The 144179-nt window shown below is 41.8% G+C and overlaps 2 protein-coding genes and 1 long non-coding RNA gene across 3 annotated transcripts in view; all 3 read right to left on the bottom strand.

The window, feature by feature from the left end:
* The window catches only part of LOC128511118 (carcinoembryonic antigen-related cell adhesion molecule 5-like), a 76833-nt gene extending 12632 nt beyond the window's left edge, over positions 1–64201 (bottom strand). Inside the window, exons 1-6 of the mRNA XM_053483824.1 lie at positions 64153–64201; positions 51736–52026; positions 47627–47917; positions 31303–31593; positions 30328–30663; positions 29440–29715 (exon numbers count right to left, since the gene is read on the bottom strand). Of these exons, the coding sequence (XP_053339799.1) occupies positions 29440–29715; positions 30328–30663; positions 31303–31593; positions 47627–47917; positions 51736–52026; positions 64153–64201 (1534 nt within the window). The remainder of the gene's footprint in view (positions 1–29439; positions 29716–30327; positions 30664–31302; positions 31594–47626; positions 47918–51735; positions 52027–64152) is intronic.
* LOC128530305 (uncharacterized) lies at positions 17894–25698 on the bottom strand. The gene is made up of 3 exons (XR_008361124.1): positions 25643–25698; positions 20089–20124; positions 17894–18029 (listed from the first exon to the last, which is right to left on the bottom strand). It is a non-coding gene; the product is annotated as an uncharacterized LOC128530305 (long non-coding RNA).
* A 13351-nt stretch (positions 64202–77552) lies between the features above and the next one.
* LOC128511042 (immunoglobulin superfamily member 1-like) lies at positions 77553–129883 on the bottom strand. The gene is made up of 10 exons (XM_053483698.1): positions 129757–129883; positions 121031–121279; positions 113091–113381; positions 112332–112658; positions 107930–108205; positions 106804–107052; positions 84781–85071; positions 79533–79817; positions 78089–78205; positions 77553–77798 (listed from the first exon to the last, which is right to left on the bottom strand). The coding sequence occupies exons 1-10, from the start codon at positions 129881–129883 to the stop codon at positions 77752–77754; spliced, it is 2259 nt and encodes a 752-aa protein (XP_053339673.1). The 3' UTR covers positions 77553–77751.
* Between the last annotated feature and the right edge of the window lie 14296 nt (positions 129884–144179).

Raw genomic sequence — 144179 nt, 5'->3', positions numbered from 1 at the left:
CGCAGGGTCAGCCATTTTTACGGCGCCCCTGGAGCAGACAGGGTTAAAGGCCTTGCTCAAGGGCCCAACAGCGGCAACCTGGCGGAGCTGGGGCTCGAACCGCAGATCTTCCGATCCGTAACTCAGAACACACTGAGCCACCACTGCCCCTAGGCCTGTTAGGGCGGGATGGTGTCCATCCCACTCGGGAAGGTGCTGCTCTCATTTCCTGTAGTATAGCCCATAGTCTCAGAAAAGGCCTAGTTAATCGGTGACAATCCAGAGCCCAGGCCAGGGAGCAGACAGACAGGCTAAACACACCGTCTGCTTGCTGCATAGAGTCGTCACTCAGGGTTCACTGTATTAAGACTGTGTTTCCCGAGCTAAACACAAATGTAGAAAGACTCCAGAAAGTCTGTTTTACTAATTTAATTAACATATATACTCTATAGTAACATAACAAGTGTAGCCTCAAATATTAAGTCAGCTCAGTTGATCACGCTAATTGTCATTTACAGACCTCCAGGGACGTACTCTGAATTTCTTAGTGAATTTACAGATTTCGTCTTAAACCTAGTCGTTTCTGTAGACAAAGCGTTAATTGCTGGAGATTTTAATATTCATTTTGAGAATCCAGAAGACCCTCTGAGTAGAGCATTTATGTCCATACTGGACTCAGTAGGAGTAAATCAGTGTGTAGTAGGACCCACTCATAAAGCAGGTCACACTTTATATTTAATAATATTCTTCGGATTAAGTATAAGAAATTTATTTACAATTACACTTTCTGAAGTTATATCAGATCACTATCTTGTCTCAATTTAAGTGTGTCATAGTAGTAACGTACGCACAGCGACGCGTTACCGTATTAAACGTACATTCACATAAACTACCACACAGAGATTTATCAGTAATCTCCCAGAGTTTACAACTTTGATTAGATCACCTTGTTTGAATAGATCAACTAAGTAGAAAAGAAAAGAAAAATTATTAAAGATAAGAAACTTGCTCCATGGTATAATTATCACACGCTCTTTAAATCAGACCGCTCGGAAATTAGAACGTAAATGGCATCAAACTAAATTGTTAGTATTTCAAATAGCATGGAAGGAGAGCATCCTAAACTATAGAAAAGCTCTTAGTGTAGCTAGATCAACGTATCTCTCCACTCTTATAGAAGATAACAAAAATAATCCTAGATCTTCATTTAATACTGTAGCCAAATTAACCAGAAATAAGACCACTGAAAAAATCTCCACAACAACATCGTGTAAACATTGGTTATGTTTTAAAATCTTTTAAATTAGCAGTTATTAAACCGATAATTAAGAAACCTGACCCCCTTTATCTCTAAGATTCTAGAAAAGATAGTAGCGGAGCAGCTATGCTCATATCTACATAGAAATAACTTACATGAACTGTGTTAGTCAGGATTTAGGCCGCATCACAGCACGGAGACAGCACTCGTTAAAGTAGTAAATGACCTCCTATTGGCCTCTGATCAAGGTTGTGTAACCATGCTTGTATTACTTGACCTCAGTGCAGTTTTTCACACCATTGATCATAGTATTCTGCTTCACAGATTAGAAAATGTAGTAGGAATTAAGGGTACAGCTGTCTCCTGGCTCGGATCCTATTTGACTGATCGTTATCAATATGTAGACTTAAAAGGTGATTATTCTGCACGTTCTCTAGTGAAGTTTGGTGTTCCACAGGGTTCAGTTTTAGGCCCACTGCTTTTTTCCCTTTATATGCTTCCTCTGGGCAACATAATCTGTAAGCATGGTATTAGTTTTCACTGTTATGCTGACGACACAGTTATATGTCTCAGCAAAACCTTATGAGATAAACCAGCTTCTTCCATGTTCGCAGGACATAAGAAATTGGATGCTAAATAACTTCCTTCTGCTTAATCCAGATAAGAGAAAAATTCTAGTCATCGGACCGCATACAGCTAGAAGTAAGATCTTAGATCACTCTGTAACTTTAGATGTTTCATCAAGTGCAACAGTAAAAGACCTCGGTGTGATTATAGATTCCAGCCTTTCATTTGAGCCTTTCATTGCGCATGTAGATAATATTACCAGGATAGCATTCTTTCACCTCAGAAATATTGCCAAGATAAGAAATACAGTGGTGTGAAAAACTATTTGCCCCCTTCCTGATTTCTTATTCTTTTGCATGTTTGTCACACTTAAATGTTTCTGATCATCAAACACATTTAACTATTAGTCAAAGATAACACAAGTAAACACAAAATGCAGTTTTTAAATGATGGTTTTTATTATTTAGGGAGAAAAAAAATCCAAACTTACATGGCCCTGTGTGAAAAAGTAATTGCCCCCTGAACCTAATAACTGGTTGGGCCACCCTTAGCAGCAATAACTGCAATCAAGCGTTTGCGATAACTTGCAACGAGTCTTTTACAGCGCTCTGGAGGAATTTTGGCCCACTCATCTTTGCAGAATTGTTGTAATTCAGCATTATTTGAGAGTTTTCTAGCATGAACCGCCTTTTTAAGGTCATGCCACAACATCTCAATAGGATTCAGGTCAGGACTTTGACTAGGCCACTCCAAAGTCTTCATTTTGTTTTTCTTCAGCCATTCAGAGGTGGATTTGCTGGTGTGTTTTGGGTCATTGTCCTGCTGCAGCACCCAAGATCGCTTCAGCTTGAGTTGACGAACAGATGGCCGGACATTCTCCTTCAGGATTTTTTTGGTAGACAGTAGAATTCATGGTTCCATCTATCACAGCAAGCCTTCCAGGTCCTGAAGCAGCAAAACAACCCCAGACCATCACACTACCACCACCATATTTTACTGTTGGTATGATGTTCTTTTTCTGAAATGCTGTGTTACTTTTACGCCAGATGTAACGGGACACGCACCTTCCGAAAAAGTTCAACTTTTGTCTCGTCGGTCCACAAGGTATTTTCCCAAAAATCTTGGCAATCATTGAGATGTTTTTTAGCAAAATTGAGACGAGCCTTAATGTTCTTTTTGCTTAAAAGTGGTTTGCGCCTTGGAAATCTGCCATGCAGGTCGTTTTTGCCCAGTCTCTTTCTTTTGGTGGAGTCGTGAACACTGACCTTAATTGAGGCAAGTGAGGCCTGCAGTTCTTTAGATGTTGTCCTGGGGTCTTTTGTGGCCTCTCGGATGAGTTGTCTCTGCGCTCTTGGGGTAATTTTGGTCGGCCGGCCACTCCTGGGAAGGTTCACCACTGTTCCATGTTTTTGCCATTTGTGGATAATGGCTCTCACTGTGGTTCGCTGGAGTCCCAAGGCTTTGGAAATGGCTTTATAACCTTTACCAGCCTGATAGATCTCAATTACTTTTGTTCTCATTTTTTTCTGAATTTCTTTGGATCTTGGCATAATGTCTAGCTGTGTCAGGTAGCTCCTATTTAAGTGATTTCTTGATTGAAACAGGTGTGGCAGTAATCAGGCCTGGGGTGACTACAGAAATTGAACTCTTAACTGTGATAAACCACAGTTAAGTTATTTTTTAACAAGGGGGGCAATTACTTTTTCACACAGGGCCATGTAGATTTGGATTTTTTTTTCTCCCTTAATAACGTAACCTTCATTTAAAAACTGCATTTTGTGTTTAATTATGTTATCTTTGACTAATAGTTAATGGTTTTTGATGAGCAGAAACATTTAAGTGTGACAAACATGCAAAAGAATAAGAAATCAGGAAGGGGGCAAATAGTTTTTCACACCACTGTATATTGTCGCTAAACGATGCAGAAAAACTAGTTCATGCTTTTATCACCTCTAGGTTGGACTATTGTAATGTGTTACTGTCTGGTTGTTCAACTAGGTGCATAAACAAGCTTTAGTTAGTTCAGAATGCATCAGCAAGAGTCCTCACTAGAACCAGAAGATAGAGTACGAGCACATCACCCCTATCTTATCTTCACTGCATTGGCTCCCTGTGAAATTTCGCATTGATTTTTAAAATACTACTCTTGTCATATAAAGCATTAAATGGTCTCGCACCACAGTATCTGAGTGAACTGCTAGTGTCTTACAATCTGCCACGCCTACTTCGATCAAATGATGCAGGCTACTTGTCAGTACCGCATATTATGAAAACTACACCTGGGGGCACAGCTTTTTCTTACAAAGCCCCCAAGTTATGGAATAATCTTCCAAATAGTGTTCGGGACTCAGACACAGTCTTAGTGTTTAAGTCCAGGCTAAAAACCTATTTATTTAATCAAGCATTTTTATAAATAGATTTGCCTTAGGTAAAGGAGCAGATCTGGGGGACTCATGGACGTAGAGTATTATGGTGAACTGGTATGTTAAGATGCTGTCCTCCCCACTCTCATTGATCACTCAGGTTTGTTAAGGGTGAAGTGATTGTTTGCTTTACATCTCAGGGAGCCCTCATGTTTGTGTTTCCTTCTGGCTCTCCCTTTGAGTTATGCTGTCATAGTTAGTCCTGCGGAGTCTCTGCTTGCACGGTACACCAAATAGACATTTACCTTATACATAATGTGACTGTGACCAGACCTAACTGTTATCTCTCCTCTTCTGCTCTCTCTCCCGCTCTTTCTCTTTTATCTCTCCCCCTCTTTCTTTCTCTGTCGAGCTACACATGTCGTTCCTGAGCAGCCAGTGATCCAAACTCTCTCTGCCCTCCAGACCTGTCTAGCCGATCCTGGTGCTCCGCTTCTGGTTAGAGATCTCGTCACATGGATGCTCCGTGGGTCTCTTTGGGATGCGTCTGGTGTCTGGGGATGGTTCTCTCTACCTGAAAGACGGTTCTGGCCTCGACTGCTGTTTCTCAGAGGACTTGACATTTCGATAGTTCAGGACTGGAACTTCCTACAAGTCTACCTGAGTTTTCAATAACTAACTGTCATGCTGAACTGCCTGCCACCTAACACACAGTATGAATGCAGATCAATTCCAGCTCTCTGTTTTCACCCAAGTAAGAATGGGTTCCCTCTCAAGGTTTCTTTCTACTACCATCTCAGGGAGTTTTTCCTTGCCACTGTCGCCCTCAGCTTGCTCACCAGGGACTATCTGACCATTTTGTTTATACAGTACACATTCACATTCCATACAAACTTAAATAGATCTTTTGATTGTGCTTTGCAACAATGACAATTTTTAAAAGCGCTATACAAATAAAATTGAATTGAATTGAATTGTTCCTCTACAGGTGTAGTTACATGTGTGTGTCACTTCAACATCACTGATTCTGTACAGCTGTTCACTACTGACAGGACTGTGTGCAGCATCTTTATACCAGCTGTATTGCCAGTTAGACACACTTTTATCCTGTATGTCACATCTCGGAGTGACGGCGTCTCCACTGAACACCTGGTTATCAGAATTTATAGATGATGTGTGTTTTGGTTTTATTATTTATAGAATAATTAAAATTTATCTATACTTTCATAATGAACTATGAACTATCATGCACATATAAAGATAATTTAAGATCAGTGGGAAATAATACAATTCCCTTTTTTTACATTTACAGTCTAATTTACAAATTAGACTATAGATTTCAATGATGGCATAAAATATATATATTTTTTAATTCATTGCCATCATAAGGAGCTGGAATTTACCTGAACAGCCAGATTTGGGGGAAACAGATGCCATGAAATTCACTTAAATCCTGCCATCACATTCTCTCCATTCTCCTGCTGCATCCTTGCTCTCTCTCATTATTACAAGTTTAGTTTCTTCTCTTCTGTTCATTGAGTTCAGGTGTGTCTTGTTTTCTGGTAATTAATACTATTAATAAAGGACCTGTCTTTAAGTTGTCTTTGTGTTGTATTTAAAATTTGCTGCTTATTTCAGTTCATGCTCATGGAGCTCACTGTTATTATTTCTAGTGCTGTTTGTGTTTCTTTTCTTGTTTTACATAAACATTTTAAACACCTTTTTCAAATCTCTCACTCTTACAAAGTTCTGACAATAGATACTCCTTCCATCAATTACAGTACATAAAATAAAAGTCTCCTTACAGAAAACTGCACCCCATCAATACCTACATTTATTTCTTTGTGTGTATTTATTTTTGTCAAACATATTTTAAACTCTTTATCAGGTTTTGTATCCAGGATACTCGTCTCTCTAAAAGAGCGGTCATGATAGCTGGTTTTATTTATTTGTTTGTTTATTCCTGAATAAGTTGTAACACCTGTGTCCACTAGTCTGTATCTCACATATGAGAGTAAATATCTCTGATAAACACTTAACTGATTTACTTACTTTACTGAGTTAAACCTTAAGTTAAACTTTGTTAGACCTCTCTGGTTTAAAATCCTATTTGAAACGTATTTCAACATGATTTAAAACATTATAGAATAACATGGAATTGTTATAGTTATGCATAATTCTCACTAATTCTAACTGTAATCATCTTGGAAATAGAAAATAAAATCACGTTTTTACCTTTTGCAGTAATCGTGACTTCATCGCTGTACTCTGTGTCGTAGTGTGTCTCTGCCCAGGTGTTATACCTGCGTGCTACACACTTATACACTGTGTCTCCTGTATTATTCACTGTCACAGGGAGTGTGTTGGTGTTTACTGGGTCAGAACTCAAATCCTGTAACAGCTGATTATTTTTGTACCAGAGAAACTCCCATCCAGTGCCCTGATTCACCTCACAGGTCAGAGTGACGGTGTCTCCAGTGTAGATGGAGCTCTGAGGATTCACTCTCACAGTCGGTTTGGGTTTTGCTGTTGGGATAAAATGATGAATGAGTCAGAGCTGATTATACTTTTACAACATAAGCAGCAGATTTAACATTTGATACAAAATCCAGATGCAAAATTATTACAGTTGTCTGCTTTCCAGTGTTGTGCATGAACCTGCTCATCTTTTTATGAACTGAACGGTTCAGTTTTTAACTAAAGATTGTGAAGGTGAACATTATTAACATGCAGGGTGATGAATGTGTAATGACCAAGACTTCATTCGCTTTTTAATACTGTTAATACAGACATCCTGAACATTGATAACAAGCAGCTGATGCCCACAAATCATATACAATATATTCTGCCACCACTTGGATGATTGCCGAAGTGCTCGACCCTGACTAACTTGGCAGATACAGTAGCTAACAGGTTCCTCTGATACCCCTTTTCCACTGCTCTGGTTCCCGTGCCGGTTCCGTGCCGGTTCCCAATTTTGGAACCAGTGCCGCGCTTTTCCACAGAAAAAATATTGGTGCCGGTGCCCTAAAATAAGCACCGAACCGGCCCCTAAACTCTGCTGGTCTAGTTGCGAGAACCCGTGACGTCATGAGCGGTGGGCGGAGTTATAGGGAGTGTAAAAAAAAATGGCAGAGACCCAAAGTCCGTTAATGTGGATCGCGGACGAAACAAAAGCGTTTTTTCAGCATTTTGGACTCAGATTCGCCGAGATTCAGCAGAAATTGGAAAGTGCTTTAAGAAAAAAAAGTGTATAAGGAAATAATAGAAGAACTACAGTAATAGTCGCAGGCTTCACACGAACAACCAACCAAATAGTGTATAAGCTAAAAAAAAAAGAAGTTAGACTTTCAGCGGTTATAACACGTCGAATAAACTGTTTTTGGATACTGAAATACATTTTCATACTAGTTTGGAGAATAACCAGTAAACTGACTTCGGCCATGGTAGTTTTGTTTAGTGGGCGTGGCCTGTGACGTATTATCATGCAGCTCCCGCTGAGCTCCTGTCTAGTGTAAATGCGGCACTTGCCACCAGCACCAGTGTACCAGCATCCGCACCGAGCTCCCTGACCTGCACTCAATCTACAGCAAACGGTGCTGGACCAAGGCCAGGAAGATCGTGAAGGACCTCAGCCATCCCAACAATGGACTGTTCTCTCTGTTGCGGTCTGGGAAGCGATTCCGCTCCCTGAAGGCCAACACAGAGAGACTGAGGAGGTGCTTCTTCCCGCAGGCGATAAGGTCTCTTAATCACACCACACCACACAGGAGTAATGTCTTTTAAACATTGACACTGACTGGACAATCATGGACACATTCATGCAATACATATTTACATATCTGAAGCCACTGCACATGTCACTTTTCATAAGTCACTTTACACAATACATGTTTATCTGCCATTGCACATGACACTTTGACACTTTAAAACATTTTAATGCCACTTTAAAACATTTAAAGTTTTTTATATTTATATATATATATTTCCCTCCCCATATTCCTATATTCTATATTTTGTGATATTTTTACATGCCCTTATTTGTACAGTTTTACTAATTACATTTACTTTTTATTAATATTTATTCCTTATATATAGTTTTTATTTTCTTTTTAAGGTCACCGGCGGTCGTATAAGCATTTCACTGCATATCGTACTGTGTATGACTGTGTATGTGACAAATAAAATTTGAATTTGAATTTGTAAAAACTGAATATACAAACAAAGACACCATAAAACAATGTGTCTTATGCATCACAATCCAACTGTTACAGAATAGAACATATTTAACATGTTCACTTAAATACTTAAAGTTTAATTAATCAGCTTTTACACAATTTGTAAGCATCTTCCTTGAGGGGCAGTGGTGGCTCAGACGGTTAAGGCTGTGGGTTACTGGGTTACTGATCGGAAGGTCAAGGGTTTGACCCCCAGCATCGCCAAGTTGCCACTGTTGAGCCCTTGAGCAAGGCCCTTAACCCTATCTGCTCCAGGGGCGCTGTAAGCTGGCGGACCCTGTGCTCTGACCCCAGTTTCCTAATTGGGATATGCGAAGAAGACATTTCACTGTGCTGTAAAGTACATGTGACAAATAATTGAATATATATATATATATATATATATATATATATATATATATATATATATATATATTCAATATATTCAATATATATATATATTCAATATATATTCAATATATATATATATATATATTTAATTACACTATCAACAAACACAAATATGAACCTAAATACTCACATGGTTCACAAAAATGCATGACAATTACACAAGTACACACACAGCGTCCTGTTGCAGCACTACTGTAACTACAACTCTAGAAGGACACACTTAGTTCATTTCACTAGGCCACTAGATGTCGCTATGGGGCTGTTGTCACTGAGTTCGGCACACCATATTACATACATACATACATAGGTGTGTGTTACAGACACACAAACACACACATACACGTATATATATACAGGTCCTTCTCAAAAAATTAGCATATTGTGATAAAGTTCATTATTTTCTGTAATGTACTAATAAACATTAGACTTTCATATATTTTAGATTCATTACACACAACTAAAGTAGTTTACTGTAAGCCTTTTATTGTTTTATTATATTGATGATTTTGGCATACAGCTCATGAAAACCCCAAATTCCTATGTCAAATACAAAAAAAGTCAAATAAATATGTTCAGTTATGCACTCAATACTTGGTCGGGAATCCTTTTGCAGAAATGACTGCTTCAATGCGGCGTGGCTTGGAGGCAATCAGCCTGTGGCACTGCTGAGGTGTTATGGAGGCCCAGGATGCTTCGATAGCGGTCTTAAGCTCATCCAGAGTGTTGAGTCTTGCATCTCTCAACTTTCTCTTTACAATATCCCACAGAATCTCTTTGGGGTTCAGGTCAGGAGAGTTGGCAGGCCAATTGAGCACAGTAATACCATGGTCAGTAAACCATTTACCAGTGGTTTTGGCAGGTGCCAGGTCGTGCTGAAAAATGAAATCTTCATCTCCATAAAGCTTTTCAGCAGATGGAAGCATGAAGAGCTCCAAAATCTCCTGATAGCTAGCTGCATTGACCCTGCCCTTGATAAAACACAGTGGACCAACACCAGCAGCTGACATGGCACCCCAGACCATCACTGACTGTGGGTACCTGACACTGGACTTCAGGCATTTCCCTCTCCCCAGTCTTCCTTCAGACTCTGGCACCTTGATTTCCGAATGACATGCAAAATTCACTTTTATCCGAAAAAAGTACTTTGGACCACTGAGCAAAAGTCCAGTGCTGCTTCTCTGTAGCCCAGGTCAGGCGCTTCTGCCGCTGTTTCTGGTTCAAAAGTGGCTTGACCTGGGGAATGCGGCACCTGTAGCCCATTTCCTGCACACGCCTGTACACGGTGGCTCTGGATGTTTTTACTCCAGACTCAGTCCACTGCTTTCGCAGGTCCCCCAAAGTCTGGAATCGGTCCTTCTTCACAATCTTCCTCAGGGTCCGGTCACCTCTTCTCGTTGAGCAGCGTTTTCTGCCGCACTTTTTCCTTCCCACAGACTTCCCACTGAGGTGCCTTGATACAGCACTCTGGGAACAGCCTATTCGTTTAGAAATTTCTTTCTGTGTCTTACCCTCTTGCTTGAGGGTGTCAATGATGGCCTTCTGGACAGCAGTCAGGTCGGCAGTCTTACCCATGATTGCGGTTTTGAGTAATGAACCAGGCTGGGAGTATTTAAAAGCCCCAGGAATCTTTTGGAGGTGTTTAGAGTTAATTAGTTGATTCAGATGATTTTGATGGTGAACTTTATCACAATATGCTAATTTTTTGAGAAGGACTCAGTGTGTGTGTGTAACACATACCCACACTGAAAAAAAATTAAATTGGCTACCTGTTACATGTACTAAAATGTAATATGTGTTTTGTACATAATAATTTCAGGTATCCAAGATGGACATGAATAAATTATTTTGTATTTGCATGAAATTCAACAACTTAACAGGTAATAGATTCGATCATTCAATCGGAAATATCGCACAAGATAACACAGCGTGTTGAGAAGACAAACGTTTGGCGGGCGTGTGGAAAAGGTAAGCAGAAATTAATTCCCACTTTTCTAAATAGAAACGAAATACTGAACATAAATGTCACCTGCTGTTTAGCGATGTTTAGTCACGTTATTTTGGTTTAAGCTATTTCTTGTATTTTTAATCACACTTAAAATACCGATGGTTATATGCGCGTGCTTAATCTGCAGTTCGGTTCGGTTCGGGGGTCAGGGGTAGCTTAGTGGTTAAGGCATTGGACCACGGTTCGGAAGATCCCAGGTTCAAACCCCACAACCACCAAGTTGCCACTGTTGGGCCCTTGAGCAAGGCCCTTAACCCTCAACTGCTCAGATGTATAATGAGATAAAAAAAAATGTAAGTCGCTCTGGATAAGAGCGTCTGCCAAATGCCTAAATGTAAATGTAAATGTTTCGGTCTGTTCTCATGAGTTGTGAAGCGAGAGGAAGAAAGTATAAATATTGTTCATTTGATAAATTAAGTATCATGAATTTTAATTGAATCTATCTCTGTATTTTTTCACAGGAGTTTGTGAGTGAAAGTGTCCTGTCTGCGTCTGACTTCAGGAGTTTCCTGACCAACCGTCTCTAACGGTCATATTTAAAAGTCATAACGCACAGTTATAAAGTACAAAACGTTTCTGTTGTGTTTAATTTTTTTCCATGATTAATACTTATTTGTGGTGTTTTATGTTTTGTACATCTTTTTAAATTGAGACTTCATTTGTAAGTTGCTGCTGGTGTAAAATAAAAATCTCCATTTTATCCCGTATGTCTTATGCTTCCTTCCTTCACAGAATTCTGTTGACCAGGGCTTGAAATTTAAATTTACTTTGAGTTGTACCAACGCTATTTATTTATGTTAACAGCATTAAATTATGTTGGACGCAGCTGTGGTAAATAAGTTAAATGAACCTAATAAAATTAATTTGATTATTTTTTTAATAAAAATTACATTAAACATTTGAATAATGTAAGCACTAAGAAATTGTTAGGCTTTTCAATGATAATGAAGTATCATAGACATAATTCAATTACATTACAATTACACAATCAATTGCTATTACAGTAAATGATAAAGATTATGTTAAGTCAACATGATTCTTTCACACAAGTTTAACATGAATGAAATACTTTGGTTTAGCAGTCAACAATTGTGTAATTTGGCCACATTTTGATGATGTGGGATCGATGTACACATTAAAATCAAGTAAATTCAAAGTACTATTTTTTTCAGTGTATTTACATATATACTGTATACACACACACACACACACACACACACACACACACATAAATGCACATACACAGACTAAATTAACATACAGTACACCCACATGCACGCATAACACACACACACACACACACACACACACAGTATTTACATATTTACAAGGTGTTTTACCTTGTAAGTATGCCTAACACCCACTAACACCCACTAAGCGCCCCACCCTCCTTTCCTACTATTAACAGGACCTTTTTTTTTGTTTTAGTTTTTTGTCCATTAATTAGCAGGACTATTTACAGTTTGTGGTTTGGTTCAGCTGTTGTCCATTTTTACTTCTGAGTGATGGTTAGTTTTTTGTTCATTTTTTCTTAGTTTTTCGACAGCTGTAGAAAGAGGTTGACTTGCTCCTCCATGTCCACAGGTGTGTGTGTGTGTGTGTGTGTGTGTGTGCTGCACTCTGCCTCTTCGCTCTCCTGTGCTGCGGCGTTCCGAGTCTGACTGCAGGTTTTCGGTTTATTCGTTTGTTTTGTGGCGAACGTCTCCTCTCTTTTCTTCTCGGTTTGGTTGTGGTGTTTTTATTAAGTGTCTGTGGTGGTGTGCTGGTCTGTGGCTGCTGTGTTTCTACTAACTTCATGTCCTCTCTCACTGCATCCATAAATCTCCTCTTTGGTCTTCCTCTAGACCTCCTGCCTGGCAGTTCCAACCTCAGCAACCTTCTACCGATATATTCACAATCTCTCCTCTGAACATGTCCAAACCACCTCAATCTGGCCTCTCTGACTTTATCTCCAAAACATCTAACGTGGGTTGTTCCTCTGATAAACTCATTCTTAATCCTATCCATCCTTGTCACTCCCAAGGAGAACCTCAACATCTTCAGCTCTGCTACCTCCAACTCTGCCTCCTGTCTTTTCTTCAGCGCCACTGTCTCTAAGCCGTAGAGCATCGCTGGTCTCACCACTGTCCTGTACACCGTTCCTTTTATTCTCGCTGATACTCTTTTATCGCACAACACACCTGACACTTTTCTCCACCCATTCCAACCTGCCTGTACCCGCCTCTTCACCTCCTTCTCCCTTCTCTCTTGGCACCCTGTCATACGCTTTCTCTAAATCTAAAAAGACACAATGCAACTCCCTGTTACCTTCTCTGTACTTCTCCGCCAGCATCCTCAAAGCAAATACTGCATCTGATGTACTCTTTCTAGGCATAAAACCATATTGCTGCTCACAAATGCTCACCTCTGCCCTTAACCGAGCTTCCACTACTCTTTCCCACAGCTTCATTGTCTGGCTCATTACCTTTATACCTCTATAATTGCCACAGCTTTGCACATCTCCCTTGTTCTTAAAAATTGGCACCAATACACTTCTCCTCCATTCCTCTGGAATCCTCTCACTCTCCAAGATCTTGTTAAACAAACTTGTCAAAAACTCTACTGCCACCTCTCCTAAGCACTTCCATACCTCCACAGGTATGTCATCAGGACCAACAGCCTTTCCACTCTTCATCCTCTTCAACGCCCTTCTCACCTCACTTCTACTAATATTTGCTACTTCCTGTTCCACAACAGTCACCTCTTCTACTCTTTGTTCTCTTTCGTTTTCCTCATTCATCAACTCCTTAAAGTACTCCTTCCATCTTCCCATCACCCTCCTGGCATCTGTCAGTACATTTCCATCTCTATCTTTAATCACTCTAACCTGCTGCACATCCTTCCCATCTCTATCTCTCTGCCTTGCCAACCTGTACAGATCCCCCTCTCCCTCCTTACTGTCTAGCCTAGCATACAAGTCCTCATATGCTCTTTGTTTGGCCTTTGCCACCTCTACCTTCACCTTACTCTGCATCTCCCTGTACTCCTGTCTACTCTCTTCAGTCCTTTCAGTGTCCCACTTCTTCTTAGCTAGCCTCTTTCCCTGTATACACTCCTGGACTTCCTCATTCCACCACCAAGTCTCCTTGTCCACTTTCCCCTTACCTGATGATACACCAAGTACCCTCCTACCTGTCTCCCTGATCACATTGGCTGTAGTTGTCCAGTCAACTGAAAGCACCTCCTGACCACCCATAGCCTGTCTCAACTCCTCCCTAAAGACTTCACAACATTCTTCCTTTCTCAGCTTCCACCACTTTGTCCTCTGCTCTGCCTTTGTCCTCTTTGCCTTCCTCACCACCAGGGTTATTTTACACACCACCATTCTGTGTTGTCTGGCTACACTCTCCCCTACCAACACTTTGCAGTCACTGATCTCTTTCAGGTTACAACGTCGACACAAGATGTAGTCGACCTGAGTGCTTCTGCCTCCACTCTTATATGTCACCCTATGTTCCTGCCTCTTCTGGAAGAAAGTATTTACTACTGCCATTTCCATCCTCTTTGCAAAGTCCACCACCATCTGTCCTTCTACATTCCTGTCCTGAAGACCAAACCTGCCCATCACATTTTCATCCCCTCTGTTCCCTTCCCCAACATGTGCATTAAAGTCTGCACCAATCACCACTCTTTCACCTCTGGGGATGCTCTGCATCACTTTATCTAACTCACTCCAGAATTTCTACTTCTCTTTTAACTCACATCCTACCTGTGGGGCATAACCACTAACAACATTGAACATTATCCCTTCAATTTCCAGCTTCAGACTTATCTGATACTCTCTTCACCTCTAGAACATTCCTTACAAACTCCTCTTTCAGAATAACTCCTACTCCATTTCTTTTCCTATCCACACCATGGTAAAACAATTTGAACCCTGATCCTAAGCTTCTAGCCTTGCTACCTTTCCACCTGGTCTCCTGGACACACAGTATATCCACCTTCCTTCTCTGCATCATATCAACTAACTCTCTTCCCTTCCCTGTCATGGTCCCAACATTCAAAGTCCCTACTATCACTCCTAAACTCTTGCCTTTCCCCTTCTCTCTTTGCTTACGAACACGCCTTCCTCCTCTCCTTCTTCGACCAACAGTAGCCCAATTTCCACTAGCACCCTGTAGGTCAACAGCACCAGTGGCGGTCGTTGTTAACCCGGGCCACGACCGATCCGGTATGGGAATTATATTCTTGATTCGCATCATTGATTTGGCAAATGTTTTACGTCGGATGCCCTTCCTGACACAACCCTTTGCATTTATCCAGACTTGGGACTGGCACAAGAAGACACTGGATTGCGCCCCCCGTGGTTGCATTTGAATAAAAGAAATACAATAGAAAATTAAATTTAACTAGGATAAAAATAGAAATTAAAATAGAAATATACTGTACATAAAAATAAAAATAGAAATATACTGTACATAGAACATTTAACAAAAAAATATTTGGTGAAAGAAAGATGGTGTGCAAATGTGCATAAGAAGTGACTTATGAAGGTGCCTTATTAAAGTGTCTTTGTGCAATGGTCCAGAATGTAAACATGTAAGTGTAGATGTGAGTGTAGATGTGTGTGAATGTGTCCATAGTGTCCATGGATGTTAAAAGATTGTACTAGATCTGCATGGTAATGTGTGGTTGAGAGACCTTATCGCCTGCGGGAAGAAGCTCCTCCTCAGTCTCTTTGTGTTGGCCTTCAGGGAGCGGAATCGCTTCCCAGACCGCAACAGAGAGAACAGTCCATTGTTGGGATGGCTGAGGTCCTTCACGATCTTCCTGGTCTTGGTCCAGCACCGCTTGCTGTAGATCGAGTGCAGGTCAGGGAGCTCGGTGCGGATGATGCGCTCAGCTGATCACACCACCCTCTGTAGAGCTCGTCTGTCCTGCATGGTGCTGTTCCCGAACCAGGTCGTGATGTTTCCCGTCAGGATGCTCTCTATGGTGCACCATGACAGGTCCTGCGTGATGTGAACACCGAGCTATCAAAAGCTGTCCACTCTCTCCACTGGGCTCCTGTTGATGATGGGGGTCTGGTAGTTCCTCTCCTGCTTTGTACTAAAGTCCACTATCAGCTCCTTTGTCTTACTGACATTGGAAATCACCACCCACATTGCAGGAACAGACAGAGGGGTGACTTGGACCGTAGATCCTCTCACGTAGATTCCCGTAAGTGATTATGAGTGTGGTGTGTAGTAGGGCAGCTGGCTCGACTTCCACTGATTACTAATTACGCCACCTTTGGAATTGCACCCAAGGAAATCTACGACCCTATTTATTAATTTTACTAAGGCACCCAGGTACGCTCACTGAACATGCAAGAGGCATAGATTTTGTACATAAACACATTTATTCTTTCACAAACAGTCATCCACAGCATAGCAGTTCAAAAGTTATATAATAATGCTAAAAATAGTTGCAACTGCACCATCACGTGTATGCTACACTAAGAATCATACATACTAAGATACACAATCAAATTAGAGCTGGAGCTTACCAGTGGATAAGCAGACCAGAACAAATTCACACAACCACACACAATTCACTGTGACAATCGACACAAAGCCATGACAAAGGCACATGAAGAAGAGAAACCAAACCAACCGCAACACGTCACACTGTCACCACCTTTAGCACACAGCTCTACAAGATTGGGAAATATAATCATTAAAATAAAACATACAACCAACAAAATAGATTGAAGAGAGAGAGAGAAAGAGAAGAAAAGAGCAAACAAGTTGCAATTTAAAAATAAATTCTCAGACAGATAGAATGTCATGCAACACAGCAGTGGGGCAAATATATTGCATATATTCATTCAATAACAGGAAACAAAAATGAAGCAGTGTACATGCAAAGCAACAACGTTTATGCGAAGTAGCAGTCAATTTGTTCACACAAAGATTTGTTTCATTTTCACTAGATGGCGCTTGTGTACTTGAACACTTGCCCTTTTCAATAAATGTTGATTAGTTTAATTAGCATAATTTTATATTTTGATCATTTTATAATGCCACTTGTGATTTTTTTATTCAGTTATATATTTTTTTAATAAGATACAAGAACTTTGGTCATGTTTTATTTTATTCCCATATTGCACTTTGTATGCCATATGTTTTGTCATCGACATGAGGAGACGAGCGATGGTGTTACGTGCAGGGGTAGAGAAATTTCTCTTGATGTATGTAAGCCATCTGACCAAGAAACTTTAAGATGAACCTTTTAGCTCACGAGCAGACAAAAGTGGTATGTAAAGATATTTTTGTTAATTTCTGAGTTTAATGTTGTATGCATGTTTTCTGTGTAATTAAATGTTTAACTGATGTTTATTTGTTATGTGTATTTAGTTCTACGGTATCAATGAGCATATTAAACATCTGTGAAAAGAACCTCAGCCTTCGCGTTGTGACTAAGAGCGGTATAGTAGAACAATTTACTGTGTCGGTGAAGGCCAAGATCATCAGATGTTGAACGCTGCAAGCGAAAATCGGCCTGCAGGAGGTATCGCGTGTTGGATGAGGGAAGTACAACGTTCAAAATTACGTGATTTTAGTATGGTGAGAATATGCTATTGAATGTCTGAAGCAGCAGAGGACAAGAAAAGGCTGAACAAGCAAGCACATTTAAGTTAATGTCTTGGACGTTGATAGTGCAGAGCAGGCTCTTCCACTACATCAGGCTAATCTGTTCCTTCATATTATTGTGGTGTCAGTCTGATTAACAGTTTACTGTGTGTTATTATTCATACTGACTAACCACAGTTATACAGTAAATATAATATAAATCCCAGGTGATATTACAAAAGTCATGATGATTCTTGTGAAAGAAATGATCAGATTACACAGAGAAGTAAAATCAGCACTGATCAATCCTCAGTCACTGACAGCTCAAAATCCAAATCCTCAAATAATTATAAGGTTTTAAAGACAAACACAAACACACAGACTCACCTGATACAGTCAGTCTAACAGAAGCACTAAACTGTGTATAGTCGTCTCCGCAGGTGTAGTAATCTATGTCAGAATTTGCATAAACCCTGAAAGATAACGAGTATCCATATTGGTAGAACCAGTTATTCATATTCCATCTGTATGACCGGCGAGTGTCTCCTCCTCCCTGTATGTCACATCTGAGAGTAACAGTCTCTCCAATGAACACGTGTGTATCAGGCTTTATGGACACCACAGCTTTAGGCCACCCTGTATAAAGATTGTACTGTTAAACAATACATAAAGTAGATTCTGGTGTACACAGAGTCACATGAACATTAAAAAAAAAAAAAAAAAGTTTTGTTAGAAATAATTCAGTCTGTGGTGGTGTGACTGAAAGAGAAGGGGTCTGGTTTATACTTGACATGTTCAGAAGTAGTGACACACTCCTTATATAATAAATCTATATAGTACATTGATCTTCTTATATTGCTAATCTATAGATAGCATATAATCTATATCTATCGATAATCTATAGACAATCTAGACATCTAATTTAAAAGCTGGTAATGGTTTGACCTCATTAAACTACTTTAAGTGTTACCTAAAGTCTTACACTCACTCCTCCTTCTCTATGCTGGTTATCCTTTAGGGGTCGCAGGAGGCCTGGAGCTAATCACAGGAAACTTGGGCCCCCCCCCCACACACACACCCCCACGCAAACTCCACACACACACACACACACACACACATAGATCCATGCAGAAACCAAACCCTAGATATCCAATGAACCACTATGATGCCTAAAGTTATACAATCTTTTTATTATTATTTTATTTATTTTTTTCAATTCAGCTAGAGTGAGTTATCTTGGTTTTAAACACCTAGGATTACTAGTTAACAGACAGACAGACAAAAAAAGAAAGAAACAAACAAAAACAAAAAATCAAACAAACAAACCCCTGCTAATGTTAGAACAGTTCACTGCAGAACAGGACATGAGTTCATACCTGAGTTTAAACCGTTTTATTACATCAACCATCTCCTTTTATTTTCACCAAATAACAACTAGAAATTGAATTTCTGAGTAACATGAGACTGGGCAGCATTACAGTTTAACTATCATAACTACCTTGTGCACACACATATGGAGGACCAACATGACATAATTATAAATAAAGAAATGTGTGAATAAATAAGTAAATATAGAAATAAATAAATTTTGAAATATGTTAATGAACAAAAGTAGGAATACATTTAGCAGTTTTACATTGTATTGTATTTATGTATTTATTTATTTATATATTTACTTATTTATTCACACATTTATTTATTTATATTTATGTCATGTTTAGTCCTCCATACACTCGTCTAATAATTAATACACAGTACACACACACACACACTCACACGCGCAAAGCAAAAGCAAGTTTCATTAGAGAGGTTAAAGATCCATTTTTTCTCTCTCTGTGTGAACTCAGCCTGAACTTGTGCGCATGCGTCATTAGACAGTGTGCCCCTCCCCCCCACCTCCCGCCTTCACACACACACACACACACACACTCTTTTAACAGAAGCACTGCTCTGTCGCCATACTTTTAAAAGGTAAAGTTCAAGTTAATTTGTTTTATTTTTACTTTACAGCGATGATTTCATTAGTGTGACACTAATGCACACTCGAGTCCTTGTTAATTTTCCTGATAAAACAGTGTTACCGTTAATGTGTGTGTGTAACTCAAATAAGAGAGGAGGAAGTGTTACTGTGTAAGAAAAAAAGAGGGAGAGGGGAGGGGCTCATTCCTCCTCTCCTCTTACTTTAGCTTCACACAAACACACACACACACACACAGCATCTGCATGCACACTGATAGAAAGACTTATCTGTTGGTATTTATTTTTACTTTTTTCAAGATTCAAGATTCAATTCAAAGATTCAAATAACTTTATTAATCCCAGAGGGAAATTGCTTAAAGGTTAAGCGCAAAGGTTAAGTGCAGGTTCATTGTTTTATTTTTCCTTTATATTTTGTATTAATAATTTTTATGTGTTTATTTTAATTTTTTTTGGCTGTGCAACAACTAATTTGATTTTCCATTATTCTTAGGAGGAAAATTGCTTTAATTTACAAGTGTTTTGATATATGAGCCAACTTCTGGAATGAATTATGCTCGCAATCCAAGGTTACTGTATTTATCTTAACTGACAATAATTCTTATTAAACCACCAAGAGGTATAAAGTAAATTGCAGTTGACAACTCATACAGAACCATCAAACACAATTTAGTAATAATAAATATACATTATATAGGTTAAACTGTGTATAAATCACCTTGAGTATGGGCCTCTGGTACAAGTGAAACCAACACTAAAAAGGGAACAGAAACAGAGAACATGACAAAAATATGAGCATGATTTAATCTATTCATTAAAACAGCACATTGTAGTCACACCAAACACACAAGATTCATTCTTATTCAGGAAATCTAATCTACTTCCTGTTAGAAATAAAATTCACTATTCTCCTCATTAATGTCTTTAATTTTGCTTTACTACCCAACATGGTGTTTTTAATGTTGTCTCAGCTCAGTGTGTTAAGGCTCTGAATTACTGATTGGAAGGTTGTTGCGAGGCTGGGATATGCAAAGAATAAAGAATTTTACTGTGCAGTAATGTGCTAAACAATGAAGCTGTGGGAAAGAGTAGTGGAAGCTAGGTTAAGGGCAGAGGTGAGCATTTGTGAGCAGCAACATTGGTTTATGCCTAGAAAGAGTACATCAGATGCAGTATTTGCTTTGAGGATGCTGGTGGAGAAGTACAGATAAGGTAATAAAGATTTGCATTGTGTCTTTGTAGATTTAGAGAAAGCGTATGACAGGGTGCTAAGAGAGGAGCTGTGGTATTGTATAAGGAAGTCTGAAGTGGCAGAGAAGTATGTTAGAGTGGTGCAGGACATGTATGAAAGCTGTAAGACAGTGGTAAGATGTGCTGTAGGTGTGACAGAAGAGTTCAAGGTGGAGGTGGGTCTGCATCAAGGATCGGCTCTAAGCCCCTTTTTGTTTGCTCTGGTGATGGACAGAATGACAGATGAGGTTAGACAGGAGTCTCCATGGACTATGATGTTTGCAGATGACATTGTGCGAGAGTAGGGAACAGGTGGAAGAAATTTGGAGAGGTGGAGGTATGCTCTGGAAAGCAGAGGAATAACGGTTAGCCACAGCAAGATGAAATACATGTATGCAATGGAGAGTGTTCAAAGGAGGTGAAGAGGGGGGTACAGGCACGTTGGAATGGGTGGAGAAAAGTGTCAGGTGTGTTGTGTGATAAAAGAGTATCAGCGAGAATGAAAGGAAAGGTGTACAGGACAGTGGTGAGACCAGCAATGCTCTACGGCTTAGAGACAGTGGCACTGAATAAAAGACAGGAGGCAGAGCTAGAGGTAGCAGAGCTGAATATGTTCAGGTTCTCTTTGGGAGTGACAAGGATGGATAGGATCAAGAATGAGTTCAACAGAGGGACAACCCATGTTAGATGTTTTGGAGATAAAGTCAGAGAGGCCAGATTGAGGTGGTTTGGACATGTTTAGAGGAGAGATTGTGAATATATCGGTAGAAGGATGCTGAGGTTGAAACTGCCAAGCAGGAGGTCTAGTAGAAGACCAAAGGGGAGATTTATGGATGCAGTGAGAGAGGACATAACGTTATTTGGTGTAATAGAAGAGGATGCAGAGGATAGGGTTGGATGAAGGCAGATGATTTGCTGTGGCGACCCCTAAAAGGGAACAGCCGAAAGACAAAGAAGAAGAGCATAACAAAGGACATAGTTACATGAATTTAAAGTTTAATTATATTATTTGTATGTACAGTAGATAAATAGATAAAGATACAAACAAGAACTTTTTATTAATTGTATGTTTTCATTTTATAACCAGTCTTGGGGGTTATAAAAGTTTTCTTTTATAGTCACTTATTAAATTAACTAATTACATTACTAATTACTTTCATTAAAAAATAATCACTTTCATTACAGCGTTACTTTCAAGGATTGGCTCTAAGCACCTTTTTGTTTGCTCTGGTGATGACAGATGAGGTACTATGATGTTTGCAGATGACATTGTGCTTTGTAGCAAGAGTAGGAAACAGGTTGAGGAAAATTCGGAAAGGTGGAGGCATGCTCTGGAAAGCAGAGGAATGAAGGTTAGCTGTAGCAAGACAGAATACATGTGTGTGAATGAGAGGGACCCAAAAGGAACGGTAAGGCTTCAGGAAGCAGAGGTAAAGAAGGTGCAGGATTTTAAGTACTTAGGGTCAACGGTTCAGAGCAATGGAAAGTGTTCAAAGGAGGTGTAGAGGTGGGTACAGGCAGGTTGGAATGGGTGGAGAAAAGTTTCAGGTGGGTTGTGGGAAAAAAAGAGGCCAGATTAAGGTGGTTTGGTCATGTTCAGACATGTTTAGCTCAGTGGTTAAGGCATTGGACAACGGTTCGGAAGATCCCAGGTTCAAACCCCACCAAGTTGCCACTGTTGGGCCCTTGAGCAAGGCCCTTAACCCTCAAGTGCTCAGATGTGTAATGAGATAAAAAAATAAAAAAATAAATGTAAGTCGCTCTGGATAAGAGCATCTGCTAAATGTAAATGTAAGTGCAGGGTGTAATCATCCTATCACATAAAAACCAACAGCACATGTCATAATCACACAATAAGCTCATCACTCAGGACATTCAGACTGGGGATAACACTTTTGAAACACTTTTGTTTTTGCTCCCATTTTTTATGAGATGAACTCAAAGATCTGAAACATTTTCAACATACACAAAATAACCATATCTTTCAAATATTGTTCACAAATCTGTCAAAATCTGTGATAGTGAGCACTTTTCCTTTGCCGAGATAATCCATCCCACCTCACAGGTGTGCCATATCAAGATTCTGATTAGACAGCATGATTATTGCACAGGTGTGCCTTAGACTGGCCACTTGTAAAAGGCCACTTTGAAAGGTTCAGTTGAATCACACAGCACAATGCCACAGATGTCGCAAGTTTTGAGGGAGCGTGCAATTTGCATGCTGATAGCAGGAATGTCCACCAGATCTGTTGCTCGTGAATTGAATGTTCATTTCTCTACCATAAACCGTCTCCAAAGGTGTTTCAGAGGATTTGGCAGTACATCCAACCAGCCTCACAACCGCAAACGACGTGTAACCACACCAGCCCAGGACCTCCACATCCAGCATGTTCACCTCCATGATCGTCTGAGACCAGCCACTCGGACAGCTGCTGAAACAATCGGAGTGCATAACCAAAGAATTTCTGCACAAACTGTCAGAAACAGTCTCAGGGAAGCTCATCTGCATGCTTGTCGTCCTCATCGGGGTCTCGACTTGACTCCAGTTCTTTATCGTAACGGATTTTGACAGATTTGTGAACAAGATTTGAGAGATATGGTTATTTTGTTTATGTAGAAAATGTTTTAGATCTTTGAGTTTATCTCATTAAAAATGGGAGCAAAAACAAAAGTGTTGCGTTTATATTTTTGTTCAGTATATGTGTACTGTGTGTGTGTGTGACTGCATGTGCATGAGCATGCAAATTTTATGAGAAGTGCTTGTTTCTATTTTTTTATCTCATTACACATCTGAGCACTTGAGGGTTTCTAAGTGCTTGTTTAACTATTTATCTACACAATAAATTTAATTAAACTATAATTTAATTAAAAGGTTGAACTATTTACATAAGTGTTTAATTGTCCATTGTGTTTTAATGACCAATGAAGTGAATAAAATAACTATATTGGTTTGATGTAAGTGTACATTATATTTGGGGAGACTTTTCAGAACACAGACAATCTGTAGATTATAGAAAATGTACTTGTTGACATAAATTAATTGTAGTGGTTAATTTTTTAGCAGAGGGATTCTAGTGGTTTGTCTGCGGGTCTGTTCCTAAGTGTTTCATGCCTTTTTATAATACTGTAGATTAAAGAGTCTACAATTATGCTTTATTAATTCTGCACGGGCTGTGAATTGCTTAAACTGATGCATTATTGTGTTTTTTGTATCGTAATTTTCTCTCGTGGTGTCTTCTCTTTATTATCACGTTGCTAACTTCACATTGTTTCTCATTTTCTCGCCTTCAGTCTCTCGTTTCAGGTTTCTTCGCCTCGCTCTTTGATCTTTCAGTTTTGACCACGCGCTTCCTCTTCTGTTTTAGGACTTCTCTTTACCGCTTTTGGATTGAACACCTCGCTCTTTGATCTCCTGGTTATTGAAATCTCTCTCTCTCTCACTTCCGCCTCTCGACCACGCCCCCTGTTCAAGCCTGCCGTCTCATTCTGCTCGTTCTATACTTCTTTTTCTTGTCGAAATAATTTACTGTGATATTTTATTTCTTATAATTCACTGTAGTAAAGGATGTGATTAAAAACGACTGAATGGAGTAAACATGTGTATAAGCAAAATTCTTAAGCAATTTTTTAAATTGAATACCATTAATTACAGATAGTTTACTTACTGTATCTGACGATTGCACTGTGATGTTAATGGTTCAGTAGTTGCTTGCGTTAGTGGCTCGAGTAAGATGTATTGTTAAAGATAAACCAGGTTCCTGGTCTAAGGAATCAAGATTTTTGTTTCATGGAGTAGGAGATTAGGATTTGAAATCAGCAGAATGAATCCATGACCCCAACCTGCCTAATGTGAAAAGTTCAGGCAAAGGTGGTGGTCTAGAAAATGTTTTCTTTTTGCACATTGCACCCCAGCACTGTTTGAGATTTAAAAGATCAGTGAGTGTCAGTGGAGTTAAATTTGGCCTCCATCTCAACAATAACAAGGTTGTGTGTAAGTTATTTCTCTCATGTGTTTATCTTCACACTTCGTCACTTTTTCACTGCTGAATTTGAACCACTACACTAAAATAGAAAATAAACCACATCCGTCTGCTCGTCTCTGCTCTCAGGTATCTAATACTGGCACTGGCCTGTGTGTTTAGAATTAATAAGTTTTTTTTTTTTTTTTTTTTTTTTTAATTTAAGTAACTACCAGGGGTAGCTCAGTGGTTAAGGCATTGGATTACGGTTCGGAAGATCCCAGGTTCAAACCCCACAACCACCAAGTTGCCACTGTTGGGCCCTTGAGCAAGGCCCTTAACCTTCAACTACTCAGATGTGTAAAGAGATAAAAATGTAAGTTGCTCTGGAGAGCGTCTGCCAAATGCCTAAATGTAATTGTTTTTTCTGCCCAGTAATTTTCTAATTTTTAAACACAGACAGGTAAATAATCATTAGTATTATTAAAAAGTGAAATAGGTCTGTTAGTATTAGTGTGAATTAGAGTGATATTAGATATTAGAGTCGAACAATAATGGAAATGTATCTAATAAAACATTAATTAAATGAATTAATGTTGATAAAAAAGTTAATGTTGAAAAAAAGAATCTTTTCACAGGAACCTACAGCGACTAAATACATCACATTAAAGCCAGTCACAAACATGAGTTCCACTAATGAAAGTACAAACACCATCCAGTCAATTTTCTTTTAGCAGATGAAATGATTAGAGGTTGTCATTGAGCAGCAGATAACAGCAGGACACAGAAGATCAGGTACAGATTCTAACAATACAGACTCATTTACACTCATTAGATTATTTCAACCCTGTGTTTTAAACTTGTCCTGTTGAACTATCATAGTTACTGAGAGTAGTTACAGATCAAACTAAACCCTTCTCATAACAGATATGGATCCACTGATCCACCTGAACAGTCATGCTGAAGTACACACAATGTCCTAATCACACAATAAGCTCATCACTCAGGACATTCAGACTGCAGATGAACAACTTTATACCCAACACTCACTCTAATGAAGACACAAAGAGAACATTTACTCACAGAACATCACAGGGAGAGGACTGAGATCCATCCTGTCTCTATAATGACTGACTGACTGACAGAGCAGTGGTTTGTGTTGCAGTGGTTAAAGACTTACCATTTCCTGTTGTTTTATAGAGTGACCCATATAGAGAGAGACTTTACATGCTGCTATAATATTTAATTGACACAGATGTGTAAACCAAACAAATTTCCTTTTTTATATTAGGAATTATACTGTAAAACCTGTACTGTTTAACTTTACTATGGTTAAAGTTATAAAAAAAATTAAATCTAATGTACATTCAAATATTTTGCTCATTTACAGCACTGCGTTTAAAAGTCTACCCTTGCTCTATACTATTGCTCACTTGTGGAATTATCCAATTAGCCAATCGTGTGTCAGAAGCCAAGTGCATAAAATCATTCAGTAAATTGTGTTTAAGAAATGTTCTCTCACTCACACGTGATCACTCCCACACCCAGTCACACACCATGATCACTGACTAAAAAGTGAAAATTAATTGTGTTTTACCCCCTCCAGTGGTGTCCACTAAATAATTTCAGTCATGATATAATTCAAAAAGGTTGAAACAGAACTATTCTATACAATCTGAAATAAAAAATAAGGGGGAAAAACATTACCTACTGTATGGAGTTAATATCAGCACATGCAAAACTAAACACAATTTTAAAGAATAAGCACCAAAATGGCTAAATCAATGTTTATGAATATGGTCCACTAGGGGGAATCCCAGATGTCTCATGTCAGCCACTCCACCATTCCATGTTAGTTCCTGTAATGTTAAGGGTTGCTAAATCTTGACATGGGTGCCAGATTGGTGATTAGTATTGGCATGTCACTGCCCCCTGCTCAGCTGCAAATGTTTGTCCAGCTCTCTGCATGGTTGAGGATTTTGCTCAATATCTCTATTTGGCAAAGCAGTGTCAGGTGGAGAGAGCTCTGTGAAGCCATAACTGATAAACTGAGCGCAGGAAATGGCAAGTGAGCGAGTCAGCAAATAAACAACTATAGCTAGTTATGTACAGTAGTGTTGGCCACAACCAGGCCATGTTCAGGGCTCAGGAAAAACAACTACTTTTAATAATTTCATATTAAGATTAATATTCAGTGCTTTATAGCACAGTCAAATTATTATTATTTTTTTTGCACATCACATTTGGGGTCAGAGCGCACGGACAGCCACTATATAGCGCCCCTGAAACATATAGGGTTATGGGCCTTGCTTAAACGCTTAAAATTGGCAACTTGGTGGTGCTGGGGTTTGAACCACCAGCCTCTCAATCTTCATAAGTACATTGATCAGCCATAACATTAACACTACTACCAGATGAATGAAGTAACACTTGTTCATTCAGTGTTTAAGATATGGAGCTGTTATAATTTATTGTATTTGACATAAAAGTCAATATTCAGTTCAGATATTGAAATATTGATAAACATGTCTTAATGGTTCAGATCATTGTTTATTTAATATTAATGATATGGAAGGAGATCATGAAAAATGGAGAGTGATGTCTACGTGTAGAAGCAACTTTAGGGAAAATCTTGAACAATATATAAATGTGATTTCCCCCTTGTAGACTGTTGGTTAGAATAAATGTGTAAGAACTGGGCAAGGTAGAACACAAGCCGGAACCGAAACACGGGCAAGCTCTTCCTGCTCATTGGGCTTGAACTCTGGATAGCCCCGGCGCGTGAGGGCTCTTAAGTCCGTGGCTCAGACCAGGACTTACTGACGGTCGCGGACCGCCAGCACCTCGCAATGAGTTGGGACTCTCAATGAGTCCGTTCCCGGATCCACTTCCGTCTCGAGATCCAGTGCCGGAATCTTCTTCATTTCGCCGCACCGCTTCGGTCGCCCTGGTTTGCTCGCGCTAGCCCCGTCAGGAAGATGCTCTTTCTCCCTCCGTAGTTGCTCCACTACTCTGCGGCCTGCTTGGATCTTTTTTAGGTCCTCTATAGTGTGCTCCAACTCGTTATTCTCCATCCCACTTCTGACACCAATGTAGCATTTTACCGCCCGAAGGAACGAGTGAGCTTCCTTGCTGCCCAATGCAAATGGCTGGGAGTACTTTATTTAGCACACAGTCACACAACACCCTTGCCCAACAGGGTGAACACATTGACAGCCCCCACAATGCATGATGGTCGTCAGCCGCCGCCCCACCCAGGAAAATTACAAATTATTATTTATTTATAAGAATATATTTATAATATAAGAATGTATTTATTTATATTTCCAGTCAGTGTATTCTCTTTAAATAGATGAACGTTGCTCACTCCTCTGTAAATGCATTCTCAATTCTCTGTTCTTGGGTGTGATCTGTTAAAAGAATTGAAAAAGTTGTTTCAGTTTTTTTCAGGTGTTTATGACAGAAAAACTGAAACTGCATGTCACGATCTAAAAAAAAAATTCAAGGTCAGTTGAGAAATAAAGTAATTGTCCTTCATTAATCCTGAAAGTATTAGAAAGCCATTTCTAAGGCATTTAAAAGCCATTATTCACAAATGGAGAAAACGTGGACCAGTGGTGAACCTTCCCAAATGCAGTTAATCAAATGCTTTATACATTTCCTAAAGTAAAAATGTGTAGCGGTTTACTGAAAGAGTTCTCACCTCGAGCTCTGTAACATTTGAGCAGCAGAATGATGGTCACCAGCAGATACGGAGAGGCCGTCACTACGCTACTGATCAGCATGAGCACTGAGAATGGAGCTTCTACACCTGATTGACCTGAAACAGGATAAATAATGAAAACATGGCTTTTCTGTATTTATGGTAAAGTGTATGTTTTAGATCCATCTGCAGACATTTATTTACATTTACAGTTACATTAACACTCCAGGTTTCTCCTACGGTCCATAGACCTGCAAATTAGGCTAACTGACATTCCCAAATTGCCCGTAGAGTGGAAATGAGCTTGTGTGTGTGTGTGTGTGAGATCATTAATGGATTGGCAGCCTGTCCAGGGTGTATCCTGCCTTGTCCCCTAAGTTTCCTGGGATAGAATTCAGGTCCCCGCGACCCTGAAAATTCTGCGATGTGGCCGTAAGTACAATTCATCATGATTCTCCACGAGTTTTGCCGCTTTTACTAAAACTCGGCACTTACTATGTTTCCCTCTTTCCGCGTGTCGGTCCTAGCATAGTATCAAAAATGTAATTCAAGTACCGTAACGCATTACGTTACACCCAACACTGACCTTAAGTCGTATCAGACATGCTTATTCATATTGGTAAATAAAACTAAACTATACAACTCATCCTGAACATGTTGTTTATGCTTATAAATGATAGTGAAATGACAAAACAGAGGCATCTTGTGCTACTTTGTAACCATTGAATTGTGTATATTTTGTACAAATTTAGAGAAAATTAAAAATAGATGTATTTTACAATTGTCACCTTCATCACTTTTTAAACACCATAGCTTATTGAATGTAAACTAAATGAAAAGAGTTAGCTACACACAACAACAATCATCATAAACAGAGAGAGCACATGACCTCTGATATCCCTTACTTATTAACACTAAGGTAGTTTTAAATTTTATGATTATTATTAATGTTTCAATAAACATGAAGTGTACATACACTCATTTTGGAAAAAATGCATACACACAACAATATACAGAATTATTAAACATAACTCACTACGATCACATCACCAGCTAGAACACAGAGAAGCACATGTACAACATAATTAACTCTTAATCTGTGAGGTTTTCACAGACTGAGTATTTCAGATTTTTTTTTTAACACACTACACTACAAACACACTACATGAAGACTCACCATGCACTGTGATGTTGACAGGATTACTGTTTTCTCCAGATTCAGACTCACACCAGTAAACTCCAGTGTCAGATGTGGAGAGGGAGCTGATTTCACATGTAGAACCTGTAACTGATCCCCACTGTGAACAATCTGACACTCCTCCATTGTGTGTGTATCGTCTCATTGTCCATCCAGTAGAGTGTCTCTGGTCCTCACAGCTCAGTGAGAGAGAGTCACCAGTAAAGTGTTGAGTTCTGTTGGGATTGATGATCAGAGAGACTGGAGGAGATTCACCTTAAACACAGAAAAGAGACGTGGGAATATGAATAAGTGTAATATACAATAGACTAAAAAAATCCCAAGCATTGATCAATTGATCAACCCAAAAGAGTTTTAACAGGTTAACCCCTAATCATTAAGGCTGCAAAAACACAGCCAGTCAAAATCAAGAAACTCAATCAAAACTGGACTATGAACACAGGAAAGGCACAAAGCAGCACAGAAGGTGTAAATACAAAGTGTTTAAGGTAAAACTAGTCCACATGATCAGATCATCACATGATCACGTCTCCACCAGAGGGCACCATCATCTTAGTATTAGCCTAGCTTTAGCATAAAACAACAAACAAAACGACCCCACAATATTGCAACATCTATTATCATCAGCTTTGTATCTGTTATTCTTGAATAGTAAATAATAAAAAAATTTAAATGAGAGACAAAACAAAAATTCTATCACTTATAAAAATACACTACATGTTTAATTAACATTGTCCTGAAGGTAAAAACTATCAGCATTTAGGACTCTTTCATTACCCCATGAATATTAATAAATAAATGTTACATTAATGACATTCACACAACCACATCCTATAGTAAATTACTGTTGGTTTAATTTTTCCTCACCAGTGATCCATAGTGTCTGTAGATTGCTGTACTGTGTGTGTAAGGCTGGTTCTCCTCTCTCTCCTCTACACACATAAACTCCTGTGTGTTTAAGAGCAGCAGGACTGAGAGTGTAGGAGCCTCCAGATCCTCTGCTGCTGTCTGAGAGGAGCTCCACATACATGATAGAGTCATGATTAGTATGTATTTGAATTACGCCGTCTCTGTGGTGAGCCTCTCTGTACCAGCTGAATGTCCAGTCTGTAGAGGAGTCTGTAACCTCACAGTTTAGAGTCACTGAGTCTCCTTCAGTCAGCCAGCTCTGTGGAGATACACTCAGTACTGCCTCTGGTCTCTCTGTTACACAACACATGCACAATTAGTTTATATATTTCTTAAATAAACAATTAGAATTTAACAATGTCTACTTCTACTTTTTTAGTGTCACCAAAGCAAATTCACATCTTACAGTGTAACAGCATCACACACCTGCTACTCTACAGGTGTATTTACCTGTGTGTGTGTGTGTGTGTGTGTTATCTCCAATATCCATGAGTGTAAACTTTTAGATATGCATTTTAATATTTTTATTAACTGCTAATGAAATAAATAATGCAGGCTGTAGTTTTTAAGAACCACATACATTATGACTCAGATAAACACAATGGTTTTACCAGACTGCAGCTCCCATCAGCCCCTGAGTGTCACATACACACCTGTTCTGTGTTTTCTTTTTGTTCGTGGGTGTACTTTAGTCGCAGGTGTTACATTCATGTTTATTTTGCATTGGATGTTATTGGCTGTATATTTTTAATTTATAATAAATTTGCAAAAATCTCAAGTAAATGTTTTTCATGTTGTCATTATGGGATGGTATGTGTAGAATTCTGAGGATTTTTTAAAATCCATTTTAGAATAAGGCTGTGACATAACACAATGTAAAAAAATGTGATGCCCTGTAAATACTTTCTGGATTCAGGCTATATCATAACATACCTCTTGCAGTAATGGTGACTTCATTGCTGTACTCTGTGTAGGACTCTTTCGCTGGCCAGGCTTTATTTCTGCGTGCTCTGCACTTATACACTGAGTCTCCTGTATTATTCACTGTCACAGAGAGTGTGTTGGTGTTTACTGGTTCAGTGCTGAAACGTTGTAACGGCTGATTATATTTGTACCAGAGAAACTCCCATCCAGTGAACTCCTGCAGCTCACAGGTCAGAGTGACAGTGTCTCCAGTGTAGATGGAGCTCTGAGGATTCACTCTCACAGTCGGTTTGGGTTTTGCTGTTGGGATGAAATGATAAAGTCAGAGCTGCTTTTACCTTCACATCATAAACAGCAAATTTAACATTTTATAAAAAATCATGATCAGTTCAGTTTTTAACTAATAAGTGTGAAAGTGATCATTGTTTACATGCAGGATGATGAACGTGAGCATCAAAACTTACTTTGTAAGTTTTATTATATTGGTAATACAGACATCCTGCACTTTATAGCAAGCAGCTCGCAAATCATGTACAGTATAATTATCCTCTCTGGCTGTGATCCATTCCACAGTGTTCTTTAAAGTAGCTGGCTACTTACTGTCCAGAAAATGTCAGATAAGAGAACCTCTCTATGAAAGTTTTGTTCTCTTTACTTTTATTAGACCTTACAGTCCTCAAACAACATTATTTTTTAACTTATTTCAACATTATTTAAAATGTTATAGAATAAAATGGAATGAGGTAAGACAGGAGTCTCCATGGACTAGGATGTTTGCAGATGACATTGTGCTTCGTAGCGAGAGCAGGGAACAGGTGGAAGAAAATTCGGAGAGGTGGAGGTATGCTCTGGAAAACAGAGGAATGAAGGTTAGCCGCAGCAAGATGGAATACATGTGTGTGAATGAGAGGAACGCAAGAGGATCGGTGAGGCTACAGGGAGCAGAGGTAAAGAAGGTGCAGGACTTTAAGTACTTATGGTCAATGGTCCAGAGCAATGGAGAGTGTTCAAAGGAGGTGAAGAGGCGCGTACAGGCAGGTTGGAATGGGTGGAGAAAAGTGTCAGGTGTGTTGTGTGATAAAAGAGTTTTAGTGAGAATGAAAGGAAAGGTGTACAGGACAGTGGTGAGACCAGCAATGCTCTATGGCTTAGAGACACTGAAGAAAAGACAGGAGGCAGAGCTAGAGGTAGCAGAGCTGAAGATGTTGAGGTTCTCTTTGGGAGTGACAAGGGTGGATAGGATCAAAAAGGAGTTCATCAGAGGGACAACCCATGTTAGATGTTTTGGAGATAAAGTCAGAGAGGCCAGATTGTGGTGGTTTGGACATGTTCAGAGGAGAGATTGTGAATATATCGGTAGAAGGATGCTAAGGTTGGAACTGCCAGGCAGGAGGTCTAGAGGAAGACCAAAGAGGAGATTTATGGATGCAGTGAGAGAGGACATGAAGTTAGTTGGTGTGAGAGAAGAGGATGCAGAGGATAGGGTTAGATGGAGGCAGATGGTTCACTGTGGCGACCCCTGAAAGGGAACAGCCGAAAGACAATGGAACATCAATGGAATATCAATGATTATGGATACTGTAAGTTTTATTCTCACAACTTCTAACCCCAATCCTTATACATACACAGCGGAACCTACGAGCATAATTTTATCCGGAAGTGGGTTAGTATTCCAAAACACTCTTAAATAATGGAAACTCAAATTATTTGTTCCACAGCCCAAAAAAATAAATACATAAAAATAATTAATACTAAATATTAAGTAAAAATAAAACAAATTAACTTGCACTTTACCTTTTAAAAAAACTAAAAATAAATTCAGACAGACAAGTGTTTCCGTTCATGCACGCTGGCGCTGTCTCTGTGTTTGTGTGAGTGTGTGAAGCCCCTCCCGAGAGAGAGAGTGTGTGAACTGGCATGAACTGGCAAAAAGAATTGCGATAAGGAAGTGTTTCTGTGAAGAGCAGAGAGTGTTTGTGTTTGTTTGTGTGTGTGTGAAGCAGAGAGGGGGTGCTTTACACACACACAAACACACTCACAAAAAAGAGAATGTGTGATCCTGGCACGGTGTCAAATTATGCGCACACACACATAATGACAGGCTGAGGGAGAAATGGATTTTTACCCAGATAGCAAGGTGACATTGATTTAATGTTGAAATTTCATCAGAATCATCATTTTGGTTAAGGTTGATTATTCAATGCTTAGTAATGTTGAATCAATGTTGATTTTTGGTTTTGGAACCCATCCTGTTGTTAAGGCAAATTAAATTAACTAAGTGCATTTCTATAAAATGTGTATGCATGTGTGTGTGTTTAAAACAGGTCAAAGATTGACTGCAAGAGATTTGCCATGCTTCAAAAAAAAAAAATATATATATATATATATATATATATATATTGTTATTGAGGAATTATTATTATTATTATTATTGTGTATTTATATTGCTGTCTAGTTTACTCACTTGAGAAATTAATTCCTGTTTGCTGTTCAAAAGTACTAAATTTTTGGCTCGTATTTAACATCGGAGGGTGTCGGAGGGTGTCGGAGGGTGTTTTTACACCACTTCAGTATAATACACTCTACAGGCATGAGAATTCAATATGTTGTAGTCTGGAAGGTCCTGCCACTCACGGTGAAAGAATTTTGGCGATCGGACCTACGGTATTCTGTCTGGAAGCATTTGATTAAAAGCTTAGTTCCTGTTTGCCGTTGTCTGTGTCTGACCCAGAGCAGTGTGCGTATTTTAACTGCTACCTGAGGTGAGTAGCATTAGTGTATATTTTTAACTGTTAATCAAAAAAAAATTAAAATTTTATTTGTCACATACACAAACATACACAGTACGAAATGTAGTGAAATGCATTATACGACTGCCATTGACCCTAAAAGAGAGTTAAATTTTACAAATAAGAAATAAATATGAATAAAAGAAATACGATAGAAATTAAATTAAAAAATTAAATTAAACTAGGAAAAATAGAACTAAAAATAAAAATAGAAATGTGCTAGGAAAAAAATAGAACTAGAAATAAAAATAGAAATATGATGTACAAAATAGAAATATACTGTGCAAATTGAAATATACTGTACGGTGTGTGCAAATATGCATAGAGCAAAGTGTCTTAGTGCAGAGGTTATTAAAGTGTCTTTGTGCACTGGTCCAGGATGTAAACGTAAACTGTAAAATGTAGTGTAGTTGTGAAGGTAGGTGTGCAAGGTTATTAAAGTGTCTTTGTGCAATGGTCCAGGATGTAACGTACGACATGTAGTGTATATATGAGGGAAGGTGAGCGTGTAATTGTCCATAGTGTTCATGGATGTAAGAAGATTGATAGATTTGACCAATTATGAAAATATTGTGTAGTTCTGCATAGTGGTGTGGTTGTGGTTGAGAGACCTTATCGCCTGCGGGAAGAAGCTCCTCCTCAGTCTCTCTGTGTTGGCCTTCAAGGAGCGGAATCGCTTCCCAGACCGCAACAGAGTAAACAGTCCGTTATTGGGGTGGCTGAGGTCCTTCACGATCTTCCTGGCCTTGGTCAAGCACCGCTTGCTGTAAATCGATTGCAGGTCAGGGAGCTCGATGCGGATGATGCGCTCAGCTGATCGCACCACCCTCTGTAGAGCTCGTCTGTCCTGCATGGTGCTGTTCCCGAACCAGGTCGTGATATTTCCCGTCAGGATGCTCTCGATGGTGCAGGAGTAGAAGTTCCTGAGCACCTTGGAGGGCAGTCTAAAGTCTCTCAAGCGTCTGAGGTGGTAGAGACGCTGTCGGGCCTTTTTTACCACGGTGTTGATGTGACAGGACCATGCCAGGTCCTGCGTGATGTGAACACCGAGGTATCTGAAGCTGTCCACTCTCTCCACTGGGCTCCTGTTGATGACGGGGGTCTGGTAGTTCCTCACCTGCTTTGTACTAAAGTCCACTATCAGCTCCTTTGTCTTACTGACGTTCAGGAGGAGATTGTTTCTCTGGCACCAGTTCTCCAGATTTCCAACCTCCTCCAGGTAGGCCGTCTCATCGTTGTTCGTGATCAGGCCCACCACAACAGTGTCGTCAGCAAACTTGATGATGGTGGTGGAGCTGGTAGTGGCCACGCAGTCGTGGGTGTACAGAGAGTACAGCAGGGGGCTCAGAACACAGCCCTGGGGGGCTCCAGTGCTGAGAGTGAGGGAGGCTGAGACATGTCCGCCCATCCTTACTGCCTGTGGTCTGCCAGTTAGGAAGTTGGAGATCCACTGACACATAGATGAGCTGAGTCCCAGGTGCTCCAGCTTGGTGGTAAGTGTGGAGGGAATTATGGTATTAAATGCAGAACTGTAGTCGATGAAGAGCATTTTCACATAATTCCCCCTCCGAGTGTCCAGGTGAGTGAGAGATGTATGGAGGAGATGAGAGATTGCATCGTCCGTGGAACGGTTTGGACGATAAGCAAACTGTAGTGGGTCGAGTGTGTCTGGTAGTGAAGAGATGATGAAGTCTCTGACCAGGCGTTCAAAGCACTTCATCACTACTGAAGTGAGGGCTACAGGGCGATAATCATTGAGGGAAGCAGGATGAGGTTTCTTTGGGACAGGAACAATAATGGACTCTTTGAAGCATGTGGGGATCACCGACTGAGATAAAGAGATGTTGAATATCTCAGTGAACACAGGTGCTAGCTGGTCTGCGCAGGCTTTGAGAATACGGCCTGAGATGCCGTCTGGTCCTGCTGCTTTCCTGGTGTTCACTCTCTTGAAGGCTCTCCTCACGTCGTGCTCGGTGATGATGAACGCGCTTCCGGTGCTGGCAGTGACTTCCTGTCTGCAGCCGTTAGCGCCGCTAGCATTAGCATCGCTAGCGTCCTTAGCTGCAGCCTCGAAGCGAGCATAGAAAGTGTTCAGCTCGTCTGCCAGAGACACGTCTGCGTTTATCATACCGGATGTTGGTGCTTTATAATCCGTTATTGTCCTTAGTCCCTGCCACAGGCTCCTAGAGTCACTCTGTTGGAGCTGTGACTCTAGTTTCCTCCCGTAGCGCTGCTTCGCCTCTTTCACCGCCTTCCGGACGCTGTATGACGCAGCCTTGTACGGTTCCATGTCCCCCGACGCGAGTCCCGTGTTGTAGGCAGCGGTGCGAGATCTCAGAGCGTCGCGGATGGTTTTATCCACCCACGGCTTCTGGTTGGGAAACGTTTTAATAGTCTTTTTTTCTACGGTATCGTCCGCTAATTTCCCGATGAATCCCACAACCGCTTCCGTAAACACGCTGACGTCACCATCGGAGCTGTTTCTGAACATGTCCCAGTCTGTGTCATCGAGTGCGTCCTGTAACGCGGCCACCGATTGGTCCGTCCAGCGCGCGACCTCCCTCTGAACCGGAACTTCCTGTTTCAGCCTTTGTTTGTATTTTGGCATGAGGAAGATGGCGGCGTGGTCGGATTTACCAAACGGTGGACAAGATTGTGCCTTGTAACCGTCCTTGACTGTGGTGTAGCAATGATCCAGTGTCCTTTCGCCCCTGGTGGGGCAGGTGATGTGCTGATAAAAGTTTGGCGCTGCACGTTTGAGGTTGGCACTATTAAAGTCCCCCGCCACAATAAGCGCAGCGTCCCGGTGTTGTGTCTGGTGCTGTGTGAGTGCCTCATGCAGCTCGCATAAGGCAGTGTCCGTGTCCGCTTGTGGTGGAATATAAACGGCGCTGATTATGACCGATGTAAACTCCTGAGGAAGGTAAAAAGGACGACACATGATGGACAGTAGTTCCAGGTTTGGTGTGCAGGAGCGTGTGAGAGGAACAACGCTCGCGCTGTTGCACCAGCTGCTGTTCACCATTAAACACACGCCGCCTCCCCTTGACTTCCCCGAGTCCCGCGTCCTGTCCATGCGGTGAACCGAGAAGAACTCGGCCGGCTGGATGGCGTGGTCCGGCACCGCTGGGTTCAGCCATGTCTCGGTGAAGCAGAGGAGATTGCAGTCCCGTATGTCTCTCTGGAACTTTACCCTGGCCCTGAGGTCATCGAGCTTGTTTTCCAGTGACTGGACCTTGGCGAGCAGGATGCTAGGCAGAGGTGTGCGGTGTGCACGTGCTCTCAGCCTGTTCCTGACGCCGGCTCGTTTCCCTCGGGGCCGCCGCTTCGCGTCGCGTCCTTTGTTGTCCCTCAGGATCTCACTCGGCCAGCTCGGATCCGGAGTTAAAAACGTCGAATTGTGAGTACATTGTATACCAATAGAAACAAGAGTGTCTCTATCATAACTAATGTACCCCATGGTGGTAATTTTGCCGGTTTTAAAACGCTGTAAACTAACTTAAAGAACAAAAACAAAGAAAAGGTGGTCGGAGCAGTCGTGACGGCAGCCGACCTCACCGGCGCCATCTTGTCCTTGTTACCTGAGGTTAATAGCACTGGTTCGTATTTTTAGCTGCTGCCTGAGGTGAATAGAATTAGTTACTATTTTTAGCTGCTACTACACCGTTTTGTGCGGCTCCATCAGGACTGCCAGCCTATGAATTTTGGTAGAGATTCGTTGCACGGTTTTCCCAAAATTCCCCAAAAACAAATTTTTCAAAATTTACGTATCTGTATTTATTCTTTTCTTCTTTTTCTTCTTCTTCTTCTTATTATTATTAAATGTGCCCATGCAATTGCACCATCCAAGATGGTGCTGGTGGGGTCGGCTGCCGTCCCGACTGCTTTGACCACCTTTTCTTTGTTTTTGTTTTTTATGTTAGTTTTCAGTGTTTTAAAATCAGCCAAAAATTACCACATGGAGTACATTAGTTATGATAGAGACACCCTTGTTTCTATTGGTGTACAATGTACTCACAATTCAATGTTTTTAACTCCGGATCCGAGCTGGCCGAGTGAGATCCTGAGGGAGAACAATGGTCGCAACATGACGCGGCGGCCGCGAGGGAAACGAGCCGGCGACAGGAACAGGCTGAAAGCCCGTGCACACCGCACACCTCTGCCTAGCATCCTGCTCGCCAACGTACAGTTACTGGAGAACAACCTCGATGACCTCAGGGCCAGGATAAAGTTCAAGAAAGACATTCGGGACTGCAATCTCCTCTGCTTCACCGAGACATGGCTGAACCCAGCGGTGCCAGACCACGTCATCCAGCTGGCCGAGTTCTTCTCGGTTCACTGCATGGACAGGACACGGGACTCAGGCAAGTCAAGGGGAGGCAGCGTGTGTTTAATGGTGAACAGCAGCTGGTGCAACAGCGCAAGCGTTGTTTTTCTCACACGCTCCTGCACACCAAACCTGGAACTACTGTCCATCATGTGTCGTCCTTTTTATCTACCTCGGGACTTTACATCAGTCATAATTAGCGCCGTTTATATTTCACAACAAGCAGACACAGACACTGCCTTATGCGAGCTGCGTAAAGCACTCACACAGCACCAGACACAACACCAGGACGCTGCGATTATTGTGGCGGGGGACTTTAACAGTGCCAACCTCAAACGCGCAGCGCCGAACTTTCATCAACACATCACCTGCCCCACCAAAGGTGAAAGGACACTGGACCACAGTTACACGACAGTCAAAGACGGCTTCAAGGCTCAATCCCGCCCTCCATTTGGTAAATCCGATCACGCCGCCATCTTCCTCATGCCAAAATACAAACAAAGTCTGAAACAGGAAGTTCCGGTTCAGAGGGAGGTTGCGCGCTGGACGGACCAATGGACTGTGGCCGCGTTACAGGACGCACTTGATGACGCAGACTGGGACATGTTCCGAAACAGCTCCGATGATGACGTCAGATGTTTACGGAAGCAGTTGTGGGATTCATCAGGAAACTAGCGGATGATACCGTGGAGAAAAAGACTATTCGAACTTTTCCCAACCAGAAGCCGTGGGTGGATAAAACCATCCGCGACGCTCTGAAATCTTGGACCGCTGCCTACAACACGAGACTTGCGTCGGGGGACATGGAACCATACAAGGCTGCGTCATACAACGTCCGGAAGCGGTGAAAAAGGTGAAGCAGCGCTATGGGAGAAAACTAGAGTCACAACTCCAACAGAGTGACTCTAGGAGCCTGTGGGTTAGGGTTAGGGTTTATCTCTTTATCTCAGTCGGTGATCCCCACATGCTTCAAAGAGTCCATTATTGTTCTGGTTCTGAAGAAACCTCATCCTTTTTCTCTCAATGACTATCGCCCTGTAGCCCTCACCTCAGTAGTAATAAAGTGCTTTGAACGCCTGGTCAGAGACTTCATCATCTCTTCACTACCGGACACACTCGATCCACTACAGTTTGCATACCGCCAGAACCGTACCACAGACGATACAATCTCACATCTCCTCCACACATCACTCACTCACATGGACACTAGGAAAGAGAATTATGTTAAAATGCTCTTCATCGACTACAGCTCTGCATTTAATACCATTATTCCCTCCACACTCACCACCAAGCTGGAGCACCTGGGACTCAGCTCATCAATGTGTCAGTGGATCTCCAATTTTCTGACTGGCAGACCACAGGCAGTAAGGATGGGCGGACACGTCTCAGCTTCACTCACTCTCAGCACTGGAGCCCCCCATGGTTGTGTTCTGAGCCCCCTGCTGTACTCTTTGTACGCCCACGACTGCGTGGACACTACCAACTCCGCCATCATCAAGTTTGCTGACGTGTCGTGGTCGGCCTGATCACAAACAACGACGAGACGGCCTACCTGGAGGAGATTGGAAATCTGGAGAACTGGTGCCAGAGGAACAATCTTCTCCTGAACGTCAGCAAGACAAAGGAGCTGGTAGTGGACTTTAGTACAAAGAAGGAGAGGAACTACCAGACACCCATCATCAACAGGAGCCCAGTGGATAGAGTGGACAGCTTCCGATACCTTGGTGTTCACATCACGCAGGATCATGGTCCTGTCACATCAACACCATGGTGAAAAAGGCCCGTCAGCGTCTCTACCACCTCAGACGCTTGAGAGACTTCAGACTGCCTTGTAAGGTGCTCAGGAATTTCTACTCCTGTACCATAGAAAGCATCCTGATGGGAAACATCACAACCCGGTTTGGAAACAGCGCCATGCAGGACAGATGAGCTCTACAGGGAGTGGTGCGATCAGCTGAGCGCATCATCCAAACCGAGCTCCCTGACCCGCACTCGACCTACAGCAAGCGGTGCTGGACCGAGGCCAGGAAGATTGTGAAGGACCTCAGCCATTCCAACAATGGACTGTTCTATTTGTTGCGGTCTGGGAAGCGATTCCGCTCCCTGAAGGCCAACACAGAGAGACTGAGGAGGAGCTTCTTCCCGCAGGCGATAAGGTCTCTTATTAATATTTATTCCTTATATATAGTTTTTATTTTCTTTTTAAGGTCACTGGCAGTCGTACAAGCATTTCACTGCATATCGTACTGTGTATGACTGTGTATGTGACAAATAAAATTTGAATTAGAAATTTGAATTTGATTTATTATTCTTTGACAAAAAAGTTTGGACCGTTCCACGCTCCTTTTTTTCTCCTACAGTGTCATGGAGCTCCAAAACGGAATTTGCCTTCAAACACAAGGTTTTGATGGACAAAACAAACAAGGAGAACAGAAACTGAGAGGATTGGCCAGAGGTCAGAGACAGAGGGGTTTTAGAGAAAAAAAAAACTATTTGACGGGAAGTTTTGTGTATTTTTCTTGCTGTCTACTATTACTAACATGCTTAGCTCATCATCACTGTTAATCGTAGTTTTACATTGCCATATCAATAATTGGTATTAAACAACGACTTTATATTAAGCAGTCCTATTACTTATGAATGGGACAAAGTGCCATGCCCAACATGGTGAATAAACCCTGCCTTCTAATTGAAAGAGATAGTCGTTGATTAAAAAAGGCATAGAGTCACTGCAGCAGCTGTTAGAGGCTCTGGTTCCTATTAAAAACAAGTAGCGTTCGCGTTCATGACTGTGCATGCACATTGGCTGCTCTAGCATCAAAAAAAGTATTTATTGATGGTATGTGAACATAAGAAACAAGCTTTATAAAACTGTTGTCAGATGTCATTGGTCTTTTCAAATATGAAATTTAATTGTAAGCTTACTGAACACTTTTGAAGAAGTTGATGTTTTCCCATTCAAAGAGATATGAGCTGCACTTGCATGCTTGAGAGACATTTCAAAGATGGTGACCGAGTGAACTGACTTGTCTTAAGGAGACTTTGTATTGAAGGTGATCTAGGGCTGGGCAGTATGACGGTATATATCGACGGTTTATATCGTTAAACGCAGAGGAAGCATTATAAATCATGCTAACTTGACTACAAAGGTTTAAATATCAACGTTGCAACAAATAGAAATACCTTAAATACTGTGTAGCTGTCAAACCCCTGGTCTGATTATTAAGTTTTTCATTTTCCTTTCTTTCTTCTCCCTTCCTCTTCCCCCCGTGTTGTTTACATGTCTATTCAAGCACATGGCGTTTGTTTTTGATACTTCGCCATGTGTCCGCGTCACTGACATCACCACCTTCCCTCCCACTTCCTCTCTATCACTCTATTAAGATGATTGCACTCACCTGTTCCCCTCGTGTTCGTTGTAATCACTCGCCCTATTTATTCCCTCTTTTTCCGTTGTCCTGTGTCAGACCGTTGTTCCGTGTCGCTAACCATATCGCTTGCCAATTTCATGTCCTGTCTAGTTTTTGTCTGTGTAGTTTGTTTTGGCTCCAAGCCAGTATCATCCGGGACTGCTTTTTCACTTTTTTTTCCCCTTCTCCCTCTCTCTGGGTGTTTTTTTTTTATCTTCTTTGCATCCAGGCTGGGTCCTGTTTTTTCCCCCCTTCTTTAGTGTGCCCTGCGCTGCGGTTTTCCGTCCCGAAGCCGGCCTGCTCTCGCCCTTCTTCGCGGCCGTGCAGTTCAGCGGGCTTCGGCCCTATCGCCCCCTGCTGGCCACCGACGGAACTACAGCCACGTCTCCCGGACACGGCCTTTTTCCTCTTCGGAGTGGTTTTTGTTTGTTTTTTTTTTGTTTTCCCCCTTTTGGGACGTCGGCGCTCCGGGTTTTCCTTTCACTTAAGAAAAAGAACCTTGCAGCTGGTCACAGTTTTTATCCCTATTTTCATAATTTTGTTTTGTTTTGCTTTATTATTTAAAAGGAAAAGAAATAATAAAGGATTGGAGGAGACCTGCACTTGTGTCCGTTTCAATTCCCTGACAGTAGCTATTATCATCTTTTTGCCTCGTATGTGTACAGTTTATTTTTTTACACAGAATCGTATTACTTGTGGATACACATACGGTTGAAAATCCTACCTTTAAAGCTATAGTACTGTTAAAAGTTTTGGGCTGTTGTAAAAAAAAATCCTGTAAAATGAGGATGCTGTCAAAAATAATGTCATAAATAGATTTTCTTAATCAATTAGCTTTTATTAACTAAATTACATTTTAAATAAATTTTTTTAAAGTTTAATCGAATGGCTGTGTGAAAGTTGCTGAAGCTGACATGCCACTGGTATTTTATATTAATGTTGTTCGGAAGCCTGTGCAATAATGTTGTTTCGACATCTATCGACTGAACAGCTTTTTTCAACCTGTTTTATGTTGTTGCTCAGCAATGGCATGGTCGCTTTTGGCAAAAGAAGGGTGGGATGGTGGTTGGTGCTCGAGGTGGTGACTGAAAGTGGTGACTGAGTAGATTGGACGTCACAGCAGCTCGTGAAAAGGCACAGCTACTTTATGCAGGCTGTGTGCATTTTACTGTGGATTGACTATTTTGAAACTTATATGGTAGTTTCATAGCCCCTAGACCTCAGTTGCCATAAAAAAAGCTTGGTCAAGTTTTGACCATATGGGACCTTAAAGGGGTCATCCAGAAACATTTTTCATTAAATGTTAATATGATCTTTAGGGTCCTAATGAAAAGTTTGCAATATATTTAATTAAAAATTCTTAATGGTTGTGTAAAAAAACCACTACTTTTAACTGGTAAAAACTAGCTCTGTTCTCAGCAACCTATTTCAGTACATGTTCCCTTAAATGCCTATGATGAAGTTTGTAATATCGCCTGACAACGCAGAAATTAAAAGAATGGACATGCATCGACTCGATTTGTCTTTCTCATCACTGCATGGGCATGAATTAACGGGTTGTTACGCTGCCGCAAGCAACAACAACAAAAGCGGAGAAACTTACTGAGAGAGATACGGACGCGATGTGTTTACTGATGTGTTTACATGACTTCTTAATCTTCGACAGACATCGTTATAAACCATCTAATGTAACAAAGGTAAGCATTATATAGTTTTCCGACTACGTACACAGTTTGCAACTAGACAATCACCTTAATGCATTGTTTATTATAAACGGGTGATTAGGGTTTATATAGAGACGGATGTACATAGAAAAGAAGCCGCATTCATCGTGATTATTAAAAAGGCGATCTGCAAAGATTCATAGAAAAAGAAATTACTCACTGAGCCTGGTGAAGATGAAGCAGGAACACGAAGCGTTAGTACAGATCCATTTTTTTAGGAGCTGCTTCCTAGTAAAACCTGCTTTATATTGACCCGCGTTTATAAAGCAGTCTGGTGAAAAATGATTAGCGCAAACATAACGCCTGTAGGTAGATCGGCGGGGACGTTAGCTTTAAAAACTAAATTCAGCCACTGCGTCCTCAGCAGCTCAGATGTCGGTAGTGAATGACGGCTGCTGTGTTCGCTATTACACCCAACAACTGTACAACACACTCGCTTAGGCGACATTTCGCTCCAGCAGCGAAAAAAAATGGCCGACAGCTTCTTCTCACTCGGGAGTGGGTCTTTGCTAAAACACCAGTGTCAATCAACTAGTGTAGTAGCGGCCTCTTGTGCTGTGGCGTCACATCGACAGGCATTTGCGATTGGCCTGATTTCAGAAGGGGCATGTTATTTTAATAAATAAAAAAAAAAATACTGGGCGGCTCTTTATGATCGTAGAGTGGTTGTGTACGCACTCTCCTAACACACAGTTCAGTCCAAACAGCTTAAAAAAGTGCATGTAGGCCTGTATGACCCCTTTAAACAAGGACGTCATCTTTTTCAATTATTGTTTGTTCGGGGAGGAATTATAGACCACAATGTCAGCATGATCTTGCGTTGTTTCCTTATCACTTCTTGTGTGCGTTTGGCAGTAGCTTGCACACCAGACAAAGTTGTTGGCGATTCTTCCTATTGTAAAGTCATGCAGTGTGTAACCCTCTGTCGCCAATTCATCATGCAGTGTGAACACAGCATCAACTAAATGCTACCACAGATAGTGCAGTGTGAAAACAATGGTGATCCGATGACTTTAAAAATCATGCAGTGTGAGTTTGGAAAGGAGAAGGTAAAAAGCAATACAAAACATATAATGTACAGTTTATGTTGTCATTACTTTGCTCTTAAACTAAATGCAATGTAATAATAGACCTTATTTAATAATAACATTAACAGTGCAACATGCATCTAACTCTGGGTAAAAAGCTTATAATAAAATCACCAAAATAAGTCTTCATGTTAAGAATAAATACGCAAACAGTACGGTATCTGAGCGTACGGATTGGAAATTCGTGGCCACGATTTGTTGTACTGAGGGAACAGTTTAAGTATTTGTCAGTGCGGTTTATAAACTAAGGGGAAAAATTGCAAAACCGTCATTACGGATTAATTTTTTTTTTTTTTTGCCCTACAGGTTTTTTTGTTTTTGTTTTTTTTTGCACATAATATAACATACTACATTGTTACATTAAGTATATTTGTTTTCATAGCATTGAGTATGTACATTGTAGGACAACATTTGCAGATTGTAAAATAACACATACAAAAAAAAATCAAATGTGTGCATTGTATCTATGGAAGATTGTAAGAAAATTTAAAACATATATTGTATATATTTGTACATTTGTAAAAAGTCACATTTCCAATAATTTTGGACCCACCTTTTGTCATTCATAAACAACTACCACTCCAAGTTTTTAGAGCATTGTGCAGTTCTAACTTTTGGTTTGTTCTTCATTCTTTAGATGCCCTACAACAAGTTGAAAAAAAGGAGGCCTTAGAGTTTGTCTTTGCTTCAACAGTTCAGAAATGGCTTTGTTATGCCCTGGGGGGAGTTGCTCGTGGTGGAAAACCATAAGTTCAGACTTACTGTATGTCTTATTATCTGTTTTGCTAAGTAAATACATTTCAACTGTACTAATAATGTTTCAGTCATCTGTTGTGTTTCTGTCTTGATTGTTTCTATTTGCATTTGACTAAATTGTGCCGAGGCAGGTTGCAATTTTTATATGCTGTTATGGTTTTCCAGTCCCTTCTCTTGGCAGGTAGATTCTGTTTTATAAATTTAGAATAAACAAACTCTTCTAATAGTTAAAGTCATTTTGTCATCCAGTTCATAATAATTTGTATGTAAGTTGTAGTGTGTTTCATTATATAGTTGTTTTATTCTAATTGTGATGGTACTTCCTGTTTAAATGGGTATGGGGTATAAATAAATAAATATGTTTACATGTAAACTGAAGGATGTTGAGTTACTGACTTTTTTTTTTTTTAAAAAAGCTTTTCAGCTCTACATAGTCTCTTATTTAAAGAAATAAATCAAAACGGACATGATTTACTGTCATAGAATCTTGCTGTACATAAAGCAAGACTAAACTATAATTGCTTAAATGTTGATTCAATGTAAAATAAGTGATTTAATTTAAGTTGAACAAACATTGATTTTATGCCCATCTTGATCTATTTTTCATCATTGAAATAACATTATTTCAAGGTGCAAAACTGATGGTAAAAATCAATGCTAAATTTCAACATTGATTCTATGACAAGTTGGTTGATGCTTTAATGTTGATTCAATGATAATTCAATGTTATTCTGCTATCTGGGTAACCTTCTAATGAGACTTTCTTTTGCTTTTACACTCATGCACACACGTGTTATAAGAAACAGTACACGCCCGTTGTAGACACACGCTTACAAACACAAAATAAAATAAGTTTTACACACATACGTGGTCACAGTGTTATAGTAAACAGTACACAGGTGCATGGATGTTGATTATACCAGTAAGAGACGAGCACTAAGACCCAGCAGGGTAGCCGACGATTACTCACAAATCTACAGCACAAGAGAGAGAAAAACCGTTGGCTCAGTTGTCATCACGTGACGCTCTGCATCAAAACAAGAAGCGCATGTGTGATACATGATACTCTGTACTTGTGAACCAAGACTTGCTTGTTTTCCAAGTCAAAATTTATTAAAAATCTTTGCTCGTCTTGCAGGAACACTCGCAATCCGTGTTACTCTGAGGTTCCACTGTATATACATTACTCACAATAAGTTAAGGATATTGTGAGAGACTTAGTGAATGTCATACATACGGTGTTCATTTCACTTTAGAAATTTTTTGGATAGGGAGGCAATTGTATTTGGGGTGATAGACACCTCATTTTGTGTTTTCCATGTAATGGTCTCATTGTGTACTTGTGCCTTGTATTGAAGCCAATTATATTGAAGGCATCAATTTCAACATTCTGTGGGTATAAATAGCTGGTATTGTCAGTAAGTCATTCTAAGTTCATCATTCGAACAGCCATGAACACACCTCATCACTTAACAGATGAGCAGCGCCACCTTGCCATGGCACGCCTTCAGGTCAGTGGCAGGCAGTCAGATGTTGCTCGTGAACTTGATGTGTCTCGAAGTGTCATCAGCAGACTTGCATCAAGACACAGAACTACTGGCAGAGTTCATGACAGACCCAGGAGTGGAGCCCCACGAGTGACAGACCGCAACGATGACCAGTACCTAAGGACCTATGCACTCAGACATCGTTATGCAACTGCCACACAGCTGCAGGCCCATTTAGGAGATGCGAGGGGTACTAGGGTTTCCAGACAAACCATTTGAGTGCCTCATATAGTACGGCCATCAATGTTCCCTGACCTGAACCCCATAGAGCACGTCCGGGACCAGTTGAAACAGAGACTGGATGATTGTACACCACCCCCACGTGACCTGGCAAAATTGCGTGTAGCACTTACTGTAGGCATTGCCTTAGAACAACATCATGAGGCTAGTAAGGAGCGTGAGACATCAATGTCAAGCTGCTGCGGCAAAAGGTGGAAACACCCGCTACTGACATTGTCAATTCTTTTTATTTGTGACTTTCCCTGTTATTGTCTTAATTTTGGGGGTAATAAATATTAAACTAATGAAAATTATGGTACTTCTCATACATTATTAGTAATATCAAAGGGATAACTAAGTAATATTAAACTTTTACTTATTTTATTCAAATTCAGAGCAAATAGGAAAAGCACTCGTAAATAACAATATCCCTAACTTATTGTAAGTAGTGTACTGTATGTGTCATAACATACCTCTTGCAGTAATTCTGACTTCATTGCTGTACACTGTGTAGGTCTCTGTGCGTGTCCAGGCTTTACCTTTGCGTGCTCCGCACTTATACACTGTGTTTCCTGTATTATTCACTGTCACAGAGAGTGTGTTGGTGTTTACTGGTTCAGTGCTGAAACGTTGTAACAGCTGATTATTTTTGTACCAGAGAAACTCCCATCCAGTGGACTCCTGCAGCTCACAGGTCAGAGTGACGGTGTCTCCAGTATAGATGGAGCTCTGAGGATTCACTCTCACAGTCGGTTTGGGTTTTGCTGTTGGGATTAAATTATAAAAATGTCAGAGCTGCTTTTACCTTTACAACATAAACAGCAGATTTAACATTTTATAGAATATCATGATCAGTTTAGTTTTTAACTAATGAGCGTAAACGGGATCATTGTTTACATACAGGATGATGAACATGAGCATCAAAAACTTAAATTTCTTACTTTTATTATATTGGTAATACAGACATCCTGCACTTTAATAGCAAGCAGCTCCCTGATGCTCACAAATAACAAACAATTTTTAAGAGAGAGTGAGAGGGAGAGAGCACTGATTTGTCTTGTGTTAAGTAACCCTATCACAGTTCTTAGTGGGTGGGGCTTTACATTTATCCTCTCTGTCTGTGATCCATTCCACAGTGTACTTTAAAGTAGGCTCCCTACTCACTGTCAAGAAAATGTCAGCTAAGAGAACTTCTCTCGACAAAATCCCATCATTCGGACACCCTGAGACATCACCAACACAGACATCCCTTTCTCCATGCGTTACCATGGAAACGCCAGTAATCCAGATACCTGTTATATTAAATGTTGAGTTCAATTAAATATTAATTAAACTAAAAACTAATACCATTACAAAACGCACGCTCCTGAAATGTGTATAACTCGTGAATAAATTATTTACTTATTTTAGAAGATGTAAAGAGAATAATTACTGTGCATTTTAACAGATTACTAGCCCATATAATATAAAAAAGAATTTATTGATTGATCACAATTTTGAAATTTTGTTATTACATTAATAATAATCTCTTATTGTCTCATATTAATATTGTGACATCCTTGATAATAATGATAATAAATATATGAATCCCTCTTAGAGGTTAATTTTATTCAGCACTCCAGCGAGGTGCAGTGACTGATGGGAAATGTTGCATGTACACTTCCAATAAAGTAATGAAGCATTGTTCACTTCTTCCCCACATGGTCCACTGTTTAAATGGAGAAGTTTCGCTCTCAGCATTAAGGAATCGTACTTAACATAGCTTAATACGCTGTGCAGTGCACTTCACAGGGTACTTAACAAACTGTTAAAACTGTTAAAGAATTTAATAGAATAGAATAGAATAGAATAGAATAGAATAGAATAGAATAAAATAAAATAAATTAGAACAGCACATCACATATTTGTCCATGTTTTATGCATTTTCTGCATAAACTCGAGGTGATATAATCATATACAAGACAATATAATAAAAATACGATAAGGATGCACTTTTAGCTTTTATATGCTGCTCAGGTATTTTACAGTCCTAACAGAGAAGATCACAAGAACTGAGGTACTTTAGTCCTTTCATTGTTGAGCACAACCTGATATTCCTGGTGCACAAGTATTTATTTGTAGATTAATAAAATAAAAAATATTTTAATAATATTAAAACACAGAATGGTGGTGTGTAAAATAGCCCTGGTGGTGAGGAAGGTAAAGAGGACAAAGTGGTGGAAGCTGAGAAAGGAAGAATGGACAGGGTGCAGAGGACAAAGTGGTGGACGCTGAGAAAGGAAGAATGTTGTGAAGTCTTTAGGGAGGAGTTGAGACAGGCTATGGGTGGTCAGGAGGTGCTTTCAGTTGACTGGACAACTACAGCCAATGTGATTAGGGAGACAGGTAGGAGGGTACTTGGTGTATCATCAGGTAAGGGGAAAGTGGACAAGGAGACTTGGTGGTGGAATGAGAAAGTCCAGGAGTGTATACAGGGAAAGAGGCTAGCTAAGAAGAAGTGGGACACTGAGAGGACTAAAGAGAGTAGACAGGAGTATAGGGAGATGCAGAGTAAGGTGAAGGTAGAGGTGGCAAAGGCCAAACAAAGAGCATATGAGGACTTGTATGCTAGGCTAGACAGTAGGGAGGGAGAGGTGGATCTGTACAGGTTGGCAAGGCAGAGAGATAGAGATGGGAAGGATGTGCAGCAGGTTAGAGTGATTAAAGATAGAGATGGAAATGTACTGACAGATGCCAGGAGGGTGATGGGAAGATGGAAGGAGTACTTTAAGGAGTTGATGAATGAGGAAAACGAAAGAGAACAAAGAGTAGAAGAGGTGACTGTTGTGGAACAGGAAGTAGCAAATACTGGTAGAAGTGAGGTGAGAAGGGCGTTGAAGAGGATGAAGAGTGGAAAGGCTGTTGGTCCTGATGACATACCTGTGGACGTATGGAAGTGCTTAGGAGAGGTGGCAGTAGAGTTTCTGACAAGTTTTTTTAACAAGATCTTGGAGAGTGAGAGGATTCCAGAGGAATGGAGGAGAAGTGTATTGGTGCCAATTTTTAAGAACAAGGGAGATGTGCAAAGCTGTGGCAATTATAGAGGTATAAAGCTAATGAGCCAGACAATAAAGCTGTGGGAAAGAGTAGTGGAAGCTAGGTTAAGGGCAGACGTAAGCATTTGTGAGCAGCAATATGGTTTTATGCCTAGAAAGAGTACATCAGATGCAGTATTTGCTTTGAGGATGCTGGCGGATGTGTACAGAGAAGGTAACAGGGAGTTGCATTGTGTTTTTTTAGATTTAGAGAAAGCGTATGACAGGGTGCCAAGAGAGAAGCTGTGGTATTGTATGAGGAAGTCTGGAGTGGCAGAGAAGTATGTTAGAGTGGTGCAGGACATGTATGAGAGCTGTAAGACAGTGGTAAGATGTGCTGTAGGTGTGACAGAAGAGTTCAAGGTGGAGGTGGGTCTGCATCAAGGATCGGCTCTAAGCCCCTTTTTGTTTGCTCTGGTGATGGACAGGATGACAGATGAGGTAAGACAGGAGTCCCCATGGACTATGATGTTTGCAGATGACATTGTGCTCTGTAGCGAGAGCAGGGAACAGGTGGAGGAAAATTTGGAGAGGTGGAGGTATGCTCTGGAAAGCAGAGGAATGAAGGTTAGCCGCAGCAAGACGGAATACATGTGTGTAAATGAGAGGGACCCAGGAGGATCGGTGAGGCTACAGGGAGCAGAGGTAAAGAAGGTGCAAGATTTTAAGTACTTAGGGTCAACGGTCCAGAGCAACGGAGAGTGTAGAAAGGAGGTGAAGAGGCGGGTACAGGCAGGTTGGAATGGGTGGAAAAAAGTGTCAGGTGTGTTGTGCGATAAAAGAGTATCAGCGAGAATGAAAGGAAAGGTGTACAGGACAGTGGTCTACAGACACTGAAGAAAAGACAGGAGGCAGAGTTAGGGGTAGCAGAGCTGTAGATGTTGAAGTTCTCCTTGGGAGTGACAAGGATGGATAGGATCAAGAATGAGTTCATCAGAGGGACAACCCATGTTAGATGTTTTGGAGATAAAGTCAGAGAGGCCAGATTGAGGTGGTTTGGACATGTTCAGAGGAGAGATTGTGAATATATTGGTAGAAGGATGCTGAGGTTGGAACTGCCAGGCAGGAGGTCTAGAGGAAGACCAAAGGGGACATGAAGTTAGTTGGTGTGAGAGAAGAGGATGCAGAGGATAGGGTTAGATGGAGGCAAATGATTTTGCTGTGGCGACCTCTGAAAGGGAACAGCCGAAAGACAAAGAAGATTTATTTGTTTGTTTATTCCTGAATAAGTTGTAACACCTGTGTCCACTACTCTGTATCTCACATATGAGAGTAAATCTCTCTGATAAACACACACTTACAGTAACTGATTTACTTACTTTACTGAGTTAAACCTTGAGTTAAACTTTTTTAGACCTCTCTGGTCTCAAATCCTATTTAAAACGTATTTCAACATGATTTAAAATATTATAGAATAACATGGAATTGTTATAGTTATGCACAATTTATATTCTCACTACTTCTAACTTTAATCATCTTGGAAATAGATAAAAACAATCATGTTTTACCTTTTGCAGTAATCATGACTTTATCGCTGTACTCAGTGTAGTAGTGTGTCTCTTCCCAGGTGTTATACCTGCCTGCTACACACTTATACACTGTGTCTCCTGTATTATTCACTGTCACAGAGAGTGTTTTGGTGTTTACTGGGTCAGGACTCAAATCCTGTAGCTGCTGATTATTTTTGTACCAGAGAAACTCCCATCCAGTGCCCTGCTTCAGCTCACAGGTCAGAGTGACGGTGTCTCCAGTGTAGATGGAGCTCTGAGGATTCACTCTCGCAGTCGGTTTGGGTTTTGCTGTTGAGATGAAATGATGATGGAGTCAGAGCTGCTAATCAGAGCAGATATTATTAGAGTTGTCTGCTTTCCAGTGTTGTACAAGAACCCGCTCATCTTTTTATGAACTAAACGGTTCAATTTTTAACTAAAGATTATGAAGGTGAACATTATTAACATGCAGGGTGATGAACATGTAACAGCCAAGACTTTGTTCATTCGATTTTCTAATACGGAAGGACACACTTAAGACGTTTATTTCACGTTTAAACCACTAGATGTCGCTATGGGCCTGTTGTCACTCTGAGGTCGGCACACCATATCCTGTAAATCAATGTTTTGTGCGTGCGTGTGTGCGTATTAGAAAGAAAGAGAAAAAAAAACTACTTTACATTTTTACTTATCTATCTATCTATCTATCTATCTATCTATCTATATATGTGTGTGTGTGTGACTGTGTGGGTGATGGTGGAGTAATCGACACTGCGAGTCAGGTGGATGGTCACTCAATGCTTCCTTTATTAGCTTGAGATAAACAGCACCATAAGTTGGTTATATTGCAGGTCATTAATGATGTATGATGGTCATAAATAAAATAAACCGAGATTCAGAGTTTACAAGCAGCCTAATACACATTCTTCTTAATTTGTTTTCACAAATAACATGTTCTAGAAGCTCATAAACCGAAGTAATAACTTGTGTATACAGTAGTATAACATCATTGATAATCATCAATGCGTCTTACCAGCAGAAAGTCATCATGAAAACTGCTGCCGTTTGTGCAGCTCCACAACCAATAAGCCCCCCACCCTCCTTCCTTCCTATTGAAAGGACCTTTCTTTTTAGTTTTATTCTTTTGTCCATTAATTAACAGGACTATATACAGTTTGTGGTTTGGTTCAGCAGGTTGTCCACTTTTTCTTCCTTCTGAATGACGATTAGTTTTTTGTTGCGTTAGTTTTTCGTTGTTCTTTTAACATTTTTACTTGCCGTTTTTTTTTCTTCAGTTTTCAACAGCTGTAGAAAGAGGTTGACTTGCTCCATTATGTCTACGGGTGTATGTGTGTGTGTGTGTGTGTGTGTGTGTGTGAGTGTGTGTGCGGTGCTGCACTCTGCCTCTTCGCTCTCCTGTTCGTTTTAGTGCCAAGTGCATGGTGTGTTTCAGTGATGCCGGTGTGTTCAGGACTGACCTGTTGAGTCCTGGTGTGTCTCTGCTCTGGGTATGAACTCCATCCCCCCCCCCCCCCCCCCCCCAAGCTGGCTGTCTTCCTGCTGTTTTCCGTCCATGTCCAACGTCTCAAAACACTCAAAACACCTCAGTCGCTCCGAGGCGGCAAAAACAGGGTAACTGTTTTCACCCTCTTTATACTTGAAGTTTATGTTAAGTGTCACTGGATTATTTAAAACCATTAGGATCTGTCTGCGGAAGGACAGGACATGTCTGACACGAGTGTCGCCTTGCACCTTCAGGTTTCGGGTTCGATTCTCGGCCAGGCTTGATTCCCGTCTCTGTGTGCATGGAGTTTGCATGTTCTCCCCGTGTTAGGTGGGTTTCCTCCAGGTATTCCGGGTACTCCCGGATGGGTGAAATGGGTAAAAATTGTGAATGGGTGTGTGAGTGTGTGTATGTGTGGGTGTGTGTGTGAGGATCTGTCTGCGGACATTAGAGCTCTTACATCTGAGCAGGAGAGCTCTCATGGGAAGCTAAGTAGATGTTCTTACACCTCATCTACTCTCCCACCACCAATAACAATTCTTCTATCAGTACTCCGCCCCAGCACACACGTACCGCCATGCCAGAGAGACAGAGTCTCCACACCAGCCTCAGAGGCCAACTTTGTTTATTAAAAAAACAGTGGGGAAAAAAAAGTCTTTCAAAATTTTGCAGGATGGCATACAGCCCTTCACACGTTCTCCTCACAACCAGCGCACTGATTGTTAAGTGATTGTTGCACTGCTCTTAATGGGTGAGGCTTTTCATTTATTCTCACTGAATGTGCTTCATTCCACAGTCTACTTTAAGTGTGATGCAGGGAATGTTGGTTAAGGGAATTTCCCTTGACAAAATCACTCCATTTGCAACACCCTGTGCACCAGCACAGTTTGGGATCACACTTAACATGGCTAAATACCCTGCACAGTCCACTTTACAGGTTTCTACTAGCCAATAAAAAAACAGCTAGAGTGTCCCAGTGCTGTTACCATCTATTATCACAACTCATGAAAAGCCTCATGTCCAATCACATTACTCGGTCAGAACTAACTGTTGTGTAATAGAATAGAATGGAATAGAATAACACAGAACAGCACATGTCTTTCATGTTACATTTTCTGCACATACAGAGGTGGTAGACACCAAGACAATATAATAAGGGTACGAGGGGGGTAGATTTTATCCTTTTGTTTCTTTTAGGGAGAACAAAATATTAGTCAGCTCAATCACAGGGAAGCTTCTCAGGTGTCTCACAGCTTTTTCAATAGAAATTGAAGTAGATAGTTTACTTCTCTTTCAGCACAAACTGACAGTCCAGGTGTGCAAGCAGCTGGAAAACTAGTATATTTCAGTAAAGAAAACAGCCTGTTTCCTCATCTTCAATAGATGGTGGTGTGTGTGTATGTGTGTGTATGTGTGTAGCAGTGGGGGTGGGGGGTATTGGGCGCAGATGTGGTTATATACAGTACTGGTACTGAAGAGTTGTTAGTTGTTCCAAGGTGGGATTTCTAATATAACCAAATTTCTGTAATCTGATCAGTCAGAGATGGAGCAAATTACGTTACAAACAGATTTATCAGTAAAACCCAGTCATGTGATACACATGGTGTATGGTATACAATGCTGCTTCCAGAAACCTTTTGCAATTAGAGTATGTCCATTGCAGGTGGGCTGGGGACAGATGGGTAGAAGGAGGCACTGATGACAAAAGGTGGTTCAAAATTCAATATTATGAAATATAAAGATGAAGTACAGTAGTTAATTTAAATGTGTGTGATTTACGAGTACCATTGTCACTGAGTGTCACTGAGTGTCATTGAGTGTCATTGAGTGTCATGTTGCACGCATGGGGATTTGATGCCGAGGGTCACGTGATCACAACTGAGCCAATGGTTCTTCTCTGTTCACTATAACACTGTGACCACGGAAAAAACATGTTTTATTTTGTGTTTGTGTGTGTGAAAGTCGTCCTTTCACGTGTACTGTTTATTGTATACCACGTGTGTGTAAAGCAAAAGCAAGTGTCATAAAGAGGTTCCTTGTTAAAGATCCAGTTTCTCTCTCTGTAAAAGTGTCATTAGAGACAATTATTTGACAGGAGGGAGGGCTAATGTGTGTGAGGACTTTCATACACACACACACACACACACACACACACTGACAGAAACACTGCTCTGTCGTAACTCTTTTCAAAGGTAAAGTGCAGCTTAATTTGTTTTATTTTTTTACGGTATGTTCTGTATAAATTATTTCCATATATTTATTTTTTTAGGTTGTGGAACGAATAAGCTGAGTTTTTATTATTTCTCATGGGGAAATTCTTTGATTTACGAGTGTTTTGATATACTGAAACATGCGTTACAGTAAATATAACCATTTCATATAAATATAGTAAAACAAAAGCCCAATACAGACACTAAAGCCTGTAGATACACAAGACTATTTAATTTAGTTTGTCAACAGATCACACATATGATAGAGGGAGGGACAGAAACATGAAACTGGAATTAAATAATTACATGTTTTACCAAAGTTTATGGTCTTAATCTTAAAATTACAGAATCTCCATAAAAAAGAAATAAACAAATGTATAATTCCAAGGTCTCTATGTGTCTTATAATATAAGTAATTATGGCTGCCAAAGGACAAGATAAGATTTCCTCCCTTTTTATAATTCCATGTATTCCTTCATATTATTGTGGTGTCAGTCTGATTAACAGTTTACTGTGTGTTATTATTCATACTGACTCACCACAGTTATACAGTAAATATAATATAAATCCCAGGTGATATTACAAAATCATGATTCTTGTGAAAGAAATGAGCAGATTACACAGAGAAGTAAAATCAGCACTGATCAATCCTCAGTCACTGACAGCTCAAAATCCAAATCCTCAAATAATTATAAGGTTTTAAGGACAAACACAAACACACAGACTCACCTGATACAGTCAGTCTACCAGCAGCACTCTCTAACAGATTATAGTACTCTCCGCAGAAGTAGTCACCACTGTCAGAATTTCCAGCAGACCAGAGAGTAAATGATTTTTCATATTTATGGAGTATGTTATAATTCTTATACCATGTGTATGACCGGCGAGTGTCTCCTCCTCCCTGTATTTCACATCTGAGAGTAACACGTTCTCCAATGAACACGTGTGTATCAGGTGTTATGGACACCACAGCTTTAGGCCACCCTGTAGAAAGATTATACTGTTAAAAATTCATAGTCATTTTTAGGGCACACAGAGGTAAACAGAGTCACATGACCATTACAAAATAATGTTTTGTTAGAAATAATGCAGTCTGTGTTGGTGTGACTGAAAGAGAAGGTGTCTGGTTTATACTTGGCACGTTTACAGGTAGTGACTCTCCTTATATAATAAATCTATATACTGTAGTACACTGATCTCCTTATATTGCTAATCTATATATGGCAGAAAATCTACAGCTATAAATAATCTCTAGATAATCTAATCAGATAGCTGGTATACAAAAAGGAAAAAAAAATAACCTCATTAAACTACTTTAAGTGTTACCTAAAGTCTTACACTCACTCCTCCTTCTCTATGCTGATTATCCATTAGGGGTCGCAGGAGGCCTGGAGCTAATCACAAGAAACTTGGGGCCACATAGACACACACACACACACACACACACACACACACACGTGCAGAAACTAAACCCTGGATAACTAATAAACCACTGTGCTCCCTAAAGTTATACATTCTTTATTTATTATTATTGTTTTTATTTAGTTAATGTGAGTTATCTTGGTTTATAAAAAACACATTCAATTAATTTAGCTTAGATGTCAGAATGAGCAACAAACCCCCAAAACAGACAAACAAAAACTAAAAAAAATTAAAAAAAAACCCTGCTGATGTTAGAACAGTTCACTGCAGAACAGGACATGAATTCTCTTTAACACTATTAAAAACATTAAGTGAGTCTGAGGGAATGAACAGATGGGAATGTGTAAATGTGTTGCTCTACCCTTGTGTTTAAACTGTTTTATTACAATCTTTAACCATCTCCTTTTATTTTCACCAAATAAAAACTAGAAATTGAATTTGACTGAGTAACATGAGACTGGGCAGCATTACAGTTTAATATGTTGCTTTTGCTTTACACACGCACACACGTGTATTATAATAAACAGTACACGCGAGCGTAAAGCAAAAGCAAGTCTCATTAGAGAGGTTAAAGATCCATTTTCTCTCTCTCTCTGTGTGTGTCAGCCTGCACTTGTGTGCATGCCTCATTGGTACAGTGTGCCCCTTCCCCCTCCTCTTTCCTTCACACACACACACACACACACACACACACACACACACACACACACACACACACACACACACACACACACACAGACGCACACACACACTTAACAGAAACACTGCTCTGTCGCTGTACTTTTTAAAAATAAAGTGATGGTTAATTTGTTTTATTTTTACTTTATGTTGGTGAAGTAAAAATTAGTTAAATTATTGTGACAGTAATGCACACTCGAGTGTCATTAGTGATGTTCCTTGTTAGTTTTCTTGATAAAACAGTATTTCTGTTAATGTGTGTGTGTGAAACTGAAATAAGAGAGGATGAAGTGTAAGACAAGAAGAGAAAGAGGGGAGGGGCTCACACACATACACACACACAGCATTTGCATCTGCATCTGCATGCACACTGATGGCAAGACTTATTTTGGGATTTTATATTTTGTTTTAATCATTTTTATGTGTTTATTTTTTGGGGGCTGTGGAATAAATAATTTAAGTTTCCATTATTTCTTAGAGGGAAGTCGCTTTGATGTAAAAGTGTTTTGATATATGAGCCCACTTCTGGGATGAATTATGCTCGCAACCCAAGGTTCCACTGTATTTATCTTAACTGACAATAATTCTTGTTAAACCACCAAAAGGCATAAAGTGAATTGCAGTTGACAACTCGTACAGAACCATCAGCCACAATTTAAATAATAATAAATATACATTATATACTGTAGGATAAACTGTGTATAAATCACCTTGATTATGGGCCTCTGGTACAAGTGAAACCAACACTAAAAAGTGAACAGAAACAGAGAACATGACAAAAATATTACCATGATTTAATCTATTCATGAAAACAGCACATTGTAGTCACACCAAACAAACAAGATTCATTCTTATTCAGGAAATCTAATCTACTTTAAAATAAAATAGAAAATTCATTACTCTCCTCATTAATGTCTTTAATTTTGCTTTCAAATTCAAATTGTATTTGTCACACACACAGTCATACACAGTACGATATGCAGTGAAATGATTATACGACTGCCGGTGACCTTAAAAAAATAATAAAAGCTTGTACATAAGAAAAGAAATATGAATAAAAGAAATATGTTAAAAATGAAATTAACTTATAAAATATGCTGTACAAAGTAAAATATATTGTAAAAAAAGTAATACGTTAGAAAATAAGATTAACTGGTGAAATGTACTGTACAAAGTAAAATATACTTTACAAATATGAACAGAATATCAATATAGAACAAAATATAAATATAACTAATATAGAAATATAGAAAAGAAAATAGAAATTTTTTAAAAACAGAAATTTAGAAGTTTGAAATGGAGGTGGTGTGCAAATATGCATAAAAAGTGACTTCGTAAAGTGTCTTATTTAAAGTGATTTGCACAGTGGTTACTACACAATGTGGTGTTTTTCGATGTTGTCTCAGCTCAGTGTGTTAAGGCTCTGAATTACTGATTGGAAGGTTGTTATAAAGCTGGGATATGCAAAGAATAAAGAATTTCACTGTGCAGTAATGTATATGTGCAGAATAAAGGATGAACTTAAGTGCAGGGTGTGATCATCTCATCACATAAAAACCAACATAATGTTACTGTGTAACATTTAGCACATGTGCTAATCACACAATAAGCTCATCACTCAGGACATTCAGACTGCAGATGAACAACTTTATACCCAACACTCACTCTAATGAAGACACAAAGAGAACATTTACTCACAGAGCATCACAGGGAGAGGACTGAGCTCCATCCTGTCTCTATAATGACTGACTGACTGACTGAGCAGTAATGTGAGTTAAAGTCTTAACAGTTCATGTGTTTCCTTGAAATCAGATCACACAACTAGGAAATAAAGAGAGGATACTGCTCTTTTTTGAAAAAAATGTAAGCACTTTCTGTTTCTCTCTAACACACAAGAAAGGACATTTACACATTTACATGTTTTTTCCCCCCACATGTTGTGGAGAGAAGGAAAGACAGCAGTTAAATCTTGTGTCTAGTGATGACTCCTAGGAGGAAAATCAAGCAGAAACAAAAAGAGGGTCTAAAACTCAGTTCTAAACTGTGAATAATATGTGAGATCATATAGACCAACAGTATGACCAACAACCTGCTCTGTGTTCAGATTGGGTTAGTGGGTGTGGGGGTGGGATTGTCTATAGGGGAGCATAGAAAAGTTCATACGGCAGACCATCACCATTTATATAAGCTGTTAAGTGAATATTATAAATTGACTGTAGCACAATGTATACATTATGCAGATACAGGTGCACATGGGGTCATAGCTAGGTGTTCTGGGCTCTCTGTAGAAACAGTGCAGTAAGTATGATGATTAAATTTCTTTAAAAAGAAAGTGCAATAAGCAAAATGCATTCTTATAAAGCATTCTTAGCAGCAAAGCCATTTCCTCACTAGCGTTGTGTGCTTTAATTTCATTCCATCACACGTTTAAAGAGGATGGACTTCTGGGAACAAACAATTGAAATTACTAATAGTACATATTATTATTAGCATGAATAAGTCCAGTAGCTAAAACAGGCTTGCTAACTGAGTTTGCTGTTAAGGTTACGATAGGCTGTACACTTTGCTAGTAAATATTTCACTGACATAATGTCAGATCCACACCAGTAACAGCACCAAACTCCAGGTTTTAGAGTACAATGTGGCCTAAAAGCATGGCTTTAGTATACTCCACCTAACACACTCACACACTTTCAAATCTGTTTCAGTTAGTGTGATTTACTGCATTATACTTAAAAAATACCTTTTCACAAACCGCTAACTGCGTTTGGTTTTCATGTATTCTGAAATAATTAAATAAATAAAATCAACACAATTTTAAAACAACACAATACCTGTCAGTGGGGACACTTTTGTCTATCAACAAGAGGTCATCCTCTTTAAATCTATCTTCACACCTCCTCTGCACATCTATCTTCACACCTCCTCCCCTTCCTCACTGCTGAACAGCATCACCAAACTATAAAAAAATTGATGTGTCTGCTCTCAGGCCTCTAAAACTGTCACTGTCCTGTGAGTGTGTGAGTGTACAAAGCTAATGAGAAGTATTTATTTCAGCATTCCTTATTTATTTAACCACAGTTAGGTGAACGGAATACTGCTACATATTATTATTATTATTATTATTATTATTATTATTATTATTATTATTATTGTTGTTGCTGTTGTTGATATTATTTTAATTATTGTTATTATTATTATGATGATGATGATGATGATGATTATTATTATTATTATTATTATTATTATTATTATTATTATTATTATTATTGTTGTTGTTGTTTGATGTCATTGTTGTTGTCCTGGATGTATTCCTGTTCAGCAAATAGGCATTCACTTGACTGCAACCATGACCAGCATTAAACAGGTTCTACAAATGGACCATAGAAAATAAAATGGTTTCTGAAGATGAAGTGAGGAATGAGCCAAAGCAGGTGCCAAACAACAAACAAAGATTATAAACAGGCCACAGATATTACACATCCCAACTATAGACTGAATAATAATAATAATAATAATAATAATAAATCTGTACAAACCCTGCATCACCCATAAGTTTTCTGAAGAGCGGTTTTGAAGCTTAAACATCAGAACTTTTCTTGTTGCCACTTTAACAGGAACTGACTTCATCTAAACCCCAGTTGATCTATACATTTACATTTAGCAGACACTCCTATCCAGAGCGACTTATTTAAGGGTTAAGGGCCTTGCTCCAGGGCCCAACAGTGGCAACTTGGTGGTTGTGGGATTTGAACCTGGGTGAAACAAAGCTGTTGGTTATAACATGGCTGTTGGTTATAACATACTCTCTTACCTCAGTTACCACAAGCTAGCTATATTATCTTTAGCCACATATAGTGGTTTGAAACCTGTCACTTAAATCATCCACGTCCCTAATTATGCATCATTTTATGGCTTAATATAACTTTAACTAATAAAGTTACATACAAATTTACCCCTTGTATCGTTGTCATTAATCTAACTGTTGACATAAAAAGCATGTTTGTACCAGCCTGTAAAAATGTTTATTTCTGTTGTAAAGTTGGACATTCTAACATTGTTGTCTATGGGTATTGACTTACATTTGGAACCAGACAGTGGACATTCAAGGAAAATAATTTGGCACTTCCAGAGCCTGCCACTTTAACCCACACCCACTCTAGATCCCCCAAATACTGACTATCAACACCTAATAAAAATCCACCCTCACACACAGGGTATATAACGATTCACAATCTACATCACCAACTGTGCAGTAATGGTCTGTGAATTTCCAAACCAGTCCATTCAAAGGATTGTGACCATTGTAAGAGCTTGACTCAGGGAGGACCACAGACACACAGACATGAGATGAGATAAAAAAAAATTGGTGCTGCACCAGCTGGCCAGAAATGATAGGGTTAAAAAAAAATCTGTGTTGAGATGGGCACAAAACAGAGGTGGCACTTTTAAGCTCCCAAGCAGACCCTACGCACTGCAGACCCTTTGCAAGCTGCTTAGTGATGAAGAACACTCCTCAACATTACACCTGAAAGGGGCAAATAACAGGACGCTCACAGCACATAATTTCTAGCCCACCACTTTACTGATTATCTCCTGAACCCCAAACTCATTTTCTTGCATCCTTTTATTAAAAAGAGAAAGTCCAAGGCTTTCAGCCATAATCTAGTACCAGCTATGTCATGTTTAGTGGCCCCGCCCACTCATATTCCTGCTGATGAAGATGATGTTCTAAATGAGCCCATTAGTTTCAGTTTTTAGTGTAAGCAAGTGAGAGTAAGAGTGATTTTTTTTAGACACGTATCAATCACTGGAGGATCTGTGAAACCATATATGTTGTCCTAGTTATTGATCCTGTGATTTCCCTCTTTGTTTTCAGAATTTGTCATTTACAATAACAATGGTTTGTTAATCCCTTGAACTCTGTTTCCTGACCTTCACCTTGTTTTACCTTATTGGATATTGTTTGCCTGAGTAAGAACCTTAGTATAGACTGGGTGACCTGCACTTGTGTCTGTCACACAATTCATAACAGTAAAAAAGAGAAAAATATGTAGTTTCCAGAAGATTTAAAACTAATGTAAACAGAAGGATATTATCAAGAGCTTTACCGCAAACTAAATCATAATGAACCTCTACTAAAGTATCACCTCATTTTAAAAGAGGATTTGTTACATGCTTCCTCATGATGCACTGCTAATTAATAGTGTCTAATAATCACGCAAACTTTAAAGCACATTTTGCTCTTTAAGTCGCTCTGGATAGGAGTGCCTAAGTGTTAATTTATTGTGACTAAATGTAAAGCAAAGGTTTGTGATGCTAAAGGGTGGGCATTAACCAGACAACCTGCCGCAACTACGATCTCTCCACTAGACACAATTAGTCTCCAAGAGATTTCACTGTGCTGTATTCCACTTAAAAAAAAATTCAACACATGAATGAAATTATTATTTTTATTTGGCCAACTTGTAACAACACAGGAAGTATTAATGAGGGTGGATTTATTTCCCATGTTTACAATCAATGTTTGAGTCGGGCAACTCACACACACACACACATTCACACCTCCTCCACTTCACTGAATTAAGAAAAAAAATCAGCTTGTCTCTGCTTTCAGGCTTCTAAAACTGTCACAGCACTGTGTGTGTATGTGCGTGTGTATGAGAAACTTATGCGAGTGCTTGTTTCTATGTTTGTTTATCTATTTATTTACACAATAAATTTAATTAAAGTATACATTTACATAATTGTTTAATTGTCCACTGTGTTTTTAATGGCAAATAAATATCAAATTAGTAACGGTAAATAAAACAACTATATTGGTTTGATGTTAGTGTATTGTGGCGTGGGTGGGGTTTGAGTTACAACCATCATGCTTTGCGGGAGGGAGTGTTATGTGTTCACCATGTTGGGGAAAGGTGTTTGGGGTAGTGGTTTCGACCAGGGTTGTGTGTGTGGGTAGATGTTTGTTTTAATTAGTGTGGATGTGTCTTTTGGGAAGTTGGATGTGCTGTCTTGTGCTGGTGTTCAATAAAATACTCCCAGCCATTTGCATTGGGCAGCCAGGAAGCTCACTCGTCTCTCCAAGTTCCTGCTTAGCGGTGAAAAACGCTACATTTGGTGTCAGAAGTGGGATGGAGAGTAGCGGGTTAGAGCGCACCCCGGAGCAAGCTACAGCTCCGTGCGCCGTCAGCCGGCGAGGCGACCTGCAGCTGCGCCTGCCGTCCCACGCATTTATCGCCCAGGTGGAGCTAGCTGCCGACTTCGCGGGCTGGTCCCCGGCGGAGACAGCCGTCTGGGTGGCCCTCTCGCTGGAGGGCGAGGCGCTCCGGGCGTTGGAAGACCTCCGGGCGGATGAGCGGAAGGACTGGGCGAAGTTGCGGGAGTCGCTCCACTTCCGGTTCGGCGCGGGTGACCGTAACGAGGCCGCGTGCGAGGAGCTGGCAACCCGCGTGCGAAGCGCCTCCGAACCACTGGGGGCGTTCACCATGGACCTGAGATCTCTCGCACGCCAGGGCTACCCGGAATTCGGGCCCGTCCAGCAGGAAGAGCTAGCACGGCGTGCGTTCGTGCGGGGGATTCGGCCATCGCGGCTTCGCGACCACATTCGGTTGGCGGCACCTGCTTCCCTGTTGGAGGTGCTGCGCGAAGCCGAGCGCGCCGAGCCCATCATGGCTGACTACCACGGCGAAAGAGCCGAGCGGTCTCCCGTGGCTCGGAGCCGCTCGGTAGGTGAACCTAGCCGGGGACAGGGCAACCCGTCGCGGCTAGGCCTCGACTCAGCCTCCGAGATTCCGCGACCACGCCGAGGCCAGGGACCGCCGGACTACAGCTGCAACGCTCTCAGGCCTGAGGACAACGTACCCCAGCAGCCGTTAAGACTAGCTGCGGGGGGCGCCGAGGGGAAGCCGCCTCCCGCAGCCGTCTTTGTTTCCCTAACTGCCGGGTTCAACTTTCGGTCAGGACGCTTAGGAAATCGCGCGGGTGTCTACGTGAACTGTGGCCTGGACAACGTTTCGTTACGGGCGCTCGTGGACACTGGCTCTACAGTTTCGCTATATACCGCGAATAGATGATGCGCTGGAACACGTTGCGGGCTCGGCGTGGTTTAGCTCGTTGGATTTGCGTAGCGGGTATTGGCAAGTAGAGCTCGCCCCGGAAGCACGACCGAAAACCGCGTTCTCGATCGGGCAAGGGCTATGGCAATTTCGGCGCATGCCGTTCGGCCTCTGTAACGCTCCAGCGACGTTCAAACGGTTGATGGAGAAAGTGTTAGCCGATATTCCTCGCAATCGTTGTGTCGTCTACCTGGATGATTTACTGGTGCACGGCAAGGAGTTTGAGGTCGCGCTAGCTAACCTACGCGAAGTATTTTTGGCTATCCGGCGGACGAATTTGCGGCTCAACCCCAAAAAGTGCCAGCTGTTGCGGCGAGAGACGGGTTTTCTAGGACACGTAATTAGTGCTAGAGGTATTGCCACCGATCCAGCAAAAATTGCGGCGGTACAGAATTGGCCTAAACCGCTAAATGTGTCACAACTACGCACCTTCCTCGGGTTAGCCTCTTACTATCGCCGGTTTGTGAAGGATTTTGCCACAATCGCCAGTCCACTGCACGGGCTCATGAAGAAGAATCAGCCGTTTCGCTGGGACAGGGTGCACGCGCGTGCTTTCACTTGGTTACGGGAAGCTTTGGTCACGTCGCCCGTTCTCGGATATCCTGATACATCTCGTATGTTTATTCTCGACACGGACGCAAGCGATGTAGGGCTGGGGGCCGTCCTGTCTTAGGTTTCCGAGGGTAAAGAGCGTGCTATAGCTTACTTCAGCCGCGCGTTGTCAGGACCGGAGAGGAACTACTGCGTCACCCGACGCGAGCTGCTAGCGGTTGTCGCGGCCCTTAAACATTTTAGGCCGTATTTATACGGGCAATCCTTTCTGCTGCGGACCGATCACGCTTCGCTGGTGTGGCTCGAGCGGTTGCAGGACTATGATTTTACCGTTCAGCACCGAGCGGGAAAACTGCATGTTAACGCCGATGCTTTATCCCGCCGGCCGTGCAGCAAAGAGCGTTGTCGGCATTGCGAGCGGGTTGAAGATCGCGTGGGTGTTTGCGACATCGAACGCCCTCCGACCCCCCTGAAGCAGAACGTTCTCCCTGCGCAGTCCTCCGGAGCTCCCGTCGGTAATCAGCCGTCCGATCCGGTGTGCAGCCGAGTTATTGCGTCGCATAAACCATCGCCTGTAGTCGTTTCGCCTGTGCCACAGATGGACTGTGATCAGCTAATTGCCGAACAGGAGAAAGATCCGGCGCTGCAGCAGGTCCTGGGGTGGGTTAACGCGGGCCAGAGACCGGATTATGCCGCTGTTGCTTACCTGGGGCCCGAGGAAAAAGCTCTCCACTCGCAGTTCAACCGACTAGCGTTGCGGGGAGGTTTACTCTACCGCCACTGGGAACGGCCGTGCGGCGCTGGCGAATCTTTTCAGCTGCTGGTGCCGCGGAATCTCCGGGCACGAGTGTTGGGAATGGTGAACGGGCATGCGGGTGCAGGACACTTCGGAGTCACTAAAACGCTGCGGCGGTTGCGTGCTCGCCTCTACTGGCCGGGCTGCCACACGGATAGTGAACTCTTTGTGCACAGATGCGACGTCTGCATGGCAAAGAAGGGCCCTACCCAGCGCTCGCGAGCACCCCTGCAAGACTTTCGGGTGGGGGCACCTATGGAGCGTATGGGAGTGGACATTTTTGGGCCGTTTCCCATCTCCGATCGCGGGAACGGGTATGTGCTGGTGGCCATGGATTATTTCACAAAGTCGCCGGAGGCGTTTGCTGTCCCTGACCAGAGCGCTTCCACCACGGCTCGAGTGCTGGTGGATGAGGTGTTCAGCCGATTCGGCGCCCTGGAGCAGTTGCACAGCGATCAGGGGCGTAACTTTGAGGCGGAGGTGTTTGCGGCGGTCTGCGAGCGCCTCGGGGTGAAAAAGACCCGCACCACGCCCCTTCATCCGCAGAGTGACGGCCTCGTAGACCGCTTCAATCGAACCCTCACCACCCAACTCGCCGTGCTTACCAGCGACCGGCAGAAGCATTGGGACGAACATTTGCCTCTCGTGCTTTGGGCTTATCGCACAGCAGTGCAGGAGTCCTCACAGCTGACGCCAGCTGCGTTAATGTTCGGTCGTGAGTTGCGCACGCCTGTGGACCTTGTGTTCGGGTCCCCTCCACAAGTGAATTTACCCAGGAAGCCGGGTTTGGATTATTTTTTTTCATTGAAAGACAAACTGTTCCGTGTCCACGAGTTGGCACGTAGACACTTGGCGGACGCCGGTGTTAAGCAGCGCCGCGTGTATGACACTCACAGCCGGGGGCGAGACTTTGCTACTGGAAAGGAAGGAAAAGGGGGCTCTCCCCTAAGCTCATGTCTCACTGGGTGGGCCCCTGCACGGTCATTGCCCAGCTCTCCGATGTAGTCTACCGGGTGCGGTTGACGGGGCGGTCGCGAGTGGTCGTGCTCCACCGGGACCGTCTCACTCCCTATCGGCCCAACGCCAGTGCAACACCGAACTCTGTGGAGGCCGGCCCGCCTCAGGAAGAGGGCTGCAACCCTTTTTCCCCCACAAAAAGCCTCTGGCGTTCACAACGCCAGCGCCGACCACCGTCACGCCTTCAGGACTGAGTTCGCCACTGAGTTCGTGTGTGTGGGTAGATGTTTGTTTTAATTAGTGTGGATGTGTCTTTTGGGAAGTTGGATGTGCTGTCTTGTGCTGGTGTTCAATAAAATACTCCCAGCCATTTGCATTGGGCAGCCAGGAAGCTCACTCGTCTCTCCAAGTTCCTGCTTAGCGGTAAAAAAACGCTACAGTATATTTGGGGGGACTTTCCAGAACCCAGGCAATCTGTAGATCATAGAAAATGTACTTGCTGACTTAAAACATGAATTAATTAATTAATCAATTGTAGTAGTTCATATATTAAGCAGGTGGATTGTAGTGGTTTGTCTGCGGTTCTGTTCCTAAGTGTTTCATGCCTTTTTATAATACTGTAGCATTTTACCGCCAGAAAGGATGTTGAAGAGACGAGTGAGCTTAATTGCTGCCCAATGCAATGACTGGACTTTATTTTACACACAGCATGTACAGCATGAGCAGCACATTTACACAAGAACCTACATCCAATTCAGCCTAAGCATAAACCGGAGCACATTTAACACGTCACACACACACCCACACACAACAGGGCCGAAGCCACTTCCCCAAACACCCTTCCCCAACAGGGTGAACACATAGAAACCCCCACAAGGCATGCTGGTCAGCCGCCGCCCCGCCTATGCCACAATACTGTAGATTATAGAGTCTAAAATTATGCTTTATTAATTCTGCACACGCTGTGTATTGCTTAAACTCATGGATTATTGTATGTTTTGTACTGTTATTTTCTCTCGCGGTTTCTTCTTTTTAATATCACGTCGCTAGGTCGGCTTTGTTTCTCCTTTTTGCTCTTTGATCTTCCAGGTTTCACCCTGCGCTTCCTCTTCTGGTTTACGGCTTCTCTCTAAGGTTTTCCGATTTAACACCTCGCTCTTTGATCTCCCGGTTATTGAAATCCCACTCTCCCTTGATTCCGCCTCCCGACCACACCCCCCGTCCAAGCCTGCCATCATTTTCCTGCGTTTGCATCCATCTCGTTCTGCACCGCCTCGTGACTAAATCATACCGGTAATTAAATATAACCAGTAATTAAATACCGGTAATTACAGATAATTTACTTACTGTATCTGATCACTGCACTGTGATGTTAATGGTTCAGTAGTTGCTTGCGTTAGTGGCTCGAGTAAGATGTATTGTTAAAGATAAAAAGACGTTCTTCATCTATAAAATCAAGATTTTTGTTCCATGAAGTAAAAGATGAGAAATGATTTAGAGTCAGCAGAATGAATCTATGACCCCAACCTGCCTAATGTGAAAAGTTCAGGCTGCTCATGGTGGGCTAGGAAATGTTTTCTTTATGCGCATTGTATCCCATCATTGTTTGAGTTGTTCCTAATAAAGTTGCAAGTGAGACTATGTATAGAAATAGTATTGCTCATTAATCAAAAATGGTTTGGTATTTGAACTGCTGCAGAGACTCCGGATTTAAATGTGAATTTTTAGCCAATTTTGTCAGTGGAGTTAAATTTAGCCTCCACATCAACAGTTAAAAGGTTATTCTAAATAATATAAAAAGTTATTTCTCTCATGTGTTTACCTTCACACTTTTAACTATTTTTTACTGTTAAATTTAAACGACTACACTAAAATAGAAAATAAACCACATTTGTCTGCTTGTCTCTGCTCTCAGGCACCAGCACTGGCCTGTGTGTGTTAATAAGTGTTTGTTTCTGCTTAGTAATATTCAAATTTTTAACACAGACAGTTAAATAATCTTTAGACTTAATAAAAAGAGAAATAAGAATGTAATGTCTGTTAGTATTAGTGTGAATTAGTGATATAAGGGTCCAAGAATAATGGAAATGTATGTAATAAAACATTATTAGCAAAGTTGATGGAAACCACAGCGACTAAAGACATCACATTAAAGCCAGTCACAAACACGACTTCCGCTATTTAAAGTACAAACACCATCCAGTCAATTTTTAGCAGATGAAATGATGAGAGGTTGTTACTGAGCAGCAGATGCCATCAGGACACAGAAGATCAGGTACAGATTCCAACAATACAGACTCATTTACACTCATTAGATTATTTAAACCCTGTGTTTTAAACTCGCTCTACTTGTACTCTTACCTGTTGAACTATCATAGTTACTGAGAGTTACACATCAAACTAAACCCTTCTCATAACAGATATGGATCCACTGATCCACCTGAGCAGTCATGCTGAGATACACACAATGTCCTAATCACACAATAAGCTCATCACTCAGGACATTCAGACTGCAGATGAACAACTTTATACCCAACACTCACTCTAATGAAGACACAAAGAGAACATTTACTCACAGAGCATCACAGGGAGAGGACTGAACTCCATCCTGTCTCTATAATGACTGACTGACAGAATAGTGGTTTGTGTTGCAGTGGTTAAAGACTAACCACATCCTGTCGTCTCATAGAGTCACCCATATAGAGAGAGGTAGAGAGAGAGAGAAAGAGAGAGAGAGAGAGACTTTACATGCTGCTAAAATATTTAATTGACACAGATGCCTAAACTAATATTTCCTTTTTTATATTAAGACTGTTTAACTTTACTATGGTTACAGTTATGATTTTTTTTAAAATCTAATGTACATTCAGATATTAAGCTTATTTACAGCACTGCTTATTAATGTCTACCCTTGCTTTATACCATTGCTCACTTGTGGAATTATCCAATTAGCAAATCATGTGTCAGAAGTGCATAAAATCATTCAGTTAATTGTGTTTAAGAAATGTTCTCTCACTCACACATGATCACTCCCACACCCAGTCACACACCATGATCACTGACTACCCCCTCTAGTAGTGTCCACTAAATAATTTCACTCATGACATAATTCAAATAGGTTAAAACTGAACTATTCTATACAATCTGAAATTAAAATAAGAAAAAATGACCTACTGTATGGAGTTAATATCAGCAGATGCAGAAAACTAAAGGCAATTTTAAACAAAAAACACCAAAATGGCTAAATCAATGTTTATGAATATGGTCCACTAGGGGGAATCCCAGATGGCTCAGGTCAGCCACTCCACCATCCCATGTCAGTTCCTGTAAGGTTAAGGGTTGCTAAATCTTGACATGGGTGCCAGATTGGTGATTAGTATTGGCATGTCACTGCCCCCTGCTCAGCTGATGTTTGTCCAGCTCTCTGCATGGTTGAGGATTTTGCTCAACATCTCTATTTAGCAAAGCAGTGTCAGGTGGAGAGAGCTCTGTGAAGCCATGACTGATGAATTAAGAGCAGAAGATGGCAAGTGAGCGAGTCAGCAAATAAAAAGCCATAGCTAGTTATGTAGTGTTGGCTAAAATCAGGCCATGATCAGGGCTCAATTTCATAATGTGGCGGTGTGGTGAGGTGTCTTTCACTGGGTCGGGGAATAAAATTCCCCTGAACCAACCTTAACAACTAAGTTCCTGATTACGCCACCCAGGATTGGTTACCTGGGAAAAATATAAAACACACAGGTTTAAATCCCTCAGTAAGAACACCGGGACATGGATGCAAAAATAAACACAAAATCTTTATTTATACAAAGAATTTCCAGAACAGTCAATTACTGTAAGATCATTTAAAATCACACTCAAACATCCCAGACAAAGAGGAACAAACGAAAAGAAATTGGAGCTGGGAAATTAACCATAGAAGAGCAGGCTAGAGATGAGGCTACACTCCTGCCCAGTAATAAATGATCACACGTGCACCAAACCACTCACACTAGGGAAAATGTAATACCACTTCACACTGTATAAACATGAGCACACCACCTTATAAGCAGCTAGCCTGCCTTCTCCCCATTCCCAGCTCCTGAAAAAAAGAAATACAAGTAAATAAACAAATATTAATTACAAAAAAACAAAATATGTAAAAGAAAAACAAGAAAATTATAGCTGCAGCACCCTCTCCCAACTCGGAGGACAAATAACTAAATCAGCCAGGAAAGTTTATATCAGCACACTGGCCACCAACACCAGGTACAGCAGCGTAAACAAAACAAAACAAAACATATAATAAACCAGCCCACGACAGCAGCACAAGCAAAGCAACAAGCTGCTGGAAGGAGCCTCAACAGAAAACAAAAAAACCAGGAAAACCCAAATGAAACGTCACAAGGACAAAAACGAAAGTACAACAAAAGAAAAAAAACAATAAACCTCTAAGCTGGAACAAAGCAATCTATTAAAACAAACAATCCACCGGAGCAAAACAGCAGTGCTGAAGCTGCCAACCAAGCTGTAAGCACTGCCAGGCCAAGGACCAATGAGGAAAAGCACCCTCGCCAGCCGATCAATTTACCTAAAATTCGAAAGAACATTAAAGTATAAAGATGCGGCACATACCTGTATGGCGGCGCCAAGAAAATAAACCGACCTACCACGCGATGCAGACCACATCCATCTAGTGGCCAATCCTTCAACAGATCAGAATTAGGACAGACATACAGGTCACATCATATGCGTAAGGATCTTAAACCTGCTATATGAAGAAACGAATAATCAGCGTACTAATGATACGATAGCATTCGTCTCCCGCAGTGCACATGCACAAAATATGGACGGCAATAAGCTGCTTCTCCGCTGCTTTGGATACAATAAAGATCCGAAAAATCGCCGGCTTCCCAAAGGAAATCACTATTAGCTAGATAATAACATGTACAAATAACCAAAAGTCCAGCATGCCAAACATACCCCTCGCACACCGGAACCAGACAATACACTTCCGTAAGCGCAACCTGGGGGTGAATTAGCGCCCACCTGGCTGTTCTCGCCGCACCCTTTTATATTCTCCTGAACTACACCCAATACTCAATCTCAGGTGCATAGCCGGAAATCTGGAAGGAAGTACAAAACTCCTTCTCACGACAATAATAAGATCAATATTTAGTTATTTGTCACATGTACCTTTTAGCACAGTCAAATTATTATTTTTTTGCACATCACATTTGGGGTCAGAGGGCACGGACAGCCACCATATACCGCCCCTGAAGCATATAGGCATAAGCATAAGATCTTCATCTTTATATGCACACCGATCAGTGATAACATTAACACTACTACCAGGTGAACACTGATTATCAATTATAATAAAATGCATACTGGCTGTCAGCAGAGTTGTTTATTCGGTGTTTAAGATACGGAGCTGTTATAATTTATTATATTTGACATAAAAGTAAATATTCAGTTCAGATTTCAAATATTGATGAACATGTATTAATGGTTCAAATCATCGTTTGTTTAATTGAAATGATATGGAACGAGTTCATGAAAAATGGAGAGTGATGTCTATGTGTAAAAGCAACTTCAAAGAACATATTGAACAATATATGAATGTGATTTTTTTCTCTTGTAGACTGTTGGTTACAATAAATGTGTAAGAACTGGGCAAGGTAGAACACAAATATACAGAGAAAATATACAAGATATACAAATATACAAGAAATACTTGATGAAGAATTGTGCCATTTGATTCATCCAATATCCAAGGAAAGAATGAGGAGAAAAAAAACTGTTAATTTTAAAACAGTCGGCCAAAGACCTTAAGGACAATAACCAGTAGGCTGTCTAGGAAAAATGACAAATAGTTTCTGTTGCATGGGTTAACTGAGTAGCCTAAACCCTGTCATCATGAATCTACTAATGTATGCTCCTCATCATTTTGCCTGTTACTTTGGGTATCAATATCAATTTTAGTACACAGCTGCTCTTCTACAGTACATTTGCCTGATGATGCTGGACAAACTTAATCACTGCTGACAACATAGACACTGATGCAGCAGCCCCTACAGCAAGCATGTCCAAAGTTTTAAGCTTCCAAGCCTGCTTAAGTTTGTCTATGTTGACATGAAGCATTGAGAAGAAAGGAAGAGAAGTGGGTGAAAAGATTTTTTACAAGCAGAAAAAGATACTTTATCACTACACCTCTGGCACCATGTGATTGGTCTTATGCTGTCAGTGGAAAAGGAAAATCAATGGGCTGCTGTCCCTTTATGATTGGATGGATGATTGAATAAATAAATTACTGCACTCTGGGAGCACTACAGACAAACAGACATTACGCTTCATCTTAACAAAAAAAAATATATATATTATTTTATAAGAAATTAGTAAAGAAATTTAGACGAGACAAGAAATTAGCACTATTAAGTGTTTCCACAATATTATGCATTATTAGATGAAACAAAAGTAAAGTGAGAAAGGTGTAAAATGTGTGTAATTGTGGTAGCGGTGTACTAATATCCAGCTGGTAAGATGACGCAAGACCATTGAGCTATGGCATGAAATACAAGTTCATGTTCAAGTAGGCTTTATTGTCATTACAACCATATACAGTTAGTACAGAGGAGATTTATGGATGCAGTGAGAGAGGACATGAAGTTAGTTGGTGTGAGAGAAGAGGATGCAGAGGATAGGGTTAGATGGAGGCAGATGATTTGCTGTGGTGACCCCTGAAAGGGAACAGCCGAAAGACAAAGAAGAAGACAGTGAAACGAAACAACGTTCCTCCAGGACCAAGGTGCTACATGCAACATAAATTTACAACATAACTTAACATAGACACTAAACTAGCTAACCAAGAGGCCTAGTTAGCTGGCTAGCAGAGACAGGACAGAGAGACCTAACATAAATTACAACATAAGTTAACAAAAACTAACTAGCTAAGTATAACATTTTTATAGACAACATAAAGTGCATGTGCAAATGTGCAAACAAGAGCAACAACAACAAAGTGACAGTGCGCAACCACGACATAACATTGTGCAAAAGAGATAAACAGTAAAGCATTTACAGGTTGGTGTGTACGATAATTTGGTGGTGTAGGTCAGTGTGTCTGCACTTGTGTTGATTAGTCAGTCCAGTCGCAATATTTTGAGGTAGTTGAGTTAAGCTGTGTGATAATGTTTGTGTGTGTGTATGTGTGTGTGTGTGTGTGTGTTTGTGTTTATCAGTCCAGACCCTTTTTGTTGAGGAGACGGATGGCTTGTGGAAAAAAGCTGTTCCACAGTCTGGATGTGTGTGCCCGAATGCTTCAGTACCTTTTTCCAGATGGCAGGAGTGTGAAGTGTGTGTGAGAGGGGTGTGTCCGATCAGCCACAATGCTGGTGGCTTTGCGGATGCAGCGTGTGGTGTAGATGTCTTCAATAGAGGGGAGAGAGACCCCGATGATCTTCTCCGCTGCCCTCACTATCCGCTGTAGGGTTTTGCGGTCCAATATGCCACAATTCCCAAACCAGACAGTGATGCAGCCGCTCAGGATGCTCTCAATAGTTCCACTATAGAAAGTGGTCAGGATCGGTGGTGGAAGCTGGGCCTTCCTCAGTCTTCTCAGAAAGAAGAGACACTGTTGAGCTTTCTTGTGTAAGGAACTGGTGTTGAGGGACCAGCTGAGGTCCTTCTCTAGGTGGACACCCAGGAATTTGGTGCTTTCGACGATTCCCACAGAGGAGCCGTTGATGCTCAGCGGGGAATGGTCGCCTCGTGTCCTCCTAAAGTCAACAATCATCTCTTTGTCTTGTCAACATTTAGAGACAGGTTGTTTTCTTTACACCAGTCCGTTAGCCTCTGCACTTCCTCTCTGTACGCTGACTCATCGTTCTTGCTAATGAGACCCACCACGGTCGTGTCATCAGCGAACTTAATGATGTGGTTCGAACTGTGTGTTGCTACACAGTCGTGAGTCAGCCGTGTGAACAGCAGGGGACTGAGCACACAGCCTTGTGGAGCCCCAGTGCTCAGTGTGGTGATGCCGGAGGTGCAGTTCCCGATCCGTACTGACTGAGGCCTACCGGTCAGAAAGTCCAGGATGCAGTTGCAGAGGGAGGTGTTCAGGCCCAACAGGTTCAGCTTCCCAATAAGTTGTTAGGGGATGATAGTGTTGAATGCTGAGCTGAAATCTTTGTACAGCATTCGAACATATGTGTCCTTCTTGTCCAAGTGTGTGAGGGCAAGATGTAGTGTAGTGGAGATGGCGTCGTCCATTGAGCGGTTAGGACGGTACGCAAATTGCAGTGGGTCCAGTGAGGAGAACAGCAGGGTCTTGATGTGTCTCATGCCGAGCCGCTCAAAGCACTTCATGATGGTGGGTGTGAGTGCAACAGGACGGTAGTCATTGAGACAGGACACAGTAGACTTCTTGGGCACGGGGACGATGGTGGTGGCCTTGAAGCACGTGGGAACGACAGCGCTGCTCAGAGAGATGTTGAAGATGTTGGTGCAAACATCTGCCAGCTGTTCAGCACATACTCTGAGCACTCTGCCTGGGATGTTGTCTGGTCCAGCAGCTTTACGTGGGTTGACTCTGCGTAGAGTTTTCCTTACCTCAGCTGTAGTGAGACACAGCACCTGGTCGTTCGGAGGAGGGGTGGTCTTTCTCGCCGCCACATCGTTCTGCCTGTCAAACTGAGCGTAGAATTTGTTCAGCGCATCTGGGAGGGAGCCGTCACTGTCACAGGCAGGTGATGTCGTCCTGTAGTTTGTGATGGCTTTTAAGCCCTGCCACATGCGCAGTGTGTCGCCGATGTCCCTGAAGTGATTGTGGATTCTCTGGGCATGTGCACGCTTTGCCTCTCTGATGGCCCGAGAAAGTTTGGCCCTTGCTGTTCTGAGGGCCACCTTGTCTCCTGCTTTAAAGGCAGAGTCTCTGGTCCTCAGAAGTGCACGCACTTCCGCAGTAATCCACGGTTTCTGGTTGGGTCGTGAGATGATGCTCTTGGAGACAGTGACATCATCTGTGAACTTGTTAATGTAGCTGGTCACTGATGACGTGTACTCCTCCAAGTCAGTGAAGTTGCCGTAAGTTGCAGCCTCCCTAAACATGTTCCAGTCAGTGCTCTCGAAACAGTCCTGAAGAGCAGAGATGGCTCCTGCTGGCCAGGTTTTCACCTGCTTTAGAACCGGTTTTGAGCGCCTGACGAGTGGTCTGTATGCTGGAATTAGCATAACAGAGATGTGGTCTGAGTAGCCGAGGTGGGGGCGGGGCTCTGCCCGATATGTGCTGGGGATGTTTGTGTAAACAAGATCCAGCGTGTTTTCCCCTCTCGTTGCAAAGTCCACATACTGATGGAATCTAGGAAGCACTGACTTGAGATTTGCATGGTTGAAATCTCCAGCAACAATAAACAGTCCATCCGGGTGTGTATTTTGCAGTTCACTGATCTTTGTATACAGTTCCCATAGCGCTTCCTTAGCATTAGCGCTAGGTGGAATGTACACTCCTATAATGAAAACAGTGGTGAATTCTCATGGTAAATAAAAAAGGTCTGCATCTAACAGTCACAAACTCCACTAGCGATAAGCAATAACTAGAAACTAGCACCATTTGAAACTAGAGTTCTTGCACCATTTAGTGTTGATGTAAACACACAAGCCGCCACCGCGAGTCTTACCGCACAGAGATGCATTTCTGTTGGCGCGAAACGAGGCTAGCCCGTCTAGCTGAATAGCGGCGTCCGGTACTCTGTCGCTGAGCCATGTCTACATAAAAAACAAAGACACAGCAGTCTCTAACCTCACGCTGTGTAGCCTGCTGGAGTCGGATGTAGTCCAGTTTATTGTCCAGGGAGCAGACGTTAGATGAGATGATGGACGGGAGAGCCGGCCGGCTAGGGTTTGTTTTTAGCCTAGCACAGACTCCCGCCCGCTTGCTGCGCTTCCGCTTCCTGGCGCACCGCTTCCGATGACCCTTCCTCTGGCATCAGGCATCGCCGAGGCTTTGAGGCCTGCTACTGCCGCGCCGCCATCTTGGATCATCTACAGGCAGCAGTCAGATGTTATCTGGCACCAAGTCCACTTTGAATGCCAAAGGGGCCAATCAAAATTCTGTGGGAGTGGCGTCAGGAGCTGAAAGCTGTCATACTAGGCATAGAAGTCTAGGAAGTGGCCGACATCCTAAAAGTAGCTCAATCTTAAAAGCTGGCCATAACTAAAGGTGAAAGTGCCGGGGCAGGAGTCACAGACAGTCAGTGGTGAGCTGCCCAGTGGTGAAGAACACTCCTCAGCATTGAAGCCTGAAAGAGCACACAGACCTTGCTGTACCATCCTGTATTTTGCTGTACAGCACTTTGGTGCAACTCTGTTGCTTTTAAATGTGCTTTAGAAATAAATTTTGACTTGACTTTACTTTGACATCCATCAATATAGCTATAGATATACAAGCAAAATAGAAAGCTTTAGAAATAAAATTTTAATCAGGTTGAAAATAAATCATTTAATCCAAATGCACACAACTACAATTATAGTTCACACTGTAAAGTCTAACAAAACTAACTTGTAAAAAAAAACAGAATCAGAAATCACAACCTGCACTGAAAAATATTCTACTGTACATTTTCATTCTGACATAATGCAAATAAACCATATACACTCTGTATATTAAGCACATCTTACCTGTTGGTCATGAGAATAAATGTGACTATAAAATACTGAACATTGAAGTGACAAACAGGAAAATTACAAATCAGAATATATAAGAAATATATTAATTTATATTACAGGTCAGTGCATTCTCTTTAAATAGATGAACGTTGATCACTCCTCTGTGACTGGATTCCCAATTCTCTTTTCTTGGGTGTGAGCTGTTAAAAGAATTGAAAAAGTTGTTTCAGTTATTTCAGGTGTTTATGACAGAAAAGCAACCAAACTGAAACTGCATTTGATCAACACATCATGTCACGATTTAAAAAAATTCAAGATCAGTTGAGAAATAAAATAATTTGTGAAAGTGTAACAAAGCCATTTCTAAGGCATTTCAAACCCATTCACAAATGGAGAAAATTTCGACTATTTCCAACGTTTTCAAATGCAGCTCATCAAATGCTTTATACATTTCTAAAAATGTGTAGTGGTGTACTGAAAGAGTTCTTACCTCGAGCTCTATAACATTTGAGCAGCAGAATGATGGTGACCAGCAGATACGGAGAGGCCGTCACTACACTACTGATCAGCATGAGCACTGAGATTGGAGCTTCTACACCTAATGAACCTGAAACAGGATACATAATGAAAACATTGCTTTATTTATAGTAAAGTGTATGTTTCATCTGCAGGACATTTATTTACATTTACAGTTACATTGAAACTTCTTCTACATTAGTTTTCTCCTACAGTCCAAAGACCTGCAGATTAGGCTAATTGTAGGTGGCGAATTGCCCATAGCATGTGAACGAGCGTGTGAGGGTGTGTGTGTATGTGTGTGTGCCCGGCAATGGATTGGGAGCCTGTCCAGGGTGTATCCTGCCTCGTGCCTGTAGTCTCCTGGGATAGACTCCAGGTCCAGGTTCATCATGATTCGCCGCGAGTTTTGGCGTTGTGGTAAAATTTCCATCTTTTCGCGTGTCGGCCCTCGCATGGTATCAAAAAAGTAATCCAAGTACTCTTGTGCATTACTTTGTAACGCATTACACCCGACACTTATTTTAAGTGGTATCAGACATGCTTATTTATATTGGTAAATAAAACTAAACTTAACAACTCATTAAAAACACATTGTTTATGCTTATAAATCATAGTGAAGTGACAAAACAGAGGCAAACTGCGTAACCACTGAATTGTGTAGATTTTGTACAAATTTTAAGAAAATACAAAATTGATGTATTTCACAATTGTCACTCTCAATTTTCATCACAAACACCTTTTAAACACCATAGAATATTAAATGTAAATTAAATGAAAAGAGTTATCTACACACAGCAACAATTATCATAAAAAGAGAGAGCACATGCCCTCTGATATCCCTTACTTATTAATACTAAGGTAGTTCTGAATTTTCTGATTATTATTAATGTGGGTTTCAATAAACATAAAGTGCATATACACTCATTATGGAAAAAAAAAATGCATACACACAACAATATTCAGAATTATTAAACATATGCAGGCTGTAGTCTTTATGAAGCACAGACATTATGACTCAGATAAACACAATGGTTTTACCAAACTGCAGCTCCCATCAGCCCCTGAGTGTCACATACACACCTGTTTTGAGTTTTAGTTTTGTATTTCAGTTTATGTTCTTGTAGTCCACCGTTTTTATTATAGTCTTGTTTGGCTAATGCCATGATGAGGCAAATGCTAATGCTAACCCCTAGCTTCTTGCCCCAAATACTGTATAAAACACAGTTTATTTTACCTTTTTTAGACCTCACAGATATTATATAACATTATTTTTTTAACTTATTTCAACATTGTAGAATAAAATGGAATATCAATAATTATGCATAATTTTTATTCTCACCACTTCTAACTTCAATTCCTTTGAAAAATAAAATAAATAAATAAATAAATAAATTAATTAATATATTACATTGTACCTCTTGCAGTAACCATGACTTCATTGCTGTAATCTGTGTAATACTCTTCAAACGCTTCACCTCTGCGTGCTCTGCACTTATACACTGAGTCTCCTGTATTATTCACTGTCACAGAGAGTGTGTTGGTGTTTACTGGTTCAGTGCTGAAATCCTGTAACGGCTGATTATATTTGTACCAGAGAAACTCCCATCCAGTGGACTCCTGCAGCTCACAGGTCAGAGTGACGGTGTCTCCAGTGTAGATGGAGCTCTGAGGATTCACTCTCACAGTCGGTTTGGGTTTTGCTGTTGGGATGAAATGATAAAAAAGTCAGAGCTGCTTATACCTTTATAACATAAACAGCAGATTTAACATTTTATAGAAAATCATGATCAGTTCAGTTTTTAATTAATGAGCGTGAATGTGATCATTGTTTACATGCAGGATGATGAATCTGAGCGTAAAAAACTTAATTGATTACTTTTATTTAATTAGTAATACAGACATCTTGCACTTTAATAGTAAGCAGCTTTCTGATGCTCGCAAATCATTAACATTTAGGCATTTGGCAGATCCTCTTATCCATTTTTTAATTTTTTTTTTTACTTATTACACATCCAAGCAGTTGAGGGTTAAGGGCCTTGCTCAAGGGCCCAACAGTGGCAACTTGGTGGTTGTGGGATTTGAACCTGGGATCTTCCGAACCATAATCCAATGCCTTAACCACTGAGCTACCCCTGGCCCAAATCATGTACAATATAGTAATTGTTTTTAAGAAAGAGAGAGAGAGAGAACACTTATTTGTTTTGTGTTAAGTGAACCTAGCACAGTTCTTAGTGCGTGGGGCTTTACTGTATATTTATCTAATAAAATGAATAATGCAGGCTGTAGTCTTTATGAAACACAAACATTATGACTGTCAAATAAACACAGTGGTTTTACCAGACTGCAGCTCCCATTAGCCCCTGAGTGTCACATACACACCTGTTTTGTGTTTTCTTATCCTTGGTGAGTGCATTTTAGTTTTAGATGTTAGATAGATGGTTGTTTTGCAATCACTGTTATTGCTATTATGTTATGTGCTAGTTAGTGTCTAGCTTCTGTTTACAAAAGAATATAAGACCGCTACAAAGATACAGTAAGGAGTACATGCTGAGTTCCATTTTAAAAGCTTCACTTGATGCTGCGTGAAAACCCTATGGGAACATCTTTCTGCGTTGCCGCTTGTAAAGCATGTGTGTATCAAACACGCCAAATCTTGGCATACTGTATATAACCTCGGTCAGGTGATGTCATCTGATGAATTGCACCTGAAGGTTATAAATAGGAGTGAACTGAAAACATTCCTCCGATCTTTTTGTCTTCAGGACCGTATTGTGTTTGCGTGTGGTGTGTGCAAGCGAATTTAAAAGTATTAAATCAACGATATGATGGAGTTTGTTAGGATATCCATACCTCCGTGTGATAGATCTCTTTCGAAGCGTGTTCTCCACACCTTTGTTTAGAGTGCTTCGCGCGCGGCTCGCATTCTTAAAGACAACCGCGTGTGGCGACGCATACCTGGAGTTTAACAGTGCAAACTGGCAGAAACGCACGAGACAGGTTTTCCCCTTCAGGAAGTTTTCCATCCACTTCCCAAGTGTGCATCAGCGCTTCTTGTGAATGGATAGGAGAGACATACTCTCGCTTCCCCGGGTACGGGGAAGGAGCCTCAGCGGTGCTCTCTCTCCCTCTCTCTCTCTTTCTCTCTCCCTTTTTTGGCAACCTTCATGATGAGTTTACTCTTACATGAAATAGCCTTATTCATCCCGTGTTTTTGGTGCCATCAACTTCGATTTATTCGAATATCGTTGATGCGAAGGTGCGGTTATATGATGATGTCCCAGATAGAAAAGACGCTTGTAGGCTATCTCTCTCCTGGGACATCATTCTCCCAGAAAAAGCACACACTCGCCACCAAGCTGCGTAAACTAACATCTTCCCTGGTGAGAAAAAGCTTTCAGGCAGCTTATCAGGCTGGTGCTCTACTGCACACTATGGCGGTTTTGCAGGCTGACCTGTTGAGGAGGCAAAATTATATGAACAAGCCTTCGGGAAATTCCCGACCGGGTCTGACTCTCGCGAGGCGTGAAGCACAAAAAGAGAGTGTTATGAGCCTGGCACCCCTTCGTAAGACTGGGGTGCGGCGTGCCACACTTTGCAATCCGCCTCAAAGAAGTCGGACCTACATACTGTCTTCTTCACGAAGAAGAAGTCCTGAGGCACATTCGCCCAGGACCGTGGGGGTGGCTCCCCCCGGGGAGGGGCGCGTAGAATTCCTCTCAAGGATGAAGTGTTCTCCCTGGCACCCACAGGAGGTCGGTGTTCTTGCTCTGCCACCACTGGTGTTTCCGACAACACCGGTCTCCAAGAAATGTTAGTTTTTCTGTCTTTTCCTGCCATGTATCAGGATGCCGAACATCTAACACCCCCCCCCCCCCCCCCTTTAACCGCTAAGACTTTTGCCCCTTTCAGAGAACTTAGCAGTTTCGGGTTCTTTCATTTGGTTTAGCTCACCCCACACATTAGAGGACTAGCTGATTCTGGCTCAGTCTCAGGAGCTAGCGCTTCAACATCGGGATGTCGTCCCAGCTCATTTTCGTTCCTTAGGATTGAGACTCAAAACCATAAAAGTGTTCCCTTTCCTGCTCACAACACAATATATTGGGGTGTCACGTAGGATTCGATCGCAATGCGGGCACAGGCGCCTCCTGCGCATGTCGAATCCATTTCCAACACCCTGAAGGAAAACCAAGCTAGGCCAGAAAGTGACTGTTCATCACTTTCAGAGATTTTTAGGTCTCATGGCAGCTGCGTCCACGGTGATACCTTTGGGCCTTCTGCACATGAGATCGTTTCAATTGTGGCTAAAAGCAAGGGAATTTTACTCAGGGCCAATCCCCGGAGGCAAATAAGGGTTACGCGCCAAGGGCTTCATACCTTTTCTATGTGGTTCAAATCCCAGTTTCTGACTTTGGGTCCTACTCTACGTGTGTTTTGTCATCGCGAGACGCTAACGACAGACACTTCCCTCACGGGCTGGGGTGCGGTCTTAAATGGCCGTCCAGCCCAAGGGAGCTGGAGAGGCCATCTTCTCATGTGGCACATCAATTGCCTCGAAATGTTGGCTTTATTCCGGCCCTGAAACACCAAACATGGTAGTTGAGGCTACCATGTCCTAGTGCAGGTGGACAACACTAGGGTAGTCTTGTACATAAATCGCCAGGGCGGACTGTGCTCGTGCCACTTGAATAAGCTAGCGCACCAGGTTCTGCTTGGGGCACAGGACGAGGTTCTGTCCCTTAAGGCGATTTACATTCCAGGACACATGAAGTTAGGAGCCATGGAACCTTCACTCACTAGAAGAACTTATGCCCTCAAGGTGAGGGTATTTGAAAGTGGAGCATGGTGAAACATGTAGACCCAGTCCTGCAAGAAAGGTTGTCCTAGGGGCTTATGCCCTAGTACCTTCAAAATGTATGTAGCCGCTATTTCGGCTTGTCATGTTCTGACTTATGGGGTCTGGTTGACACCCCTTCCAAACCACTAGAGTCAGCACCTGTCTGGCTTCTGACCATCAAGATGAGTTTTTCTTATAGTTACTTCTTTTAAGAGAATTAGAGATCAGCAGTCTTCCCATCCTGCCTAGACTTTGCCCCTGGGCTAGTCAGAGCTATTCTGCACCTCACCCGAACTATTTTTCCTCCGCCTTTTACAGCTCCGGAGCAGGAAAGGTTTCACTTACTGTCTTCAGTACCCACTCTTCAGATTTACGTCCACCGCACTAGCCAGTGGCGTAAGTCAAAGCAGCCTTTGTATGCCAAACGTTGTCACTGAAAGATGCTTTTGCCCTAGCCTACGAGGCGCGTGGTCACACTTCGCCTCTAGGAATCAGGGCTCATTCGACCAGGGGGATTGCCTCATCTATTGTGCTGGCAAGAGGTGTTCTCCTGCAGCAAGTGTGTGATGCGGCAGGTTGGTCCTCACCGCACACCGTAAGATTCTATAGTCTGTATAAAAACAATGCGGCATTAGATGCTGTGCTCCAATGCTGCACTCCTTGCGTGACTGGACGTCCTTTCAGACAAAATTGATTTGAGAAATGTTTCCGGTTCACTCCTATTTATAACCTGCAGATGCGCTTCATCAGATGATGTCACCTGACCGAGGTTATTTATGCCAAGATTTGGCATGTTTGATACACACATGCTTCACAACTGGCAACACAGAAAGATTTTCCCATAGTGTTTTCACGCAGCATCTTGTTCCCGCTTTTTCAAGGAACAGGGTTACAGCAAAGTAACCCGAGACGAATTCACTTTTTTTTTTAAATTCATTGCCATCATAAGGAGCTGGAATGTACCTGAACAGCCAGATTTGGGGAAAATAGATTCCATGAAATTTACTTAAATCCTGCCATCATACGCTCTCCATTCTCCTGCTGTATTCCTGATCTCTCTCATTATTAGAAGTTTAGTTTCTTTTTTTCTGTTCATTGAGTTCAGGAGACTCCTTGCATCAATTAAATTACATAAAATAAATGTCTCCTTACAGAAAACTGCACCCCATCAATGACTACATGTATTTATTTGTGTCAAACATATTTTAAACTCTTCATCACGTTTTGTATCCAGGATACACGTCTCTCTGAAAGAGCGGTCATGATAGCTGTTTTTATTTATTTGTTTGTTTATTCCTGGATAATTTGTAACACCTGTGTCCACTAGTCTGTATCTCACACATGAGAGTAAATCTCTCTGATAAACACACACTTAACTGTGTAACTGTGAAATTGTGACTTTCGTTGATCTAGTGAACAGTACTAGAATAACTGCATTCATTTTCACTTTTCAAACTGTTTGTATGTGTGTATGTGTATGTGTGTGTGCATGCGTGCGTTTAAATAGCATAGTTTAATGTATCGTAGATTAGTCAAATAAATTCTTGTTTCTTTATAAAGAACTGTTGTCTTGGTCATGTATTTTAAATTCTAAACATTTGCCCAGATCCTGTTCCTGTTTTTACGTTAAAAACCCTACAACTGATTTACTTACTTTACTGAGTTAAAAATTGTTAGACATCTCTGGTCTCAAATCCTATTTAAAATGTATTTCAACATGATTTAAAACATTATAGAATAACATGGAATTGTTATAGTTACGCACAATTTATATTCTCAATACTTCTAACTTTAATAATGTTGTAAATAGAAAAAAAATCATGTTTTACCTTTTGCAGTAATCGTGACTTCATCGCTGTACTCTGTGTAGTAGTGTGTGTCGGCCCCGTTGTTATACCTGCGTGCTACACACTTATACACTGTGTCTCCTGTATTATCCACTGTCACAGGGAGTGTGTTGGTGTTTACTGGTTCAGTGCTGAAACGCTGTAACTGCTGATCATTTTTGTACCAGAGAAACTCCCATTCAGTGCCCTGATTCAGCTCACAGGTCAGAGTGACGGTGTCTCCAGTGTAGATGGAGCTCTGAGGATTCACTCTCACAGTCGGTTTGGGTTTTGCTGTTGGGATAAAATGATGAAGGAGTCAGAGCTGATTATACTTTTACAACATAAGCAGCAGATTTAACATTTGATACAATATCCTGATGCAATATTATTACAGTTGTCTGCTTTCCAGTGTTGTGCATAAACCCGCTCATCATTTGGTGAACTGAACGGTTCAGTTTTTAACTAAAGGTTGTGAAGCTGAACATGATTAACATGTAGGGTGACGAATATGTAAAGACTTTGTTCATTCGATTTCTAATACTGCTAATACAGACATCCTGAACATTGATAACAAGCAGCTCCCTGATGCCCACAAATCATATACAATATATTCTGCTCCCACTAGGATGATTGCCGAAGTGCTCGACCCTGACTAGCTTGGCAGTACAGTAGCTAACAGGTTCCTCCAAGAGAGTCAGATGCTGTACTTGATTTGAGTGGAGTTTACTAGAAGAAAGCACCGTAAAACTGAATCTACAAACAAGGACACCATAAAACAATGTGTCTTATGCATCACAATCCAACTGTTACAGAATAGAACATATTTAACATGTTCACTTAAATACTTAAAGTTTAATAAATCAGCGTTTACACAATTTGTACACATCTTCCTTTAAATTACACTATTAAAAAACACAAATATAAACCTAAATACTCACATACATATATTTTTTAAACCTTCAGATCACAAAACTCCATGACAATTACACAAGTACACACACAGCATCATATTGAATTCCTTCTGATGCAGCACTACTGTAACTACGCCAACTGAAGGACACACTTAATCAATGTTAAAATCAATATTTTGTGCGTGTGTATGTGCGCACGCGTGTGTATGAGAGAGAGAGAGAGAGAGTTTTTGAGTTTTCAAACACTTTATTTTGAAACAAAAAAGAAAAACCTACTTTACATTTTTACTTATATATATACAGTCACACATACATACACACACATTATATATATATACACACACATACATACATACATATGTCTCACACTTCTCCCGGCTTCAGCCCCAATCCACACTCTCCTACTCCTATGTCATCCCATACACAGAAATCAGTCACAGTCACTACTCCTGCACTTCCAGCAATCAACATCTCAGTGGATCAGGTGAAGCATGGCCTCAGGAAGATCAGCCCTACAAAAGCTGTGGGTCCGGATAAGATCAATCCGAGAGTCCTGAAATCTTGTGCTCCCCAACTATGTGGTGTCCTCCAGTACCTCTTTAGCCTAAGCCTGTCTCTGCAAAAAGTCCCTGCACTGTGGAAAACATCATGCATTGTGCCGGTACCCAAAACACCACGTCCTTGTGCCCAGAACGATTTTAGGCCTGTTGCTTTGACATCGCACATTATGAAGGTGTTCGAGAGACTGATCCTGGATACACTACGTCCCCTGGTGAAGTCCTCTATGGACCCTCTTCAGTTTGCCTATCAGCCGTTCATGGGAGTCGATGACGCCATAATACACCTGCTACATCATACCTACTCTCACCTTGACAAGCCTAGGACCACAGTAAGGATGATGTTCTTTGACTTCTCCAGTGCCTTCAACACCATCCAACTGGCAGTACTGGGGGAGAAATTAATGAACATAAACATTGACACCCGCTTGGTTTCCTGGATCATGGACTATCTGACCTGCCGTCCCCAGTATGTCCGACTACAGAACTGTGTGTCCGAGACTTTGATCTGCAGCACTGGAGCTCCACAGGGGACGGTACTGTCTCCTTTTCTTTTCACCCTATATACATCTGACTTTAGATATAACTCAGAGTCATGCCACCTGCAAAAGTTCTCTGACGACTCTGTGGTTGTTGGGTGTGTAAAGGAGGGTGACACCTCTGAGTACCAGTCTGTGGTGGATGACTTCGTTTCCTGGTGTGAGCGTAACCACCTACAACTAAACATCAGGAAAACAAAGGAGATGGTTGTAGACTTTAGGAGAAGCAAGACCCCTGTGACTCCTATATCTGTAAAGGGAGAGACAGTGGACATGGTCTCTGAATACAAATATCTCGGAGTCCATCTGGACAACAAACTTGACTGGTCACTCAACACAATGGCACTCTACAAGAAAGGACAGAGTCGGTTGTATTTTCTTCGAAGGCTCAGGTCTTTTAACGTCTGTAACACCATTCTGCGGATGTTCTATGAAACCGTTGTGGCGAGTGTCATTTTTTATGCTGTGGTCTGTTGGGGTGGTAACATTAGGGTGTCTGATAAGAACAAACTGGACAAGTCAATCAAAAAGGCCGGATCGGTGCTAGGCATGGAGCTTGACTCTGTGGATGTAGTAGCAAAGAGGAGGATTCTATCCAAAGTACAATCCATTTTGAACAATCCTTCTCACCCGCTACACAGTGTCCTTGCTGAACAGAGGAGCAGTTTCAGCCAGAGACTGATTACTATCAAGTGTTCCACAGAGCGCCACAGGAGATCCTTTCTCCCAACAGCCATAAAAATTTACAACTCCTCCCTGTAACTCATACACACATGTATGTGGATTTTTCACTAACTATTACACAACAGGACATTATTACATACCATATTAAAAATATAACTACTGCAATACTACTTCCCGAGAAAATTCAAATTCAAATTCAAATTCAAATTTTATTTGTCACATAAACAAACATACACAGTACGAAATGTAGTGAAATGCATTATACGACTGCCATTGACCCTAAAAGAGAATTAAAGTTTACAAATAAGAAATAAATATAAATAAAAAGAATACGATAGAAATTAAATAGAAAAATTAAATTAAACTAGGAAAATATAGAACTAAAAATAAAAATAGAAATGTGCTAGGAAAAAATAAAACTAAAAATAGAAACATGATGTGCATAAAAATAGAAATATACTGTACACAGAAATATGATGTGCATAAAAATAGAAATATACTGTACAAATTGAAATATACTGTACTGGGTGTGCAAATATGCAAAGAACAAAGTGTCTTTGTGCAGAGGTTATTAAAGTGACTTTGTGCACTGGTCCAGGATGTAAACGTAGACATGTAGTGTAGTTGTGAAGGTAGGTGTGCAAAGTTAATAAAGTGTCTTTGTGCAATGGTCCAGGATGTGAATGTACAACATGTAGTGTAGATATGGAGGAAGGTGAGCGTGTAATTGTCCATAGTGTTCATGGATGTAAAAGGATTGATAGATTTGATCAGTTATGGAAAGATTGTGTTAGTTCGTGGTTGTGGTTGAGAGACCTTATCGCCTGCGGGAAGAAGCTCCTCCTTAGTCTCTCTGTGTTGGCCTTCAAGGAGCGGAATCGCTTCCCAGACCGCAACAGAGTAAACAGTCCGTTATTGGGGTGGCTGAGGTCCTTCACGATCTTCCTGGCCTTGGTCAAGCACCGCTTGCTGTAGATCGAGTGCAGGTCAGGGAGCTCGATGCGGATGATGCGCTCAGCTGATCGCACCACCCTCTGTAGAGCTCGCCTGTCCTGCATGGTGCTGTTCCCGAACCAGGTCGTGATATTTCCCGTCAGGATGCTCTCTATGGTGCAGGAGTAGAAATTCCTGAGCACCTTGGAGGGCAGTCTAAAGTCTCTCAAGCGTCTAAGGTGGTAGAGACGCTGCCGGGCCTTTTTTACCACGGTGTTGATGTGACAGGACCATGCCAGGTCCTGCGTGATGTGAACACCGAGGTATCTGAAGCTGTCCACTCTCTCCACTGGGCTCCTGTTGATGACGGGGGTCTGGTAGTTCCTCACCTGCTTTGTACTGAAGTCCACTATCAGCTCCTTTGTCTTACTGACGTTCAGGAGGAGATTGTTTCTCTGGCACCAGTTCTCCAGATTTCCAACCTCCTCCAGGTAGGCCGTCTCATCGTTGTTCGTGATCAGGCCCACCACAACAGTGTCGTCAGCAAACTTGATGATGGTGGTGGAGCTGGTAGTGGCCACGCAGTCGTGGGTGTACAGAGAGTACAGCAGGGGGCTCAGAACACAACCCTGGGGGGCTCCAGTGCTGAGAGTGAGGGAGGCTGAGACATGTCCGCCCATCCTTACTGCCTGTGGTCTGCCAGTCAGAAAATTGGAGATCCACTAACACATTAATGAGCTGAGTCCCAGGTGCTCCAGCTTGGTGGTAAGTGTGGAGGGAATTATGGTATTAAATGCAGAACTGTAGTCGATGAAGAGCATTTTCACATAATTCCCCCTCCGAGTGTCCAGGTGAGTGAGAGATGTATGGAGGAGATGAGAGATTGCATCGTCTGTGGAACGGTTTGGACGATAAGCGAACTGTAGTGGGTCAAGTGTGTCTGGTAGTGAAGAGATGATGAAGTCTCTGACCAGGTGTTCAAAGCACTTCATCACTACTGAGGTGAGGGCTACAGGGCGATAGTCATTGAGGGAAGCAGGATGAGGTTTCTTTGGCACAGGAACAATAATGGACTCTTTGAAGCATGTGGGGATCACCGACTGAGATAAAGAGATGTTGAATATCTCAGTGAACACAGGTGCTAGCTGGTCTGCGCAGGCTCTGAGAATACGGCCTGAGATGCCGTCTGGTCCTGCTGCTTTCCTGGTGTTCACTCTCCTGAAGGCTCTCCTCACGTCATGCTCGGTGATGATGAACGCGCTTCCGGTGCTGGCAGTGACTTCCTGTCTGCAGCCGTTAGCGCCGCTAGCATTAGCATCGCTAGCGTCTTTAGCTGCAGCCTCGAAGCGAGCATAGAAAGTGTTCAGCTCGTCTGCCAGAGTCACGTCTGCGTTTATCATACCGGATGTTGGTGCTTTATAATCCGTTATTGTCCTTAATCCTTGCCACAGGCTCCTAGAGTCACTCTGTTGGAGTTGTGACTCTAGTTTCCTCCCGTAGCGCTGCTTCGCCTCTTTCACCGCCTTCCGGACGCTGTATGACGCAGCCTTATATGGTTCCATGTCCCCCGACGCGAGTCCCGTGTTGTAGGCAGCGGTGCAAGATCTCAGAGCGTTGCGGATGGTTTTATCCACCCACGGCTTCTGGTTGGGAAACGTTTTAATAGTCTTTTTTTCTACGGTATCGTCCGCTAGTTTCCCGATGAATCCCACAACCGCTTCCGTAAACACGCTGACGTCATCGTCGGAGCTGTTTCTGAACATGTCCCAGTCTGCGTCATCGAGTGCGTCCTGTAACGCGGCCACCGATTGGTCCGTCCAGCGCGCGACCTCCCTCTGAACCGGAACTTCCTGTTTCAGCCTTTGTTTGTATTTTGGCATGAGGAAGATGGCGGCGTGGTCGGATTTGCCAAACGGTGGACAAGATTGTGCCTTGTAACCGTCCTTGACTGTGGTGTAGCAATGATCCAGTGTCCTTTCGCCCCTAGTGGGGCAGGTGATATGCTGATAAAAGTTTGGCGCTGCACGTTTGAGGTTGGCACTATTATAGTCCCCCGCCGGTGTTGTGTTTGTTGCTTTGTGAGTGCCTCATGCAGCTCGCATAAGGCAGTGTCCGTGTCCGCTTGTGGTGAAATATAAACGGCGCTGATTATGACCGATGTAAACTCCCGAGGTAGATAAAAAGGACGACACATGATGGACAGTAGTTCCAGGTTTGGTGTGCAGGAGCGTGTGAGAGGAACAACACTCGCGCTGTTGCACCAGCTGCTGTTCACCATTAAACACACGCCGCCTCCCCTTGACTTCCCCGAGTCCCGTGTCCTGTCCATGCGGTGAACCGAGAAGAACTCGGCCGGCTGGATGGCGTGGTCCGGCACCGCTGGGTTCAGCCATGTCTCGGTGAAGCAGAGGAGGTTGCAGTCCCGAATGTCTCTCTGGAACTTTATCCTGGCCCTGAGGTCATCGAGCTTGTTTTCCAGTGACTGGACGTTGGCGAGCAGGATGCTAGGCAGAGGTGTGCGGTGTGCACGGGCTCTCAGCCTGTTCCTGACGCCGGCTCGTTTCCCTCGAGGCCGCCGCTTCGCGTCGCGTCCTTTGTTGTCCCTCAGGATCTCACTCGGCCAGCTGGGATCCGGAGTTAAAAACGTCGAATTGTAAGTACATTGTATACCAATAGAAACAAGAGTGTCTCTATCATAACTAATGTACCCCATGGTGGTAATTTTGCCAGTTTTAAAACGCTGTAAACTAACTTAAAGAACAAAAACAAAGAAAAGGTGGTCGGAGCAGTCGTGACGGCAGCCGACCTCACCGGCGCCATCTTGGAAAAATGTAATACAAGATCACACACAATAATACAATATTACATAAACAATACTAGATTACTGTGCAATACTAACAAGTGGCCCTGAGTCATATTCTTATGGTACTTACTGTTTTAAGCCTTTTTTTTTTTTTTTAAGATTATTATTATTATTATTTATTACCTTTATTCTTTATTACCTTTCTTAGTTAACAACTGTGAGCACCTGTAACCAAGCATAAGCAATTTCCCTCTGGGATTAATAAAGTTATTTGAATCTTAAATCTTGAATCTTGAATCACACGCAGTATTTACATATTAACAAGTTGTAGTTGTTTTTGTAAACACCCACTAAGCCCCCCACCCTCCTTCCTTTCTATTAACCGGACCTTTCTTTTTAGTTTTAGTTTTTGTCCATTAATTAACAGGACTATTTACAGCTTGTGGTTTGATTTAGCAGGTTGTCCACTTTTACTTCCTTCTGAGTTCTTTTAACATTTTTATTTGCCGTTTTTCAACAGCTGTAGAAAGAGGTTGACTTGCTCCTCTATGTCTACATGTGTGTGTGTGTGTGTATTTACAGTATGTGCTGCACTCTGCCTCTTCGCTCTCCTGTGCTGCGTCGCTCTGAGTCTGACTGCGGGTTTTCCTTTTATTAGTTGGTTCTGTGGCGGACGTCTCCTCACTTTTCCTCTTCGGTTTGGTTGTGGTGCTTCCATTAAGTGTCTGTGGTGGTGTGCTGGTCTGGGGCTGATGTGTTTCGGTGCAGACGTTAGAACCGTGGTCACTGTCAGCACTGAGACTGTACCGGCATCAGGTTTTGCGCTTGCGCTGTGGACAGTGGTATCGGTGTTTGTTTCAGCACCAAGCGCAGGGTGTGTTTTAGTGATGCCGGTGTGTTCAGGACTGACCTGTTTGAGTCCTGGTGTGTCTCTGCTCTGGGTATGAACTCCTCTGGGCTCCCCCACTGGCTGTCTTCACGCTGCTGACGCTGTTTCCCGGCCGTGTCGCCCCGCGAGCTCCCTGGCTGCAAAGCCCCATGCGGCCAACTCATCCTTTTGTGTCTAATGTCCCCGCACTCGAGAGTAACTGTTTTCCCCCTTTTTACACTTGCACCTCCAGGATCCGAGTTCGATTCCCGGCCAGGCTAGATTCTTGTCTCTTGTCTCATGGAGTTTGCATGTTCTCCCCATGCTTGGTGGGTTTCCTCCGGGTACTCTGGTTTCCTCCCACATTTCAAAAACATGTAGGTAAGGTTAATTGACATTCTCAAAATTGCCCATATGGGTGAAATAGGTAAAAAATTGTGAAATGGGTGAAAATTGTGTGTATGTGTGGGTGCCCTGCGATGGCAGATGTTTTCACCGACATCTTCAACATCTCTCTGAGCAGCGCCGTCGTTCCCACATGCTTCAAGGCCACCACTATCGTCCCCGTGCCCAAGAAGTCGACTGTGTCCTGTCTCAATGACTACTGTCCTTTTGCACTCACACCCACCATCATAAAGTGCTTTGAGCAGCTCGTCATGAGACACATCAAGACCCTGCTGCCCTGCTCACTGGACCCACTGCAATTTGCGTACCGTCCTAACCGCTCAACGGACGACGCCATCTCCACTACACTACATCTTGTCCTCACACACTTGGACAAAAAGGAAACATATGTTCGAATGCTGTACATAGATTTCAGCTTAGCATTCAACACTATCATCCCCCAACAACTGATTGGGAAGCTCCCTCTGCAACTGGATCCTGGACTTTCTGACCGGTAGGCCTCAGTCAGTATGGATAGGGAACTGCACCTCCAGCACCACCACACTGAGCACTGGGGCCCCACAAGGCTGTGTGCTCAGTCCCTTGCTGTTCACACTGCTGACTTACGACTGTGTAGCAACACACAGTTCGAACCACATAATTAAGTTCGCTGATGACACGACCGTGGTGGGTCTCATTAGCAAGAACGATGAGTCAGCGTACAGAGAGGAAGTGCAGAGGCTAACAAACTGGTGTAAAGACAACGACCGGTCTTTAAATGTTGACAAGACAAAGGAGATGGTTGTTGACTTTAGGAGGACACGAGGCGACCATTCTCCGCTGAGCATCATCAATAGCTTCTCTGTGGGAATCGTTGAAAGCACCAAATTCCTGGGTGTCCACCTAGAGAAGGACCTCAGCTGGTCCCTCAACACTAGCTCCCTACACAAGAAAGCCCAACAGCGTCTCTTCTTTCTGAGAAGACTGTGGAAGGCCCAGCTTCCACCACCGATCCTGACCACCTTCTATAGAGGAACTATAGAGAGCATCCTGAGCGGCTGCATCACTGTCTGGTTTGGGAATTGTGCCATATCAGACCGCAAAACCCTACAGCGGATAGTGAGGACAGCAGAGAAGATCATCAGGGTCTCTCTCCCCTCTATTGAAGACATCTACACCACATGCTACATCCACAAAGCCACCAGCATTGTGGCTGATCAGACACCAGTTGTTCTACCTCCTCTCTGTAATAGGATTCATCGTCGTCAGTGATGCGTCCCACTACTGCTGTGTCATCTGCGAATTTGAGTATATGACAGCTGGAGTGTCTCGCTATGCAGTCATACGTCAACAGAGTGAACAGGAGGGGGCTCAGCACACAACCTTATGGCGAGCCTGTGCTGATGGTGATGGTGGAGGAGATGGTGTCATGAAAGTCTAGGACCCAGTTCCCTACTGAAGGGCTCAGGCCAAGAGAGAAAAGCTTTAGAATTAATGTCTGTGGAGAGATGGTGTTAAAGGCAGAGGAAAAGTCCAGAAAAAGCAGACGGACGTAGGAATTCTTATTCTCCAGGTGTGTAAGGGCTGTATGGATCACTGATGAGATGGCGTCATCTGCAGAGCGATTTGTCTTGTACGCATACTGATGGGAGTACAGTGGCATCGATGGAGGCTTTGATGTGAGTCATGACCAGCCTCTCAAAGCACTTCATGACTACCTGGGTTAGAGCTATGGGGCGGTAATCACAAGTGCAAACACTGACCTACACAACCAAATTATCATACACACCAACCTGTAAATGCTTCACTGTTTATATATTTTGCACAATGATCATTACTGGACTACTTTTTTGCTTCTGTTTTAAGGAATTTTTACGTTTACCCACTACCTCAACACCATATTTTATGTTCTGTTATGTCATGGTTGTCGCATTGTCACTTTGTTGTTGCTCTTGTTTGCACATTTGCACAAGCACTTTATGTTGTCTATAAAAATGTTATACTTAGCTAGTTAGTTTTTGTTAATTTATGTTAGGTCTCTCTGTCCTGTCTCTGTTAGCCAGCTAACTAGGCCTCTTGGTTAGCTAGTTTAGTGTCTCTGTTAATTTATGTTGTAAATTTATGTTGCATGTAGCACCTTGGTCCTGGAGGAACGTTGTTTCGTTTCACTGTGTACTAACTGTATATGGTTGTAATGACAATAAAGCCTACTTAAACTTGAACTTAAAAATCAAAAAAGTTTCTTCTCACTTAGAGGAATTAATAAAAATAAACAAAAACTAACCCTCAAACAAAAGCTTCCACAAGGGAAGAAAACAGCCAGGGAATGAACAATCAAAAACAAAAGGACTAAGAAACTTCCAGTATCCAGCGGACTGTGTAGGCTGGCTGGCCGTCGATGACTCTGGGAGGTTGAGGGGTTCTCCGTGGGGGGACAAAGGGAGAAGACAAAACAGGTTTTAACAAAGACTCATGAAACGTTGGGTTAATTCAAAGAGAATGAGGAATAAATAAATGATAAGAAACAGGGTTAACTTTCCTGCCAATGCGAAAGGTGCCAATGAACTTCTGAGACAACTTCCTCGATTTAACCGGGAGGGGCAGATTCTTGGTGGATAACCAGACTCTTTGACCAGGTCGAAAGTTGGGCGCTGACCGGCGGTGGCGGTTGGCCTGACTTTGGTTTCTTTGGGAGGATCGAAGAAGGATTTGCCTACCCTTTCTCTAGGTTTGTCGACAGCGCTGAACAAAGCGTTGGGCAGATGGAACGCCCACCTGTGCAATGGGGGGGCATACCCAAACTGTCATTCGAAGGGGGACAGTCCAGTGGCCGAAGACTGGAGGGTGTTGTGTGCGTATTCCGCCCATAGGATGTAGGTTGCTCAAGAAGTGGGGTTATGGGCTGCCATGCACCGCAGGGTGGTCTCTAGATCCTGATTAATCCGTTCTGTTTGGCCATTGGACTCAGGATGGAACCCCGATGAATGGCTGGCTGTGGCCCCAATCAGCTTGCAGAAGGCACTTCAAACCCGCGATGAGAACTGAGGCCCCCAATCAGAGACCATATCTAATGGCATACCAAAAATCCGAAAGACATGATTCATAAGGAGTTTAGCTGTCTCCTTAGCAGATGGCAGCTTGGGCAAAGGAATGAATTGGGCAGCCTTAGAGAACTGGTCCACCACTACCAGGATGACAGTGTTACCTTGGGATGGCGGGAGTCCTGTAACAAAGTCCAGAGACAGGTGTAACCCATGGCCTGCGGAGAATGGGTAAGGGATGGAGTAGGCCCTGGGGGTCGCTGACGAGTGGACTTACCCTGGCTGCACACAGTACAGGCCTCCACGTAGCCCTTTACATCCACCTTAATGGATGGCCACTAAAACCGCCACTGCAGGAACTCAAGTGTACGAGCAGTTCCTGGGTGGCATGTTAAGGAGGACCCATGGCCCCACTGCAAGACCCAGGCCCGAGCAGAATGAGGGACGTATAGGCGTCCCGCTGGACCGCCTCCTGATCCTGGCTAATGAGCTTGAGCCCCCCGCACCTCCCACTTTAGATCCCACTTAAGGGGTGCAATGATCTTTGATTTCGGGTATAATATATTCGGGATAATCTGGGCCAGCGGTTTCTCCTTTGTCTTGGGAGAATAAGCCCGGGACAGGGCATCCGATTTGACATTCTTGGTGCCGGGTCTGTAAGACAGAATAAATTGGAAATGATTAAAAAACAACAACCATCGAGCCTGCAGAGGATTGAGCCACTTAGCTTGCTGGAGATATTCCAGGTTCTTGTGGTCCGTGAGAATGTGGAACGGATCCAGAGCCTCATCAAGCCAATTGCGCCATTCCTCCAGAGCAAGTTTTACCGCTAGCTCTCGATCCCCCACATGGTAGTTGTGCTCTGCATCTAAAAGACGATGAGACATGAAAGCACAGGGATGCAATTTACTGTCCTCACCTCTTAGTGACAGGATGGCCCCTACGCCTACCTCCGATGCATCTACTTCCACCACAAAAGGGTTTTTTTGGGTCAGGGATAGAAAGGATGGGAGCGGAAGTGAAACAATGTTCGAGATCCTGGAAGGCCCCCGCCGCTTCAGGACCCCAGCAAATCTTGGCTTAGTCAGCGCTGTCAAGGGAGCCACCACTGAGCTGAAATTCCTCATGAACTTCCTATAAAAGTTAGCAAAGCCAATGAAGTGTTGGACCTCCTTGACTGAAATGGGCCAATTCAGGACAGCCTCGACTTTCTTAGGGCCTATCTCCAAATGGCCAGGAGTGACAATGAACCCAAGAAACTGAGCCTGAGTGACATGAAACTCGCATTTCTCGGGCTTCACGTGAAGATAGTTAACAAGAAGTGTTTGGAGGACCCTGCTAACAAGCTGCTTGTGCTTCTCTAGTGATCTTGAGAAAATGAGAATATCATCTAGATACACGAAGATGAATAGATTTAGCATATCCCAAGGAACGTCATTAATTAGAGCTTGGAATACAGCAGGGGCATTTGTAAGTCCACAGGGCATTACCAGATACTCATAGTGGCCTGTGGGGGTGTTGAAGGCTGTTTTCCATTCGTCACCCTGCCGGATCCGAACAGGATGGTAGGCATTGCGAAGATCTAGTTTGGTAAACATGGAAGCCTCTTGAAGTAACTCAAAAGCCGTGGCCATGAGCGGGAGGGGATATCAATTCTGAACAGTGATCTTGTTAAGGGCCCGATAATCGATACATGGCCTAAGACCCTCATCTTTCTTTCCCACAAAGAAGAAGCCTGCACCGGCTGGAGAAGTAGAGGGACGGATGATGCCGGCTGCTAAGGACTCCTTGATGTAAATGTCCATTGCATCGCGCTCAGGAGGAGACAAGGAGAAGATCCGACCTCTTAGAGGGGAGCAACCAGATAGCAGATTAATGGCACAGACATAGGAGCAGTGAGGTAGTAGGGAGGTAGCTCGAAATTTGCTAAACACTGTCTTGAACTGATGATAGCACCTGGGGACTCGAGAGAGGTCAATAGGCTCCTGAAGCTCTGGACTAAATGAGGGTGGATTCAGAAGTCCGCAGGTATCCCTGGCAGGTGACGCCCCAGCTGAGAATAGTGCTAGCAGCCCAGTCGATATGAGGATTGTGTGTGTGCAGCCAGGGGTAACCAAGGATGATAGGAAACTCAGGAGAGTCAATAAGATAGAAGGTCTCCTTCTGCTGGTGTTGAAGGATGGTAAGTTGTAGGCACTGAGTGGCCTCTGTTACTCTGCCCAGTTCCAGCGGTCTCCCTTCCAATGCTGTCACTGCCTGGGGATGAGACAGGGGTTGTGTTGGGATCTTGAGTGGCTTAGCCATTGACAGGTCCAGGAAATTGCCCGCAGCATTAGAATCGATCATGGCTTGGACCGGAAGCTGGTGACCCTCCCAGGACAGAGTGGCTGGAATGGCTAGGACAGCCTTGGTAGAAGGATCTCTAATTTTCCCCATCACAGCCCTCCCACAGCTGGGCGGGGGCCCCCATTTCCCGAAAGCTCAGGACAAGAGAAGCGAAAGTGGCCAGATCATCTACAGTAAAGACAAAACCGCTCCCTCATGTGGCGTTCCCTCTCCTTAGGAGTGAGCCTGGAGCAACCCAACTGCATGTTCTCCAGGAAATCACAATGCTGTTCAGAGACAATGGGCGCTCTAGGGGACATCTATCTAAATGTTTATAATCATAAAATTAATAACACATATTGTTAAGATTTGTATGAGAATTCAAGTAGATTTTATTTTTTTGTCTATTGTAAAAGGTTTTTGAGGATGATGATGCTGCAGCCATCCAAGAGGCACTTTCTACATTTGTCTTCAAAATCTTTGTGGTTTTTAAAGCCAGGGATGGAGGACTCCACAAGCAAGCTGGAATAGCCATCGAGGGAACAGAGGTGCTATTTGGTATTCCTGATGTGGCACATGCTTGTGCGTACTTGATGGGCCTTATCTATGCCCTGCAAGCCACCCTAAGAAACTGAAATACACATTTGAGGTTTTTCAGCAAATTTTCTTGGAGCTTAAGGATACAAACAAAAAAAATGTCCTCCAAGGTAAATAATTTCAAGGTCACCCTGCATACGTAAAATTGACATAGATGCCATGGAGGGTTTGGGTGAGCTCCCTCTTAAACATTTTACAGTTTTACAGTTTGTTTTAAACTGCACTCAATTATCCCAATGCACTTGTTTATTTATTTCTGGTATTTACCTTATTTCTTATGTTGTGAATTCAGAACTAAGTGTATTTTGAAGGAACTGCGGATGGTCAGGAGTGTATTCAAGTTGATTCAAGTTTTGTGCTAAATGAAGTTGCATTTCAAAGTATAAAATTACATAACTGATATTTTAACTATAATATATAAGAAATATCTAGTTAATAACTATATAATGTAAGTATATGTAACTTAAAAATGACACTAGGACATTTAATAAAACAAAGTAGGCCCCACTCCAAGTAATATGGAAAAAAGTTAAATTTCAATTAAAAATACATATTTGAAACTTTTAAGTTAAGTAGAGCATGGACACAAAACAATGACTAGGAAACTTATTTAATTAAATAGAATTAACTAACAAAATTAAGTAGACTTTACTAGCAAAAAATATTTTTATATAAATGTAAGTAGTAAATACAAAGAATAATCTTACTTAAACTACATAATAATCTGATGCAAAAAGTTACCTTAATTTTTTTTTATTAGATCAGGCTAGATATTTTTATCAGTGTGACTGATGTTTTTCTTTAATTTTTTTTTTAGGAGAGCTTCTGTTTTACTGAATAATCCATGACTTCATTAATATGTAAGACCTATTGACACCTGGATATTGATGTCTCTGCTGTTCACACCTATACACTCAGATTCCTCACACACTGGCACGCCCGCACATAGCAAAAGGGCGGGCTTATTAAACACATATGATTGTGCTCTGTTCTTTGGTGATCTGAGTATAAACTGAAATAAACCTGCTAATCAGCGCGTGCCACACCACAAAGTGCAGCGCTTATTACACAAGTATATTTTAAGTGTTTTGTTGAATTTCTGCGGTACTATTATTTGCAATTATTTTACTCACTTTGCAAAAGACTTTTTAGCGAGTATTTATACACTACTATATTACTACTGATCCCACATTTTATCCGCTCTGCCAAGACCGTCATCCCCTGTGACTGAAACAAAACTGTGCACATTGCATCGACAGGAGTAGCCCCACCTCAATCACACACATTCAGATCAAAAGAGCGGAAACTCCCGCAAAGCAGACCAAACGCTAAATCAACAACAGTACCCCAGAAAAACAACATAGATATATATTTTTGTTCAGTCAAGCCCTTGTTGTCCCTCCCCCAAACACCACAGCATTTATTTACATCTGAACAGAGTCGTTTACCTGTACATAAATCACTGATCAATAGCTCATGATACATACAATTAAACAATTATTCATACATATGTACCTGTTTTACATGAATATTTAGAGCCTTGTCACTGAACGATTTACTCTGATAAAGAGCAGTATAAGAACAGTGGCAGCTGGCACACCTAAAAATACATGCAAGATTATTTTTTTGTAATCAAAACAAAAATGCTTTTCTAAACATGCGCTACTGTTGTTTCCTTATAATATTTGTTAATTTAATTTAAATGAGGTTTGGGCTTCGGGATGTTGAGCATCATGATTATCCCCTTTAATGTCCTACGTAGTCTAATCAGCACATGCATAAAGTTTTCCAGAGCACACCGGCAGAAATAGACCAATGATTATGAATGCATCGAGAAAAAAAAGGCAGGGAGACTGACTCTGACCATTTTAATAATTTATTGATAAATAAGTGATTTCTTTGTTTTTGGCTGTAGTGAAGGTGATCATGTCATCTTGTTGTCTCCGCAGCAGTGGACGTGCCTATAATTCACGTTTCATATGAATTGCAATCAAAAATTTGTTTTCTATTAGTTTATATAAAAGCAGACATTTCGCTTTCTACAAGTATATATTTTTCACATCTGTGAGGCGAGTATACATGGAGTTTCGGTTATTTTTCTGACGCGCTCAAGTTCACCGAAAACAGTACAGAATAGTGCACCCTGTTTACGTTCATTATTTTACAAAATCATAACGCACATTTTTACACATTAATAACAATGACTGTGACACACCCACTTTTTCCAGAACAGCATCTGTTTTCTGGCTATGCAAGTGTTACACATGATAAAAGACTCACTGTGTTAACTTTTACTTTGCTTAAATTTAATGCAAATAAGAAACGCTTATATTTAATTTACATTCTATATTTGTGCTGTAATTTTAATACTGTGATTATGAATTTTTTTAAATACAATGTTTCACTTGAATCTATCTGCCACCATGTGAGCTGTGACTCCCTTTAGATTCCCTTTAGAGAATGAACCGAATCTATAACTAGACTTAATTCCATGACTCTTCCATGACGTAATCGGTAAACTACAAAGGACGGTTCTGGACTGCTGAAAGGACTGATAATCTGCATTCCCCTGCCAACGCTGCAAGAACTGTATATTTCCAGAGTGAAGAAAAGGGCTTGGAATATCACTTTGGACCCCTCACACCTAAAACATCTCCTCTTTGAACGTTTGCCACATGGTCAATGCTACAGAGCATCGGACACGAGGACAGTCAGTTTACCTCATGAACAGTTAAACTTTCTTCTTATTGCGAAATAAATATATGTGCAATATTGTGTACAATACCACTGTGTAATATGCCACAAATATTTTATTTATTAAACTTATTTAATAGAAACCCACACCCTACCTCATTTGTTGTTAAACTTTTTTTTCGTGTTGATTTGTCTTGCCATTTGTTTTGTTCTAGAAGATCTGTCACTAAAACAAATTCCCTGTACGTGCAAGTGTACTCTGCAATAAAACTCTTTCTAATTCTTTTTCTGTTATAACACCACTTAGCAGTTAAGCTATCTAACGCAGACCCCTAATGCTGTCACCGTGGGAGACACAGCAGTAAAACTGTTATTCTGGTTGAGTCCCATCTGTACATTTTATCTCTTTTTTTTGTTTTGTTTTTTACGTCTGAGCAATTGAGGGTTACAAAGCCTTGCTCCCAGTATCTTCCAACCCAGAGTCCAATGTCTTAACCACTGAGATACCCGTAAAAAAACATCAGTGTTGTAAATCTAATATTGAGTCTAATATTGAATCTAATGTTGAATATAATATTGAATATCAGTATCAGCACATCACTTGCCCCACCAGGGGCGAAAGGACACTGGACCACTGCTATACAACGGTCAAGGCACAATCTTGTCCACCGTTTGGTAAATCCGACCACGCCGCCATCTTCCTCATGCCTAAATACAAACAAAGGCTGAAACAGGAAGTTCCGGTTCAGAGGGAGGTCGCGCGCTGGACGGACCCATCGGTGGCCGCGTTACAGGACGCACTCGATGACGCAGACTGGGACATGTTCAGAAACAGCTCCGATGGTGACGTCAGCGTGTTTACGGAAGCGGTTGTGGGATTCATCGGGAAATTAGCGGACGATACCGTAGAAAAAAAGACTATTAAAATGTTTCCCAACCAGAAGCCGTGGGTGGATAAAACCATCCGCGACGCTCTGAGATCTCGCACCACTGCCTACAACACGGGACTCGCGTCGGGGGACATGGAACCGTACAAGGCTGCGTCATACAGCGTCCGGAAGGCGGTGAAAGAGGCGAAGCAGCGCTACGGGAGGAAACTAGAGTCACAACTCCAACAGAGTGACTCTAGGAGCCTGTGGCAGGGACTAAGGACAATAACGGATTATAAAGCACCAACATCCGGTATGATAAACGTAGACGTGTCTCTGGCAGATGAGCTGAACACTTTCTATGCTCGCTTCGAGGCTGCAGCTAAGGACGCTAGCAATGCTAATGCTACGGCGCTAACGGCTGCAGACAGGAAGTCACTGCCAGCACCGGGAGCGCGTTCATCATCACCGAGCATGACGTGAGGAGAGCCTTCAAGAGAGTGAACACCAGGAAAGCAGCAGGACCAGACGGCATCTCAGGCCGTATTCTCAGAGCCTGCGCAGACCAGCTAGCACCTGTGTTCACAGAGATATTCAACATCTCTTTATCTCAGTCGGTGATCCCCACATGCTTCAAAGAGTCCATTATTGTTCCTGTCCCAAAGAAACCTCATCCTGCTTCCCTCAATGATTATCGCCCTGTAGCCCTCACTTCAGTAGTGATGAAGTGCTTTGAACGCCTGGTCAGAGACTTCATCATCTCTTCACTACCAGACACACTCGACCCACTACAGTTTGCTTATCGTCCAAACCGTTCCACGGACGATGCAATCTCTCATCTCCTCCATACATCTCTCACTCACCTGGACACTCGGAGGGGGAATTATGTGAAAATGCTCTTCATCGACTACAGTTCTGCATTTATTACCATAATTCCCTCCACACTTACCACCAAGCTGGAGCACCTGGGACTCAGCTCATCTATGTGTCAGTGGATCTCCAACTTCCTAACTGGCAGACCACAGGCAGTAAGGATGGGCGGACATGTCTCAGCCTCCCTCACTCTCAGCACTGGAGCCCCCCAGGGTTGTGTTCTGAGCCCCCTGCTGTACTCTCTGTACACCCACGACTGCGTGGCCACTACCAGCTCCACCACCATCATCAAGTTTGCTGACGACACTGTTGTGGTGGGCCTGATCACGAACAACGATGAGACGGCCTACCTGGAGGAGGTTGGAAATCTGGAGAACTGGTGCCAGAGAAACAATCTCCTCCTGAACGTCAGTAAGACAAAGGAGCTGATAGTGGACTTTAGTACAAAGCAGGTGAGGAACTACCAGACCCCCGTCATCAACAGGAGCCCAGTGGAGAGAGTGGACAGCTTCAGATACCTCGGTGTTCACATCACGCAGGACCTGGCATGGTCCTGTCACATCAACACCGTGGTAAAAAAGGCCCGGCAGCGTCTCTACCACCTCAGACGCTTGAGAGACTTTAGACTGCCCTCCAAGGTGCTCAGGAATTTCTACTCCTGCACCATCGAGAGCATCCTGACGGGAAATATCACGACCTGGTTCGGGAACAGCACCATGCAGGACAGACGAGCTCTACAGAGGGTGGTGCGATCAGCTGAGCGCATCATTCGCATCGAGCTCCCTGACCTGCAATCGATTTACAGCAAGCGGTGCTTGACCAAGGCCAGGAAGATCGTGAAGGACCTCAGCCACCCCAATAACGGACTGTTTACTCTGTTGCGGTCTGGGAAGCGATTCCGCTCCTTGAAGGCCAACACAGAGAGACTGAGGAGGAGCTTCTTCCCGCAGGCGATAAGGTCTCTCAACCACAACCACACCACTATGCAGAACTACACAATATTTTCATAATTGGTCAAATCTATCAATCTTCTTACATCCATGAACACTATGGACAATTACACGCTCACCTTCCTTCATATATACACTACATGTCGTACGTTACATCCTGGACCATTGCACAAAGACACTTTAATAACTTTGCACACCTACCTTCACAACTACACTACATTTTACAGTTTTACGTTTACATCCTGGACCAGTGCACAAAGACACTTTAATAACCTCTGCACTAAGACACTTTGTTCTATGCATATTTGCACACACCGTACAGTATATTTCAATTTGCACAGTATATTTCTATTTTGTACATCATATTTCTATTTTTATTTTTAGTTCTATTTTTTCCTAGCACATTTCTATTTTTATTTTTAGTTCTATTTTTCCTAGTTTAATTTAATTTTTTTATTTAATTTCTATCGTATTTCTTTTATTCATATTTATTTCTTATTTGTAAAATTTAACTCTCTTTTAGGGTCAATGGCAGTCGTATAATGCATTTCACTACATTTCGTACTGTGTATGTTTGTGTATGTGACAAATAAAATTTGAATTTGAGTTTGAATTTGAATGTGAGTCTAATATAACATGACTCTGACTCATCTTTTGCTGAACTGAACGGTTCAGTTTTTACCTAAAGACTGTGAAGGTGAGCATTGTTTACGTTAAATCACTCCATTTGGACGCCCTGCCACATCACCCGTCGCATTTGACATAACTGAATACCCTGTGCAGTCCACGTCATAGGGGGCAACTATCTAATCAGAACACGACCAGAGTTAAATGTCCCAGTGTTGTTACCATCTATTATCACCACTTGTGGAAAGCCTGTCGTCCAGTCTGATTACTCGGTCAGAACTAACTGTTGTATAATATAATACGATGGAATAAAATAACACAGCACAGAACAGCACAGCACATGTTTTTCATGTTACATTTTCTGCACATACAGAGGTGGTGAATTCAATAAAGAAAGTATTATTCAAGACAATATAATATGGGTAAGAGGGGGAGGCACTTTATAATTGTGTTTCTTTTAGGAAGAGCAAAATACTAGGGAGTTCAGTCACAGGGATGCTGTTCAGGTATCTCACAGTTTTATTCAGTAGAAAACCAAAGTCACACAGAGAAGATCACATGAGCTGAAGTACTTAATTTTTTTTAACTTCCTTCATCTTCCAGCACAACCTAAAATTCCAGATGTGTAAGCAATTGGACAACTAGTATATTTTAGTAAACAAAACAGCTTGTTTTCTCATTTCTAATGGATGTGTAAGAGCCATATTTCATTTTTATAAAAAAAAAATTTGTGTTCATTTCTATATTATTAGTTAAGCATTACACATTAAGTTTATTAGTTAAGCATTTAGTTTATTAGTTAAGTATTTAGTATGATAATCGTAAGTTGCACTGTGACATCATTTTATAAGTTGTTCTGTGACATCATTCCATAGTTGTGTAGCTGCATGTCTATCACACACGGTAGTAGTAATACTGAAGTTGTGAAGAACACAAGCCTTTGACCGTAAGCTAAAAGATACAGCAAATAGGTTGTTGTAATGATAATTTGAGACCGTAAGCTACAGGATACAGCAAATGAGTTGTCGTTACCACAGTGGATTTATGCAAGAAAACTACAAGAACTTTTGAACTTTGATCTTGAAAATAAAACAAGAGAAACAGAATTCAACGGACTTTGAGTCGTGAGTTCCCAAGTGTAACAAGAAAGATACGCATCAGAACTTGTGAATAACATGCCTGTACTGGATGGGTGGAGTGGAGTGGGGTTGTGTGTGTGTGTGCCTGGCAGCCGGCGGGAGGGTGTGGTTATATATTGGTACAGTAATGATGAGTTGTTGCAAGGTGGGATGTCTAATATTCCATTAGCTGAAGAAAAAAGTTACTAAATATCTTTAATCAAACCGGTCAGAGACGCAGCAAATCACCGTTTGGCAATCAGATGGGTAGAAGGAGGCACTAATGAAGAAAAGGGCGTTCAAAATTCTAAATTATTAATTATGAAGGTGAACTCGTTCATTTAAATTTGTGTGAATTAAACTGACGTAGCTCTTGTGAAGTGTGAACTTTCACAACACTGAGCTTTTCTTACTTTGCTTATATGCAGTATATTTTCTGTGGGTCTGCAGTGTGAAAACACTGTTTTCTGATTTTAGAATGTTTTGATGTTATTTTTTGAATCCTGTACAAAGTGTTCACCAACATCTGAACACATCTACAATCTCCTAAAATCAGAAAAATAATAGTTCCTAGGACACAAACATGACAGAGCTTCTTTATGAAGCATTTTTTATTTTGTGTTTGTAGATGTGTGTAGTCCTCTCACACGTGCATGTTTATTATACCATGTACACACATGTGAAACAAAATCTAGTGTCATTGGAGAGATTAAAGATCCATTTTCTCTCTCTCTCTGTCTGCCCCTCCCCTACTCATCTCGTCTTCACACACACACACACACACACACTGACAGAAACACTGCTCTGTCGTGATTCTTTTCAAAGGTAAAGTGCAGGTTCATTAGTTTTATTTTTACATTATATTCTGTATTAAATATTTTTATATGAATTTTTTTTAGGTTGTGAAACGTTTTCATCATTTCTTATGGAAAAATTCTTTGATTTACGGGTGTTTTGATATACTGAAACATGAGTTTCAGTGAATATAATCAGTTTATGTAAATTTATTAAAGCAAATGCCCAATACAGACATAAAAGACTGTAGATACATAAAACTATTTAATTTAGTTTGTCAACAGATCACACATATGGTAGAGGGAGGAACAGAAACTTAAAACTTTTACATTATCATAGCATTTTGTACGCAGACTCACATAGGCTTAACACTAAAGTTTACAATATGGAGCGATAACAAGTTAAACACATTAAAACATAGTTGCATTTAATGAAATAATTAAATAATTACTCACCTCCGACTGAGACCCAGATTTTCGGTGACTCTCCTTTCTCTTGGCTTTTGCAGTTGTAGAAAGCTTCATCTGACTTTGAGACATTATAGATGATCATCTCACTTCTAGTCTGTGTCTGGAGAACTGATCCATTTTTATAAAAATCAGCTCGAAGGTTTGAGGGCTTTGTGTTGCGATATAAACAGCGTAGAGTCAGAGGATGTCCCTTAGTCACAGGATGGACAGGACTGTCCAGGATCACATTACCATCTAGAACACAGAGAAGCACATGTACAAGATAACTAATTTATAAACTGTGGAGTCTTCACAGACTGAGCTATGAATGCATTTTTACTAGTGTTGGAGGAAGTTACTTTTTAAAGTAACAAATTACATTACAAAATTACTTTCTTTAAAAAGTAATCAGTTAAATTACAGTTAGAGTACTTTCCCATTGCCTTTGTCAAGACCTTTATAATTGTTTTACCATCATCACTGAGCAAAGTTTGGCCCATAATCTGTTAACTACTACTACACCCATCTCACCTACGTGGTTTTGCGCGGTGGCCGTAAGTATGTTTCATTGTGAATCAACGCGAGTTTTGATGCTGTGATTAGGTTACTTCGTAACGTGTTACATCCAACACTGACTTTATGTGGTATCATACATGCTAATTCATATTGGTAAATAAAATAAAATCCAACTCATCCTAAACACGTTGTTTATGTTTATAAACGATGGTGAAATGACAAAACAGAGGCAAACATTTTATGCTACTTTGTAACAATTTAATTTTGTATATTTTGTACAAACTTAGAGAAAATACAAAATTTCACAAATTTTATTTCACAACTGTCAACCTTGCAATCTCCATCACTAACACATTTTAAACAGCATAGAATATTAAATGTAAACTAAATAAAAAGTGTTAGCTATACACACAGCAACAATCATCATAAACAGAGAGAGCACATGACCTCTGATATTACTTACTTATTAATACTAAGGTGTTTCAGAATTTAATTATTATTGATGTGGGTTTCAATAGTTTACATACACTCATTATGGGAAATATATATATTATATATATATATATATTTTTTTTTTATAAACATTACACTGCAAACACACTACATGAAGACTCACCATGCACTGTGATGTTGACAGGATTACTGTTTTCTCCAGATTCAGACCCACACCAGTAAACTCCAGTGTCGGATGTGGAGAGGGAGCTGATTTTACATGTAGATCCTGTAACTAATCCCCACCATGAACAATCTAACACTCCCTCACTGTGTGTGTATCGTCTCACTGTCCATCCAGTAGAGTTACTCTGGTCCTCACAGCTCAGTGAGAGAGAGTCACCAGTAAAGTGTTGAGTTCTGCTGGGGTTGATGATCAGAGAGACTGGAGGAGCTTCACCTTAAACACAGAAGAGAGACTGATAAATATTAATAAGTGCAATATGGGACACAAAGAAGATAAAAGTGCATGTGTGTTCAGAATGATGTTCAATAAACAGGCAATAAATCCACAGTCCAAAAAAATGGGTCATAACATAACAGATTTAACTCTGGTTAATCTATCATCATAAATGCTGCAAAAACACAGACGTCAAAAGCAAGAAACAAAATCAAAACTGTGCCACTGAGCTAGGAAAAACACTAATCAACACAAAGGGTATAATTAAAGTGTTTTAGATAAAACTACTGTAGGAAGTCATTCTAATGATCAGGGCGTCAAATCATCATGTGTCCACCAGAGGTCACCATCATCTCACCATTATCTTGCTCAAAGATTAAGAAAGCTTTTTCTTTGTCTTTCGGCTGTTCCCTTTCAGGGGTCGCCACAGTGAATCATTTGCCTCCATCTAACCCTATCCTCTGCATCCTCTTCTCTCACACCAACTAACGTCATGTCCTCTCTCACTGCATCCATAAATCTCCTCTTTGGTCTTCCTCTAGACCTCCTGACTGGCAGTTCCAACCTCAGCATCCTTCTACCAATATATTTACAATCTCTCCTCTGAACATGTCCAAACCACCTCAATCTGGCCTCTCTGACTTTATCTCCAAAACATCTAACGTGGGTTGTCCCTCTGATGAACTCATTCTTGATCCTATCCATCCCTGTCACTCCCAAAGAGAACCTCAACATCTTCAACTCTGCTACCTCCAACTCTGCCTCCTGTCTTTTCTTCAGCGCCACTGTCTTTAAGCCATAAAGCATTGCTGGTCTCACCACTGTCCTGTACACCTTTCCTTTCATTCTCGCTGATACTCTTTTATCGCACAACACACCTGACACTTTTCTCCACCCATTCCAACCTGCCTGTACCCGCCTCTTCACCTCCTTTGAACACTCTCCGTTGCTCTGGACCATTGACCCTAAGTACTTAAAATCCTGCACCTTCTTTACCTCTGCTCCCTGTAGCCTCAACGATCCTCCTGGGTCCCTCTCATTCACACACATGTATTCCGTCTTGCTGCGGGTAACCTTTATTCCTCTGCTTTCCAGAGCATACCTCCACCTCTCCAAATTTTCCTCCACCTGTTCCCTGCTCTCGCTACAGAGCACAATGTCATCTGCAAACATCATAGTCCATGGGGACTCCTGTCTTACCTCATCTGTCATCCTGTCCATAACCAGAGCAAACAAAAATGGGCTTAGAGCCGATCCTTGATGCAGACCCACCTCCACCTTGAACTCTTCTGTCACACCTACAGCACATCTTACCACTGTCTTACGGCTCTCATACATGTCCTGCACCACTCTAACATACTTCTCTGCCACTCCAGACCTTCTCATACAATACCACAGCTCCTCTCTTGGCACCCTGTCATATGCTTTCTCTAAATCTAAAAAGACACAATGCAACTCCCTGTTACCTTCTTTGTACTTCTCCGCCAGCATCCTCAAAGCAAATACTGCATCTGATGTACTCTTACTAGGCATAAAACCATATTGCTGCTCACAAATGCTCACCTCTGCCCTTTACCTAGCTTCCACTACTTTTTCCCACAGCTTCATTGTCTGGCTCATTAGCTTTATACCTCTATAATTGCCACAGCTTTGCGCATCTCCCTTGTTCTTAAAAATTGGCACCAATACACTTCTCCTCCATTCCTCTGGAATCCTCTCACTCTCCAAGATCTTGTTAAACAAACTTGTCAGAAACTCTACTGCCACCTCTCCTAAGCACTTCCATACCTCCACAGGTATGTCATCAGGACCAACAGCCTTTCCACTCTTCATCCTCTTCAATGCCCTTCTTACCTCACTTCTACTAATATTTGCTACTTCCTGTTCCACAACAGTCACCTCTTCTACTCTTTGTTCTCTTTCATTTTCCTCATTCATCAACTCCTTAAAGTACTCCTTCCATCTTCCCATCACCCTCCTGGCATCTGTCAGTACATTTTCATCTCTATCTTTAATCACTCTAACCTGCTGCACATCTTTCCCATCTCTATATCTCTGCCTTGCCAACCTGTACAGATCCACCTCTCCCTCCGTTCTGTCTAGCCTAGGATACAAGTCCTCATATGCTCTTTGTTTGGCCTTTGCCACCTCTACCTTCACCTTACTCTGCATCTCACTATACTCCTGTCTACTCTTTTCAGTCCTCTCAGTGTCCCACTTCTTCTTAGCTAGCCTCTTTCCCTATATACACTCCTGGACTTCCTCATTCCACCACCAAGTCTACTTGTCCACTTTCCCCTTACCTGATGATACACCAATACCCTCCTACCTGTCTCCCTGATCACATTGGCTGTAGTTGTCCAGTCAACTGAAAGCCCCTCCTGACCACCCATAGCCTGTCTCAACTCCTCCCTAAAGACTTCACAACATTCTTCCTTTCTCAGCTTCCACCACTTTGTCCTCTGCTCTGCCTTTGTCCTCTTCGCCTTCCTCACCACCAGGGTTATTTTACACACCACCATTCTGTGTTGTCTGGCTCGACTCTCCCCCACCAACACTTTGCAGTCACTGATCTCTTTCAGTTACAACGTCGACACAAGATGTAGTCGACCTGAGTGCTTCTGCCTCCGCTCTTATGTCACCCTATGTTCCTGTCTCTTCTGGAAGAAAGTATTTACTACTGCCATTTCCATCCTCTTTGCAAAGTCCACCACCATCTGTCCTTCTACATTCCTGTCCTGAAGACCAAACCTGCCCATCACATTTTCATCACCTCTGCTCCCTTCCCCAACATGTCCATTGAAGTCTGCACCAATCACCACTCTCTCACCTCTGGGGAAGCTCTGCATCACTTCATCTAACTCACTCCAGAATTTATCCTTCTCTTTTAACTCACATCCTACCCGTGGGGCATAACCACTAACAACATTGAAAATTTTCCCTTCAATTTCCAGCTTCAGACTCATCACCCTATCTGATACTCTCTTCACCTCTAGAACATTCCTTACAAACTCCTCTTTCAGAATAACTCCTACTCCATTTCTTTTCCTATCCACACCATGGTAAAACAATTTGAACCCTGATCCTAAGCTTCTAGCCTTGCTACCTTTCCACCTGGTCTCCTGGACACACAGTATATCCACCTTCCTTCTCTGCATCATATCAACTAACTCTCTTCCCTTCCCTGTCATGGTCCCAACATTCAAAGTCCCTACTATCACTCCTAAACTCCTGCCTTTCCTCTTCTCTCTCTGCTTTCGAACACGCCTTCTTCCTCTCCTTCTTCGACCAACAGTAGCCCAATTTCCACCAGCACCCTGTAGGTCAACAACACCAGTGGCGGTCGTTGTTAACCCGGGCCACGACCAATCCGGTATGGGAATTATATTTGTGATTCGCATCATTGATTTGGCAAATGTTTTACGTCGGATGCCCTTCCTGACACAACCCCCTGCATTTAAGAAGACACTGGATTGCGCCCCCCGTGGTTGCATTGCTTTAAGATTAAGAAAGCACCCCCACAATATTGCACCATCTATTATTATCATATTTGTATCAGTTTGTAGCGCCACCATACATACAGGTAAATATAAGCAGGCTTAAGGTTAAAAACGCTACGGTGCCCTATAAATCATATCTAGAGGAAGGTGAGACTGATTTATCTCTCTTCTCGCACACGCACACACAGACCTGGACTTTAGACATTCAATCCACTCGCACCCATCGTTAGTTGTCTATATTTTGTAAATATTGTTTTCTGTGTTTGTTTTGCTGCACCTTTCCTTTATTTTTTTTGTACCATACACTGTTGGGTGTTGCTAATAGGCCGTTGTGTTGTTTTTCTTGTTCACCGCAAGTTAAGATTAAGATCTTTTTTTGTGTAACATTCATTTTATAATTAATCTGATCGTTACAAGTTTATCTTGAGATATAAATAATAAAGCAGGTGAATCACCCATTAAAAAGACAGTACATGGGTTTAATTACCAATGAATAAATAGGCAAACTCTATTAGCATTTAGGGATCTTTCATTACCTTATGGATATTAATAAATAAATGTTACATTTATCACATTCACACAAGCACATCCTACAGTAAATAACTGCTGTTTTTATTTTTCCTTACCAGTGATCCATAGTGTTTCTTGGTTGCTGTACTGTGTATAAATGTCTGGTTCTCCTCTCTCTCCTCTACACACATAAACTCCTGTGTGTTTACGAGCAGCAGGACTGAGAATGTAGAAGCCTCCAGATCCTCTACTGTCTGAGAGAAGCTCCACAAATATGATGCCATCACTATAATATATTTTAGTCACACCATGTCTATAGGGAATCTCTCTGTACCAGCTGAATGTCCAGTTTGTAGAGGAGTCTTTAACCTCACAGCTAAGAGTCACTGAGTCTCCTTCAGTCATCCATCTCTGTGGAGATACACTTAGTACTGCAGGTCTCTCTGTTACACAGAAAATATGAAATTCATTTGTGGATTTTTAAAAATAATCATAAACAAGGAATGTCTAACTGCACATTTTAGTGTCACTAAAGTAAACTCACACACTCATATCCTACAAAATAAAAATATCACACATCTGCTCTGCATGGGTAGACGATTACCCACAATCCCACTGCCCGCACGAGAGAAAAATGATTGGCTCAGTTATGATCATGAGATGCTCAGCATCAAAACAAGAAGTGCATGTAGGCCTATGTCACATGATACTCAATGATACTCGGTACTAGTATATCAAGACTCACTCGTTTATCAGGTCAAAATATGTTAAAAATATTTGCTCATCTTGCGGAATGTTCGCAATCCAAGTTACTCGCAATATGATGTTTCACTGTAGTTGTGTTTAAGCTGATGCTAAAAAAAATAATGTTGTACCTTTTGCAGTAATCGTGACTTTATTGCTGTACTCTGTGTCGTAGTGTGTGTTTGCCCAGGTGTTACGTCTGCGTGCTACACACTTATACACTGTGTCTCCTGTATTATTCACTGTCACATGGATTGTGTTGTTGTTTACTGGTTTACTGTTGAAATGATGTAACTGCTGATTATTTTTGTCCCAGAGAAACTCCCATCCAGTGGACTCCTGCAGCTCACAGGTCAGAGTGATGATGTCTCCAGTGTAGATGGAGCTCTGAGGATTCACTCTCACAGTCGGTTTGGGTTTTGCTGTTGGGATGAAATGATAAAGGAGTCAGAGATGCTTTTACTTTTACGACATCAACATTTAATTATAAATCAGTTTGATACAAAATAATATTTAAGTTAAAAATAAAATTTTTCAGGGTTGTGCATGAACTGGCTCATGTGAATGAGTACATTTGAGTATTTGTCAGAAACCCTTACCAGAGCGATGTACAGTAGCTAGTCAACCAGAATGCCTATTACCAGAAGGACATTTTGCAAACCACTGCAGTTTTTAATTGTAAGTAGAGCTTAATCATGAAAAATCTGAACCAGAGCTTTTAACCTTACACTAATGAGTTAAAAATTGTTTATACAGACTATTAAGTTTACTAGCTGACAATTTTATTTGTACAAAGAATGAACTGTTAATTAGCCTTTATATCTCTGTTTGTATCAGTTTATTGTTATTATTTAAAAAAATATATATTTAAAGACATCAAACTTTAAATAAAGAAATAACTAAAAAAATAGACATTCAGAAAATAACATTAGAATAAATATTTGTGTTTAAATGTTTCAGATTTTTGTTCCAGGAATTTATAATATTTATGCAGTATAATCAGGGTATCTTAATTCCAACCGACTGCTAGCTGCATAGAGTCGTCACTCAGGGTTCATTGTATTAAGACTGTGTCTGTTCCCCGAGCTAAGCAAAACTGAAGAAAGACTCAATGTCTGTTTTAGTAATTTAATTAACATAGATATCACAAACTCGGATCACACTGAATGCGCCGACGGCACCACTGATCTGAAGCTAGGACTGGTAAATATTAGATCTCTCGCATCTAAAGCAGTTATAGTTAATGAAATTATCACTTACAGTGGGAGCCACGTCAAACAGCCGCTTGGAGCATGATAGGTCCATGACAGGACCGTGACAGGACCATGATCGATCCGTGCACGGAATGTGATCCCCCGCGATGACGTAGTTAACGATGCCCCTCCCCATAAACGCCCCCATGCGCTTTCTAAAAAGATGGTTGCAATGCTGTATAATTCCGCCAGATGGAGCATTGACTGCTTCAGTTAACTGCAGTGTCCAAGCAGCCGGTTACTATATTTAATATATATATAACATAACTTACGTCAACATAGTTTCATAAATAGATGATGTGGTAAAAAAGAGGGATAAAAAACGATTCATAAAACAGATTTAAATCACTCAATACACAACCCATGATGCTTATGCTATTTTTAATTAATGATTAATTTAATTAATTAATAAAACTACTTATTGCAATATTTTTCACGACATCCTTAATAATACTTAAAGACACGGTAACATCTGTAATTTATCTATACCGGTCGTTGTAGGTATGGAATACAAGTGCGGGCTATGTACAGTATTTTACATTACGGTGTATTTTATCTATTTCCGTTTAATACACTAGTAGATAATATTTTGCTGCAAAGTAAAGCTTAAATTTTAACTTTTGCTTAAGTTTGTTTTCGTTATATTTTTGATGTTTTCGCTGATGTTTTTTTTTCGCTGATAGTTAAAAATTGGCATAACAAATCGATTAATGACTCATAATATCTGGAACAAATATCTGTTCATACGGATCAGTATGTCTTTAGTCATTTAACCAGCATAACGTCCCCCATCAAAGATCTGATGGGACATTAATCACTTATCACTACGGTGAATAGATGCAGCAGCAGAGACAGATTAAATCCCCATAAACATTCACACTTAAAAACAACACTAACAGAACTAAACAGTTCCAGAGGGTCAGCGCCTGTTATCAGGACAGGAATCACCTACAGGATACTACTGTAATTTTTACTGCTTATATATTTTTGCCATAGTTTCATTTGGTTTTACGCGATTTCATGTTTTATTTGTTTGTGTGTGTACGTGTGTGTGTGTGTGTGTGTGTGAGAGAGAGAGAGAGAGAGAGAGAGAGAGAGCGCGTGCGCGAGAGAGGGCTTATATTGTGATTTATCCAGGGTTACTAAAGACTGGCTTACTACTACTAATAAAAATATTTAAATGTAACCCATGGGTCTCAATCACAAAATCAGCCAACGCTGTAAACAAATGACAAGACAAATTATATAGGCTACTCTGAAACGTTAATTTGAACATTTAAAAAAATATGTATATAAAAAACCCATAAATATAAAAACAATCGACTATTATTGTCAGGGTCAAGTTTACGGGGCTTTTTAGTCTTTCGTTAATTTTACTTTTAACTCGAAACCAATGTGGCTTATTAAAGATGCACTGTTTTATTGGACATAGCTGTTTTGTAATGTTCTGCAAAATAAACACTGTCTACGGTTCGAATATACTGTGAACGTCTCAAAGTCACGTCTCTAGATCCTTCTGCAGTAATGTTATCGTAGTGTAAATTATTAACGTATCGATGTATTTCACTTGCAGACAAAATAGTCTAGTAACGAAAGTAAGAATTTGTCACTACTCTTCTCTTAAGCAGCACGGCTAAAAAAAATAAAATAAATGACACCAATCCTGCCATGACGCTACCCTGCCCATACACAACACTGGCTGGGGAGATGAACTCAGACTTTCCAAAACTTACTATTATTTCATGAGATAAAATTAAGCTAGGATGAAGAGAACAGAAGTGAACTCCCCTCTGTGCAATATCTAAGTAGAGTGTAACTGGATCAGCCACAAAATGCCCCCGTGTAACTCTGATAAGGAAAAGCTCACAGACACCAAACCTGCAGCACTTTGGTGTAATTTTCTTTTTAGCCGTGCTTCATAAGAGAAGAGTAGTGACAAATTCGTTACTTTTAATAACGTGATGTTTGATTGGATGTTATATCGTTTCCAAGTTTGATAGTGTCGATTTTAGAGTGCATTATACGTGCGATGCGAAAAGGAAGTAAATAAACACGTAGCAATGCAAAGAGGACAGAGCTGCGAACTATTTAAGCAATATAAATTCAACAAAGTGTGATCATAATGGTTGTTGTTGCTGCTGTTTAGGTAATTGGGGGGGGGTGGAGGTTACACACCTCTGAACGTCTTTTGTCTTGTAAATGATTATCTTCGATCACCTTCCAATCCCCCACAGCGCACACACTCTGTATACTGTTGCTATGTCTGTTGGGGCACTTGGTTATACAAAGCACTTTAATGTATGAAACACTTACTTCCTGGTTTGTTTCATTTTAAATATTGCTTATTACCTTTTCCCGCAAAATAAACATTAAACATAAACGTTATCATTGTGTAAATTATTAACATATTGGTGTCTTTTAATTAAGGACAAAAACATACCCTGCGCTTGTGTTTAGGACTGATGCTGAACAGCTGTGTTCATAGGTTTAATCAACGATTTACAAGACAACAGTTAAAGCGTTTGTGGATGAGAGGTGTGTGTGTGTGTGCGCGCTCCTGCATTTCTCCGTTGCTTTAACACAAACATTTGGGCACAGACAAGTAAGTCTGAAGTACCCCTCCCCCTGCCAAAAACACACACACACACACACACACACACACAGAGCAATTAGCACCACGTCATAGTCAGTATTCTCCACTGAGGTTTCTTACCTTCCACTCCTTCTAAGTTTGTCTTTGCTCTTTGTTCTTAAAACCCCAAAAAAAATTTATAGAGAAAAAAATTATTATGGGTCACATAATCACAAACACAAACTAGCACAGATACATATGATCAAGTGTTATATTATAATAATAATAATTATTATTATTATCCCAACTCTTTGACTATTTAAAACAACGTCGGGTCCCATTTTTTGCACATTGAAGTTGTTGGGTTAAGGAAATGTTTTTTTTAAATACACAAACAATCCCCCAACAATTAAAACACGCACACATGACTTTAAAAATAAAATTTATTCTTCCAAAACTAGTAAAAGGTAAAACAATAATTTGTATTAAACAGGTGAAAACATGTTTAATTTTTGCTTAAAGGTCATTAAAATAGCTGGATAACACCAGCTGCTTATCAGTCTCTGGTTCTTTTATATTAAAATATCATTTTTAAAAAATATTAAAGATGGAACTTTTTAATTCTTTGTTTCCCCCCTAAAGTATCAAACGTTTTGCAATTCTATGTTCAGAATATACAGTAGACCTGACCAAACATCATTCTAAAGCTGTGACGTCATCCCTGCTACAGCTCCCTCAACATCTTGTTCAGGCTCCTCCAGTAGCTCCAAAAGGCCAACCGTCATCCGTCTGACCCCCCAATCCTCCACAGCAGAGCTCTGATTAAAGACAACAGGAGAATTTAGTGAAGACAAAGATAAATAAACTTTACAGAATATCTAGTTGTAATAAATATAAAAGATATTAGTAAACCTACACCACAGAGTGTGTAAAATACTGTTTTTGGGAATTCTGGAATGTAAATAAACTGGGCTAACATTACCCATTAAACTTCGTTAGTGTTAACCCCGGTCTATCTTTATTATCGTCCGCATTAAATTAACCGAGAATTTACTTAATGCGCTTTTCATACAAATAAGTTAGGCGATATAACACTCGTATACATTTGTTCATATCTGAAGCCAAACTATAACTTCCCGAGTACTGAAGCCCCCCACACCTCCTCCCACACCTCCCCCTCCCCCCACTCCTTAACTGATAAACACTTCAGAGTTTTTATCCAGCTCGCTAACTAAGCGCTCGCACTACCGCGCAAAGTCACGGCCAAATTGAGAAAAATATAAACCCGGTTATGAGCGTTTAGCTCGCGAGCTCCTGTACATCTATCCTCAGCTTGTGTCCTTCATGAACTGCATCACATTATATTCACAGATATATCCTGCAGATTAACTCTTACCCAAAGAATAAATAAATGCTGAATTTATCCAGACAACACGCGGTCAGACTCTAAAGGCATTTTTTATAAAACACAAACACTCTTCATCCGGTAGTGCAGCTTTTGTAATAGGGACATTAATAGTATTTTCGAAGCTTTAGTGTCTTTTTTTAGTTAAAGAGGAGTGACATTGTGAGTTTGTGACACTGACAGTAAGCTGTAATGTTAACTCCAGACTTGGTAAACAGATCATTAAGTTATCTAAAGTCTGACCACTGCTGGTGCTGCCAGTGATTTTCAAAACGGCCAATAAAAAACTAAACTGGGAAATAAACTGTAAACTAATCCCAAACAAATTTTTGTAAATTAAAACACCACTTACCGCGAATAGTCCATTAATCCGCCATCTTCAACTCTAGTGCAGTTTGGCAGCGTCAGTTCGGCGGGGGTGGGGGTGGGTTGTTAAAATCACGTGATTGCAACTCAGCGCAGCTAAATTGCTGGCTTGTGTTAACGTGTCCTTAAGAACGAAGCGCCATCTGGTGGTAGAACCAGGTAAATGCATAAATAGGGCTTGAATGGGCGTGTTTACTGTGAAATCTTGACACGCCTTTCTAGAAGGAAAAGGAAGGGGGATTACGGCGTGCATAGGGCAGCCGTACGCCATTCAAACGCCATTCACACGGCCACGGCTATTTGGCGTGGCTCCATCTGTATGAATCTCTTGGGGAGAGACGCATTATGTAAATTAGCAGCAAAAATACACTGTGGACCAACAGGACTCTGGGTGACTTTTCCAGAAACATTAGTAACACAATGTCTACTCATTCATAACCCAGATATAACCCCGAAAGAAGTTAATGTGGTATACTGGTTAGAATACAACCAACCATCTGGCCTTTGGAATACTTATCAAGAATGGAAACCATGGATTACGCACTTACGTCCAGATTGTCAAGAAACAGACTTACCACTACATTGCACCATAAAGTATGACTCAAAACATGATGAAGAATTCGCTACATTGTGGGAAGACTTAATAGAAGGCCATGAAATGGACATGAAAACCATGGAGATTATAATCGGCCCACAAGGAGTGGCAGCCATTGCACTACTGCCCGAGAAAATTCAAGAGTGGTACCAAGTTGAACATGCAGCGCCACATGTCTCTCTGATGATTGCGGAAAACTTTGAACAAAAAGATTTAGGTAAGATGGTTGAGGAAGCCAAACAAATAAATGATAGGGAACCAACGTTAAATCCATGCATACATTTATCACCTGATAAAAAGTTTATGTATATATCACAAGAAAACATAGGCAGAGTTGTTGCCACCCATGTAGACATAGAATTGCAAGATAAAGACATAGCAATTTCACAGATGTCAGTGATTAAAGAGGAAGAAAAAGAAACAGAAGACAAAATACTTCAAGCAGTTCCAGAAATAGTATGGTCAAAGCATCATACAGATGTAGGACTAGTCAAATCAGCAGGATTAGTAAAAATCCAGGTTAAACCCAATGCCCGGCTCCTATACATAAAACAGTATCCGCTGTTGTCCAGGGCAATTGAAGGCATCAGACCCACAATTTTAGGATTAGTGGAAGCTGGAGTACTTATTCCTACTTCAAGTCCTTGCAATACCCCTATTTTTCCACTTCAAAAAAAAAACTCACAAAAGTGGAGATTAGTTCACGATCTCAGAGCTATTAACAATATAGTCATTGCAGACACTCCCGTAGTTCCTAATCCACACACAATATTGTCAAATATCCCTGAGGGGACTAAGTGGTACTCAGTTATTGATTTATGCTCTGCCTTTTTTAGCATTCCTCTACATCCTGACTCACAGTACTTATTCGCATTCACTTACGAAGGGCAACAATATACGTACAAATCCATACCACAAGGATATATGGAGTCTCCTTCCCTCTTTAACCAGGTGTTAGCACGCGATTTAGCAACGCTCTCGATACCAAGTCGTCTGTTAATATATGTTGATGACATTTTGATTTGTAGTCCAACAAAAGAACAATGTCAAAAGGACACAATAAAAGTATTGACTATGCTGGCAGAAAATGGACATAAGGTAAGCAAAGACAAGCTACAATTCTGTAAACAAACAGTCGAATATTTAGGGCGAGTGTTAGAGGGAACGAACAAAAAAATTTCACAAATGTGAATCCTGTACAAAGTGTTTACCAACATCTGAACACATCTACAATCTCCTAAAATCGGAAAAATAATAGTTCCTAGGACACAAACATGAGAGAGAGCTTCTTTATGAAGCATTTTTTTATTTTGTGTTTGTGGATGTGTGTAGTCATTAGAGAGGTTAAAGATCCATTTTCTCTCTCTCTTTCTCTCTGTGTCAGCCTGCACTGATTCCGTTAGTGTGTGTGTGTGCATGCATTATTGTACAGCATGCCCCTCCCCTACTCATCTCGCCTTCACACACACACACGCACACGCACACACGCACACACATACTCTAATGGAAACACTGCTCTGTCGTGATTCTTTTCCAAGGTAAAGTGCAGGTTAATTAGTTTTATTTCTACATTATATTTTGTATTAATAATTTTTATATATTCATTTATTTAGATTGTCGAATAAATAAGCTGAGTTTACATTATTTATTTTTAAGAAAATTTTTGATATACTAAAACATGGGTTTCAGTGAGTATAATCAGTTTATTTAAATGGAGTAAAACAAAAGCTGATCAGTCTGATTAACAGTTTACTGTGTGCTATTATTTATAATGATTTCACACAGTTATACAGTAAATATAATATGAATATGACAGCTCAAAAACCAAATCCTCACATAATTATAAGGTTTTAAAGACAAACACAAACACACAGACTCACCTGATACAGTCAGTCTAACAGCAGCACTGATCTCTGATTGAGCTCTTAGGCAGGTGTAGTCACCACTGTCATTGTTTTCAGCAGAAAAAATAGTAAATGATGTTTTATTTGTTTTTAGTATTTTTTCATTCTTATACCAGTAGTATCTCCACTGAGTGTCTCCTCCCTGTATGTCACATCTGAGCGTAACATTCTCTCCAATGAACACGTGTGTATCAGGCTTTATGTACAAGACAGCTTTAGGCCACCCTGTAGAAAGGTTATATTGTTAAAAATACAAAAAATAGATTCCGGTGTACACAAAGTTACATGACAATTACAAAATCAGTTTTGTAAGAAAAAATGCAGTCTGTGGTGGTGTGACTGAAAGAGAAGGGGTCTGGTTTATACTTGGCATGTTCAGAGGTAGTGACTCTCCTTATATAATAAATTTATACAGTACATTGATCTCCTTTATTGCTAATTCATATTTAGCATACAATCTATATCCATCAATAATGTATAAATAATATAATTAGATAGCTCATATACAAAAAGAAAAAAAAATCTTTTGACCTTATTAAACTACAGATGTCGCCATTAAAAACGCACATTTCGAGAAAAGGGATCCCGCGACTTGCCACGGCTGCGCACGGCAATCTGTGAAAATGCCCTTCATTACCTGTAGAGGGCAGTCGTGTTTCAGTCCGACGTATTGTATGTTTACTGAAGCGAAAATGTGTTATCTCTCTTAGGCACCCATTGACAGCAAGCAACGGAGCTCATAAACGTGTCGAGCTGAAACTGTAAATACTGATATGTATTTATTCTTCATTTTCTCCTCTCCTTCTATGATGATACTTCTTTAACTGCGCTTTCCCTATTCAGTATTATTATTATTATTATTATTATTATTGTAACGCACCCACGCGTGTGTGCGAAAGGACGAAGTACAACTGATAATACATGTATATGTTGGCCTAAAACAATATTGTTTTTTGTGTTTATGCACTTTAAATATACACTAAACAACAAACACTGCCTTTTTGCAAAGTAAAAGTGAGTTGCGCGTGCGGCCTTTTGATCAAAAGGCTGATAAACGCGTGTGCAGATATGAGTAGATTTATTGATAAAATTACAGACATGAAACAAAAATATATGCTACTCACTGAATACAACGCGACAGCACGCAGAATCCCTGGGCTTTAACCCCACTTTGTCCATTCATTAGTACTGTAGTAGTACACTTAAAAATGCTGGGTTTCTGTAAACACGTCATTGGGTTGTTTATGCTGGGTCAAAATTCTGTGTTATTTCGGGTACTTTAATCACACTGTTGGGTTGTTTTTGCTATGAATACTAAAAGTGCTGCATCATTAAACTCAGTGCAAAAAAACAGAAAAAGAAACCTTTCTGTTTCTGCCCTTTTGTTCCGGTGTTTATGCAGTAAAACCATGGGTGAACACAATGATTTAAAAATTTAATTAAACACATTTTATATATATATATATATATATATATATATATACTTAGCAAAAAAAGAAACGTCTCTTTTTCAGGACTGTGTATTTCAACACTAATGTTGTAAAAATCCAAATAACTTTACAGATCTTCATTGTAAAGGGTTAAAACAATGTTTTCCATGCATGTTTAATAAACCATAATCAATTAATTAACATGCACCTGTGGAATGGTCGTTAAGACCTTAACAGCTTATAGGAAGTAGGCATTTAAGGTCACAGTTCTAAAAAAGCAGGACACTAAAGAGACTTGTCTACCAACTGTGAAAAACACCCAAAGAAAGATGCCGAGGGTCCCTGCTCATCTGCGTTAACGTGCATTAGGCATGCTGCAGGGAGGCATGAGGACTGCTGATGTGGCTAGGGCAATAAATCGCCATGTCCACACTGTGAGACGCCTGAGACAGTGCTACAGGGAGACAGGAAGGACGGCTGATCATCCTCGCAGTGGAAGACCACGTGTAACAACACCTGCACAGGATCGGTACATCCGAATATTACACCTGCGTGACAGGTACAGGATGGCCACAACAACTGCCTGAGTCACACCAGGAACACAGAATCCCTCCATTAGTGCTCAGACTGTCCGCAATAGGCAGTCCATGAGGAGGAGATGCACTGCAGTACTTCAAGCAGCTGGTGGCCACACCAGATACTGACTGGTACTTTTGATTTTGAGCCTCCCTTTATTCAGGGACAAATTGTGAAACATTTTTAGTTTATGTCTTATGGTGTTGACTCATTTAGTGTTCATACAAATATTTACACATTAACTTTACTGAAAGTTAAAACAGTTAAAAGTCAGAGGACATTTCTTTTTTTGCTGAGTATATAAGTGGCATTTTAATTAAAATCCAACATTTTAATGGTCAGTGGTGCATGGCCATCAACTCGCACATTCTGTAATATTCCATTGTCATTTATACTGCCATTGATTTAGAGCCCTAAAGCATTCTCTACTTAGTAAGTAAGTAAGTAAGTGAAACAGAAAGCAGTACATTATCTGCATTTATACAGTGTGTAGGGTGGGAGGCAGTTCAGCTATAATAGCTGATGTTAATTGATGTTAATATGGAGTCCAGGTAGTTATTGAAGACCCAGGTAGACTTGTAAGAAGTTCCAGTCCTGAACTATCGAACTGTCAAGTCCCCAGAGAAACAGTTGCCAACACCAGGCAAGGCCAGAACTATTTTCTAGGTAAAGAGAATCATCCCCAGACACCAGACGCATCCCAAAGAGACACACGTGGCATCCATGCGACAAGATCTTCAGCCAGAAGCAGGGCACCAGGATGGGTCAGACAGGTCCGGAGGGCAGAGGGAGTCTGGATCACTGGCAGCTCAGGAACGACATGTGTAGCTTGACAGAGAGAGAGAAAGAGTAAAAGGGGGAGACAGGAGGAGAGGCGAAAGAGAAAGGGGGGGGAAGAGAAGAAGAGGAGAGATGGCAGTTAGGTATGGTCACAGTCACACAATGTTTAATGTGAATGTATATTAACTGTAGAGTGCAAGCAGAGACTTCGGCAGGACTAACTATGACAGCATAACTAAAAGGGAGAGCCAGAAGGAAACACAAACATGAGGGCTTCCTGAGATGTAAAGCAAACAATCACCTCACCGTCAGCAAACCTGAGTGATCAATGAGAGTGAGGAAGACAGCATCTAAACATACCAGTTCACCATAATACTCTACGTCCATGAGTCCCCCAGATCTGCTCCTTTACCTATGGCAAATCTATTTATAAAATGCTTGGCTAAATAAATAGGTTTTTAGCCTGGACTTAAACACTGAGACTGTGTCTGAGTCCCGAATACTATTTGGAAGACTATTCCATAATTTTGGGGCTTTATAAGAAAAAGCTCTGCCCCCAACTGTATTTTTCATGATACGCGGTACTGACAAGCAGCCTGCATCCTTTGATCGAAGTAGGCGTGGCGGATCGTAAGGCACTAGCAGTTCGCTCAGGTACTGCAGCGCGGGACCGTTTAATGCTTTATATGTCAAGAGTAGTATTTTAAAATCAATGCGAAATTTCACAGGGAGCAAATGCAGTAAAGATAAGATAGGGGTGATGTGCTCATATCTTCTGGTTCTAGTGAGGACTCTCGCTGCTGCATTCTGGACTAGCTGAAGCTTATTTATGCATCTAGCTGAACAATCAGACAGTAAGGCATTACAATAGTCCAACCTAGAGGTAATAAAAGCATGAACTAGTTTTTCTGCATCGTTTAGCGACAATAAATTTCTTATCCTGGCAATATTTCTGAGGTGAAAGAATGCTATCCTGGTAATATTATCTACATGAGCTTTAAGTGAAAGGCTGGAATCAATAATCACACCAAGATCTTTCACTGTTGCATTTAGAAGGCCATCTAAAGTTACGGTGTGATCTAAAATTTTACTCCTAGCTGTATGCGGTCCTATGACTAGAACTTCTGTCTTATCTGGATTTAGCAGAAGGAGGTTAATTAGCATCCAATTTCTTATGTCCTGCACACATTGCTCAATTTTAGTAAGCTGTTTTTTTCTCATCAGGTTTTGCTGAGACGTATAACTGTGTTTCGTCAGCATAACAATGAAAACTATTACCATGCTTACGGATTATGTTGCCCAGAGGAAGCATGTAAAGGGAAAAAAGCAGTGGACCTAAAACTAAACCCTGGGGAACGCCAAACTCCACTAGAGAACATGCAGAATAATCACCATTTAAGTCTACATACTGATAACGATGCGTCAGATAGGATCTGAGCCAGGAGAGGGCTGTACCCTTAATTCCTACTACATTTTCTAATCTGTGAAAAAGAATAGCATGATCAACGGTGTCAAAAGCTGCACTGAGGTCGAGTAATACAAGCATAGTTACACAACGCTGATCCGAGGCCAATAGGATGTCATTTACTACTTTAACGAGTGCTGTACCTGTATACAGTGTCTCTGTACTGTGATGAGGCCAAAATCCTGACTGATACAGTTTATGTATGCTATTTCTATGTAGATATGAGCATAGCTGCTCCGCTACTATCTTTTCCAGAATCTTAGAGATAAAGGGAAGGTTTGATATTGGCCTGTAACTGGACAGCTGACAGGGGTCGAGGTCAGGTTTCTTAATTATTGGTTTGATAACTGCTAATTTAAAAGATTTTGGAACATAACCAATGCTGAGTGAAGAATTAATTATTCTCAACAGGGGTTCTGTTATTGCTGGTACTATCTGTTTAAGAAAATGTGTCGGTACAGGATCTAATATACAGGTTGATGAATTTGCAGAAGAGATGAGTAAAATTAGTTCATTCTCTTCAAGGGGAGTAAAGTATTCTAGGTTCTGATCTGACGGCTAGATTAACATCTGCCTCAATTACATTGTTCGGTTTCAAAACCTCAATTTTATGCCTAATATTTACAATTTTATTATTAAAATAGTTCATGAAGTCCTTACTATTGCATGATGTTGTTGTGGAGATTTCTGCAGTGGTCTTACTTCTGGTTAATTTGGCTACAGCATTAAATAAGAATCTAGGATTATTTTTGTTATGTACGTACCCTTGCATGAGTTTATATAATGAAAATATTATGTATAAAAAAATCTAATTTATATATTTGTGTTTAATTAAATTCTTAACATTTTAAAGGTTAGTGTTTGCTGCAGACATTCACACTTTTTTGGGGGAAGAGCTTGGCTTGTACAGGCTACTATATGTTGATCAGCAGTCGACGCCCCGCTGTAACCAGCAGATCAAAGGAGCAGTTATCGGCTATGGCACGTAGCCTTCTAAATTTGGAGGCCAGGGTTGTGTCATGCACACTCAAGCCGCGACCGGCACTAGGACCCGGAAGTAAGGCGGTCGCAAACCAGGAAGTATAAAAGGAGTAAACAAACCTCAGTACAACGCTCAGTCATTGAGTTGCCCGATGTTGCCTCGTTTGCGGTCATCTAACTGTGAGTACTAACCTTTTTGGTTTCGCTTTCTTGCTGAGTGTGTATTTATAGGACGCGGGTTAGATTGTGTCTTTCCCTTGCTCCCCAATCGTGAGAGTCCTTAGACTAACTGCGTGATTATCCTGCCTATTCGTGTCACTCCGCGTTTGGGTTTACCAGTCACGCTACACAGGGCTAACCGCTAAAGCTACGTCTTCTGGTCATCTCAGGTTAGTTCTTGACAGAATGACTGAGCCTACCACGGTGAACCCAGCGGAGCATGCGCGTCTCTGCGGTGTGGTGGATCAGCATGCCGCGCTCATCAATCAGCTAACCGGAGAGCTCGCTACTCTGCGTCAGAACGTCCAAGACGTCGCGGCCTTGCGCCGCGAGGTGGCGGAGCTCCGGCGGGAGAACGCGGATCTCCGCGCGGCTGTTGCTGACGCGACGAGCCGGCCACCCGCCGCGGCGGCCGCAGCGCCGCCTCCCCCCCCTTCAGATGTCTTTCTAGCTCTACCAGATAAATGGGACGGCACGGACGGAAGATGTAATGTGTTCTTGACAGCATTAGATCTGGTGTTTGAGTTTAACGCCACCAAGTACTCCACCGATCGGCTTCGCATTGCTCTTCTCGTATCGTTGTTGTCCGGGCAGGCAGCTGAGTGGGCCACGGCAGTGCTTCGAGCAGACACCGATACCGCTCATTCTTACAACGAATTCACCAGCCAGCTCAGACTCACCTTTGAACATCCTGCCGGCGAGGTGGAGACCGACACAAAGCTCTACCACCTGCGGCAGGGAGGATTGTTCGTGAGTCGCTATACTGCCGAATTCCGCACCCTCGCAGTACAGACAGCCTGGGGAGACGCCGCGCTCCGGACATCCTACTACGAGGGACTGGCTTCACGCATCAAGGATGAACTGGCTGGACGAGAACTCCCCGCCACACTGGAGGGGCTAATCCAACTCGCCCTCCGCATCGACCAGCGCCTCCTCTCTCGTCCGAAGCCAGCCCCGAGGACCCTGCCGCCTGCTTTAATCCACGCCTACACGTCACCTCGACCATCCACCACCTTCACTCCCGCCATCACTGAACCTGTCGGATCTCCACCTCCTGCCGTGGTTAACACCGGAGCCGGGGAACCCATGCAATTAGGACGCGCCTCCCTAACCGTGACAGAACGAGAACGCCGGTTCCGAGAAGGTCTGTGCGCCTATTGTGGGTCAGCGGCCCATCACCGGGCGATCTGTCCGCTACGCCCGGGAAACGCGCAGCCCCGGTGAACAAGGGGAGAGACTCACCGGGCGCCATCCACCTCTCCACCACCACCCACACCACCACTTCGCGTCTCACGGTTCAGGTAACCCTCCAATTTGGCCACAAACGGGTCCGAAGTACCGCGTTCATCGATTCCGGTGCCGCGGGGAACTTCATTGACTCCACGTATGCCAAAGAAATGGGGGTAAAGATCGAGGCGTTATCCCAGCCGCTTCACATCACCTCAGTCGACGGTCGGCCCCTGTCATCTAGCCCCATCACTCACCAGACCCAACTTCTCTCTTTCATCATCGATCAGCATCACGAACAGCTACAGTTTTTCCTCACACCTATCTCATCACCCCTGGTCATCCTCGGTTATCCCTGGTTACTGCAGCACGACCCTCTCATCTCATGGGCACAGAACCGGATCCTTCAGTGGGGGCCGACCTGCACTGAGCTCTGCCTCCGGGCACCGGCTGGGACGTGTTCCAAGGAGTCCGAGGTCCCCGACGTTGACACCGACGCCATTCCACCTGAGTATCGAGACCTGGCTGAAGTATTCTGCAAAAAAAGAGCCACTCACCTACCATCTCATCGCCCATACGACCTGGCGATTGAACTTCAGCCAGGCTCCGCCCCCCCCCCGCGGCCATCTCTACTCTCTATCGACCACCGAGACACAGGCTATGGAGGAGTACGTCGCCAACGCCCTGCGCCACGGTACCATCCGACCCTCCTCCTCACCAGCCGCCGCGGGGTTTTTCTTCGTGAAGAAGAAAGGGGGCGAACTTCGCCCATGTCGACTATCGGGGGCTAAACAAGATCACAATAAAGAACCGACATCCGCTGCCACTCACCAACTCTGCCCTGGACGCCCTCTCTGGTGCCACCATTTTCACGAAGTTGGACCTCCGGAGCGCCTACAACTTGGTGCGTATCAGAGAGGGCGATGAGTGGAAGACGGCGTTCATCACACCCACTGGACACTACGAGAGCCTGGTCATACCCTTTGGACTCTGCAACGCACCCTCGGCCTTCCAACAATTTATTAATGACGTCCTCAGAGACATGCTGGGCCGATGGGTGTTCGTCTACCTGGACGATATCCTCATTTATTCCCATAACCTCCAGGAGCACATCCAACATGTTCGGGCGGTTCTTAAGAGATTGCTCGCTCACCAACTGTACTGCAAGCTGGAAAAATGTGCTTTCCACGAGCACTCCACCACGTTCCTGGGTTTTGTCATCTCGCCCCAGGGTGTGGCCATGGATCCTCAGAAGCTCGAAGCTGTGCGTCACTGGCCCCTACCCAGGACCCTCAAACAGCTTCAACGTTTTCTGGGGTTTGCGAACTTCTATCGTCGCTTCATCCGGGGCTACAGTACAGTTGCAGCACCATTAACTGCTTTGACCAGGCCCTCGCTTCACCCGTTTCGCCTTACACCTGCTGCCATCTCCGCCTTCCAAGATCTGTGTCATCGTTTCACCACCGCTCCCATCCTTCTCCACCCAGACGCCAACCAACCTTTCGTTGTGGAGGTGGACGCATCGGATGTGGGCGCCGGCGCCGTTCTCTCTCAACGAGGTCCAGACCAGAAACTGCACCCGTGTGGTTTCTTCTCCAAAAAATTCAACCCCACTCAGCAGCGATACGGGGTAGGGGACCGCGAACTGCTGGGCATAAAGTGGGCCTTGGAGGAATGGCGTCACTGGCTCCAAGGCGCCAGTGAGCCGTTCATCGTCTGGACCGACCATCAGAACCTCATCACCATCAGGAACTTAAGACAACTGAATCCACGACAGGCACGGTGGGCTCTATTTTTCGAACAGTACGATTTCCACCTATCGTACCGCCCGGGGTCCAAAAACACCAAGGCCGACGCACTTTCGAGACAACATGACGAAGACCTTCCCCGGGCGGATCCCGTGCCTGTCATCCCCGCTTCCCGGATCATCGCACCTCTTCAGTGGAACTTGGAGACAAGGGTCCGCCAGGCACAGGCCGCAGAGGCCGGGCCGGCAGGCGTGCCGCCTGGACGACTCTACGTACCCCAGAACATGAGATCTGACGTCCTCCAATGGGGCCACTCCTCCGCGATCGCCGGACACCAAGCGACGAGAAGGACCCTCTCATTCATCCAACGGGCGTTCTGGTGGCCGTCCATGAGAAGGGACATCATCGAGTTCGTCCAGGCGTGCCCGGTGTGCGCCAGGGCCAAGGACACCAATCAGCCACCCCCGGGAGAGCTTCAACCACTTCCTGTTCCTCGGCGGCCCTGGACGCACATCGCCCTGGACTTCATCACGGGCCTGCCGGTTTCAGAAGGGAGGAACACCATCCTCACCATTGTTGACCGGTTCTCCAAGGCTGTGCACCTGGTGGCCCTCACCGGACTCCCATCAGCCAAAACCACCGCTGAGCTAATACTGGAACACGTAGTCCGCCTGCATGGGTTCCCCAAAGACATCGTCTCGGACAGGGGGCCCCAGTTCACCGCCCGGTTCTGGAAGGCCTTCTGCCGTCTGATCAATTCCACCAGTAGTCTGTCATCCGGATAACATCCTCAGACTAATGGTCAGACGGAACGGACCAACCAACAACTGGAGCGCTACCTAAGATGTTTTGTGGCCGACCGCCAGCGCTCCTGGGCCCGCTACCTCACATGGGCAGAACTTTCCCACAACCTACACGTCTCCTCAGCCACCAATCTAAGCCCATTTGAGGTATGCTATGGTTTCCAACCTCCGATGTTTGCCCATCAAGAACCGGAGGTCGACGTACCATCGGCCCAACAGTTGGTCCGTAGGTGTCGACGGCTCTGGAACCAAGCCAACCTCGCTATCCAGAAGGCCAATCAACAGTACACCACTCAACACCGCCGTCGACACCCTCCGGGACGTTTGTACAGAGTAGGTGACAAGGTATGGTTATCCACAAAGAACCTCCACCTTCATACCGAATCCAGGAAACTCTCACCTCGCTTCATAGGACCATACCGCATCACCCTAAGGATAAACCCTGTCACCTACCGGCTCCAGCTGCCTGCGGCGCTCCGGATCCACCCGGTTTTCCACACATCTCAACTCAAACCCTTCATCACCTCTCCAATGATTCCACCCACCCCCCCTGCTCCTCCTCCCCGCATCATTGACGGTGGTCCCGCCTACACCGTGCGTCGGATCCTCGATTCACGCCCTCGGGGCAGAGGCACCCAGTACCTGGTCGATTGGGAAGGCTACGGCCCCGAGGAACGATCGTGGATTCCGGCCCGGTTCATCCTCGACCCCGAACTCATTCGAGACTACCGTCGTCGGGTATCCTCCACCCCAGGACCGTCAGGAGCCAGTCCTGGACAGGGGGGTACTGTCATGCACACTCAAGCCGCGACCGGCACTAGGACCCGGAAGTAAGGCGGTCGCAAACCAGGAAGTATAAAAGGAGTAAACAAACCTCAGTACAACGCTCAGTCATTGAGTTGCCCGATGTTGCCTCGTTTGCGGTCATCTAACTGTGAGTACTCACCTTTTTGGTTTCGCTTTCTTGCTGAGTGTGTATTTATAGGACGCGGGTTAGATTGTGTCTTTCCCTTGCTCCCCAATCGTGAGAGTCCTTAGACTAACTGCGTGATTATCCTGCCTATTCGTGTCACTCCGCGTTTGGGTTTACCAGTCACGCTACACAGGGCTAACCGCTAAAGCTACGTCTTCTGGTCATCTCAGGTTAGTTCTTGACAGGTTGGTTGGTTGGTTGGTTGGAAGCACGTTTGAAGGAGAAGATAACGTCACAAACACACACACACACACACACACACAAACTCTCTGTGCATACACACCTACAGTGCAGTATGAGACACGTGCGCGGACACACACAAACTCTCCGTGCACACACACACTTACTCTCCGTGCACACATACAAAATCTCTGTGCACACACATAAACTCTCCGTGCAGATACACCGTGCAGGGAACAGCTGAACAACAGGTCTTCACTTCGTGATACACCTGGCCATAAATAAAACTAAATATTTAGGCCCAAAAAGATGCTTTAAAATCTAAAATTCATTCATCGGCGTGTATAAACCCACGGCTAGCACTTTCACTTAACAAAAGGCAGCGTTTTGATCAAAAGGATGATAAACGCGTGCGATTTATCGATAAAAATGCAGACATAAACCCCCCCAGAAAAACAATAAACACAAATATATAGGCTACTCTATAGATAAATGATGGCTTTTCCAACACGTTAGCGCGCTCCGATGTAGGCTGATATATTCAATTCATAATTATAAAAATTTTACTTTTTCTATATTATTTATCTCTATATATATTCTCTATAGAGAATTTATAGAGAAATAAATAATCTCTCTATAGAGAATATATAAAGAGATAAATAATATAAAGAAAGTATAATACGACTGTCCATACAGTAAATAAAAAGAAAAGTATCAAATCCAACTATTAAGTCTGATTCAATTGCTACCATTAACCATTTATATTTATTTGTTTTTTATTTTGGGCAGAGACGTCCGGTCTCTTCTTAATTTATCTAAACCCCCTACAGTATTTGCCAACAGCGCACACAGTTTGATAAATTCACACCTATTGTGAATGAAAGGTGAAAAGAGATTCCGCAGAATCTTCTGACACAATGCTTGCTCTGAAGGACTATACTCAACAAGAATATGGAGGATAAAAATAATATTTATAATAGGATAAATAATTCAATAATAAAATTATATCAAATAAGAACTTTATCCAAAAGCCAGACCGACCTAATTTTCATTCACTGCTGAAGTAGTTAAATATGCTTATACTGGAGATACATAGTTCCCTTTTAAAGGCTACACTCTATGCTGCGTCAAAAGCTATGGGAACATCTTGTCATGTTGCCAGTTGTGAAGCATATGTGTACCAAACACGCCAAATTCTTGGTTTTTATAACCTCGGTCAGGTGACGTCATCTGATAGGACGCACCTGCAGGTTATAAATAGGAGTGAACCGGAAACATTCCTCAGATTCTTGTCTTCACCTAGTTGTGAGCGTGTGTGTCTAACCAGCAAAAATAAGTGTTTAACTCACCGATAATGGCAGAGTTTTAAACGAGATGTCCCTCTGTGTGTGTAATCCATATCGGAGGGCGATCTCTACACTTTACTGCTTCGATTAAGTGCTATGCGCGCGCCTCGCATTCCTTGAGAAGCCTCGAGCTGCCGCGCATTCCTGGGGCTTAAACTCTTGCATCCGGCAGAGCAGTAAGAGACGGATTTAAAACTCCTTTCTTTCGCGTTCTCATCGGATTGGGAAATCCCTCTGTCTGCTCTCAAGCGCGCGCGGCGCTTCTTGTGAATGGGCAAGGATAGACATCCTCTCTTGCTTCCACGGAGATGGTAATAGCCTCGGGGCTCTGCAAGGTGAGGCGTATTGGACTTACGCCGGGCCACAGACTTGTCTCTTCGTGCAACAAAGCAGACGGCTTGTGCTATCGGCCGTTTTATGGCTGCTATGGTCTCCGCAGAGAGCCACTTGTGGTTGAATCTCAGGGGCATCAAGGAGAAGGATCGTGTATTCCTCCTCGATGCCCCATCTCGCCTCCCGGCCTACTTGGCGATGTCGTTAACTCGGTCGCCACTAGGTTCATGAGGCAAAGTTATATAACAAGCCTTCGGGAAATTCATTTCCCACCTTGCTCAAGAGTCGGGACTGTCGGCCACCCAGTCTCGACCGGGTCTGACTGTTGCGAGGCGTGAAACACACAAGGAGAGTGTTTTTGAGCATGCTCTTTCCTGTTTAGAGGACAACATTTTTGGGTGTCACATGGAATTTCTAGCTAGACCAGAAAGTGACCATCACTTTCAGAGACCTTAGCTCTCATGGCAGCTGTATCCACGGTGACACCTTTGGACCTTCTGCACATGAGAGCATTTCAGTTGTGGCTAAGAACCAGGGGATTTTACTCTAGGGCCAATCCCCAATAAGGGCTACGCGCCAGGTGCTTCGTACCCTTCCTATGTGGTTCAGACCCAGGTTTCTGACTCTGGGTCCCACTCTAAGTTCGTCTTGTCGTCGCAGATGCTGACGACAGACGATTCCCTCATGGGCTGGGGTGCGGTCTTAAATGACAGTCCAGCCCAAGGGAGCTGGAGAGGCCATCTTTTTGCGCGGCACATCAATTGCCTCAAAATCATGGCTCTATTTCAGGCCCTAAAGCACTTCCACTGCCTCGCAAGATCAGCAAATGTCCCCTTTACTACTCTTTGACTCTAAGTCAAGCTGGTCTTCCAGCCAGCATAATAAAGACTATTCTAAGTACTAGGACTGCCTCCCCTCAAATAGAATGTATTTGAAAGTTGGTGCATGACGAAGCAGGTAGACCCAGTCCACTGCCGAATTGTTTCAGTGCTGGAGTTTCTGCAGAAAAAATTTGTCCTCTGGCTTGTGCCCCCTCCTTAAACCACTAGAGTCAGCGCCTCAGGTTTTTGACCCTTAAGATGTTTTTTCTAAATGGTGTTACCTCTCTAAGAGGATCGGACATCCCTATTGTTTTTGATGCCTTCTGTCCTCTGCCTTTACAGCTTCGGAGCAGGAGAGACTTCACTCACTGTGTCCAGTACGTGCTCTTTAGATTTACGCCCACCGCATCAGCCAGTGGCGTAAGTCAGAGCAGCTTTTACATGTTTCGGGGCCACAAGCTGCGTGAGAGATGCTATTGCCCTCTCCTATGAGGCGCGTGGGCTCACTTCGCCTTTAGGAATCAGGGCTCATTCAACCAGGGGAATCGCCTCATCAATTGCATTAGCAAAAGGTATTCCCTTGCAGCAAGTATGTCACGCGGAGGGTTGGTCCTCTCCGCACACATTTGCCAACATGCATCCTATTGTTTTGAAGCCTTCTGTTCTCCGCCTTTACAGCTTCGGAGCAGAAGAGACTTCACTTACTGTGTCCAGTACGTGCTCTTCAGATTCACGTCCACCGCATCAGTTAGTGGCGTAAGTCAGAGCAGCTTTTACATGGTCTGGGGCCGCAACGGGGGGTGGCCCCCACTACACTCGGCTATTGCCCTCTCCTATGAGGCGCGTGGGCTCACCTTGCCTCTAGGAATCAGGGCTCATTCAACCAGGGTGATCGCCTCATCTATTGCACTAGCAAGAAGTATTGCCCTGCAGCAATTGTGTGACACGGAGGGTTGTCCTCTCCGCACACATTTATTACATTTATAGTTTGGATGTTCATGCTATTCCAGGCCCACGGGTCCTCGAGTCAGCTACCCAGACATAGTTCTGAGACCTTCTCGGCCTTGTGCGCACACGCTACACAAGCTTTGAGTCCAGACACTTGCAGTGCGGCGGCGTTGGTACTCTCGTTCCCATAGCGTTTTCACGCAGCATCGAGTGTAGCCTTTGAAAGGGAACGTCTCGGGTTACTTTGCTGTAACCCTGTTCCCTGAAAAGGCGGGAACGAGATGCTGCGTCCCAATGCCGCATTGCCTATGTGACCAGACATCCGTTCAGACAAAACAATCTGAGGAATGTTTCCGGTACACTCCTATCTATAACCTGCAGGTGCGTCCTATCAGATGACGTCACCTGACCGAGGTTATAAAAGCCAAAAATTTGGCGTGTTTGGTACACACATGCTTCACAACCGGCAACATGACAAGATGTTTCCATAGCGTTTTCATGGGAACCTTTTCAGGGAACAGGGTTACAGTAACCCGAGACGGTTACATTTTAAAAGTACAATCGCAAGTATATTACAAACTGCATGTTATGTTGTAAAATATAAATAAAACAGTATTAGACACAAATATATGATATTATAGTATATATATAGAAAATGAAAAACGCAATTATTTAATTAATTCATGTATTGTGTATATTTAACTTCATTCAGCCGTTTCCGTTTAATGAAAAATAACGTTCCGACCAGCCCACTATTATTTTCTGTTCAAATTTAAAGATGCCTGCACGTGTGTGCAAAAAGACGAATACAAAGAATACAAAAGTGAATAATTACTTATAAGTTGTCCTAATACAATATTGTTTCCAATGCTAAAGCAAACATGATTTTATTTTAGTCTATTCGCTGAATACAACGTGACAGTGAACCCCTACAGAACCCCACTTACTGCAATCCCTCTTCTCACCTTTCATTCACGATAGGTGTAAAGTTATCAAACAGGTTTCGCTGATGGGGAAATTCGCAGAAATGGGGGGTTTAAAACGATTTAACAAGACTAAGCAGACGTCTCTGTGTGAAAAATATAAAATGTATTTCGCCAGCAAAACATTTAAATATTCTATCTTCAATAAAACTGTATTGAAACAAAACTGCGTATTTTTCTTATTTAATATTTTTTCCGGAACATTGTTGTCCAAACGTTGTATGTATATGTAAAAGATTGAAATTTAAGCACAATCAGAAAGGACGAATAAAGGAATGTACGAAACATTAACACCTTTATCGTGTTCGAATGAATAAAGAGTTACTGCATTATGTTTCAAGACCTCCTTAATTATAAATTTTTCTCCTAATTTCATTGTTACGGGGCGCAGTGGAGATCCGCACGAAGAGATGTTTTACTGATTATAAGAGTCCTGACGCAGGGCTTTAAAGGGGTCAGTGAAATAGGAGTTGTGAAAGTGCTTATGACAGACACAGGAAGCTTTCCGTTTATTAATTAAGAAACTTAAAAAGAAGCCAAAAGAAAACCCTAAACACAAAATAACCAGAGCTCCACGGTCTACACAAGAACGGACGGGATTCTGAAAAACTAAAACAAAAAATTAAAGATGCATTCGGGGCTTATGCCCTTACTGAGGATTTATAGTAGGAAGAGAGAGAGAGTAGAGTTTGTGCTTTGTGCACTTTAACCCGAGAGCGCACGCTAAACTGATGCCTGTCCCTCTACCTCACTTTCTCACCGGTGTCTAAGACAGACAGAGGCTCGGGCTTTTCCTGTGTCTTCTTCAGCGCGCTTTGTCTTTGGCCCTGACACCTTTTACTGGTGCGACTGAATGAGCAACACGGAGTGTCGCGGTATCACGATCCGGTCCGTTCTGAACAGATTATGCGTGGCTCTGCCCCTAGCGCGAGCCGCGTCATTACATACATATCCACAAATACTTTAACAACATACACTTATCATGAATTGCATTTTATATGAATGTCACATATGAGACGCGCGCACAAACAGATACTGTTTACACATAAAAACATATTCAGTAAATTTGTGAATTACACCCAAAGTAATTATGAAGTCTAATTTGATTGGTACCATTTAATATTATTTCTATTTATTCTATGTTTTGCTGGCAAAATACATTTAAGGTAAGGCGTCTGCTCGGTCTTGTTAAATCATTTTAAACCCCTAAATTCTGCCAATTCAAAGGACATTCGCATAGTTAAAACAATCAGCTAGCCTACTATCAGGAAATTAAATTAATTTCAATACCATTTACACCAATACCATTTATTGCCATGTCTTCTATTGTTTTGTCCCTGTTAAGACATTACAAAAACTATATAAAAAAAAAAAAAAAACTTTTAAAGCACAAATTTGGGCATCTCATTTCATCATTATGAAAATAATATGAAGCACATATACACACGTTCATTATGAAATTCTGTTATATAAACTAAATAAAATTTATGTTTGCTTTAGCATTGGAAACAATATTGTTTTAGGTTAACTTTATACACAATTCATCGTTGTACTTGGTCTGGCTTTTGGATAAAGTCCCTCCATTTGTCATCTGGCGGGTATTAAGTGAAGCACAAAACATTTAAATTCTCGAATGTTGCTTGCGGCAAGTCGCGGCACGCCACGCACTAAATTGCGGCATCTCACGGAAAACACGTGCAGTCCTAATGGCGACATCTGTACTTTAAGTGTTTCCTAAGGTCTCTCTTACACTCTCTCCTTCTATTCCATGCTGGGTATCCTTTAGGGGTCGCAGAAGGCCTGGAGATAATCACAGGAAACTTGGACACACACACACACACACATTAAACAACTTAGCCAATTTGGGAAAACCAATTGGACTTTGGACTGTGGGAGTAAACCGTAGTGCCCAGGGAAAACACACCTAGCATTTCACTGCATATCGTACTGTGTATGACTGTGTATGTGACAAATAAAATTTGAATTTGAATTTTGACTATGCAAACTAGACTCACACACACACACACACACACACACACACAGAGTAAGAGAGAGAGAGAGAGAGAAAGAGAGAGAGACATGCGGAAACAAATCCCTGGATAACCAATAAACCTGTCACGGTTAGCCCCTAGAGGGAGCCAGACGCAGAGACTCCATTTTGAGTTTAGTTGTGTTTTCTTGTGTTAAAACTTCATTTCCCAGAGTACACCTCGGTCAGGTGACGGGAACGCTCACCTGAACCGAGGAAGCTAATTAGAAGTGACTGATTCGTTTTGTGATAAATAGCCCTTTGTTCAGTTGCTCTGTGTTTGGCATCTGTTGTGTTAAGTAGGTGTTAGGTTTCTTAAGTCTTGGTGTCATGCCACTTCCCTTAAGTCCTGAATCATCCATGTTTAGCCTGTTATGTGTAGCCATGTTTAGCCAGTAGTGTTTAGTTTCTGTCCAGCCTGGTTAGCCTCTGTTGTCCCTTATACCCCGTATTCCTGTTCCGTGAGCTTCGGTCTGTAAATGTCTATTTATGTTTAGTGTTCACTATTAAAAGAGTATTCACCAACGATTCACGAACGAACCACTGTGCAGGCTAAAGTTATACAATCTTTTTTTTTTTTTTTTTTTTTTAAGCTAGGGTGAGTTATCTTGGTTTATAATAATCAAATTTATTTAATCACATAGGATTACTAGTTATTATATCAGGACAACAACCTAGCCTAGATGTCACAATAAGCAACATGCCCCTAAAACTAAGAAACAAACGAACAAACAAAACCAAAAAATCGAAAAAACAAACCCCTGCTGATGTTAGAACAGTTCAGTGCAGAACAGGACATGAATTCTTTTTAACCCCATTAAAAACATTAAGTGTGTCTTGGGAAATGAAAGATGGGAATGTGTAAATGTGTTGCTCTACTCTTGTGTTCAAACAGTTTTATTATATCATCAACCATCTTCTTTTATTTTCACTAAATAACAACTAAAATGTAATTTCCCACTGACTAACATGAGACTGGGCAGCATAACAATTTAACTACCTTGCTTTTGCTCTACACGTGCACACACGTGTGTTATAATCAACAGTACACGTGTGCGTAAAGCAAAAGCAAGTCTCATTAGAGAGGTTAAAGATCCATTTTCCCTCTGTGTCAGCCTGCACTTGTTCATCATTGGACAGTGTGCCCCTTCCCCCCTCCTCTCGCCTTCACACACACTTAACAGAAACACTGCTCTGTTGCTATACTTTTTAAAGGTAAAGTGCAGGTTTATTTGTTTTATTTTTACTTTATATTTTGCATTAATTATTTTTATTTGTTTATTTTTTTGGACTGTGGAATGAATAACTTGAGTCTCCATTATTTTTTAGAGGGAAAGCCGCTTTAATTTACAAGTGTTTTGATATATGAGCCAACTTCTGGAATGCAATCCAAATTTTCACTGTATTTATCTTAACTGACAATAATTCTTGTTAAACCACCAGGAAGTATAAAGTGAATTGCAGTTGACAACTCGTGCAGAACCATCACCCACAATTTAAATAATAAAAAAAACTATACATTATATAGGATAAACTGTGTATAAATCACCTTGAGTATGGGCTTCTGGTACAAGTGAAACCAACACTAAAAAGGGAACAGAAACAGAGAACATGACAAAAATATGAGCATGATTTTATCTATTCATGAAAACAGCACATTATAGTCACACCAAACACACAAGATTCATTCCTATTCAAAAAATCTAATCTACTTCCTGTAAGAATTAGAAAATTTACTATTCTCCTCATTAATGTCTTTAATTTTGATGTACTACGCAATGTGGTGTTTTTAAATGTTGGCTCAGTTCAGTGTGTTAAGGCTCTGAATTACTGATTGGAAGGTTGTTGCAAAGCTGGGATATGCAAAGAATAAAGAATTTCACTGTGCAGTAATGTATATGTGCTGAATAAAGAATTAACTTAAGTGCAGGGTGTGATCATCTTATCACTGGGGCATAAAAAAAAAACAGAATGTCACACTAACATTTAGCACATGTGCTAATTACACAATAGGCTCATCACTCAGGACTTTCACACTGGAGATGAACAACTTTATACCCAACACTTACTCTAATGAAGACACAAAGAGAACATTTACTCACAGAGCATCACAGGGAGAGGACTGATTTCCATTCTGTCTCTATAATGACTGACTGACTGACTGACCAGTAATGTGAGTTAAAGTCTTAACAGTTGTCGTGTTTTCTTGAAATCAGATCACACTACTAGGAAAGGAAGAGAGGATAAGTGTGTTGAATATTTTAACTTCTTGTTTAATGCTTAGAGTGTTTGTTCATATATACTCAGCAAAAAAAAGAAACGCCCTCTGACTTTCAACTGTTTTTAATTTCAGTAAACTTAATGTGTAAATATTTGTATGTACACTAAAAGAGTCAACACCATAAGACATAAACTAAAAATGTTTCACAATGTGTCCCTGAATGTAGGGAGGCTCAAAATCAAAAGTACCAGTCAGTATCTGGTGTGGCCACCAGCTGCTTGAAGTACTGCAGTGCATCTCCTCCTCATGGACTGCCTATTGCGGACAGTCTGAGCACTGATGGAGGGATTGTGTGTTCCTGGTGTGACTCGGGCAGTTGTCGTGGCCATCCTGTACCTGTCACGCAGGTGTAATATTCGGATGTACCCATCCTGTGCGGGTGTTGTTACACGTGGTCTTCCACTGCAAGGATGATCAGCCGTCCTTCCTGTCTCCCTGTAGCGCTGTCTTAGGCGTCTCACAGTGCGGACATGGCAATTTATTGCCCTAGCCACATCAGCAGTGCCTCCCTGCAGCATGCCTAATGCACATTCATGCAGATGAGCAGGGACCCTGGGCATCTTTCTTTGGGTGTTTTTCACAGTCGGTAGACAAGTCTCTTTAGTGTCCTGCGTTTTTAGAACTGTGACTTTAAATGCCTACTTTCTGTAAGTTGTTAAGGTCTTAATGACCATTCCACAGGTGCATGTTAATTAATTGATTATGGTTAATAAAACATGCATGAAAAACATTGTTTAAACCCTTCGAAATGAAGATCTGTAAAGTTATTTGGATTTTTACAACATTAGTGTTGAAATACACAGTCCTGAAAAAGGGATGTTTCTTTTTTGCTGAGTATATATGTACTTCCTTCCTCTTTTTAGGAAAAAATTGTAAGCACTTTCTGTTTTTCTCTAACACACTTACAAGAAAGGACAGTGACAGTTTATGGTCATACTAAGCACACATTGGATATGATAAAAATATATTCTCTTAGACATGCAGCAATAGAGTGTGTGAGCACATTTTCATGTTTTTTCCCCCACATGTTGAGGAGAGGAGAGAATGAGGAATAGCAGATAAATCTTTTTCCCGAACTCACGATGAAACCAGATACCATGGAGCCATTCTTATAAAATCAGTTTAATTAATGATGCCCACTCTGGTCAGTGTCTCCAGTCTCCAGACTGTGAAAACTGATTTTCTTGCATTTTATTAAGAAGAGAAAGTCCAGGGCTTTGACAGGATAAAGTGTTTCTGAAGATAAATTAATCAATGAATCTGAAATTATTGAAACTCAGTTCTAACCTGTGAATAATATTTGAGATCATATAGACCAACAATATGACCAACAACCTACTTTTTATTAAGATTGGGTTAGTGGGTGTGGGGATGGCATTGTCTATAGGGAAAAGTGTAGAGCAGTTCATAGGGCAGACCATCATCATTTATATAAGCTGTTTACTGAAAATTAAATCCAATGAAGTGATATAAATTAGGCAGATACAAGTCACATGGGGTTATAGCTAGGCATTCTGTGCTCTCTGTAGAAACAGTGCAATAAGGAAAATGTATTCCTAGGAGATTAGAAAAAAGTTTAAAATCCTCTATGTGATTCTCAGCAGCAAAGCCATTTACTTATTAGCGTTGTGTGCTTTAATTTTATTCCATCACACATTTAAAGAGGAGGAACTTTAGGGAACAAACAGTTAAAACTACTAACATTACCTACTATTATTAGCATGACTAAGTCCAGTAGCTAAAACAGGCTTGCTAACCGAGTTTGCTGGTAACATTACCATAGACTGTACACTTTGTGCTGCTAAATATTTCACTGGCGTAATGTCAGATCCACACCAGTAACAGCACCAAACTGCAGATTTCAGAGTACAATGTGGCCTACAAGCATAGATGTAGCATACTCCACCTCCCAACTTACACACTTTTAGTTCTGTTTTAATTAGTGTGATTTACTGCATTTTTTTTTCACAAACCAATAACCTCATTTTTTTAGGTATTATAAAATAAATAAATAAATAAAATTAACACAATTTCAAAACAACACAATACTTGTCAGTAGGGTCATTTTTGTCCATCAACAACAACTCTTTTGCACATTTATCTTCACACCTCCCCTTCTTCATTGCTGAACAGCATCATCAAGTAAAAAAAAGAAGAAGAAGAAGAAGCTAAATGACAGCTTGCGAGCTTGTGTTTCCTCTCAGGCCTCTAAAACTGTTACTGCCCTGTGAGTGTGAGAGTGTACAAGGCTAATGAGAAGTGTTTTATTATTGTTGTTCTGGTTATATTCCTGTGTGCTTGTTCCCAGCATAGGCAATTAACTGCAATTAACTGCAACCATGACAAGCATTAAACACTTACCGCTCACTATACCGCTTTATCCTGTATTCAGGGTTGTGGGAAGCTGGAGCCTATTCCAGGAGGCTTAGGGCACAAGGCAGGAGTATACCCTGGACTGGGTGCCAATCCATCATAGGGCACACACACACACACATACTCACACTCACATGCTCATTCACACACTACAGGCAATTTGGGAACGTCAATTAGCCTAGACAGTGGGAGGAAACCAGAGTACCTGGAGGAAACCCACCAAGCACAGGGAGAGCATGCAAATTTCATGCACACAGAAATCAGGAAATGAGCCTAGCGAGAGTCAAACCCGGACCCTGGAGGTGCAATGCGACAGGGCTAACCATTACACCTGTGGCGCTTCAGCATTAAACAGATCCTAAAAATGGACCATAGGAAATAAAATGGTTTCTGATGATAAAGTAAGGAATGTGCCAAAATAGTTGCCAAATAACATTTAATCACAGATAACAAACAGGCCATAGATATTACACATCCCAACTATACACTGTATAATAATAATAATAATAATAATAATAAATCTGTATAAACCCTCCATGATATCAGCCATAAATTTTCTGAAGAGAGGTTTTAAAGCCCAAACATCGGAACTCTTCTTGTTGCCATTTAAGAAACAGCATTTGGCACTTCTATTTTAAAAGAAACGTCTCGGGTGACTTTGCTGTAACCCTGTTCCCTGAAAAGGCGGGAACGAGATGCTACATGAAAACACTATGGGAAACATCTTGTCATGTTGCCGGTTGTGAAGCATGTGTGTATCAAACATGCCCAATTTTGGCTTATATAACCTTGGTCGGGTGACGTCATCTGATGAGTTTATAAATAGGAGTGAACCGGAAACATTCCTCAGATTGATTTGTCTGAATGGACGTCCGGTCACGTAGGCAGTGCGGCATTGGGACGCAGCATCTCGTTTCCGCCTTTTCAGGGAACAGGGTTACAGCAAAGTAACCCGAGACGTTCCCTTTTAAAGGCTACACTCGATGCTGCGTGAAAACGCTATGGGAACGAGAATACCAGCGCCGCCGCACTGCAAGTGTCTGGACCTCAAAGTTGTGTAGCATGTGCGCACAAGACCGAGAAGGTCTCAGAACTATATCTGGGAAGCTGACTCGAGGACCCGTGAGCCCGGAGTGGCATGAACATCCAGATTATAAAATCTAACAAATGTGTGCCGAGAAGACCACCCCGCCGCATCACACACTTGCTGCAGGGAAATACCTCCTGCCCCCTGGTTGAATAAGCCCTGATTCCTAGAGGTGAAGTGAACCCAAGCACCTCATAGAGAGGGCAATAGCATCTCTCACCCAGTGTAGTGGCGGCCGCACCCCGGTTGCGGCCCTAAAACATGTAAAAGCTTCTCTGACTTACGCCACTGGCTGATGCGGTGGTAGTAAATCTGAAAAGCATGTACTGGACACAGTAAGTCTCTCCTGCTCCGAAGCTGTAAAAGGCGGAAAACAGAAGGCTTAAAAAAAAATAGGGTGCATGTTGAGAATGGAACTTATGGAAGATAGTTCAGTAAGGATGCAAAATGGCCCTGACTAGCCCAGGGGCAAAGTCTAGGCAGGATGGGGAGACTGACAGATCTTCAATCCTCTTAGAGAGGTAATGGCCCTTAGAAAACCA

The sequence above is a fragment of the Clarias gariepinus genome, chromosome 1, assembly GCF_024256425.1.
Source record: "Clarias gariepinus isolate MV-2021 ecotype Netherlands chromosome 1, CGAR_prim_01v2, whole genome shotgun sequence".
Lineage (NCBI taxonomy): Eukaryota > Metazoa > Chordata > Actinopteri > Siluriformes > Clariidae > Clarias > Clarias gariepinus.
This window is presented reverse-complemented; position numbering and strand designations above follow the sequence as displayed.

What these genes read in the sequence shown, in the direction of transcription:
- LOC128511042 (XM_053483698.1), bottom strand. Translation starts at nt 129,883, where the DNA reads ATGTCCCTTCTCATGGACGGCCACCAGAACGCCCGTTGGATGAATGAG. An exon ending in GTCAGATCTCATGTTCTGGG is followed by an intron (nt 121,280 to 129,756) that starts GTACGTAGAGTC and finishes ACCTTTCTACAG; the next exon opens with GGTGGCCTAAAGCTGTCTTG. An exon ending in AGAAACACTATGGATCACTG is followed by an intron (nt 108,206 to 112,331) that starts GTAAGGAAAAAT and finishes TCTGTGTTTAAG; the next exon opens with GTGAAGCTCCTCCAGTCTCT.